The sequence below is a fragment of the Molossus molossus genome, unplaced genomic scaffold (assembly GCF_014108415.1).
Source record: "Molossus molossus isolate mMolMol1 unplaced genomic scaffold, mMolMol1.p scaffold_m16_p_1, whole genome shotgun sequence".
NCBI classification, from domain to species: Eukaryota; Metazoa; Chordata; class Mammalia; order Chiroptera; family Molossidae; genus Molossus; species Molossus molossus.
The window spans coordinates 50,891,753-51,013,648 of NW_023425344.1; the positions used below are offsets into that span (position 1 = coordinate 50,891,753).

The following is a 121,896-nucleotide window of genomic DNA, read 5'->3' on the forward strand; positions in this document are numbered from 1 at the left end:
CCTTCTACCACCTCAGAGTCCAGCACTACCACTGATGATTGCTTCAGTTCACCTGGTGCCACAACCATTTCTTCTCCCTCTTCCAGTACACAGCCTATAACTACTAGTTCAGCCACTACCACAGCTGCCACTACCACGTCAGCTCTTGAGACCACTACATCTTTGATGCAACAGCAGCTTGTAGGCTTGAGGGTTTGGTGGATGAACAAAATGTATCCTTGAGGTATTCATTCTCATGGCCTGGCCAGCCAAGGATCAAAGTATGTGTGTGCATAGATAAGGTATGCATGAATATGGGTTGGAACGCCACCTTGAGTGTAAAGTATATGTATAGATAAGGTATGTGTGAATTGGGTTCAAAAGCCACGCTAAAAGCGACAATGGGTAATGTGCCCAAGCATGAATGTATTTGTTATGATGTATCTCTGCTGAAAACAGTGAGAGACAGGAAATATGCTGGGATTGGCTGTATGGTCAGCAGAGATGCGATCTCAAGGACTTAATTACCTAAAACACCATGTAACCTAGGGAACCACTTTGCAAATAAATTGAGCTGCATCCAGATATCTGGAGCATTGCAATGCTCCTCTTCACTCCAAGCAGTGTCTGCTTGTAGTTTATTGTGTTGCGACGACCCCCGGCAGGCTGAGAGAGTCAGCAGTAGCTGACCCAACTAAAAAGTTGGTTAGTCTCATCACACCTGGAGCATCTCCAACAGCACTTATTAAGTACCACATCAGTGGCCACCAACACCCTGCTATTTCCACAGAAGGTGCTACCACAGGTGCTTCCACATTGGTTTCCACCACAACCAAATCTGTTCCTCTTACCATCTCAGCTTCCACTTCTACTTCCTCTGTCACTTCTAATACCTCACCTCCTGCTACAACCACTTTTGCCTCATCTACCAGAGCCAGGATATTAGCATCCTGCACTGCCACCAGCACATCATCCACTGCCATGACAACTTCAGCTCCATCTGTCACCACCAGGCTAACACCACCACTTCTGCCACCACCACACCTGTCTCTACCACTCTCCCCACAGCACCCTCCACACCTCCCACATCTGAGCCCATCACCTCCACAGCAGAGGCCTCCTTATCGCCTGCTACCATCACAAGTACTCCTGCCCTCCCAGCAGCACACAGAGTGCCACTACCATGGCTCCTCCTGCCAGGTCATCTTCTGCAGCCACCAGAATGTTCCCAACCACCTCAACGACTTCTTCTTCCTGAACACCATGCAGTCTATCCCTACTACTTCTGCTGCCACATCTGTTTGTACCACAGCTGTTCCAAAATTCACCATGGTCACCCCAGAGACAAGCACCACCATAGCTAATCACTATATCAGCTGTCACTTCATTGTTTGAGGCCTCTTTCCCTACCACTGAGGAATCTCCTTCAGCCTCTACAACCGCTACATGTAGTGCCATTCATACCACTGTGGCCCCTGCAGCCAATTCCACCACAGCTACCTGCACAACCACCCCCACCACTTCTGCAGGCGCACAGGCTGTCACTACCATGCCTGGTCACCCCCATGTCTGCTGTCACCAGCACCACATCTGCAGCCAGACTTCAGTTCTGCTGACCACCACATCTGCCCCCTCAACCACTCCTTCTACTAGTACCTCAATCCCCACCATGCCTGCTGCCACTGCAGCAGTGATCACAGAAGCACTCTATACCACTTCAGCTGATGCACCCAGCATCCCTGTTTCCACCACGGAGATTATTTTTTACCTCCTCACAACTCCTATTCCCACTAACACATCTGCTTCCTCCACACTAACGACACTGCCCCTCTTGACACAATAGCTCCAACTACTGACGTAACAACCAATACGGTCATCACAGCTGATGACCCTTACCACTAGCACATTTTATGACACTATGCTTGGTAGTAATAATGGCATTGCCGAGAGTGACACCGCTGAGCCTACATCAGATGTTTCTCCAGGAAGTCAGACTGAAACAGAAGCATCTTTTACAGCCGAACTACCATAGATCATGATTTATATGAGTGGAACTTCTGAACCAAACTTACTCTGAGAACAAAATCTTAAACCTACTACTTTTTCTTACAAACATGCTAAATATTCTTCCAACTAAAAATATTTTCATTTCTGCCTGGCCGGTGTGGCTCAGTGAACTGAGCATCATCCCATGGACTGAGACATCCTGGTTTGATCCTGGCTCAGGGCACATGCCCTGGGAGCAGGCTCAGTCCTCAGCAGGGGGCGTGCAGAAGGCAGCTGATTGATGTTTCTCACATCAGTGTTTCTCTCTCTCTGTCCCTTCTCTCTCTAAAAAATCACTAAAAATGTATAAAAATATTTTTAAATTTCTATTCTTAATATCAAAAAGTAACAAATAGTATAAGTGTATTTCATTTTAGTATAAAAACCAAAATTATCATTTCTAATGTCTATGAAATTATAGACTTTATCTTATACTATATATGAGGTATAAATATAGATATTTATTTGATATATAGATAAAGAGATATAGAGATAGAGATAAAGAGATGTATATGTATATATAATATATATTGTGGAATACTGGTCAGCCACTAAAAGAAATCCTTTCATTTACAATAACATGGATGAACCTGGAGAGCATTATGCTAAGTGAAATAAGCCCCAGAAAAACACATACTTATTGCATGGTATCACTTATATGTGGAAAAAAATTAGTCAAGCTCATAGAAACAGAGAGTGGAAAAGTGGTTGCCAGGGGTTGGGGGCAGAAATAGGAAGAGACTGGTAAAAGGGTAAAAATTTTTAAGTTACAAGAATAATAATGTCTAAGAATCTAATGTATTACATGGTGACTTAGGTGATAACACTGTATTGCATAATTAAAATTTGCCAAATAATCTCACCAAAAAAAAAAAAAGATGCATATATGAGGTGATGGAAGTATTGGAAGTATTAATAAACTACATAAAGAGAATCGTTTCACAATGTACAGATATATCAAATCACCATGATGTACACTCCAAATATCTTACAATTAAATGTCAATTTTAACTTAATAAAGCTAAAAAATTTTTTTTAATCTCTTTTCTAAGCATAGCCCCAAGGCCCAGCCCAGAATGGGCAAGGCTAATGCTCACAGTGTACTCACTAGATAACGGCTGCTCACCTGTTGCATTCTAGGAGCTATACTAAGTGCCAGAGATGCTGAGGTGAATCAGAGAGATATGTCCTGCCCCTTTGAGCTTGTGATCCAGTCAGGAAGTCAGCCAGGAAACAAAGAATTATAGTAAGCTTTAATTACACTGCAATATTCTATGAAACCATAATAGTGGACCTACCCTTGCATGGGACTATCAGAGAAGTGTCTCTGAAGAAATAAAATGTAGGCTGAACCAGGAGGAGATGTGGGTAAAACTAGGGAAGAAACAGCCTTGCAGAGGGAACAGCATATTGCCCGGCTGTCCATCAAGTTGAAGGCTTTTGTAACACATGAAAACACCAAGCAGAGTAAAGCTCCCAGGGCCACCTGGGGAATCTGTCCTTGTCACTGCAATGGAAGCAGAAAGGTACTGAGGAGCCTCTTCATCTCCCTGGGGTCACGGCACTATGGGATGATGAAGAATCCCAGGCATGATCACTCTTTCCAAAGTCGTCTGTGCACATGAAGAGTCTGATCAGCTTCCTCTCATTGCAGACATAGGCACAAGCAGCAGTATAAATGTAGTGTCACCTTGCCAACTCGATGCTTGAAAGCTAAACATAGTGCTATTCACACAAGGAAGGAAGGAACTAAAAATCAGAGGAAATTGAAGAGTCCAGCAGTGGGGAGGTCACTCTAATTGGCAGAAGTACTTCAGAGACTGTATTATCTGTGGATCTGAACACTGTTCTCTACTAGTTTTGTGGTTTTGAACACTACCTAGTCTCCTGGCTAGAAGTTACCCTTCTCAAAGTAAAGATAAATCATACACTCTCAAAATAAATAAATAAACTCTATTGTTCTCAAGAAAACATATTCAAACTTGCTCACAGCTGAGTTAAAGCCTTGAACTTGAACAGTAATTTAAAAGAGCAACTATTAGCCAATAATAGTTGGTTTTATTTTGATCATAATGTTTGTAATTGAATTAATGAAAGAAACAAGGGGACAAAAGAATAAAGATAAGTAAATTTCAGAGAATTTTTAAGCTTCATTTTTTTAATCAAATCCTTCTAGTAAATGTGTTTGCTTTATTGTTTTTCTATTTTTTCTCAGAGCAATTTAAAAGGTGCAGTATGCTGCGGTCCGGAGAGACCCGGGTTCGGTTCCCGCTAGGGGCATGTACCTCGGTTGCAGTTTGTCCCCGGCCCTGGTTGGTCGTGCGGGTGGCAGCCACTCGATGTGTCCCTTTCACATCGATGTTTCCCTCTCTCTCTCTTCCTCTCTCTCCCTCCCACTCTGTCTGTGCAAAAAATGGAAAAATGTCCTCAGGTGAGGATAAAAATAAATAAATAAATAAATAAAAATAAAATAAAAGGTGCAGTATGATAGAGTAAATAACAGAGTAAAATGGCAATCAGTAGACCAGGGTTCTAATCCAGTTGTAGCCACTAAATTTACTTTGTAATTTGAATAACTTACTTAATTTCCTCATAAGTAAAATGATTAATTGACTCATAATTTGTAGGGTTTTCTGCTGCTCTATGATTCTAACCTAATCAAATACATATTCATTTCTTGTTTATGTCATCTTTTAATTATTAACTAATTCACTTAAGCAGGATTGCTATTTCCAAAAAAATATAAGCTGACTAGATAGTTAAATGAACCTTCTTACTGAAAAACAATAAAAAATGCTGAAATAAAAGCACAGAATTATGGATCAGATATAATCCGGCCAAAATCAAGGTGAAAGCAGAAACTCAGATATAGGCAGAACATCAACGATGATTTGGCCTAAAGGGAACTTTGCATACCTGGAAAACTTAAACATCAATTTTCAAAGTTTTCCAAATTTGGGGGAATAAAATGTAGAATAAAAGGCACTCGCCCTGGCCAGTTTGGCTCAGCGGTTAGAGCGTCGGCCTGTGGTCTGGAGAGACCGGGGTTTGGTTCCCGCTAAGGGCATGTACTTCGGTTGCAGTTTGTCCCCGGCCCTGGTTGGTCGTGCAGGTGGCAGTTGCTCGATGTGTCCCTTCACGTCGATGTTTCTCTCTCTCTCTCCCTCCCTCTCTTTCCCTCCCACTCTATCTGTACAAAAAATGGAAAAATATCCTCGGGTGAGGATAAAAAAAAATTAAAAAGGCACTCAAGTAGTTTGAACTACCAAAATGCAAACATTCTCAAAATAAAATGAACTGGAAATATCCAACTTCATCTCCCCACTACTTACAGGAAAATGCAATAGATCAGACCTGGTTAATGAAGAAAGCAGAGATTAGAAAAAGACTCCAGAGAAGTTGTAACTACAAACTATCCTTGCCCAGATCAGCAGTCTAAAGTCTTGCAACTTAGGTGTTCTATAAACACTACAAATCCTTCATAAAGTAAATGGTCAATAAGGAATATTATGATCAACTTTATGTCAATAAATATGAAAACTTAAATGGAATACAACAATTTCTTTGAAAGATACAAACTAACAAAGCTTAAACAGGAAGAAATATATATTCTGAATAGATAGCTCTATATCTATTAAAGAAGTTGAATTTGTTATTTTAAAAAATTTACTGCAGTAAAACTACAGACACAGATTGCTTCATAGAAGAATTCTACAAAATATTCAAACAAGAATACCAATTCTACACAAACTCTTCCAGGAAAAGAACACTCTTTAACTCATTTTATTTATTTTTATTTTTATTTTATTTTTTTTATTAATTAATTTTTGTTACAGATGTTTCTCCTTTTCCCCCACTGATTCCCCCCTCCCCCTCCCTCCCTGCCCTGTCCCCAGCTCTGTTGTCCATGTCCACTGTTCATGCATACATGCATATAAGTTCTGTGGTTTATCTCTCCCCCACCACCCCCTCTTCTGGGGATTGTCAGTCTGTACCCCACTTCCACATCTCTGGGACTACCCCATTCCTCAGACTGTTATGTTCATTATATTCCACAAATAAGTGAGATCATATGATACTTGACTCATTTTAGAATGCCAACATTGCCCTGGCCGATTTGGCTCAGCAGTTAGAGTGTCAGCTGGCAGACCAAAGGGTCACGGGTTTGATTTTCATTCAAGAACACATACCTGGGTTGCAGGTTGATCCCCGGCCTCAATCAGGTTTGTGCAGAAGGCAATCGATCATTGTGTCTCTTTCACATGGATGCTTCTCTTTCTCTCTCTCTCTCTCACTCTCTCTCATTTCCTGTCTTTCACTCTGTCTAAAAATCAATGGAAAAAATATCCTCTGGTGAGGATTAACAAAAGAAGAAAAAGAAGTATGCCAACATTGCCCCAATACTAAAATCAGACCAAAACATTATTAAAAAAAAAAAAAAACTCCAAACCATTATCCTTTGTGAGCACAGGCCAAATCAAACAGTAGATTAAAAAAATAATACATCATGACCAAGTGAGCTTCATCGTAGGAATGCAATGTTGGTTTAATATTTAAAATCAACCAATATAATTCATATTAAAAAAACTAAAATAAAAATGATATAGTTGTCACAAAGAATGCAGAAGAAGCATTCAACATAATTCAATACATTCACTTGTGACAAAAAAACTCAGTAAACTAAGAGTCGAAGGGACTTTCCTCAAACCAATAAAGAGTATCTACAAACAAAACAAAAGAGTCATGCCTAACATAATAGTGGTTTTCAAACGGGCCTCCAAACATAAAGAACATAAAGACTCAGACCTCTCCAGATTGGTGGGTTTAATAAACAAGGGAAATTACTTAGAAGGCTTTTCTTTAGCGGTAGCAAAATGAGATCTCTGAGCTCTCCAGAATCTGGAAAGTTCATATAGAGGCCTTAATTGGGTTCCCTCGCGTACTCAGTCCAGATGGTCTCAGAGGTACCATTCTGGAAATGGCTCAGGCTAGGGAAACAGTGGGCAAATGTGCCAAGGACAAAGGAGAGGGTGAGGAGCCACAGATTGCCCAGATCCAGTTTAGGGGTCATATCCCCTCAGTGACATCCTCCAACACTCTCTTCCTTGGAGAATGACACCGTCTTACACACGCCCCACCCCTACCTTCTACACTGTGCCCAAGGGATCGGCAAGGGTTTCACTAGAATAGAGGTGGCTGGTTTGGCAGCTATGTAGCTGCATTGAAGGCCAATACCATAGCAACAATACAGACGTGTAAGAGAAAATACAGACGAAGGTAATGATTCACAAAATAAGCAACATTGTTTTTCCCCACTAATAGCTCCATGAACCAACCACTAATTTATTAAGTCCCAAAGGCTGCGAGTCAGATCACTCAAAGTGTTCACTTGTGCTCTCATGTGATTTAATAAAAACAATAGATTAGCAGACTCATCAGATATGAACACACAACTCTCTGTTTAGATAATGGTACAGGTGCTTTCTTTTGAGGCAGGAATAATGTCCAAGGCCATTCTACTTGGGAGGACAGCTTTTCTCATTAGAGATAGTTCAGTGTTCAATATAGACAAGCTTTGTCAGCTGTCACTGAAGGCTTGTCTCCAATCTGGGTGAGATGTGGCTTATTTCAGTTCCTGCTTATGTAGTGGTTCAAAATTCACTTTATCAGTTGTAAGTGAAAGTTGTTGGTTTCTTGGAAAGCTCTATAAAATATTGGTAATTTTGCTTTATTCAACCTAAAAACAGCTTTTTTTGTGTGCTCTTTTTTTGTTCTTGTTGAGCTCTGTGCCAATGTCTGTAGACAGCTGCAAGTATTGTCTGCACACCTGTAGCACTGTTGTGAGTTAATTTCCACAACCTTGAGTGGAAAGACAAATTCTTGAATGGGTTCCAAATTTCCCCATTGGACAGAAACAGATACCATGAAAAACTCTACCTGTGTAGCATGGTAAATCTGCTTCTTTGTTGCCAAAATTCTGAAATGTTTACATCTAACAATTTTACAGATAATAATTGCTTTTTTCTTTTTTCTTTTTTTTTTCTTTTTTTGTTTCCTTTATTAATTTTTAGAGACAGAGAGTAAGGATGAGGGAGAGAGAGATAGAAACATTGATGAGAGAGAACATTGATTGGCAGCCTCCTGCATGCCCTCACTGGGGATTGGACCTACAACCTGGGCATGTGCCTGACCAGGAATCGAACCGGGAACCTCCTAGTAAGTGGGTCAATGTTCTTTACTGGGCATTTATGTTGTGTCAGATACTGCTACACATGCAATACTCATTACCACATTTAATCTTCACAAAAACTTATGAGGTAGAGCCCATGATCATGTACATTTATTACGGTGAGGAAAATTAGTAACATATTTAGAAGAATTAAATAACTTACATAAAGTCAAACAGCTAAAAAGTCAAAAGGCAGAGCCCAGACAATTGAATGCAGGGCTCAATAGAACACAAATCGCTGCAGAAATACACCAGAATTTTCCAGAAAATATTTGTTTTATTTTTAAAAGACTTTTTAAAATAGGCAAGCCCAAACATCAAATGGAAAAAGGGCCTTTCTTTAAAAAGCTCCTCTAGTTAAAACAGGAATCAGCAAACTTTTTCTGTAAAGGGCCAGATAGTAAATATTTGGGTCTTTGTGGGTACTTTCAGCCTTTTAAAAATGTAAACATGCCCTGCCCCGTTTTGCTCAGTGGTTAGAGCGTCGGCCTGCAGTCCTGAGAGACCAGGGTTCGGTTCCTGCTAAGGGCACGTACCTCGATTGCAGTTTGTCCCTGGCCCTGGTTGGATCATGCAGATGGCAGCCACTCAATGTGTCCCTTTCACATCGATGTTTCTCTCTGTCTTCCTCTCTTTCCCTTCCACTCTATCTGAACAAAAAAATGGGAAAATGTCCTCGGGTGAGGATAAAAAATAAAAATAAACAAAAATGTAAACACTATTCTTCATTTAGTGGGTACAAAACTAGGTAACAGGTCAAATTAGGTACATATGCTACGGCTTATCAAACCACAATCTAGTAGTAAATTGCTTACCATTTTCACTAAACCTAAATTATAATACACATTTCATTCTGCACCTTTTTTTGTCTTAATTAGACCTTTCGTTATTATTCATTTTCTTTAGTCAAAGAACAAATTCATTTCTGAGACATGTTGGGGTCCACCTTTCTGAGACTGCAGAGAAACAGCATTAAAATCATTGCAAGATGACTTTGCCTTTGCCCAGTGCCTTTCCTTTCCTTTCTTTTTTTTTTTTTTTTTTAATCCTCACTCGAGGACATTTTTCCATTTTTGGTTCAGATAGAATGGGAGGGAGAGAGAGAGAGAAACATCAACGTGAAAGGGACACATCGAGTGGCTGCCACCCGCACGACCAACCAGGGCCGGGGACAAACTGCAACCGAGGTACACGCCCTTAGCGGGAACTGAACCTGGGTCTCTAAGGACCGCAGGCCGACGCTCTAACCGCTGAGCCAAACCGGCCAGGGCTCCTTTTCTTTTTTGATGGTGCTCAGCTAATCAGAGAAAGGATTTCACCACATTCAGAGCTCTTTTCTTGCATCTTTTCCTATATTTAGCACAAAATAAGAGAAATAGTATGGATTTCCCCTATTTCCATGCAACTTGCCCAATGAGTATCTCTTCAATAAGATATCTCCATCCTGGCTGGTTTGGCTCAGCAGTTGGCCCACGGATGAGACAGAAGAGTTGCGGGTTTGATTCCAGCCAAGGGCATGTACCTCATTGTGGTTCGATCTCCAGCCCTGGTTGCTCGCTCTCGCTCTCTCGCTCTCTCTCCCCCTCCCCCTCACCCCACTCTATCTGAAGATAAGTGGAAGAATGTCCTTGGGTGAGAATTAAAAAAATAAGATGTCTCCATTTTGTTTTGTTTTAATTGAAAATAAATTCTGAGTCTCTCCTTCTTTTGTAATGTTCACCTAATCTGTCTCTTAGATCAGGTAGAATTGAAACTATCTTTTTCTCAGCAATTGCTTAGACAAAGGGTCAGATTTTTTAAAAATATTTTATTACATAGAAGTTGAAATTATTTACATTTTAATATATTCCATAATAACTGAGATTTAAAGGCAAAAAAAAATGTTTTTTAAGCAAGATTTTTAGAAGACTATACCACATTTTAAAAACCGTTTTCATCACAGACATCAATCAACCCTCTTGTGCTCAGGAAGTAAGAATTCTACCCTTTAGAAAACTTCACAGGATTCCAGAATATGCCAGAAAGAATTTCCTCCTCATGTGTTGTTCTGTTTATAAAAATCTGCATTAAAATAATAAGGTAATAAATACAAATGCTTTTAATCCACTCCACAACTCCACCTGAGCAATTCTTTTATTGCGAGGCCTACCCATGGATAAATGTGACGATCATTTCCCCCATTCTTGCTGTGAATGACCACAGGGCCTTCTATGTTCCCTAAAGAATGATATATTTCTTTCTTTGCCCTTTCAGTCCAAGACCTTCTTATTCTGTGTCTTTGTCTCCTATTTCAATACAAAATGCCATCTTTCAAGTAGACCTAAAACTCCATAGGCAGACAAGGCAATTACAAAAATAATTGTAATTTCTCTCAATAAAGAAGAATCTTACTCAATGGAATGATTTAACTTAGGTTTTACTGAACCCAAACCACAAAGAAATAATCAAAATGAAACCTTGAAATAAAAGGAGGAGGAGGAGAAAGTAATCTCCAGGCTAAAGAGAGTTAGTTCTATAAAACGGAAGCCAGAGGCCCGTGGCTGACACAGAAGGTATGGTTGTAACAAAAGAAGACTGATGAGCTACTGATTGGGAAAAATGGAAAACACCAACTGAGGCATTTTACTGGGAAGTACAAACTGTTTATCTAACCTCCCCCTAACAAACGTACTTAGAGAAAGTAGTACTGAGGAGACTTCAATGTCACCATTATCTATTGTTAGTCCACTGGCTTTGTTACCTTAAGCAAAATAAGTGGCCCCAACAGATTTCCAGAACACTATAATTGCTTCTAATAATTGTTCTAGATTATTGATAATTATGAACTATATGGAAGTACTTTGAAAATGAAAAGGCTTGAGGCACATTAAAATTAGGATTGATAATAGCAGGAAATCAAAACTAAAGAAGGTGCACATGATTCCCTTTCCTTTTACTTGCATATACAGATATAAATTAGATTATACTGTCCCTTCCAAGGCTCGCCAAAGCTGAGACTGGGCTTTCCACCACTTTTCCACATCAGTTTTTCATTGTGCCATTGCTAAATACTCATCCTTTTTTTTTGGTACGCGCCCTTAGCGGGAACCGAACCCGGGACTCTCTGGTCCACAGGCCGACGTTCCAACCACTGAGCCAAACCAGCCAGGGCTCATCCTTCTAAATTCAGATTGTTTTTCTAAACCTGAAAGTGAATTCCATAGACTCTCCCATCCTGCAAAGGACTTCTCAAAACTCTAAATGAAGTCAACTATCAAGTTTAGTGAAAACAGAAGGTAGATTTTAAATTCCAAAAACAAATTCTAAAATAATATTGATACAGCTGTTCTAAGGCACTGATTGAAAAAACTGATGTTCTCCATATTCTAATTAGGTTTTAAAAAGGATTAGAAACCATAAAATAATCTGAAAAATCCATGGTGCTAGAGATCAGGGTAGAAAGAAGGTTGGTGAAAGCCTTCCGCTGTGAATTCTACTTTAGTAGATGTTTCAGTTAACCAACATCTGATCCTGATTGAATTAGATAAGAAACCTTTTCCTCCAGCTATGAAGCAGTTTGATGCGAAGGCGAGAGTATAGTGAGAAGCAGAAAATCAGCTGTAGCTTTTTTTAGTCCAGAAGAGCAGAATTCAATGGGCATTAAGTACACTGCGAGGTTATCATGTTGTGTCCCAGGTCACAACACCCAGTCTAATTTAAAATACAGCATAATGGTGATTTATAATCTGTATGTTAGTAATTTCCATACATTAGGACTAAAATGTGTATTATTTATTTATATATCTATTATTGTTGAAAGTATTACAGAAGTCTCCCTTTTTACCTAATTGACCCCGTCCTTCCTGTTCCCACCCCTACCCTGCTTTCCCCACCCTAATTTCTGTGTCCATTGCTTGTTAATTATGCATATAAGTTCTTTGGTTTATCTCTTCCCACCCCTCTTACCCCCCATCCCTGTGAGGTTTGTCAGTCTGTTCCCTACTTCCATGACTCTGGATCTCTTTTGGTCGACGGTTTATTTTGTTCATCATGTTCCATAAATAAGTGAGATCATGAGGTACTTCTCTTTCTCTGGCTGGCTTATTTTGCTTGGCATAATACTCTCCAGGTCCCTCCATGTCGTCCCAAAGGGTAAGAGTATATCATTTATATGTGCTGCTGCATGCTCATGAATTCCTAAAATGCCAACTAGCTCCAGCAATGCAAGGATACATTGATACTCATTTTTTATTGGAAAATAAAACCTGAAAGGCACTGGATCAAACTATAATTTAAAAGCATCATATCAGACCCTTTACATTATCTAATGTTATCCTCACAGCAACTGTGTAAGGTAGATGCTACCCCTGTATTGCATATAGAAAAAGTGAGACTTAGAGAAGTTAGATAACTTACCAAATATTACAATGCTACCAAGCAGAGAAGCCAGGAATCAAACCCAAACAGTATAACCAAACCTGCCCTCAGAGACCATATGTGAAAAAGAACAAGTTGACTGTCTAGATGTGGAATCACATCTTTAATACTGTATTCCAGTGCAACAATTTTATATAGTAGAAATATTTAATTTTGAGAACCTTCAGAAAAAAATTGTTTATAAATTTTTTCTATGATTAAATATTTATAAGACAGCTGGTCTAGTCATTCAAGAGATCAGTATAATGGGGCAGAAAAGAGGAGAATGTTTTATAATAAAGTAAATGAGATACAACAAGTAAATATAATGTATGGTCCTTATTTGAGTCCTAACAAAACAAGTAAAAATACCTTTGGCAAAATTTGAGAAATTTAAATATGGACAGAATTTTAGATTATGTATGTGAATTATTAAGTTGTTAGATGTTGCTTGTGCATGTTATAAAAGAAAAGATTTTTAGAAATACTGAAATATTTATAAATTAACTATCACAATTTTTATAATTTACTTTAAAAGATTTCATTAAAAAATCGATATCAGGCATCAAAAGCAAAATGTTAACAACTGTGAAATTTAGGGAATGAGTGTATGGTTGTGCTCCATTCTCCTCTCCTCACCCTTCTGTGTGTTTGAATATTATTCCAAATAAAAAGTCAAAAATTTGCCCTGAACAGTTTGGCTTAGCAGTTGAGCATCGACCTGCAGACCAGAGAGTCCCGGGTTCAGTTCCTGCTAGGAGCATGTACCACAAAAAAAAAAAGGTCAAAAAATTGTTTCATTTTACACACTAAAAAATTCAATGTTTATCTTTCAGCTCTGAAGCAATTGTTTTTCACCAACATTTAGTATCTTATTATTTTTTTAGTCTTTTGCTCTTTGGTAAGTAGTATTTCTTGGTGCTCCATCACAAGAACTGTCAGAGGGCAATCCCTCTGCTTACTCTGAGAGGCCAACCAGAAAGCGTGGAGGATTTCTTCCTGCTTGGAAGACCTGGGCCACAGTTGTTTGACTCTACTTAAGTGTCATCAATCTCTATCACACTTCTATTAATCAGGTAAATTACTCATTGAGAACTTCTTAATGGCACTATGTTCATTAGGAAGAAACCAATGCACAAAGGGCTACTGTCAACCTCAATTAATTACAACTATCCTTTCTTTGTCTTGAAATCAAATTCCTTGAACGAAGTGACCTTATCCCAAATCAAATAAATTTCCCATTTCAAAAAAACTCAACTAGAAAGCTATAAAACCTGAAAATTCTCTTGTGCTTTGATTCCAATTAGTGTTCTAAAAGGCTCAGCTGAAGGCAATCAATTGAACAGAACATCCTAAAAGGAGTATATATACCAGGCCAGGTATATGAATATTTTAGATGCATTAGGGACTAATATATTATAATGTAAACTAAGTGGCTTTCAACTTATATACATAAATTAAGCAATAGCAGTAGTTGTGCTAATATTCTTCTCTATTCTTGTGAACTGCTAAACTATGTCATAACAGGCTCAACTCTTATGTTATCAGAAGAAAATATCATCTGTGGGGAATACTGTTGAATCTTGACAATAAGAAAAGACAATCTGATAGGATATTAGGAACCTGATAAAATAATAATAATTCCTTTCTCCAACTGGAAAACAGTTACAAAATCATGTTTAATAAATATCAGGTAGTTTGCATGATGGTTCACCTAATAGGGAAGCTTCTAGAATTCAAATAGAAATAAAAAGAAAATTATTTTGTTTCTTATTCTAAACTTCCTAAGTGCTTGCTTTTCCTATGCAATCTAGAATCAGTAGAAAATACTTATGCTACAAGCTAATTGCAGTATGAATTTCTTGACTCTGTTCTATTGCTTTCTCTCTGAAAGAATGTGTATTAGCTTGTATTTTGCCTCACCACTATGGAGTAAACATATATACATAATTTTCAGAAACAATTGCTCTCTTTTAAACTGTACTTTCTAACAAAAATTAGCCATTTACCAAAAGGTGTCCCTGTTATTAGTAACATAACTAATCGTGAGCCATTCTTCTGCTTTTCCTAGGAACCAACAGGAAAGGATGAAAACTCTGCCACTACTCGTGTGCATCTGTGCTCTCAGTGCTTGCTTCAAAGTAAGTATCACCCAAATCACTTTTATTCCTATATATCAATAACAAACAGTATCTGTACTTGAGACTTCAAAAGTTCAACGTGCAATTTCCTATTTCCGAGAAACTTGACATCTGTTGTTTTCTGTGAAACATAAGACAACAGATCATTAAACCACAAGGAAATTATTTGTTTCACTTAATTGGTATGTATATAGCACCAACTTTATCATGGGTGTGATGAGATCAGAGGGAGATGCAGGAGACAGGTCCTGTAGGGCCTCACTGGTGTAAAATATGGATTTTATCCTCAGTATCTGAGGAAGCCACAGGATGACTAGAGTGTCCACAGGGAAGTGACATGAATCTAAGTCTGGGGAGAAAATAGATTGCAGGAGACAAAAGTTGAGGTAAAGACACCAGCCAAGAAGCTACAGCAGTGGTCCACATAAAAGAAAATGGTGACTTGCACTAAATGTCAGCAATTAAAACAGAACATAAGGGTATACTTAAGATATATTTTGGTGATTAAGTCTACCATAACTCCTGCTGCATTTGGTGTATAGTATAAGAAAGAGATGAACAAAAGAGTTATGTTTTAGACATGTTAAATGTAAAGTGACCATTCGACTTCTACAAGGAAATGTTAAGAGGCCATCAGATATACACTGTCTGGAGTTCAGAAAGAACTCAAGGGGTGATGTCTATATTTAGAACAAATGTGAAACCATGGACTCTACAAGGTCACCTAGAGAGAATGGATATGGATAGAAAAAATGGACAGAAAAGCATGGTTTCAAAAACAAAGAAAAGATCACAAAATAGACTCTATAAGATATTTAAGGTCGGCTGGGAAAAGGAGATTAAAATTAATAATGATTTGAGGTGATACATGGTACAATAAATAACCATATTTGTCTCTAAGGCTATACACCAGTATGCATTTGTTCACTTTTACTTTGACAAATTAGAAAGAAGGGTTAAGAAATAAAATCTAGATGTATTGAATAAGGCTGAACAGACTCAGGATATTATGACTGTAAAGAAAGTAGAGAAGGCAGAAGAACTGATAAGATGGATAGAACTTACTCTTAGATACTCTCATATTTCTCCACTTACCACATAATAGCCTTCCAAAAAAAAAATTCTTGGGGTTTTTCCCTGGACCCTGGTGCCAATTTCTGTGATTCTAGCAAAAAGTGCACTGAAGTTGAGCTCAGAAGATGTGAGCTTAAACTTATTATCTGAACATCCAGATGAACCTTGAGCTACAATTTATCTGGAGGGCCCCAACTGCCCAGTGTGAAAATAGAGTAACATATATGCTTCACGAGGCAGCTGAAAAGTAAATGAGAATGCATGTATTTATAAATTGTTAAGCACTGCATCTATGTAAAAATTGTGACTGTAAGATTGTTGTAATTTCAATTTACATACTAGTTGATAAGAATTTAAAGTCTGAACATGCCTGGTGATATTAGCTTTTTAATAAGTGAAATTTTACTTGTTACTTTGGTTACCAAAGACCTCTAGATGGAAAGAAATCACATTCCAAGCAACACAAATCATTGTGTGGTTGTGCAATGACTAAAGCTTGGTTTTATTTTCAGGAGGCCCTTCATGGTACTTCCTATAAATCCTTGCACCTAAAGAATCATTCTTTCCATAGTTTAAGATAAATAAAACTCTTTAAACTGCCCAATTCTCAAATGTTTATACTGAGAGAAAGAATTTCCAAGACACTGGATATGAGGAGGTAGTTCAGGAATACCTTGACTTGGTCCTTAGAAAATATGAGATGTACCAGAATGTGGCACCAGCCCACATTCAGAGATCAGCCCTGCAGTTCTGACAATAGCATACTCTGCTTTTGTGGAATGGTTTTAGGGAGCAGAGAGTCTGGTTTCTTTCTTTCAGATGCCCTAAAAAAAGTGAAGGCTGTATTCTGAAATCAGGTAGGAGTTCTGTTAAATATAACATTACTTAAATATACTGCTTCTTCAAAATAAGCTGATGAACAAAAATAGACCCAGAGACACAGAAGTGGGGTTCAGGCTGACAAACCTCCGGGTGGGGGGAGATAAACCAAAGAACTTATATACATATATGTATAACCAATGGACAATGCTGGGGGTGGGGGGATCAGGAGGAGGGTGTCAATGGGGAAAAAGAAGAAACATCTATAACAAAAATTAATTAATCAATTAATAATGCTGCTTCTTTCCTTTTTGGAAAAGGATTACAGGTTTTCAAATGATCATAAAAATAGACTAGCAATCAAAAATGAAGACATTTAGTGTGCTTTCTAGTTTCAAGGAAGTGCCGTTTTGACCTTGTCCTCTTCTAGTCCTCTTCCTTTCTGTGTCTCTATTTCTTTCGTGGCCTGTTTTATCCTCCTCCACCAACTCCCAAATTCCTCTAGCTATTTTAGGAATCTTTGGCTTCCTCCTACCCCTCCTTTCTTTTTCTTAAATATATTTTCTTTTTTTGAGGGAGAGATAGAAACAGCAATGTGAGAAAAACATCGATTAGCTGCCTCCTACACACCCCCTACTGAGGATCGAGCCTGCAACCCAGGAATGTGCCCTGATGGGGAATGGAATCAGGACTTCTCAGTCCATAGGACAACGCTCAATCCACTGAGCCTCACCCGGCCAGACTACCCCTCTTTTCTTGCTCCAGGTGTCATGTGTCTCTCTACACCTGCCCCTCTCTGACTCCAATTCACTCTCCCCTCACTCCTCACCTCTTCTTCCTCTGCCCCACCCCCTCCCCAAAAGTGTAATTTTCTCCTAAAAATTGCTTGATCTCCCTGGAATTCAGTTTTCTCATCTGTATAATAAGAATAATAACAATACCCAATTTATGATGTTGCTAAGGAATTAAGTAAACTCATATTTGTAAAAATACTTAGAATAGAACCTGACACAAAATAAATGCTATATAAGACATTTTTACATATAAATAACAGATATGACAGGCAAATGAAGATATAGTATCTTTAATAAGTTTTTCCTGGCTTATCCATATTTATTATCAGTCTTTAAGTTCAAATGTTTAGTGGCATTTTTTATTCCTCACCCTCTCAAGCTTGCCTAACCCCAATTCCAATCAACAGGTTTTGTTAAAGTCATCTATAACTGCCAATCATAATAATTAATCAAACTGGTTATTTGATACAAGTTCTATGCTAAGCTATCATCAAAATCGGATTTTAGTTATTTGCTTTAATATTAAAACATAGATACTATTCATAGCTGAAACTTTTTCACATCCTAATAAATAACTTTAAATAGTAAGATTTTATTCAATGAGAAATTAATTTCCTTATTATCAATTCATGCATTTGTTCATTCAATAAACATCTAATTGTGCCTGTTATGTATAAATTCTACATAGTGGGTATACAGAGATTAACAAAACAAAATCCCTGCCATCATGAAGCTCATCATCTCATTAAGGGAATAAATAGCATAACTGTGTCAAAGCATATTAGTCATGGATCTGGAATTTAACTTAATCTGAATTATTTCCCAAATGAGTAAACTGAGACCCAGTGAGACCAGTGATTTGCACAGTCACTCAGTTATTTAATGGCAGATGCAGGACAAACCCAATTCTCCATTGATGGTCTGCTGCACTGTGTTTCAGACATGCTCTTGTAAGATCTGGAAGTTCTTCAGTATAAATGAACAAACAAAATAGAAACAGACTCACAGATACAGAGAATAAACTGATAGTTTCCAGAGAGGAGGGGTTTGGGAGACTGGGTAAAAAGAGTCATGGGAATGTAAAGTACAGCATGGGAATATAGTCAATAATATTGTAATAATTATGTATGGTGCCTGGTGGGTACTAGAAATATTGGGGGAATCACCTTATAAAGTATATGATCATCTAATCACTATGCTATATACCTGAAACTAATACAAAATAATAATAAATGTAAACTGTAATTTAAAAATAAAATGTAAAAAACAAAAAGATCTGGAATATCTTCACACTATCGTCAGAGTCCACCTCCAAAGGGGGAGACTGAGCAGGTGGAATGCAAGGCCCCCAGTCCACTTCAATCAGAGCAATTCTGTGTTTATCTAGGTTGCATATTGAATCTCCAGAAAAAGATTCACTTAAACAATTTGACCTGCTTATTTTATGTTAGGAAATCTACTGCCCTCTAAGGACAGAATCTCCTGATCAGAGGAACGTCTTTGACGCAGTTATAGATTCTGGAATTCTATGCCCTTTTAAGAGAAATCTGTGCGGAGGGTGGGAGGGTGGGGGTGGACATCTATAATACATTCAACAATAAATTTTTTAAAAAGAGAGAAAGCTATACAAAAACATCAAAGTTATATGGATAAGAAGCCATTAATTTAACTTATAGATGTTCTCACATAGGCATTGAAATATCCTGGATATTTAAGTATAAACAATTAATGCTTTCTGAAGTTGTTTTTGAATCTGGGTGTGTTAGCCTCTGAGGACACTCTCTTAGCTGAATGATGCTACTAGTCTCTCAGAAGTTGACATGTTGCTTGAGCCTAATTCTTTCTCCGAAGACACTTTATAATATGGGGCTGGAATGATTTATGTGTTTCGTGGTCTAAAAGGGGGTTTTTGTGGAAATCATCAGGAGGAAAAATGTAACCTCTCCTTGCTTAGAACTTTGGGATGTACCCCTTTATCCTTATGTTAAATTTCTTTTCCCTGTTTAAGTTAATGTAATTAATAACTTAATATTCTAGTACGAATGGAATACAGAAAAAAAGAATATAGACAAATCACAAAATGTTTCAAGATCAGAAACTAAAACAGTACTCTAACTCAAACAATGTCAGCAATGGCAAACAGAGCTAAGAATATTTTATCTTGCAGAATGGTAGGTATTTTCAAATTCTGAAGGGTTCCAGAATCTTCCATGTGCTGACAAAGCATAGAATTAGAACCAAGGATGGAAATCTGAAGAAATAAGTCTCTATTCAGTTAAAAATGGAAATCCCAGGAAACAACTTCCATTCAGTGTCAAGAAATCTCTAGTAGCCCACCTGGGGAAATATGTGGTCATGAGTTTCCAATCCGATGAAGTAGTGAAGCATCGGTTGGAAAGCCATTCAGGGGGTGTATCAGAAAAAGATCAACTATCATATGTATAGCTGGGCGAGATGTAAACACCTTTTCAGATGTGAACACCTCTGAAAAATCATGAGAGCTATAGGTTCTCTATCTAGACAAAATGAATAAATATGCAAAATGTCTATAGTACCATAGGATTCGTGGATCCCTGCTTTCTGTAATTCTAATTTTTATAATGACAAAGTTAAAAGGTACCAACTAAAGTTTTCTTCAATTTGAAACACTAAACACTAAGTTTTCTGCAATATGGAGGCTATGAAGTTGAGGTGGGATATTTGCTAAGTTGGTTGTTTGGTTTGTTTTTGATGATGGTAAATATGAGGGGTGTGATTAAGAAAGAACTCCTGGACCTCAGTTGAATGTCTTTGACTGAATTTTCATGGACAAAGGACAACAAGCCAGGAGCCTATTCACTCGGGCCTCAGGCAGTAACTTGCTCATTTTATACCAGAAGAACAAGAAAATACAAGCACAGATGGGCCGATCTAGCTAGTCCTCCAGGCTTGAGCCCATGGGAATATAATCATTTTGGTGAGCTAGGAATAAAACACTTGACAAAGGAAACTCTCTAACAGCTAGTCATTGTTGAGATTTGGTGAAATTAGAAGGATAATCACTCAACTCCCTGCAATCTCGTTTCTAATCCCAGAACTCCACAAATACTGTTCATCACCATTCATCAGTAACCCCCTAGTTGATAAATCAATGCATTTTCTTTTTTTCTTCAGGTCAGTGAAGGTCAAAGAAATCAATGGAACATACATCAGAAAAAGAAGAATGTCTACCATGGAAATGTATTAGTCTACCGGCCACCATTTCATTCTGAGTTTCGACCTGCCAAGACACAATTAACTCTAAAGCACCTCTTTATTCATCAACACAATCCCCAAAGACTTTCACATTTTCAGTGGGAAATATACAGAGGCCCAAAATATTACTGGGTACTTAAGTGTCCAGTTAAAAATAACACCACTGTCACCACCCAAACCCCATTTATAAATTCCAACAAAAGTGCTTCTTCTTCAGGTGTGACTCCTGCTCAGAATTTTACCATCCTATCTGCAAGAGAAAGTACTGTCAACACATACTCTTCAGCTACACTATCACCACAACAATCCCAAACTTCACAGGAGGACACTGCTGCCCCACCTACATCTTACCCAATGATACAAACACCACAACCTTCTTCAGCTTCACTAGAGACCATAGTTTCCCCAAATACCAAACTTGACCTTTCAGCAGCTACACTTGCATCGGAAATGACATCTGAACCCACAATCGAAATGTCCACCCCAGTCACTACTCAAACAGCTGCTGTTGAACAAACAACATTATCTCCTATCCAAAATGAATTGTTTCAGTTCTTGCAATACCTTAATAAGGTAGCAAAGTACATTTCTGATTTTCTAAATAGGTCATAGTGCATCACACATTGTGAAGTGTTCTGTCATTAGACAGGATTGATGAGTGCAGAACTACCATCTTTCCTCTTACTGCTCTTCTCAAAGTGAAATTATAATAATCCTCAAATTTGCAGCACTATCACTAATCTTTGAATCTTGCTGTTCACCTCACATGACCTATTAGCAAGAAAATCTCTAGTTCAAAAATCAAGTGCACGACCATGATTTAAGATCACTTTGTGAAAACGACAGACATAACCCACTGAGGGAGGGAAAGGCCATCAGATAAAATGAGACCATTGGCCCTGGCCAGTTTGGCTCAGTGGTTAGAGTGTTAGTCAGAGGACCAAAGAGTTGCAGGTTCGATTCCGGTCAAGGGCACGTATCTCGGTTGTGGTTAGGTCCCTGGCCTGCAACCAGTCAATCAGTTAACCAGTCAATGATTCTCTGTCACATAGATGTCTCTCTCTCTCTCTCTCTCTCTCTCTCTCTCTCTCCTCCCCCCCTCCCTCCCACTCTACCTGAAGATAAATGAAATATATATACATATACCTCCTCGGGTGAAGATTTTTTTAAATGAAGGGAAAAAAAAATGAGAAAATTGTATGAATCAGTAACCATTTATTTTTCTCTAAATGTTGGAAATGACGAGGTCACTACATTGTACCCCTAATCAAAAACACACTTAAGTTATCTAATCCCACAAATAAAAAAGGATAAAATTAAGTCTCTCTAAATGAACAAAAATATCTAATTATCTATAGATAGACATTTCCATTGTATTATTGATTAGTGGCAAATATCCTTTAAACAATCATCTTAGAACTTAAAATTCCATTCCACAAAATGTGAACCAAGAACAGGGAAAGTTGATTTGAAGTGAGTGCAAAGATCTAGCATTAAGCACAAACAAAACTCCAATACTGTTTGAGAGCCTGTAACTGTTTAGGCTCCATGACTGACATTGATTGTACTATATCTAAGTTAATTTCAATCTGATGTGCTTGATGCTAGATTTCGTGAACCATTGGAAGACTTTTTGTGTATGTTCACATGGTATTCATAGTATTTTACTAGTGATGCAATTAATTCAATTTGCTACTAATTCAACTACTGTATATTAATTCAATGTGAAGAGTATTCAACAGTGAAACATTTTCTAAAATTCTTAGGCATGTATTTAAAGGTGTTTTAAAGCAAACCATGTCAAAGCACTGCCCTGGTATCAAGTTGCAAAATTGTCTTTGAAAACAAACCTTAATTCTAGTCAGTAGAAGAACAAAAACTGTCTATGTGGTATGTAGAGATGATGTCAATATATGATGTGGAGGTATTTTTATTTTCTGTCACTACTACTAAGAACTCTAATGATGCTATTTAAATTTTTTGCCAACTAATTAAGACTTAATGCAGTGATCTGTTTTCATTTTGTGGATTTAGAAGCTTCTTGTCTCACTTGGATTATGAGATGAGTGAAAAGGGGCCTAAGTGAAGATTTGCATTTCATCTAAACTGCCACTAATGAGCTAGTGACCTGGTTGGGGCAATCAACATCTCTAAACATCAGTTATTTTCATCTTTCAAACAAAGTAGTTAATTTACTTAAATTAACTTAATCTTTACTTAGTCTTATTAATAAATGTTTCCAACCCAAATCCTGTGTTTGCCCTGTGCTTCTCAGTGACAGACCTCTGTCCCTCCCACTTCCCCCTCTTCCCTCCAATCTCATCTTAGAGAAGCTCTGTATCTTTTCTAATTATTTTAAAAGAATAGTAACTTTCTCTAGAAATACTGCCACGTTTTAGAATAGCCAAGCTCTAACACCCTGAGACTGAAGACTTTGAAATTATCAGCATACACTTCATTTATATGAACTGAAATTCTAGGTCAGTATATGGAATGGAATAAAATGAAATGAAATGAAACAGAATAAAATAAAGAACTAATCACGTTATTCTCAGCAAGAACTGTGTACATTACAACAAACACCATGGTCAGTTTCCTTGAGCATTGTGAGAGACAGAGAAGAAAAAGTGGTTAATACATGCCTTAATCAGAGATGGGTTATTTGGTCTATGGCTTTTTAGTATTAATTAATTCATTTTCTGGTATATAATTATGTGTTTTATCATTGTAGAAAGAAGGTTAACATTATATACTTTCATTTTACTACATAACATGGTTAGGAAGAAAAATGAGCAGGAAAAAATTATATGACTCTTTTAATGTATACAGGATATGTAATATATGGCAAGATAACTTTATAAAGAATTGGTTATATTGTTTAAATTTAACCTTGCAGCCCTAGCCGGTTTGGGTCAGCGGTTAGAGTGTCAGCCTGCTGTCCAGAGAGACCTGGGTTTGGTTCCCACTAAGGGCACGTACCTCAGTTGCAGTTTGTCCCCGGCCCTGGTTGGTTGTGCAGGTGGCAGCCACTCGATGTGTCCCTTTCACATCGATGTTTCTCTCTCTCTCTTTTCCTCTCTCTCCCTCCCACTCTATCTGGGGAAAAAATGAAAAAATGTCCTTGGGTGAGAAAATAAATAAATAAGTAAATAAATAAATAAATTTAAACTTGCACACAAGCACATTAAATATATTTACAGAATTGACAAAAATCATCAATGTAATTAAATTGGGAGATGTGTTTATATGTCTAGAAATATACAATAGACTTGCTGTGTGATGTTGAATCAACAGACTTCACAAAATCACAGAATGAAATAACATTAAAATACATATTTAAGATGACCAAAATTTATTGTTGAATCTAGTTATTATTAGATAAGGTCATTTAGAGTTTATGATCTCTAGCTGACCCTCAAGCTGGATCCTGACAATAGGAGACTCCTGACCTCCTCCCCCGTCTATGAAATGTGTGTTCTACATGCTTTCTCTTCACTAGAAGCTGCCGCAAGTTTGCAGCCTTGAGAAAGAAATGTGGTTTTAACACCATCTGGGCTAAATACATGACTGAACCCAGCTGAGGCCACTATATAAACTTTTAAGATCTGACGCCCAAAACAAGCCTCAAGTGTAAGTTCCCTGGCTTATTAAACCTGCCCACCATCTAGTCTGGAGTGCTCTGCCTCTTTCTTCTGTCTCTCCTTGCCCTCCATGCAGGGGGACCAGTTTCAGATTTCACCAGAAGCTCTCGAGAATGCAAACCAACACTAGTTCAATAGCCCATGTGATCTTTCAATCCACTTTACAATTAAGACACTGTTGTAAAAGCAAGAAGGAAATGACACATTTAAAGATTTAATTAATGAACCTGCTGTTCTTGACCTTCACCACAGTATCCCAAAGAACCCACCATGGACAAATAAAACTCAGATCTTTCCTGACACAGAAGATGAGTGTTGGTTGAAAGGTTACCAGACTGAAAAGACTGAAGATTACAAATAAGTAATTTACTATAAAGCACAGGGTGCTTATCTAACCTTCTTATTAACAAACTCACAGAAAATGATTATAATGCCAGCATTGTTCATTGTCAGTCCAGTAGCCCTGCTTTGTTGAAAATTAGTTGATTTAGCTTTACATATATTAGAAATCAATATTTGTATATATCTTTCCAGCTTTCAGTTTCCATTATAATTTTGGAAATTTCCTCTATCCTATAGTTAAAAACTCTAGAGAGACATCAGGTTACTATGTTATTATACCGAATTAGTAACCATAAATCTAACCTACACAGAAATTACCAGCACACCACCTTAAACTTCTTAATTAAGCTAGTTATAATATGTATTTAAACAGGAAAGTTCTAAAAATTTTAAAGAAGCTATTAAATCAAGGATGTTCTATTTTTAGTCAGAATGGGTTCCCTTCAATCCCCAAAGTCTAACTGGGTGAAAACAGTGTTAGTAATGAAATCTGTTAGTGATCGTGTATCACGGACCCTATCGTCAATTGTGTTCTCCCCACTGAAAGTCCAGACAAAACACGAGGAGCAACATGATGAAATTTTGCAAAATGATAAAGTCTCTGGTAGATAGAACTTTTAAAAGATTTGAGTAGATTATGACTTACTGTTAAAAGTACCTATTTAAACAAACTGTATATTTAAAAAGTTGCTCATACTTTTGTGTGGTTACTTCCTTCTAATACTTATCTTTACATCTTGGCCAATATATTGAAATATATAGCAGAAAAGTCAAAGTTTTTCTGCCCATATAGGTTGAAAGATACCTCGGCTGGAAAGGTCCTCCCTGAAGACTGAGGGGTCCCCATCCCACACCAGGAGCCCAGCTCAGGGTTCCAGTGCCAGGAAGAGAAGTCTCCATTAACTTCTGGCTGGAAAAACCAGCGGGAACTGAAGCTGATGGAGGCTGAGGCGGCTGGAGCCCCAGGCAGCTCCTCTTAAAGGGTCTGCATACAGACTTACTCGGACTTGCACCCTCCAGGTTCCAGCGTGGGGGAGGCAGTTTGAAAGGCACCAGAGACATATGGGGAAGGACTGAGTTGTTTAGCATTGGAGCAAGGGCTGGAGAGATGGCTTTCTCCTGGACAGACATGTCATCAGAGGCCTTTGTTCCTTTGGTGAGCACTTCTCTGGGGTGGCAGACAGCCGCCATATCTGGGACTCCAGCAACCTGGCTTACACTGGTTGCCCCGCCCAGGTGATTCTCTGAGGCCCTGCCCCACCCCAGCTGTTGCCAGTTGCTTAACCATAGGATTGGCCTGTCTTGGATCCTGCTTCAGGTTTTCCTAAATTCATTCAAACAAGAGGCATCTGGTCTTGGCTAGCCCCATACCTCTAGTTAAGTGATACATAGAAACAAACACAGGGAGGCAGCCAAAACAAGGAGACAAAGAAACAGGTTCCAAATGAAAGAATAGAATAAAACTCCAAGAAAAGAACCAAGCAAAATAGAGATAAGCAACCTAACAGATGCAGAGTTCAAAACACTGCTTAAAAGGCTGTTCAATGAACTTAGTGAGAACCTCGATGAAGTTAGTGAGGGCCTCAAGAGCATTAAAAGGACCAGTCAGAAATGACGGAGGCACTAAGTGAAATAAAGAATAATTTACACAGATTCAATAGTAGAGTAGGGAAAGCCAAGAAGAAACCATTGATTTGGAATATAAGGAAGCAAAAGACACCCAATCAGAACAGCAAAAACAAAAAAGAATCCAAAAAAAATAAGGATGGTGTAAGGAGCCTCTAGGACAACTTCAAGCATTCCAACATTCACATCTTGGGGGGCCAGAAGGAGAGAGAACAAAAAATTGAAAACCTATTTGAAACAAAAATGGCAGAAAACTTTCCTAACTTGGTGAAGGAACACAAGTCCAGGAAGCACAGAGAATCCCAAACAAGATGAACCCCAAGAGGCCCAAACCAAGACACACCATCATCAAAATGCAAAAGGTTCAAGACAAAGAGAGAATCTTTTTCTTTTTTTCTTTTTTTTATCCTCACCCAGGATATTTTTCCATTTTTTGTACAGATAGAGTGGGAGGGAGAGAGAGGAAGGGAGAGAGAGAGAGAAACATCGACGTGAAGGGACACATCGAGTGGCTGCCACCCGCACGACCAACCAGGGCCGGGGACAAACTGCAACCGAAGTACGTGCCCTTAGCGGGAACCGAACCCGGGTCTCTCCGGACCGCAGGCCGACGCTCTAACCGCTGAGCCAAACTGGCCAGGGCCAAAGAGAGAATCTTAAAGCAGCAAGAGTAAAGCAGTCAGTTACCTACAAGGAAGTTCCCATAAGACTGTCAGCTGAGCCCTGGCCGGTTTGGCTCAACGGTTGGAGCGTAGGCCTGCGGTACAGAGAGACCCGGGTTCGGTTCCCGCTAAGGGTACGTACCTCGGTTGCAGTTTGTCCCCGGCCCTGGTTGGTCGTGTGGGTGGCAGCCACTCGATGTGTCCCTTCACGTCGATGTTTCTCTCTCTCTCTCTTCCTCTCCCTCCCTCCCGCTCTATCTGAACAAAAAATGGAAAAATGTCCTTGGGTGAGGATTAAAAAAAAAAAAAAAGACTGTCAGCTGATTTCTCAAAAGAAACTTTGCAGGCCAGAAGGGAGTGGCAAGAAATATTCAGAGTGATGAAAAGCAAGAGCCTACAACCAAGATTACTCTATCCTGCAAAGCTGTCATTTAGAACCAATGGCCATATAAAGAGTTTCCCAGACAAGAAAAAGCTAAAAGAGTTCATCACCACCAAACCATTATTATATGAAATGTTGAAGGGTCTTCTTGAAAAAAAAATAAAAATATGAACAAACAAAATGGCAATAAATACATACCTATCGACAATTGAATCTACAAACAAAATGAACAGGCAGAATAGAAGCATTCTCATAGATACGGAGAACATTTTGTTGGTTGCCAGATGAGAGAGGGATTAGGGAAATGGGTGAAAAAGGTGAAGAAATTAACAAGTACAAATTGGTTGTTAGACTGACAAACTTCAAAGGGAAGGGGTGTGGGAAGAGATAAACCAAGGAACACATGCATATATTTGCATAACCAATGGACACAGTCAACACTGTGGGGAAAGGCAGGAGGGGAGCAGCAGTGGGGAGAAGGGGGTCAATAGGAGAAAAATGAGGAACATTTGTAATACATTCAATAATAAAGGTAAATTTAAAAAATAATAATAATAACATGTGTGCTATAATCTTACATTTTGTTAAAATGTTAATATCAATAGCCCAGTCAATATGGCTCAGTGGTTGAGTGTCGACCCATGCACCAAGAGGTCACCGGATTGATTTCCGGTTAGGGGCATGCAGGAGGCAGCCAATCAATGTTCTCTCTCATTGATGTTTCTATCTCTCTCTCCCTCTACCCCTTTCTCTCTCTCTAAAATCAATAAAGAAAAACATTTAATGTTAATATCAATAATAAATGCTATCAAAGAATTTAAAAATATTTACAAATATATATCAAATCTTTAAAAATTAACTTGAGAAGTGGAAATATTTATGGAGGACTTTAACTTTCTACATTATATACTTCTTTAATGTCTAGGTTGTTTTAAAAATATTTACTATGAGTATATACTGTTTCTGGGATTGGAAAATTAATAATAAAATGGATTTTAAAATAAAGTCATCTGGTGAGCGCACAATGCAATACACAGATGGCATATTGCGTAATTATACATTTTAAACTTACATAATGTTATTAACCAATATAACCCCAATAAATTTAATATAAAATATAAAATATATATTAAAATCACCTGAGGAAGATTTATTTATATTGCTCATTCATCTATGGTCAAAAGAAATTATACATAAACTCACAAAAGCCAAGTCTCAAGTTAAGATTTCTTATTTCTAGAAAATCTATTCAAACTTGTACTTTCAATTTTATCCCTCCCACATAATTTTCTAAATGATACTAACGTCATAGTTAAGTTCAATAAAATACATTTTCATACCTTTCTTTCTGAAGAAATAAGAAATCAACTAACAGTCATCATCAGAGAGGAGTTAGAATTAACACCTTCTGTCCTTGAACTGCACTCCTAGTAGCTCTAGATTCTCTTGTACTTTTTCTCTGTCCAGTACAGAACACAAGATTCTATGTACTATCAATTATCAATAAACATTTTTTTTTTACTTTTTTGTTTTGTTTTGTTTTGTTTTATCCTCACCTGAGGACATTTTTCCATTTTTTGTTCAGATAGAGTGGGAGGAAGAGAGAGGAAAAGAGACCCAACCAGGGCCAGGGACACACTGCAACCGAGGTATGTGCCCTTAGTGGGAATCAAACCGGGGTCTCTCCGGACCGCAGGACAACGCTCCAACTGCTGAGCCAAACCAGCCAGGGCTACTTTTTGTTGTTGTTGTTGTTGTTGTTGTTGTTGTTGTTGTTGTTACAGATGTTTCTCCTTTTTTATCCCATTAACACACTCCTTCCCACTCCACCCACACCTTCCTCGGCTTTGTTGTCCATGTCCACTGGTTATGCATACATGCATATAAGTTCTGTGGTTTATCTCTTCCTTCCCCCCACCACCCTCTCTTCTGAGGCTTGTCGGTCTGTACCCTACTTCCACGTCTCTGGGTCTACCCTATTCCTCAAACTGTTATGTTCATTATATTTCACAAATAAGTGAGATCATGTGTTATTTGTCTTTTTCTGCTTGGCTTCTTTCACTTAGGATAATACTTTCCAGGTCCCTCCATGTCTTCTCAAAGGATAACAGATCTTTCTTTCTTACAGCTGCATAGTACTCCATTGTGTATATGTACCACTGCTTTTTTATCCATTCATCTACTGATGGACACTTGGGCTATTTCCAGATCTTACCTATTGTAAATAGTGCTGCTATGAACATGGGGATACATATATTCTTTCTGATTGGTGTTTCAGGCTTCTTAGGGTATATTCCTAGTAGTGGGATCACTGGGTCAAATGGAAGTTCAATTTTTAATTTTTTGAGGTAACACCATATTGTTTTCCATAGTGGCTGCACCAGTCTGCATTCCCACCAGCAGTGCACTAAAGTCCCCTTTTCTCCACACCCTCACCAACACTTGTTGTTTGATGATTTGTTGATGGTGGTCATTCTGAGAGGTGTGAGGTGATACCTCATTTTTCTTTTAATTTGCATCTCTCTGATGATTAATGATGTCGAGCATTTTTCTTTATATATCTCTTGGCCATTTGTATGTCCTGTTTAAAGAGGTGTCTATTCAGCTCCTTTGCCCATTTTTTAATTGGGTCCTTTGTCTTCCTTTTGTTGAGTTGTATGAGTACTCTGTATATTTTGGAACTTAACCCCTTATCTGATATATCATTGGCAATGATGTTCTCCCATACAGTGGGTTGCCTTTCCATTTTGATGGTTGTTTCTTTTGCTGTGCAGAAGCTTTTTAGTTTGATGTAGTACCATGTGTTCATTTTTCCTTTGTTTCTGTTGCCTTGGGTAATGTATCAGTCAAAATTCTGGTGCGTATGATGTCCAAAATTTTGTTGCCTACACTTTCTTCTAGAATTTTTATGGATTCACAGGTCACCTTTATGTCTTTTATCTATTTTCAGTTTATTTTTGTGTATGGTGTAAGTTGATGGTCCAGTTCCATTTTTTTGCTTGTAGCTCTTCGATTTTTCCAACACCATTTATTAAAGAGGCTGTCTGTACGCCATTGTATGCTAATGCCTCCTTTGTGAAATATTAATTGAGCATAGTGTCTTGGGTCCATTTCTGGGTTCTCTATTCTGTTCCACTGGTCTATATGCCTGTTCTTGTGCCAGTACCAGGCTGTTTTGATTACAGTCGCTTTGTAGTATAACCTGAAATCTGGTATCGTGATCCCACCTACTTCATCCTTCTTTTTCAAGATTGCTGCAGCTATTTGGGGTCTTTTTTGGTTCCATATGAACTTTTGAAGTAATTGTTCCAGTTCTGTAAAGTATGTCATTGGTATTTTGATGGGGATTACATTAAATCTATAGATTGCTTTGGGTAATATGGACATTTTAATGATGTTAATTCTTTCAATCCATGAGCAAGGTATATGCTTCCATTTTTTTATATCTTCCTCTATTTCTTTTTTTAATGACCTGTAGTTTCCTGCTAATAGGTTCTTTACTTCTTTGGTTAAGTTTATTCCTAGGTATCTTAATTTTTTTTTGCCACAATGGTAAATGGGATTGTTTTTCAGTTTCTCTTTCTGTGAGTTCATCATTGGTGTATAAGATTGCCATCGATTTCTTGATATTAATTTTGTATCCTGCTACTTTGCCAAATTCATTTATTAAGTCTAGTAGATTTTTGATGGAGTCTTAAGGGGTTTTTTATGTATAATATCATGTCATCTGCAAATAATGACAGTTTCACTTCCTCCTTTCCAATTTGGATCCCTTTTATTTTTTTCTTCCTGTCTGATAGCTGTGGCTAAGACTTCCAGAATTATGTAAATTAGAGCAGTGAAAGTGGGCATCCCTGACTTGTTCCTGTTCTTAAGGGAAATTCTTTTCGTTTCTGCCCATTGAGTATGATATTGGCTGTAGGTATTTCATATATGGCCTTTATTATACCAAGATATGATCCCTCTATTCCCACATTGCTGAGAGTTTTTATCAGAAATGGATGCTAAATTTTGTCAAATCCTTTTTCAGCATCTATTGATATGATCATGGGGCTTTTCTTCTTCATTTCATTTATGTGATATATCACATTTACTGATTTGCAAATATTATACCAGCCTTACATCCCAGGAATGAATCTCAAATGGTCATGGTGAATAATTTTTTTTTTTTTTTTTTTTTTTTTTTTGATGTATTGCTGGATCCGATTTGCTAATATTTTGTTCAGGATTTTGGCGTCTATGTTCATCAGCGATATTGGCCTGTAGTTTTCTTTCTTTGAAGTGTCTTTTTCTGGTTTTAGAATTAAAATTATGCTGGCCTCATAAAACGAGTTTGGAAGTCTTTCTTCTTCTTAAATTTTTTGAAATAGTTTGAGGAGAATAGGTGTTAGTTCTTTTTTGAATGTTCGGTAAAACTCCCCCGTGAAACCATCTGGGCCTGGGCTTTTGTTTGCTGGGAGAGTCTTGATTACCTCTTCAATTTCCTTAGTTGTTATTGGTCTGTTCAAGTTTTCTATCTCTTCCTGGTCCAGTTTTGGGAAACTATGTGTTTCTAGAAATTTGTCCATTCCGCTTAGATTGTCGAATTTGTTACCATATAATTGTTCATAGTAGTTGTTAATGATCTTTCGTATTTCTGTGGTGTCAGTTGTTACTTTTCCTCTTTCATTTCTGATTTTGTGTATTTGGGTTCTTTCTGTTTCTTGGAGAGTCTAACTAAAGGTCCATCAATCTTGTTTATCTTTTTGAAAAACCAGCTCTTTGTTTCATTGATCCTTTGAAAGGTTTTTTTGGTCTCCATGTCATTTATTTCTGCTCTGATCTTTACTATTTTCCTCCTTCTACTTGCTCTGAGGTTTTCTTTTTGTTTGCTTTCTAGTTCTTTAAGTTGTGAGGTTAGATAATCTATTAGAAATTTTTCTTGTTTCTTGAAGTAGGCCTGTAGTGCTATGAGCTTCCCTCTGAGAACTGCTTTCGCTGCATCCCATAGATTTTGTGTTGTTCTGTGTTCATTTTCATTGGTTTCCAGTAAGTTTTTAATTTCTTCCTTGATCTCCTCAGTAACCCATTCATTGCTTAATAACATGCTATTTAGCCTCCATGTGTTCAAATGTTTTTGCATGTTCTTGTTGCAATTGATTTCTAGTTTCATGCCAACATTATCTGAGAAGATGCTTGATATGATTTCAGTTTTCTTGAACTTGTAGAGATTTAGTTTGTGTCCTATCATGTGGTCTATCTATGAGAATGTCCCATGTGCACTTGAGAAGAATGTGAATTCTGTAGTTTTGGGGTGTAATTCTCTGTAGATATATATTAAATCCATTTGGTCTAGTGCTTCATTTAGAATCTCTGTTTCCTTGCTAATTTTTTCTCAGAAGATCTATCTAGTGGTGTCAGCGGGGTGTTGAAGTCCCCTGCTATCATTGTAATGCTGTCAATTTCTCCTTTGAAGTCCTCCAGAGGATTTTAAATATATTTTGGTGCTCCTATATTGGGTACATATATGTTTATCAAGGTTTTATCTTCCTGTTCGATAGAGCCTGTCAATATTATGTAGTGGCCTTCTTTGTCTCTAGTTATGGTCTTCACTTCGAAATCTATTTTATCAGATATGAGTATGACTACCCCAGCTTTTTTTTTTTTTTGCTTTTCATTTGCTTGGAAGATTTTTTTCCATTCCTTCACTTTCAGCCTATGTGAGTCTTTTGTTGTGAGGTGGGTCTCTTGGAACAACATATAGATGAGTCATGCTTTCTTATCCAATCAGCTACTCTGTGTCTTTTTATCAGAGCATTCAGTCCATTTACACTTAAGGTGATTATTGATATGTACTTATTTATTGCTATTTTGTTTAGTGTGGTTCTATTTTTTTTTTTCTATATCTTCTACTAATTACAGCAGTCCTTTTAGCATTTCTTGCAGTGCTGGTTTGGTGCTAATGTATTCGCTTAGCCTTTTTTTGTCTGGAAAGCTCTTATTTGACCTATTTTGAATGATAGCCTTGCTTGGTAGAGTAGTCTTGGATTCAGATCCTTGTTTTTCATGACCTTGATTACTTCATGCCATTCCTTTCTGGCCTGTCATGTTTCTGCTGAGAAGTCAACTGATACCCTTATGGGGTTTCGTTTGTAGGTAACCTGTTGCTTCTCTTGCTGCTTTTAGGATTCTCTCTTTGTCTTTAATTTTTGGCATTTTGATTACTATGTGTTTTGGTGTGGGCCTGTTTGTGTTCTTCTTACTTGGGGCTCTTGTGCTTCTTGACCTTGAATGCCTTCTTCCTTCACCAAATTAGGGAAGTTTTCTGTCACTATTTCTTCAAATATATTCTCTAACCCTTGTTCATTTTCTTCTTCTTCGGAGACTCATATGATGTGAATATTATTATGTTTCCAGTTGTCCCACAGTTCTTTTAAGTTGTCTTCCTGTTTTTTAATTGTTTTTTTCCTTTTGGTTTTCTGATTGGTTGATTTTTTCTACCCTGTCTTCCTCAGCTTCCTCTACTCTGCTGTTTAAACCTTCCAATGTGTTCTTTACTCCTGATATGTCATTCTTGATTTCTTCTTGGTGGTTTTTAAATTCCAATTGGTTTATTTTCAACATCTCTATGTCCTTACTCATGCTGTTGAGCTTCCTCAAGATCATGGCTCTGAATTCTAGGTCTGTTAACTGGCCTAACTGCTCCACAATTATCTCATCTTTGGTAGAGGTCTCTTGTTCTTTCATTTGGATTTTGTTTCTGTGTTTCACCGTTTTGGCTATCACAGTGGGCTTTGGAGCCTGCCAAATGTTCCCTGTGGGTGTTGGTGCTCTGCTCTTTGTGGCTCCCTCTCCTGGGTTTGAATGAGTGAGGGAGGACCCACGTTAAACACCACTGTCAAGTCCCACCTTCCTGGTTAGAGTTGATAGCCCAGAAATGATACAGCTATCCTCCAGCTTTTTGCCTGGAGGCTATCAGTAGTGTTTACTTGAAGAGCGTTGGGTCCCAGTTGAATGAAAAACTCCCTCAGGTGCTCAGCAAAAGAGGATTTTCCAAGGGTGGGGCAGATGCTGGTTGTTAATGATCCTCAATTTGCACTTCAATGGCCCATCTCAGAGGGAGGGGCCACCGCCTCCCCCCAGAGCCCTGGGAAGGAGCAATATGGCCACCCTCCTGTGTGGCTGCAACTCAGCAAAAGCTCTGAGCGCCCTCCAAATCGCGAGTGTCTCCACACAGTTCCAGTCCAGTCACCCTCCTTGTGCCAGAGCCCAAGGTGAGTGGCTGTGGCTATTTTACCATCTGTATCAGTTCTGCGCTCTGGAGCCGCTTGGGAGTTTAACCCCGAGGGTGCTGCTCACAGCTCAGACCGCTCCTGTCCGTGGGCTCCCAGCCCCCGTCTCATGCCTCCGCAATCCTACCAGGATCGAGTCAGTGTCCCTAGTTATATGGTCCTTGCAAGCTGCTTTTCTGTTGCTTTTTCCCATCGATTTGTCTTTATTTTAGTTGTAATTCCAGTTTGGTCCTGGGAGACAGTCTGTGTAGCTTCCATTCACTCTGCTGCCATTTTGGAATCCCCTCAATAAACATTTTTTTATAGTGATAAGAAAATGATGGTGATGATGATGATGATTAAAATATCAGAAAGAAAACCTACACATATTATCTTTACTATTTCACCCCTTTGTTGGATGAACTCCTCAGCTGCTCAATGGGCTTTTACCATGACTTCTGGGTACATATGAAATATTAATCTTGGTTTTGGTTCAATAGCAATTAATTTAAAAATGCACTTGGACCAGGCTGTGGTAATCTAAGAAGGATGAGGTAAAGCTACGAGACGTTTGCTTTTACTGATGGTCTGCATATTGTATGCTAGGAGTCATATTGAATAGCGTATAGTTTAGAGTATGATGGACTGTTCTGGGTCCAGGTAATGCGGTCCCAACATATCTTCATGCCAGCTACACAGAGAACACGTCTACCATTATGCATATGTACATAAATCTGGACCTAGAGAGATATGATTAAACTTCCAAAAGGTTTCTATGATTCTCACTCACCAATATATTATCATCTGCACATTCTGCTCCTGCCATGAGGCTTTGGGTGGCCTTAACTTTACATTCAACTTGACTGAATTTTAGACACATTTCTTCCTGACTATTGGCCCTTGACCTCACTTTAATTGGAGCATTTACTTTAGGAAATTTTAAATTGCCAAGTCTTTTTTTTTTTTTTTTCCTGTATTGATTTTAGAGACAGAGGAAGGGAGAGGGAGAGAGAGATAGAAACATTGATGAGAGAGATCATCAATTGGCCACCTCCTGCATGCCCACCACTGGGGATCGGGTCCACTACCTGGGCATGTGTCCTGACCGGGAATTAAACTGGTGTCCTTTTGGTGCATGGGTCGATACTCAACCACTGAGCCACACCGGCTGGACAAAATTGCCAAGTCTTTTGCTGCCACTTTGAAAAACAGATAAAATATCTTGCATTTTCTGGCCCGTTTTATTTACAACCCAGGGAATGCTCTTCTCTGGGACCAGAGAACCTTCCCTTCAAAAAGTAATCATCAAGAAAGAGAATGTCCCTGTCTCCAGGTCTCTGTGGGAGGGTAGGAGCCAAGTACCACTACCTAATAAATTTAACTACCTAATGTCAATTAACAAATACACATGGGCTGATCATATTAGCCACCTCTCCCTCAATGTCCTCCAATCCTAGCTCCTCCCAGGGCTTCAAAACCCTCCAACCTTTTGTCTCACTGGATCTGAGTTTAATTTCTCTTTCTATTGCAATAATCTTTTATTAGGAATTCCCTGCCTGTTTAATTTGTGTGGTGCAATCTTTCTTTGACAGCAACTCTCAGAGAAAGTTGCTGCTCTCTCTGCTGATGATCCTGATGGTGCTGACTTCCCCCTGCAAGAAAACATGGCTGGATTTACACAATGCTGTCTTCTGTCTGTCACTCCATCCCACATGACATCTGTCAGTATTATTTTTAGGAAAATGTAATGTAGGAAAGGCAATATTCAGGAAAATTCTAGTGTGTTTAAATTAGTTTTTATAAAGAGCTATAATTTGATGATATTTAAAATGCAATTTATTAAAAATATGAAACTCATGTTTCAGTCATTTCCAAAACCTTATAAAAACTCAATTTAAAACAAAAATGCATCATATGTAGACACACACACACAAAAAGTAAATTTCAAGTGATAATGTGCTGTTTGCTTCACACAAAATGTATTCCACAGAAGAGTAGTTGCATGAAAATAAATTTTCCAAGGAAGTAAGTTTGAGGTATATGAGGGGAAGCATATTAATTTATTCTACAGGCCCAGCTGGTGTGGCTCAGTGGTTGAGCCTCAGCCCATGCACCAAGAGGACACTGGTTCTATTCCCAGTCAGGGCACATGCCCAGGTTATGGGCCAAATCCCCAGTGGGGGACATGCCAGGAGGCGGCTAATCAATGTTCTCTCTCATTGATGTTTCTATCTTTTTCACCCTCTGCCTTCCTCTCTCCCTAAAATCAATAAAGAAAAAAAATTTTGTTTTTATTTATACTATAGTTTCTGGGATATTTGAGCACACTCAGAAGCATTGTGAACCTCCAAGAAGCCTTATACTATGTATTATCCCAAACTTACTTAACTATGGATCCATTTTTTGGAGCAGCATGTGAAACAAGTAATTAACAGCTGAAAAAGGAAGGATACTGCATTTAGTTCATTGTACATTTTTCTTTTTTTCTTTTTTTTCAGGATCCAGAAAAGGATGACTTTATTCTTTATTGGTTTTCGAGAGAGGAAGGGAGATGGAGAGAGATATAGAAATACTGATTCATTGTACATTTTTCATGGAACTATCACTGTAATGGTCACCTACCCACAGGAAATTTGGCTCCATATTGAAACACTGACAAGTAAAATTAAGCAGTCTTCTTAATTTACTTCTTGTGGCTTTTGCATTTTCAAAGCAAAAAGCAATCTGTAGTTAAAAGTCTCTAAACAGCCCTGGCCGGTTTGGCTCAACGGTTAGAGCGTCGGCCTGCGGTCCAGAGAGACCCGGGTTCGGTTCCCACTAAGGGCATGTACCTCGATTGCAGTTTGTCCCCAGTCCTGGTCGGTCGTGAGGGTGGCAGCCACTCGATGTGTTCCTTTCACATCGATGTTTCTCTCTCTCTCTCTGTTGCTCTCTCTCCCTCCCACTCTACCTGAACAAAAAATGGAAAAATGTCCTTGGGTGAGGATAAAATAAAATAAAATAAAATAAAAAATAAATAAAAGTCTCTAAACAAATCAGGAATCATAAAATATGTATGAGTAACCTATTTTTGTATTTGTTCAGTAAATAGCCCTATTGGGGCTCTTAGGGTCAAGCCTATCCACTATTAGAATTAAAAATAATAGTGTAAGTCCTTGCAGGTGTGGTTCAGTTGGTTGGAGCATTGTCCCATACACCAAGGGGTAGTGGGTTCGATTCCTAGTCAGGACACATACCCAGGTTGTGGGTTCAATCCCCAGTTGGAGTACACACAGGGGGTATGGAATCGATGTTTCTCTCTCTCTCTTTCTCTTTCTCACCTCCTTTCTCTCTCTGAAGTCAATTTAAAAAAATAAAAAGACTTTTAATAAAATAATAATAATAGGATAAGAGATTGAAAATAATAGATTAAATTTTTAATCAAGGAATTCCAGAGAATTTGATTTGGAGTCAGAAACCATTACAAAATATTGGTAAAAAGATGACCAAATCATAACTTTAAAACTATTGTACTTCAGTATCCTTTTATTTATAAATAGGCTGGCCACTATTGTTGTTATTTTTTTTGTTTTAGAGAACTTTATTTCTGACAGTTGACAGTGGCTTTAGAAAAACTGTTCATTGCTTCCCAACCTTTTTGCTAAGATCAAGTGTAGACAAACTGCTCACCCTAATGCTTACAACACAGCATTGACAGATGTGCCCTCTGGTGGCTGCCTGCCTGAAGTGCAGATTCTGATCTTTGTGTTGGGTTTGCTTGTTTGCTAGCTTGCTTGCTCACTCACTCTATTATTTATCTATCTGTCTGTCTGTCTGTCTGTCTGTCTGTCTGTCTGTCTGTTTGTTTGTAGGAATGACTGAGTCTCTTTAACAGGCACAATCTAAAAAATCTAAACATCCGGAGTTGAGAAGGAACAGCTTTTCAGAGCATTGCTGCATGATGTTTTAAATTGCTGTGACAAAGATTACAGAAGAGTGTGGATATGCTAAAAGGGTGTGTATATCATTGCAAGAGGCCTTAAACAAAATAAAATTACATTATTTAACGGGGCTTCTGAAGATCAACTGCCTTGGAAGCAAAGTTCTCTTCTCCAGCGTGAAAGCAGAGGTCACAGATCCCTAATCTTCCAAGGCAAACAGATCAACCCAAGGAACTATCTGGGGGTGAATAATTTTTTTACTTTAACCAGGGACTATGTTGAACATCAGGCAGTAGGAAGTGTCCTCACACAGGTTCCCTGAACGAACGCCACAACTCTGTCAGGTAACTGCCAGCACAGTCCTCAGAGAACACTGGGATACTTCACTGTTTCTCTTCCTGTTTTCTCTACTTTGTGTCACTGTTGGGTGTACATTAGGAACCGTATCCATTACTGGGAGGTTAATTTTATTTCTCCACTGAATTACAGTGTAGACGGGAGAGGGCTGGTACTTTCAAAGCTGCTGCTGTGGGATCCTGGAGGAAGTGGCATTCCTGTCAGGGAAAGAGCTGCTCCTTCTTTTAACACTTTTGATCATGCAAAGATGGAACTGAGGGCTCATCTGGAGAGGGGGATGCAAGCAAAAAGAGGACAAAATAGCAAAACTATGCATATTAATGTGTCAGAAACATCAGAATGTTCTGCTAGTGGTCAAAGAAAGAGCGGGTAGGGGCCAGAGGTGGGTCATCTGAACTGCTCCCAGTACATCTAATCTGTGTATGTGCTCTGGTGAGTTTTTGAGCCCCAGTGTATTCAGGAGTCCCAGTGCAATGGACTGGGGATGCTGGCAGTCTCGCCCACACCTGCAGTCAGGAATGGAGGGCCAGCAGTGATGGGGGATGGAGGGAGAGAAGCACTTCCCCTTTCATGAGGAAGCAACCTATTATTGCCAACAAACAAAAGAAACAAAGGGACCCAATGAGCATGTCTTTCCCACAGTCACCAATAGCATTGAGTCTCAGATCCCAAACAGAACATAAATATTAAATGTTTACTAAGCATAGTGTGAGATGTTTGTAGCCAACAAAACTTCAACTCTAAAAGGTGAACATAAAAATGTCTATTTTATGGATGAAAAATTTTAAGATTAGCAAAATTCCTTAATTTGTTGAAGGACATGTTGCTAGGAAGTAACCAAGTCAGCATTCAAATGCAAATGTGTGTCTTTCCACTATACAACATTTATCTCACTCATTCAAAAATATTTATCAGGGCCCTGGCCGGTTTGGCTCAGCGGTTAGAGCGTCGGCCTGCGGTCCTGAGAGACCCGGGTTCGGTTCCCGCTAAGGGCACGTACCTCGGTTGCAGTTTTTCCCCGGCCCTGGTCGGTTGTGCGGGTGGCAACCACTCGATGTGTCCCTTCACATCGATGTTTCTCTCTCTCTGTTCCTCTCTCTCCCTCCCACTCTACCTGAACAAAAAATGGAAAAATGTCCTCGGGTGAGGATTAAAAAAAATAAAATAAATAAATAAAAAACAAAAATATTTATCAGGTACCTGTTAAGTGCCAGGCAAGAAGACAGCAGTGGGAAAAAAAATGACCTCATGTCCTTGATACTTGCGTTCTAGTGAGGAGAACCATAGCACGCAGTAAACAGCACATGAACTAGGTAATTAGAAGTGGTGGTTAGTCCTGTGAAGAAAATAAACAGGGTGATGTGACAGAAAGTGAGGGAGAGCCCTGGCTGGTTTGGCTCAGCAGTTAGAGCATCGGCCCATGGACCAGAGAGACCCAGGTTCGGTTCCCACTAAGGGCACATACCTTGGTTGCAGTTTGTCCCCGGCCCCAGTTGGGGTCGTGTGGATGGCAACCAGTCGATGTGTCTCTCTCTCACATTAATGTTTCCCTCTCTCTCTTCCTCCCTGTCTCCCTCCCACTCTATCTGAAGATAAATACAAATATGTCCTCCGGTGAGGATAATAAAAAGAAAGAAAGAAAGTGAGGGAGAGCACCACCAGAAAAGGTCTCTGAGAAGAAAACATTTAAGTCAAGTCTTAAAGATTGAATAGGAACCAGCCAGGCTAACATTTAGGGACCCAGGATTCAGGTGGATGAAAAAGCAAAGGAAAAACCCCTGACATGTTTGAGAACAGAAAGGAGTCCAGCATGGCAAGAACATAGTAAACTGCAGGAACACCGGAACCAGAGGAGGTGAACAGACAACAGATTATTATAAGACTTTTTTAACCTCACCCGAGGACATTCTTGCATTTATCTTCAGATAGAGCAGGAGGGAGAGAGAGAGAGAAACATCAATGTGAGAGAGACACATCGAGTGGTCACCACCCAAATGACCCCAACCAGGGCCTGGGACAAACTGCAACCGAGGTACGTGCCCGTAGCGGGAACCAAACCCGGGGTTCTCTTGTCCACAGGCTGATGCTCTAACCGCTGAGCAAAACTGGCCAGGGCAAGACTTTTTTTTTTTTATCCTCACCCGAGAACATCTCCCCATTTTTTGTTTAGATAGAGTGGGAGAGAGAGAAGAAGAGAGAGAGAAACATCAATGCAAAAGGGACACATCGAGTGGTTGCCACCCACACCACCCAACCAGGGCCGGGGACAAACTGCAACCGAGGTACGTGCCCTTAGCGGGAACCGAACCTGGGTATCTCCGGACCACAGGCCAACGCTCTAACTGCTGAGCCAAACCGGCCAGGTCACTTCTTAATTTTAAAAATTAAAAAAGATTTTGTAGACCACAGTAACAAGTTTGTATTTCCCTCAAAATCTGATGTAAAGCCACTAAGGATTTTAGTAGGACAAGATAACATCTGGTGGGCATTTTATATCGTGGCTGGCTGGGGACCAGTGTGGAAGCGGGATCCGTGGCAGCAGTCCTCACACCGATCATGGCACCTGGGACCAGGAGGCGGGGGAACAGCCAAGAGGTTAGTTTGGAGGGGACTGCAGGAATTCATGTTAGAGATAGTGGGCTCTTAGACTAGATCACTGGTTCTTAACTGGGTACAATATTGCCCCTACCAGTAGACATTTAGAAATGTCTGAAGACATTTTTTGTTGTCACAACTAAAGGGCTACTACTGGCATCTAGTGGGTAGAGGCCAAGGGTGCCTCTAAATATCCTACAATGCACAGGACTGTCATTGTGCAAGAAAAAGAAGAAAAGAATTGTATAATGTCAATGGTGCTAAGTTGGAAAACCCAGACCTCGATGAGATTTAGGTGGGAGGCAGAAGGCAGAACTGGAGGAAAAGTGAGAGGTTTGGGATGTATTTTAGAAGTTGTACTAACAGTGTAACAGCAGAAGCAGCTCAAAATGACCCTATTCTGTTTAACAGAATACGGAGTTTTTCAGAAACAACAGACCGAAACCGCACGTCATACAGCCACTGCCTTAGCAGAGGAGAGAACTTTGACCTCCAGTTGCACCCAGAACCAAAGTCCTTCACCCCAAACCCCAGAACCAAAACACCAGGACATAACCAGAACCTGATCACTGGAACTCTCTCATAAGCCAAAGGCCCGTTGTCCAAAAAGAACTGGTGTTGATGTCCCTTTAACATAAATAATAAATTTCCAAGTTCCTCCAGTTAAAACTTGCCCCACAAGAACTTCTGCATACATGCTCCCTCTAACCCATTAAAAACCTTCAACTAGACAGAAAAATGGCGGTGGAGTGAATGGAAGCTACACAGAAAACATCCCTAATTTGGTGAAGGAAGAAGGCATTCAAGGTCAAGAAGCTCAGAGAGCCCCAAGTAAGAAGAACCCAAACAGGCCCACACCAAAACACATACTAATCAAAATGCCAACAATTAAAGACAAAGAGAGAATCCTAAAAGCAACAAGAGATAAGCAACAGGTTACATACAAAGGAACCCCCATAAGGCTCTCAGCTGACTTCTCCCAAGAAACACTACAGGCCAGAAGGGAATGGCATGAAGTAATCAAGGTCATGATAAACAAGGATCTGAATCCAAGACTACTCTACCCAGCAAGGATGTCATTCAAAATGGAAGGTCAAATAAAGAGCTTCCCAGACAAAAAAAGGCTAAGGGGATACATTAACACCAAATCAACACTACAAGAAATGTTAAAAGGACTGCTGTAATTAGTAGAAGAAATAGGAAAAAAATATATAACCAAACTAAACGAAAATGGCAATAAATAAGTACATATCAGTAATCACCTTAAGTGTAAATGGACTGAATGCTCTGATAAAAAGACACAGAGTAGCTGACTGGATAAGAAAGCACGACTCATCTATATGTTGTTTACAAGAGACCTATCTCACAACAAAAGACTCACAAAGGTTGAAAGTGAAGGGATGGAAAAAAATCTTTCCAAGCAAATGGAAGGCAAAAAAAAAGCTAGGGTAGCAATATTCGTTATCTGATAAAATAGATTTCGAAATGAAGACCATAACTAGAGACAAAGAAGGCCAGTACATAATATTGAAAGGATCTATCCAACAGGAAGATATAACCTTGATAAACATATATGCACCCAATATAGGAGCTCCAAAATATATTTAAAATCTTCTGGAGGACTTCAAAGAAGAAATCAACAGCAATACAATAATAGCAGGGGACTTCAACACCCCGTTGACACCACTGGATAGATCCTATAGACAAAAAATTAGCAAGGAAACCGAGAATGAAGCAATAGACCAAATGGATTTAATAGATATCTACAGAGAATTACACCCCAAAACTACAGAATTCACATTATTCGCAAGTGCACATTGGACATTCTCAAAGATAGACAACATGATAGGACACAAACTAAACCTCTACAAGTTCAAGAAAATTGAAATCATATCAAGCATCTTCTCAGATCACAATGGCATAAAACTAGAAATCAATTGCAACAAGAACATGCAAAGACATCTGAACACCTGGAGGCTAAATAGAATGTTATTAAACAATGAATGGGTTACCTAGAGATTAAGGAAGAAATTAAAAACGTCCTGGAAACCAATGAAAATGAACACAGAACAACACAAAATCTATGAAATGCAGCAAACGCAGTTCTGAGAGGAAAGTTCATACCACTACAGGCCTACCTCAAGAAACAAGAAAAATTTCTAATTGACTGTCTAAACTCACAACTTAAACAATTAGAAAGCAAACAAAAAGAAAACCCCAGAGCAAGTAGAAGGAAGGAAATAGTAAAGATCAGAGCAGAAATAAATAACATGGAGACCAAAAAAAAACAATTCAAAGGATCAATGAAACAAAGAGCTGGTTTTTCGAAAAGATAAACAAGATTGATTGACCCTTAGCTAGACTCACCAAGAAACAAAGAGAGAGAACCCAAACACACCAAATCAGAAATGAAAGAGGAGAAGTAACAACTGACACCACAGAAATACAAAAGATCGTAACAGCTACTATGAACAATTATATGGCAACAAATTGGACAATGTAAGTGAAATGGACAAATTTCTAGAAACACACAATCTCCCAAAACTGAACCAGGAAGAGACAGAAAACTTGAACAAACCAATAACAACTAAGGAAATTGAAGGGGTAATCAAGACTCTCCCAGCAAACAAAATCCCAGGCCTGGATGGCTTCATGGGGGAGTTTTACCGAACATTCAAAAAAGAACTAACACCCATTCTCCTCAAACTATTTCAAAAAATTCAAGAAGAAGGAAGACTTCCAAACTCGTTTTATGAGGCCAGCATAATTCCAAAACCAGAAAAAGACACTACAAAGAAAGAAAACTACAGGCCAATATCCTTAATGAACATAGACGCCAAAATCCTGAACAAAATACTAGCAAATCGGATCCAGCAATACATCAAAAAATTTATTCACCATGACCAAGTGGGATTCATCCCAGGGATGCAAGGCTGGTACAATATTCACAAATCAATAAATGTGATACACCACATAAACAAAATGAAGAATAAAAACCACATGATCACATCAATAGACACTGAAAAAGCCTTTGACAAAATCCAGCATCCATTTCTGATAAAAACTCTCAGCAATGTGGGAATAGAGGGATCATATCTCTACATAATAAAGGCCAAATATGAAAGACCTACAGCCAACATCATACTCAATGGGCAGAAATTAAAAATGTTCCCTTAAGAACAGGAACAAGACAGGGATGCCCACTTTGGCCACTCTTATTTAACATAGTACTGGAAGTCTTAGCCACAGCTATCAGACAGGAAGAAAAAAATAAAAGGGATCCAAATTCGAAAGGAGGAAGTGAAACTGTCATTATTCGCAGATGACATGATATTATACATAGAAAACCCTAAAGACTCCATCAAAAATCTACTAGACTTAATAAATGAATTTGGCAAAGTAGCAGCATACAAAATTAACATCAAGAAATCGACGGCATTCTTATACACCAATGATGAACTCACAGAAAGAGAAACTGAAAAAACAATCCCATTTATCACCAGGACAAAAAAATTAAGATACCTAGGAATAAACTTAACCAAAGAGGTAAAGGACCTATTTGCAGAAAACTACAGGACATTGAAAAAAGAAATAGAGGAGGATATAAAAAAGTGGAAGCATATACCTTGTTCATGGATTGAAAGAATTAACATCATTAAAATGTCCATATTACCCAAAGCAATCTATAGATTCAATGCAATTCCCACCAAAATACCAACAACATATTTTACAGAACTAGAACAAATACTTCAAAAGTTCATATGGAACCAAAAAGACCCCGAAGAGCCACAGCAAGTTTGAAAAAGGACAAAGTAGGTGGGATCACAATACCAGATATCAGGTTATATTACAAAGCGACTATAATCAAAACAGCCTGGTACTGGCACAAGAACAGGCATATAGACCAGTGGAACAGAATAAAGAACCCAGAAATGGACCCAAGGCAATATGCTCAATTAATATTTGACAAAGGTGGCAAGAGCATACAGTGGAGTAAAAACAGCTTCTTTAATAAATGATGTTGAGAAAATTGGACAGCTACATGCAAAAAAATGAAACTAGACCATCAACTTACACCATACACAAGAATAAACTCAAAATGGATAAAAGACTTGAATGTGACCAATGAGTCCATAAAAATTCTAGAAGAAAATGTAGGTAACAAAATTTTGGACATTATACACAGCAGGATTTTCACTGATACATCACCTAAGGCAATAGAAACAAAGGAAAAAATGAACACATGGGACTACATCAAACTAAAAAGCTTCTGCACAGCAAAAGAAACAACCATCAAAATGGAAAGGCAACCCACTGTATGGGAGAACATCATTGCCAATGAATGATACATCAGATAAGGGGTCAAGTTCCAAAATATACAGAGTACTCATACAACTCAACAAAAGGAAGACAAAGGACCCAATTAAAAAATGGGCAAAGGAGCTGAATAGACACCTCTTTAAACAGGACATACAAATGGCCAAGAGACATATGAAGAAATGCTCGACATCACTAATCATCAGAGAGATGCAAATTAAAAGAAAAATGAGGTATCACCTCACACCTGTCAGAATGGCCGCCATCAACAAATCATCAAACAACAAGTGTTGGCGAGGGTGTGGAGAAAAGGAGACTTTAGTGCACTGCTGGTGGGAATGCAGACTGGTGCAGCCACTATGGAAAACAATATGGTGTTACCTCAAAAAATTAAAAATTGAACTTCCATTTGACCCAGTGATCCCACTACTAGGAATATACCCTAAGAAGCCTGAAACACCAGTCAGAAAGAATATGTGTACCCCCATGTTCATAGCAGCACTATTTACAATAGCTAAGATCTGGAAACAGCCCAAGTGTCCATCAGTAGACGAATGGATAAAAAAGCAGTGGTACATATACACAATGGAGTACTATGCAGCGGTAAGAAAGAAAGATCTCTTATCCTTTGAGACGACATGGAGGGACCTGGAAAAGTATTATCCTAAGTGATAGAAGCCAAGCAGAAAAAGACAAATACCACATGATCTCACTTATATATGCAATATAATGAATATAACACTCTGAGGAATAGGGTAGGCCCAGAAACACGGAAGTATGGTACAGACTGACAACACTCAGAAGGGGGGGGGTGGTGAGAAGAGATAAACCACAGAACTTATATGCATGTATGCATAACCAATGGACATGGACAACAAAGCTGGGGATGGGGTGGGGGGGATGGGGAGGAGGGTGTTAATGGGATAAAAAGGAGAAACATCTGTAACAAAAATAAAATTAAAAAATTAAAATTAAAAAACCTTCAACTAGTCCAGCAAGCAATATAGATTTGAGTCACCATTAGGTCTCCCATCTTCTGGGTTGGTATCTCCTCAATCAATAAACCTTTCCTTACTCCAAACTCTGGAGTTTTTTGTTTTGGTCTTTCGAAGTGTAAGGCATGTGATCTTTGGTTCAGTAACAACAGGACACAGCCAAAGAGTTAAAATGTAAATCCTAGGTGTTTGATTAGATAACTGGGTGGACGCTGGTGTTATTAACTAGATGGTGAAGATTTGAGGGACAATGATTTGGGTAGGAAAATGGAGTGCATTCAAGTATTCAATTTGAAATATATTATGTTTAAGATGCTTATCAGATATCCAGATAGAGATCTCTAGTAGGCCTTTAGGTATAGAAGCTTGAACTCATAAGAAAAACCAAAAATATAAAACTGAGAGTTAATAGTATTTGAATTGTGTTTAAAGACATGGAATTGCATGAGATCACAGAAAGAGAGAGAGGTGGGAGAAGAAATGAAAAGGAAAGAGAAGGCAAGGGAAGAAAGCTTAGGACTAACTCCAACTTTTCTAAAGACAATACCAAAAATTAGAAGGAATAATCAGGGACATAACAGAAAAGCCAGGAGAGTGATATCATAGAAGCCAAGAGAAGAAAGTTTTTCAAGGAGGCAGGGGTTAATAGTACAAATGCCACCCAGAGGTTGAATGAGATGAAGACCAGTGTCCCTTAGCACTGACAAGCCGGAGGTCGTTAGTAATCTGAAGCAGGAGCAATTTCAGTGAAATCGTAGGAATGGAAACCATTCTGAAGTGAGTAAATGGGAAGTGAAGAAAAAGAGACAATGCAAGCAATTCCTATGAAAAGAAGCTAAGAAATAAGGCAGCTGTTTGACAGAGATGTAGAATCAAATAGTTTTGTTTTGTCTCTTTTTTTTTTTTTTTTTATCCTTTATTAATTTTAGAGGGAGAGGGAGATAGAAACATCGATGAGAGAGAACATCTACTGGCCGCCTCCTGAATGCCTCTCACTGGGGATCGGGCCCACAAACTGGGCATGTGTCCAAACCGGGAATCTAACAGGCGACCTCTTGGTGCCTGGGTCAATGCTCAACCACTGAGCCACACCTGCCGGGCTGTTGTGTCTCTTAATGTGGAGAATGTTGGTATGCTGATGGAAATGATCCAAGAAAAACAGGTAAGGAGATAACTGAAAAAGTGAAGTCCTTTAGCGAGCAAAAAAGAATGGGATTCAGAACAAAAATAGAGGAGTTGTCCATTAGTAGGAGTAAGAATATTTCTTCCATTGAAACAAGAAAAATATGAGTCCAGGTATGGGTAGGTTGAGAAAATAAGAGCGTTTCCCTATAATGACTTTTCTTCTCTCCATGTTGTTTCAATTAAGGAAGTTGAGGTAATCATCTGGAAGAAGTGGGGAAGAAGAAAGCTGAGGAGGGACAATCCAAGGTGGATCTCTAACTAGTTCCATACATGCCCTAAAACTGTCCTCAGTACCAAGGCTGTGTCCATAATAATAAGGGCATCCCGCTGGAAACACAACCGTCTGAACCACAGCCCTGTCATCAAGATGCTGAGAGTTACTGGAGAAGATCATACGACAGAACAACTGGAATTACTAGAAATGCTTGCCCAGAACACTAGGCTCTTGTAAGCTTGCTTACTCACACTCCAAGAATTGTTATACAGTCATACTCGGGAATATGCAGGTTAGGTTCCAGACCACCACAATGAAGCAAGCCATAACCTTTTGGCTGGTGAAGGGATTTGTCTTCAATTTATAAAAAATGCAACACCTGTGAGGCTCAAGAAAGCAATGTACAATAAAACGAGGTATACCTGTATATCCTCCAGCCTAAAATCTCAGTCTCTTTCCTCCCCCCCCCCCCAAGCTCCCCACTGCCCCCACTCCTAGTGAATGAACTTGCCTAATACTTCACAGGGCAAACAGAAGTTATCAAATTGACCCCTTCAATTTACTGTCTCCACATCAACAAATCTACCTACATCTGTTCACATTCTCTCCTGTATTTCTGTTACAATAACCCAAAGACCAATCCCACCATTTGTGTTCTAGATACAAAAACATTCTACCTTTCAGGGTCGTTATGCCTGCAGAGCCTTCCCTGGGCCTTTAGTCTTTAATTCCTCATCAATTCACAGCTAAATTTTTTCAAATGCTGAGTTATCTACAGACATCATAACATCCAGTGTCCACTTCTTAATCTTTCATTCACTTCTCATTGTACTCTAATTCAGCTTTCATCCCCATGACTATAATTCCTCAGTTCACCAATGACCTACTTGTTGCTCATTTAAATAGATATATTTCACTCATTATTGTATTTAACCTCTTAGTAACTCCCTACAATTTTATCACTCAGTCATTCTTGAAAAACTCTCTTACTTTGCGTTGTGTAAAATCAGCCTCTCTGAGTTTTTCTTGGAGGTTCTGTTCCTTCTCAGTCTCTTGTACTGGTTTCTCCAACTCCATTCGCACTTCAAGACATTGGCCTTTGGCATGACTGAATCTCAGGCATCAGCTCTTCTCATTTTATATTAGAGAGGGCAAACTGACAACCTTCTAGCTCAATCCCCCACTGTCTAACGTAGTGTCTGAAAAATAGTAAATACCCAATAGATATTTGCTTGAATAATTAATTAGCTATAAGACTAGAATTCAACTGGGCCTGGGGTAAGGGGACAAATATACATTGTGAGCCCTGGCCAGTCTGGCTCAGCGGTTAGAGCATCAGCCTGCGGTCCAGAGAGATCCGGGTTCAGTTTCCGCAAACCGTACCTCAGTCGTGGTTTGTCCCCAGCCCTGGTTGGTTGTGCAGGTGGCAGCCACTCGATGTGTCCCTTTCACGTCTATGTTTCTCTCTCTCTCTTCCTCTCTTTTCCTCCCACTCTATCTGAACAAAAATATGGAAAAATGTCCTCAGGTGAGGATTAAAAATAATAATAATAGTAATACATTGTGAAACTAGCCACTAAAACAAACTCCAAGACAAGAACTTCTCCCCACTCCACCTCAACTGGTTCCTACACCAATTAACAAAAACTATCTAGACTTGACAGTTGATCAATAAGTCAACAAATGACACTTCTGTACTTCCTTGACATTTAGTGATTTAAAAACACAATTAAGAAGTTGTTTGGAGCGTTTAACCAGAGGTCTACAATCAAGAAACTCATACCTCTAAATTGTATAGACAAACGAGGGCTAGCTTATACCTCCTTTTGAGGGTCAAATTAAAATACTACCATCCATTTACCCACTTGTTTCTCTTCTAAAATTCAGTGGCTGCTTTTATCCTTGCCATTCTCTCTAATCGGTCCTGAGACAGTCAGCAAAGAAAAACTAGAACCAAACATAAAACAGAGTCACCTACTTTCAGACCAACTTCATCACAATAAAAGTAAGATCAAATTCAGCTTCTTCCTAATTATGTGATGTGACAGAAGTGTTAGCTAACACTACAACAGCAATCACATTGCACTATAAATGTATCAAATCAATGTTGTACAACTTAGACTTACACAATGTTATATGGCAATTATATCTGAATTTTTAAATATTTAACTTCTTCCAAAACCAGCTGAGGAGCAAAGAACTCTCATAAACTTATCCAGAAATAATTATTCAGACAAGACTTGGCTTAACACAAAATCATCAAGGATCAACCAATCAACAAAGAACTGCCTCATTCCAAACTCATCCCAAAACAGCTGTTAGTTCAAGATCTAGTGCTAAACAAATTCTTCTGAAATCAACTTGTCAGAGAAGAGTTTCCTTGTCCAAAGATCATCCATGGGTACTGTTTAGCTAGAACCTGGCTCTACACAAATTCATCAAAGACAAGCTGATCTGAAAATTACTCTCCTGTTCAAACAAGCTATTCAGCAAGGAGCTACCACAAACAAACTCATCTGAAACATGGAAATATACAAAGAGCTGCACCATCGAAATTTCTTCTAAAAAGAGCTGCCTCTATCAAACTCACCTAAAACCAACTTATCAGAAAGATACTTCCCTGTCCAAAGTTGGTCCAAAAACATGTGTTCAGTTAAGCCCTGGATAGGTATTTAAGAATAACTAATGAGAAAAGAGCTAAACCATCTAAAATGTATACCAAAAAAAAATACTTGTTTAATCAGGTGTTGCCTTTCCACATAATCATCCAAGATCAGCTATTAAACCAAGAATTGTCTCATCCAAAACTCCTCTTAAAACAGCTATTCAATCCTGAAATACCAATCAGAAAGCTGATATGCACCCATATGTACATTGCAGCGCTTTTTACAATAGCTAAGATCTGGAAACAGCCCAAGTGCCCATCAGTAGATGAGTGTATCTACTGTGGTACATTTACACAATGGAATACTATGCAGCTGTAAGGAAGAAAGATCTCTTATCCTTTGAGACAACATGGAGGGTCCTGGAGAGTATTATGCTAAGTGAAATAAGCCAGTCAAAGAAAGACAAGTATCACATGATCTCACTTATATGTGGAATCTAATGAACAAAATAGACTGAGGAACTAATTAGGTCCAGAGCATGGAAGCATGGACCAGACTGACAAATCTCAGAGGGAAGGGAGTGGGGGTGGGAAGAGAGTAACCAAATAATTTATATGCATGTATGCATAATCCATGGACACGGACAATAGTGCCGTGAAGACCTGGGAGGGGAGTAAGGAGGAGGATGTCAATGAGGAAAAAAGGGGAGACATTTGTAATACTTTCAATAATAAAGATAAATAAAATAAAAAACAAAGTTATTCAATCAGGAGCTCACTCTCTAAAAATTCATAGAAAACTCCATAATCAATCAAAATCTCATCTGTCAAAATATTTTCTAAAAGCTGCTACTCATTAAAAAAAAAAAAAAAAAAAACTCATATATCTCAATTTAGTTCAAAATCTTGTCCAAATCTACCTCAAAAAATATCTGATAACGACAACTTCATCCAAATCCACTATCAACAAGTCTTGTACAAACTCAACCTAATCAAAATTAATTTTTCCCTTATGTGCTCCTCTATCCAAACCCACATTCAGATTTTTTTTTTTTCAAGCTCTCACCCTCAAACAAAACAACTGCTATAACTTTCGCTGTCCCTGCTGACGCTACTTTGAAAGCAACGTCCACTACCACCACCACACCTGCCACTCCAGCTACAATCCCCACATCTAAGCACAAAACACAGCATTCCACGCTGCAGCAGCCGGGAAACTGGCACCTACATCAAGAACTGTGAAACAAAAGCATCTCCCTGTGATGGCACCCAACCTTGCACTGACTCTGTTTAACTCTGCAACACAGACTCTCCTTATGGCACCACAGAATCATATGCTGACCTTTCATTTGACATGAAACAATGTATTTTCCTGATAACATCTACAAAACTGAAAGTAACTACCCAATTGGCAGTATTGTATTAACTCTGAATCTACATAAATTCCCAGTAGCATTCCAGAACCTTATCTACACCATCATACCATCATCCAAACACTGAAGTCATGAGCTAACCCCACACCAGTACTGCTCTCTTATCCCTCGTCTCAGTATCCTCATTAGTAGCTGTTTGCAGGACAATCTTTCTCAATTTGAAAAATCACCTACAACCAAGCTTATTTTTTTCAACCTGTGTGTGTGTACTTTTAATAGTTGAAATTTTTCTACATAAGTACAGTGCAATGTTACTACAATCTAGGAAACCCCTAAGGTTCTCTAGTACACATTGTATGAGACATATGTGCATTTTTCTGAGGAGATGGTGTATAGATTCAGCCAGATTCTCAAAAGGGTGCATAACCTGAAGAATCTTAAAACTAAAACCAATATGAAGGATTAAGAAATGTCTAGATCTACGGGGCTAAGAGATCCCCCCTATAGTCCATAAAACACTTTAATGAACCCTGATATCCTAAATCATTTCAAAAAAATAAACTGCTTCACTGTTTTTGCTGATGTCTCTTGGTTTTAGAATGATTTAAAATTTTTCCCTTGTATAGTACATATTTCTTGACACCCAACTCCATAATTATATTATTGCAAGTTATCTGCTTTCAAACTTAAAATTCCTTATCTAAGTAATTACTCTTAATTTCCCGTTTCTTTTGGCCATATCCCACTGCCTGCTAAGTTTCCAAGTAATTGCCTTCTTAATTTCCCCTGTTTATTTTGGCCATATCTCACTGCCTACTAAGTTTTCAAGGTAGGGTGTGTCTCATTCCAGCTTGGGGTTGGAATCTTGTCTGCAACAGGCAATCCATGCACAGCCTGTCTCTGAGTCACCTGACGTCCAGACGGTCACAAACAGTGAGTCAGTGCAAATGAGCTATTCACTCACGCTGTACAGGCTGGCGATAGAACACAAGTCTCCTCACCTAAGCCCAAGAACAACAGTGGCCTAGAACTCGATTCTGCCTCCACCCACACACAAAATAACTTAAGCCCCTCCATCTACACAATGGTTGAAAATAACGCCTAGAGGAAAGTGGGCTCCCCAGAGTCACAGGCTCCCTTCCACACAAAATGAGGCTTGAATATTTAATGTTCTTCCTACCAAAGTATAAACTCTGTAAGGGCAGGGATCTGGGCCTTTCTATTCACTGTTTTATTCCCAAGGACAGAAACAATGCTAATAGCACACAGAGTTAATATATGTTAAATGATGGGTGGGAAGAATGAACTGACTGAATAAAAGAATGAATGAATGTGCCTATGAAAGCTAGTTGCTTCCCTTTCACATCCTTCATCATTTATGTTCTGTTGCTCCTCTCAATATTCACCCTTTCCCATGCTGTTCCCTGTGCTGGCCATCATATTTCATCTCCATCAAAGCCCCATCTTTTCTCTGGAGTCCTCCCTCAGCACACCTCCCTGTAGTGTATGCCTCTACCATGTATTCATCAGCATGCAAAGACTATCTGGTGCTGTGCAATGTCAAAGTTATTAACAGAAAAGGCACAGAAGAAATATAAGACAAGGTCCCAAGTACCCCCCATCTAGTTCAAGGGAAACGTACAATAGGAAAATAATGAAGGAGCCATATAAATTGATGTTTGATCAAGAGCTAAAATGAGTAATAGAAACAAACAAAAAAAATACTACAGGTGATTAAAATTAGGTCTCTCTCCAAGCCTGTCTTCCAGTGCCACCTTCACCCCACTTCGTTCCAGTGCCGCCTTCACCCCACTTCGTTCCAGTGCCGCCTTCACCCCACTTCGTTCCAGTGCCGCCTTCACCCCATTTCGTTCCAGTGCTGCCTTCACCCCACTTTGTTCCAGTGCTGCCTTCACCCCACTTTGTTCCAGCGACGAGCAACAATAACATCACTTCTTCATATCCAGACGTTGGTCTTCCTGGATGTTCTCCTTGAATTCTTCATGAATTTCTTTTTATTCTTCAAAGTCCAGCTCAAGTGTCAACTCTTCTAGAAGCCTTTTCTACCCTCTGCCCCCAAAAAATTAATCACACTCTCCTCATGCCTGTATATACTCCTAGTATTATATTTACCAAGCATATAATTCTGTTAGCCATTTTATTTCCCCTCTTATTTATTGAATTGTACAACATATGTATCCTTCAATACAATACTCTTAGAAATAATACCTACAGAAATACCTCCACATCTGTGAAAAAAATATCTAGGAGAATATTCACTGTACCACTTCTATAATTATAAAATAAAATGAAAATGAATTAAAATAATTATAAAATAAAAAGGAAATGTAATATAATGTAATATACCTATTATATACATGAAATAAATCTATATGTACAGACACATAAAGTTGTTCATTATTTATTACATAAATGAAATAACTTGCAGAGCGATATGCACAATAGGCCTCATTTTTAACATGCAGATATATTTTAATGTTTGATTTATATGTTCGTGCATACATGATAAAACAGGTACATCTGGAAAGTCATTTGGGAAGGAGATGAAGGTGAAGGAGGATTTTTTTTTAATTGTCTGTACTTTTTTTTTAATTACACAAGGCATTTCTTCCTGAAATACCCTCTATTCAAATGGTAGACATTGGGTAATATGACGTCTGCAGCTAATAACTCACCTAATGAAGAGTTAGAAAATGAAAGAAACCAAATGACTTCACACCTGAGTCCTGATTGGTCTCTCAGTTGCCAACCTTCTGGAGCTCAGTTTAAATTCCTTCTACAATCTCACAACTCATCAAAGGGTAAAATTTTTCACCACAGGAACTGAAGAAGTCAACTGGACTTTGAAGGTTGGTTCACCTGTACATTTTGCCTAGTGGAGAGAAAGGTAACATTAATTGACCATGTTTCGCACAGAACGTTCTTTTTTAAGTTCTTTCAAAAGGAAAAAAATGGAGTGAAAGAGTAACACTATTTTGTTGTTATAGGTAGCAATTTGAAACATGAAGACTGCGATTCTACTGTTTTATCTTCTGGGATCAACTCAGTCATTACCAGTAAGTGCAATGTGTTTGTTTTATGTATCAGCCAGCCTTAGCAGCATCTTAATTGGAGACCTATCCCTCTTCCTACCCTCTGTTAAAACCCTCTGTTAAAACTGCTCTGTTCTGTGACCCAGTCTCTTAGTTTCCTATTTTTGTTTTCCAAGGTGAAAGACAATAAACTAATAAAGTGTTAGTGCACATTTCACTGTACTTAACATGAATGCTACATTCACTCTATTGTGGGAGAATGTCTATTAATTTGGCAGAGCAATAGGGTAGAAATTAGGAGAAAACATGCCTTGGATTATATCTATTCAAAATGAATAATTACTTTCCAAAAATAATTTAAGATCTTTTTGGCAACTAATTATTTTCTAATGACTATAGAGGTAAACTAGATTTTTCTGATTTTTCCAATGGGAAGCACAAAACATCTAGATTATCTAAACTCTAAAAAGACAACCAAATAATGAAATTGCAAGGGAATATTACAAACTTTTTTGTAACTTTTGACTTAGAAGATTTCAACACAAAATGTGTTTACACGTAACAGGTTTCTGAAAAAAATGAACACTTGCATTTGAATACATACTCCAATCATCCCTCCCGCATTTTACAGACAGAGGTGGTGGTTTGGGTCTCTCAGTAGACTTCCCTTTGACTATTTGAGATGCTTGAGTGTGGACATGAAGAAAATAATTATAATAAATTTGCTATGAAATAGCAGAACACAACAAAACCATCTGAGGTGAGCGTCAAACCCTATTGACACTCGTGTAGTCATCCATACAATCAACAAATATTTATTGGGAACTCGCCGCAAACCAAAGACTGTGCTAGTTGCTGAAAAGACAGTGATGAGGGGAAAGAAAGGCATGATCCTTCATCGAGTTCACTAATATGACAGATACCAATTAATACATTTTCAAAAGAAATAGTAAATGATAAGTTATAACTATGATTAGTCCTATGAAGGCGGTGAAGAGGATGATCTTGTAGGAAGGAGATGGAACAGATATGAATAAACAACCTCCTTCTTATTTCACCCCAAATGATACTATGTCCTTGTTGAAAGAAGTTATCTGCAAAAACTCAATTTCTAAACAAGGTAAATTGAGAAATTAAACTTTTTGTAAAACATGAATTTTCCACTTTACCAAATAGATTTACCTAAATAAATATTTAGGTTCTCCTAATTAGGGTGTCTCTACAGTATTCAAATTACCATACAATTAGTAAAAACTCAAGAGAAATAAAACTTTCCAGGAGCACAGCTATCATCAAGGTAGACTGAGGAGTAGCACGCAGGTTAATGAAGATTGCTAATAACAATAACACAGGAGCAGTTGTAGTTGGTGAGGTGATACTACGCTATCTATCAAGTGATTGCCAACCGAAAAATCAGGACACGTGGATACAAATTTTTTAACTATTTGTAAGTGAATGTATTGAATTATCATAAAGGCATCAAAATGAGTCCATCTGCAAATGTGGACACTTAAAACATCCTAGTCCTTGTTTGCAGTAGCTCGAGTTTGGGAAAGGCAATGGGCAGGTTGCATATTCGGAGAGTGGGCCTCAACAAGAAAGCGAACTCAAGCAAAGATTTGAAGCAGGCGAGGGAGTGAGCCAATGTCTGGGGAAAGAGCATTCCAGACAGAGGGGGCAGGTGGAGGTGAGGCCCTGGGCAGGAGTGGGCCCCACCTGTCCCAGAGACCACACACAGCCAACGGCAGTAGTAGAGTGAGCGAGGGAAATGAAATGAAACGGAAGGTCAGAGAGGCACCGGGGGCCAGGGCATGAGGGCCCTGTCGGCCACTGCAGAGTCTCGGGCTTTTACTCTGGGTAAGAATGGAAATCAACGCAGGCATTGAGCCCAGGAGGGGAAAGACCACACTTGTTTTCACGGACCACTCTGGGCACTGTGCTGACAATAGATTGTCAGGGATGAAAAGAAATTTGCAGAATTTATACTTACATGTAAAGCTTATAGGGACCTCTAAGAACAGTTAATGTCCATTTTATCTCTTACAGCTGAGGGGGAAAGTCCAAGTGAAACCAAGAGATAGTGGCAGCTCCAGGGTAGATCCCAGAGGCACATGCTGAAGGGCCAGGACACAGGCAGAAGCACAGGTGCTCTGGGATTGGTGGCCGGAGCTCCCACCTGAGAGCAGAGCGAGTGCAGAGAGAAGCTGAGGGGAGGAGTCACTTCTAGGACCCAGAACACCTACAGGATCCTAGTACCAGCTCTGCCACTCACCTTGGGCAGGTTGCTTTGCTTGTCTGGGCCTCAGTTTCCTTATCTTTAAATAAAAACCATACAAATATATCATACGGATCGCAAGCACATTTTCACCCCTTAAATTCGGTGATTCTTCATGCACTGGGAAAATACTCTGGCCAGGAGAGGGACTTCACTTCCCTTACAGGGAGTGACTTGCCAGGCACGGGCAAAAGCAGAATGCTTCGTGAAAATGCACCAGGAATTGTGGCAGTGTACCTTCCAATATTGGGGAAGAGCCAATGTGAACAGTGCTAAGGAGCAGGCTGTGTTATTTTATGCCCTGAAAGAAGTAAGCAGCTACAGAAAAGAAATGGGAACCTAGGAACGACCACCAGAAATCCACGTGCCCTGCCCCGCATTGTCTCCCTCCCCACTGCACGCCTCCTGGGCTGGCGCATTTCCACTCTATAGTTCCATCTCCTGTCACACACAAAATGTTCTGGGACATTAAAACTGCTCCAAAACACACAGAGCCTAAAGACAGACCCTTTGCATTTGGGACAACTTGTTACATCCTGGAAATACATGGGTATAAAACCTCAAACAAATGCCTGCCTCGTCAAATATTTGTTATCACAGATGCAGCTGAACCCTGCTTTGGGACTTCCTCCAGCACAGCTGGTTCCAGATCAGACAAGCCTACTAAACCAACAGCAGCCCACTCAGGTGAGCATCCTCCGAACTGGGGCATCGCAGCCCAGCGAAGGGGCGTGGTGAGGCGAATGGGTTTGAAATCAAAGATTTACAGAGTCCCCTGACCGAACAAGAGAGAGAGGTTTTCCTTTTGGGAGAAAAGTAAAACAAGAACCAATCCTCTTTTTTGAAAAAATGAACCAAAGCATCCTCATTCTTTTTTCCTTTTGTCTGAGGAATCATTTGTTTTAGTCACCAAATCTAGGAACCTTTGAAAAGTGATTGCTACAACTGTCGACAACACTTGGTCCTCGTGATACTGTGACATGTCACATGTAGTATTTGCCAGAGCTAACAGGGATTAGGACGTAATCGATAAAAATAACTGCAGACTTCCTCAAGTTCCACTGTTGCTGATGAGCTGATGTGTCACTATAAAGTCTGTTTCTTTAAAACATATTTAAATAGTTTTGAAAACACCATTGTCTCTTGGCTACTACCCTGCTTCCCACTCCCACCCTTCCTCTGTTCTAAAGGCCCCCACCTTACCTTCACCTAGACTCTGGGAGACAATCAGATCACACCAGAGTCTAAATAGAGTAATTTTTTTCATCTATGGACATTATAAAACACAAGTCATAAGCCTGTCTCTCTCCTTAGGGAACCTGACACTCGGACAATTTGGGGATACTCTTTAAGAAAAAGAATACAAAACTAGAGATGTGAAATTAAGTACTAAAGTGAATAATTCATAATGAGATGAGAAATAAGAAATACACATTTTTTAAGCTGATAAATACCATAAACTGAATAGACTGCTCAGGTGCCTCCAGGGCCATGGAAGGGGGCAGTCCTGGTGAGAGGCACTAGAGCTTCACCTTCATTTACCTTCATGGCAAATCCACCTCTGATGGGAGTAGGCTACTTAAGGATGCCCACCAATGACAGGTTAGTGGAAACGGACAACCTCTCCTCACGCATCAATGTCAATGCCCTGCAGGTCTTCCCTTCCTTAAGTCTAATACCATTGACACAGCTGCTCACACTGGGGTCAGATCTGCAACTGGTAAGTACCCTTTTATATCATTTTAATATCCATTGTTAACTAAATATAATATCTAAGGTTGAGTGTATGTATATATGTGTATGTATCCACAAATGTACACATGCACATGTGTTCACTGTAGATCAGTTGAAAGAGGGAAGACAGAAAAGTCAGAGAGCTGAATGCTATTCAATACATCATGAACATTTTTCTTAGGCAAAGAGTCTCTAAAGGAATTATAATTTTCAAGCCTTTACTCCTTTAGTTCTTCTCACCTCTTCTCCAAGTTCCTCTCCCCCTTTCTTCACTAGGCCTCCCTCTCTGTTCCCCACAACCCCCACACACCCACTCAAACACTGTAACTGCTATCTTCACCCCAACAACAAGAGCGAAACAGAAGGATAAGAAGATTTTCTATTTCTTTTTCATAGAATCTCTGTATAGATTTAAACCATATATAGTTTAAGTTTCATTCCTGATTTTCGTGTAGTGATCAGATTTATATATAGTAATAGATCATATGCAAACCAGATATTTTATTCTGACTCTCATAATTTTCATACAGATACCTATGAAGAATCATTTCTTTGTAAGAAAATCATCAGGAAAACTCCAGAAATTGTTGCTATTATAGCCAAAAGGGAAAATCCAGGTCGAAATCACCTAAGTAGTTCTTAAAGAGAATGGGTTAAATGCCAAGGAAAAACTTAATGTGGAAAAAGTTAGAAAACATATGGTTGTACTGGCAGACTAAACAAGTTTCTGAACTTCATCTCTGTATCTAATTCTAAATGCAATATAGTATAGTATACATTTGCATAGTAAATTCTGCATGTAAACATATTTTACATTTAGTAAATACATGTTCGTTTCCTGAATGTTCAAACTGAAACAACACAATGGAAGTCTTTGCCTTACAGCTAAATCCTCCTCCAGGGATGGCACCTGCTACCCAGACCCTCCCACTGACCCTGGGGGGATTAAACGTACAACAGCAGCTGCAACCACAAGTAAGTTCAACTGCGGGACTTCAGTGACTGTTGGGGAGCATTTTCTCTCAGGTAGAAGCCTAGAAGGAGGAAAACATTTTTAAGGGTCTTAAATATTTTACCCAGATAATTTGTAGAACATGTAACTGTCTTTGACAGTTTGGTCCTTGATGAGAATCCATGAGGACACACTCGGAAAACTGAGCATGCTGCCCATAACCTCTCTAGAATGCCTTTGTAATGGGTAACAGAAAAATGGGAGGAGTTGGAGAAGATTGAAAAGTCAAAAGTATAAGGAGGAAAATTGAGAGGTAGCAGGATTCTTGTCTAGCATGTTGTGTTTTCAGCTGAAGACTTTCGGGGTGGCCAGAATCATCTCAAATTGAAATTAAGAGGTGAATAAAATTCAAATTCAGCAAATTTAATCTCCTTTTTGTGCCCTTCTATCAGGCCCCCTCAAAAGTCCTCAAGTACTTCTTAGTTCTTTTCTACTTCCCACCATCATTTACTTTCAGGGAAAACCTCAGAAAACCTTCTCACACTAAGATGTAAAGGACATAGGTTGGTCATCAAACACTTAAGAAAGTGTTTGAGCCCTGGGCGGTTTGGCACAGTGGTTAGAGCCTCAGCCTGCAGACCAGAGGGACCTGGGTTGGGCTCCCCCTAAGGGCACGTACCTTGTTTGCAGTGTGTCCTTGGCCAGGTTGATGGCAACCACTCAGCGTTTCTCTCTCTCTCTCTCTCTCTCTCTCTGTTCTTCCCTCTCTCCTTCCTGCTCTATCTGAAGATTAATGCAAAAAAAAAAAAAAGTCCTCCGGTGAGATTAAAAGAAGAAAGTGTTTGAATTTTAACTATGGACAAAGCCCAAATTTTTACCTTTTTGAAACTTCTTTAAATAGATTATTGGGCTCTGGAGGAAAATATAATGATCACTTTATGACTGAACTAAGTCATTTTGGATCATTTATTCTCCCTAACAGGTTATCTCAGCCCCGCATAATGGTCTAAATTTTTTGTAGAAGTTTTAATTTGCATTACATACATCATATGTGGTCATTATAAAGCACTTAGAAAGTAGAGATAAGTAAAACAAAAAACACATAAAATTCCATTTAACATTCGAGGGGCAACATAATCCTAATAGCCAGAATTAAAAACAGTCAGTATTCTAGGATATGTTTCTCCTGTCTTTTTTGCTATGATGTGTTAAACACATTTTTTAAAGAAAATTATGTTCTGCCCTGGCCGGTTTGACTCAGTGGTCAGAGCGTTGGCCTTCAGTCCAGAGAGACCCGGGTTCAGTTCCCGCTAAGGGCGTGTACCTCGGTTGCAGTTTATCCCCGGTCCTGGTTGGGTCGGGTTGTGCAGGTGGCAACCACTCAATGTGTCCCTTTCATGTCGAAGTTTCTCTCTCTCTCTTCCTCTCTCTCCCTCCCGCTCTGTCTGAACAAAAAATGGAAAAATGTCCTCGGGTGAGGATTAAAAATAAATAAATAAATAAAAGTTACATTTGTATTACTTTCCTCACACTGTGTGAATCTCTACAGAAATAAAAATAAATCCTAAGACCCTAGTTCTCTTTGACAAGCTCTAGGTTAGTTCTTAGAGTACTGCCGTACACCAACACCTCACCCAAATCTTTTAGACTATTTTTTGTCATGGTTATTAATCTTCACCTAAGGATATTTTTCCATTGATGTTTAGAGAAAGTGAAAGGGGGGGGGGGCATCAATGTGAGAGAGACATATCAATTGGTTACCTCCAGCATGACCCCCACTAGGGCCAGGGATCGAACCTGCAACCCAGGTACGTGCCCTTGACCGTAATTGAACCTGCAACTCTTTGGTCTGCGGCCAATGCTCTAACTGCTGAGCCAGACCAGCCAGGGCTCTCTTTGATTATAAATTCAGAATATTTACATAGCTATCGGTGATCCTTAAAATATTTCTCCATTGTAAGAGCTGCCAGTGCCAAGGATTGTTGAATAATATCATTCATAATTTCCTTCCAATTCTCTATTTTAACAGCAAAATCCAAGGCAACCATTATGAGATTAACCACAAATGCTTTAAGAAACCATTGTACTTTAAAATACCCACTTTGGTTTTACGTATCTTCTGAAATGCCATAAAACACATGCATTTTTATCACATTTTATATCATTATTTTCTGGAATAAATTTCAGTTTGGAGTTAGATTAAGACCAAAATTATTCATCAATCATCCAACTTACTAACTTCTACCTTCTAAATGTGCCGCCTTGTACTGGTTTCTAAATCTCACTGGTTTTAATCCTTTTACAAATTGGATGACTTTTTATTCCCATCCAGCTCTATGAGTCTATATCTATGATTACAGATGACACATTAGTAACAAATACTGTCAAACAAATATTGTGCTTTTTAAGAAGTTTTGACATTTATATCAGCCATCAGAACTTACCTTTGAATATATTTCTTACTTTTTTTTTTTTTTTTTCAGATGTTACCACTTATTGTAGCACAACTTGGAGCCCAGGTAAGGTTATTATGATGATTTTTGTTTTAAATCATCTTAGTGTGACATATTTAATCTTGCCTCAGAGATTCACCAGACAGTTGCCAAGTTTCCTATTTGCTTTGCCCTGTATGAACACTGATAATAACAAGAACACTTACTGAGCACTTCCTATGGGCCAGGCACTGTTATAAGTATTTTATTATTTATTATGTACTAACTCAATCCTCAAAACAACCTTTTATAGACAACATTTTATTGCCCATTTGGAGATGAGTAATTGGAGATACTCATCAGTTATAATCACAGAGTTGGTAAATGTCACAGGTAAAGCAACCAGTCAATCCTTTAAATCACACTGTTAAGAAAAAAATTAATTAATAGGGTTGATCTAATGAGTAATGATCTGGGGGGATTTATTTTTTAATTTCAAATTTATTTATTAACTACATATCCTTTCCCTAAAAAATGATACAAACATTGCCTCTTCTCTCTCCCTGTGTGTGTGTATGTGTGTGTGTGTGTGTATGCGTGTGCGCACGCGCCCGAGAATGGTAATTCTTGAGATCACTGATACAATTACAAAGGGTCAAGATCAAACATGAGCATCAGGTGGCAGCTTTTACTTCTAAAAGCAGAATCAAATATAAAATCCATATCAACTCTTAATTCCACATCTGGGAACACATACCAAGAAAATAATCTGAAATACAGTGGAGGTTTATTTACAAATATATTAATCAAAATAATATTTATAGTACAGAAAAATATTGGGTACAACTTAAATTTTAAAGAAAGGAACATAAGTAAACTGTGCAACATAAAAGCCAATACTTTGTGACGATTCAAAAGTCTGTTTATTAAAATAAATCAGCAATACGGATAAATGTTTGTTGTATAGTATGAAAAGAAAAGGTTAAGACACAAATTGTATAAATGACATGACTTCTATTACGTAAAAAATAATTGTGTGAAAAACATCTGAAAGAAAATACATCAAACTCTGCCTGATGGAATTATTTTTTCTTATTGCTTTCTGCACTTTCCAAGTTTCCTCCAATGTGCATATCTTAATAATAGAAAATATATAATTTTAAAATACGAAAGACTTCTCATCACTCAGATAATGTTAACTGTCTAATATCATGTGCTGACAAGAGTTCTGTGATACAAGTCACAAGACAGATTAAAATGTTGAAAACAAATTTTTAATCTTTTAATTTAAAACTTTTATGTTTTACATATATTGCCATGAGTATATTAAAATTTGTCTAATAATTTGTGTTATTATTTTCCTTTTAGGGTACTATCTTAAGCTCAGAGGAATTGGTAAAAAAGCATTTTAATTACTAATATTTAAAATTATTTTCAGTGCTACCACAATGCTTTTTTCTGTCCTCATATCCATAGTCTCTCTTGACCGCAAACCATAAATTTAGTGTCTGCTACAATAAATTAAACATTTTTATAGGTCTTTGCTTTAGGTTATCATTTGTTTAGTTGGGCTTCTAGCTTCATTCTCTAGCTACTTTTCCATTGATTTGACTTAGCTTTTGTTTTCTGTATATTGATGTCAAATTCAGGTCTATGCAGAAAGGCAATGCATATTTTTAACTTTATATTAATTAAAATCTAAAATTATAAATTATTGAAATGTATGCAGATATAGAATTACATATACTGATATTTTATTGCAGGAAAGATTAATTTCCTTGACTTAAATTTTTAATTTGTATAGGAAATTATATTATTTCTTCTGGTGTTTTACAGTGATGAAGGAACTCTTCCTTATACACATGAAGAACTAAAGGGCTTAACCTAAATAATACTCCTATTATCATTACTGGGCTCTTCTATGCATTTTCCCTAAGTCATTTTTAGAGAAAAATGACTTGAATTAACGTGGTATCTAAACATGACACTGAAATTATTAATTGAGGCAATATCTGGGAAACAGTGTTGTTGTTTTTTCTATTATGAAAAATAGATTGCTAGATTGTCCATACATAAAATAATGGGACTGTTTTGCCAACATTGATACATGAACACCTACGTCTACCAGTTTTTGAGCCAATTCTATAGAACAGGCACCTCAGGTAACCTTTTACATACATTGGCTTTAATCCTCACCAAATTACAAAGCAGAAATTTTTTTTTTTTTTTTCAGATAGAGTGGGAGGGAGAGAGAGAGAGAAACATCGACGTGAAAGGGACACATCAAGTGGTCGCCACCCACACAACCCAATCAGGGCCGGGGACAAACTGCAACCGAGGTACGTGCCCTTAGCAGGAACTGAACCCTGGTCTCTCCAGACCTCAAGCAGACACTCCAACCACTGAGCCAAACTGGCCAGGGTCAAAGCAGAAATTTTTAACCCAAATTTATAGATTAAAAAACTGAGGCTCAGAGAGCAAATTAGGTCCCAAGGTGAGAAACAGATCAAAAGCCATTTTTCTATCTAGCCAGGGTTCTTAAACTTTTTTTAGTGAAACCCACAGTAACAGCTATATTTTTTATGCAGTGAACACATACACAGACACACACACACATTTCATAAAACTCTATTTACCCTCAGTATATGGAATACACTAGATAATTCATAGTCTACATAGGCTATTTATTTTGTCTTAATAATGATGGGAGCGACTCACATTCTTTATTTCAAGCCTGTGGATGTCATGACCCCCAATTTGAAAACGTCTCTGTTCTCCTCCTGTCTCTCATATAACATAAGTTTAATTCTGGCTTCAATACCTCATAAATCTACAACAGAGTTTCCCAATCTTCAGTCCTAAACCTCAAATCAGGACAACTCAAAATGCTGGTTAAAAATGCGGGTTTCTGCCCTCAACCTACTCAATCAGAATCTTTCTAACCATGGAGCCCAGGAACTTGCCTTTGTAACCAGTTCCTCGGGTGGTTCCTGTGAAGCTAACCAGGAAAGTGACCTGTATCTCAGCGCGCTTGGCCCTTTTACTCCATGAGAACGCCGTCAGAGCCGGGAGGACCCGGAGAACTGGTTCCGTCCGAACGCCCTCCAAAGCCAGCCACTGTCGAGTTCTTTCTTCTGGGGGGGAACTTCTCCCAGTGATTTTTTTTTTTCCCCAGAAAAGAAAATTAAAAGTGTGGCAGCAATAGCATTCATTACGAGTGTAAGAATCATAGACAGTCCAATGCGAGTTCCCGTGGGTAACCCCAAGGCACACACTGGTGGCTGAATTAAGAGAAATCTTTCTGACTGAATAGTCCACTGTCTTTGAAAAATACATCAAATGATACATGAAAGGATACAAACCATGAGATGAGGGTTGATTAATCTACTTGAATTAATTTTGCCCATTTATTTTTTTAGTCTCTTAAATTACTTTTTTAAAAATTATGGGCAGCCCTGGCCAGTCTGGCTCAGCGGTTGGAGGGTCGGCCTGCGGACCAGGGAGTCCCGCATTCGGTTCCGCTGGGGGCAGTACCTCGGTTGCAGTTTGTCCCCGGCCCCAGTTGGGGTTGTGTGGGTGGCAGTCAGTCCATGCGTCTCTCTCACATCGATGTTTCTCTCTCTCTCTTCCCCCTCTCTCCCTCCCTCTCTATCTGAAGATAAATGCAAAAATGTCCTCGGGTGAGGAATAAATAAATAAATAAATAAATAAATAAATAAATAAATAAGAGCAAAAGAAAGCTATGGTTCAGGTTACTAACATAGATGTCGCCTGTTGTAATTGGATAGATTTTCTGCCTGAGTCCTACCTCCAGATACACCTGATATTAGCAAATGATGCATCGTTCCTCTTCCGGCGACTGGCTTGGCCGCGCCTTCCCTTCCTGCGGGAGTTGGCGCACAGGAAGGGATCTCAGAGATGAAGCCAGCATCAGGCTTAGCTCAGGGAGGAGGCATCTCCTCTGAGGAGTGCCCCATCTTTATGATTTTCTCTCACTCTACCTTTTCCACCCTGCCTTTCCTACCCAAACTTGCTGTCCTCAAAGGAAGAGATTAACCAAAGAATTCCTATGCATAACCCATGGACACAGACAACAGTGCAGTGAAGGCCTGGGGTGGGGGTGTGGGAGTGGGGTGGAGGGGGTCAGTGGGGGGGAAAGGGGGAAATATGTAATACTTTCAACAATAAAGATAAATTTTTAAAAATAATATTAGAAGAAAGAAGAAAGGCTGGTTGACGGGCCTTTAAAGTGTATTCCTTTAGCTCTGCTTTCCGTCTCCTTCCCTCACTCCAGCCCGTGACGCCGCACATCTTCACAGGCCTCATCCTGCAGCCTTTGTTCTCCGGAGCCATCCTGCCCACCAGCCAGGCTAATCCAGAAGTCCAGAACAGAATCCTTCCTGCAGGACAAACAGGAGTAAATCCTGCCATTCAGGGAACCCCAGAGAACCCCTTCCCGACTCCCAGTGGCACAGATGATGACTTGGAAGTGACCACCCCCGCAGGCATCCAAAGGGGCATGCACATTTCTGAGGAAAGCACCACGGGGTCCCCACATGGTACGTTGTCCCAGCCAGAAAAATGCCCCTGGGTCATGAAAGCAGAGTGGGAGAGAGGAGTTCTTTGTCTTGGTGACAAACACAGATCTTAATGAAGTAAGGGCGCCCCTTGACTCACTAGCAGAGGACTGCAGCAATGCGAGGGAACACTGTTACCAGGCCACCTGTCGGCTGGACCCAGAAAAGAGACATTTAATTGCATAACATACTTTCGATCTTAGGTCGGAGCTGGAGATATTTGGAAACAGGTTGCACTCTCCTTTTCCCATCTCAGACACACACAGCCCCACAGCAGACACAGTTAATCAGTCATGATACTCTTTTCCATCACTGATCATGGATGAGCCTCAGAACCTCCTGAACCTAATGCTGCAAGAGCCACTAGCAACACACTGCGTGGGCACATAGACGCTCCGTGTGCCATTCTCCTCGCTGGGACTTAAGAAGTGTTGCAAAAATAAGCTCTTCTAGTGCGAACAAGCAAAGATAATAGATTAACAAGTGTGGATGTCTACAACCAAATGTCCTTGGTGATAACAAAAGAACAATTTGATATAGATACTCTTGCTCCTAAAAAAGGAATTCTGATGTCAAGTAAAAATGCTTAAATTCAATATGCTTTGACCTAATTTAAAAAGTGTTTTCTTTTCTTCCAGGAATTTAGTAAGCTGTTGCAACTGTTTTCAACTAAACAACCTTAAGTATGGTGATACATGGAAGTCCTTGTCATTGGATCATATTTCGGAAAAAAATGAGACACACTGGAGAATTTCAGAAGAAATTAATTCTTCGTTAACTAAAAACTTCAGAAAACATTCTTCCTAGAGAATACTGAGTTCTGAAAAAGAATTAATTATTCTTAATTATGATCTGTCTTTGAAATGTAACATTATGCCATCTTGGATATGGAAGATACATACATTAAAACATACTTTGAAAACTGATTTCTTCTTCTTTGGGGATAGAAGAAAGTTAGACCCTTTCAGGAGTGACTCTCGGACTTGCACTGTTTGGAAGTAGGTGGTGCTGTAGCCACAGGAGAGGATATCCAACAATGAAAGGAAATTTTCTGATTTCCTCACAACCATCTTATGACTTACTCTCTCTCATAAGAGCTACAAATTTAATTTTTGATCATCTAAAATATACAGTGGAAACAAAGAATTGTGAATCATATTGTTTATCCTCAAGCTACATACATGCGGAGCTAATGGTTATGGTGTTTCATGTTTGATTTTGATATGTCTGAGAGTGAGAAATGACAGTGATAAAAGTTGTTATTAAAGGAGATACTCCTGCTTCTTACACCTAAAAGGTAGAATTGAATCTGATTTAAATTTTTAACCTAGAGCATGACAATTCACCCAGAGTGGGAGAGGGTGAGAGATTAGCACAAACTACACTATGGCCCCTACAAATGAAAGATATGGATAGGTTTTATAACAGATATACATTCCACGTGAAGTTTTCAAGGAGCTTAAAGATTTATTAGCAGTTGAAGAGTTGCTAGTCACAGTAGTTCAGATTTGCTGCCTGAGGGAACCTAAGACTTTCTGAAGGCTACAGGCACAGATGATTTTAAGGGTGCAATTTCCATTATTCACTCCTACATACGTGCTTTCCTAAGACAGAGCTGCCTGAGAACATGTTCTTTTCTTCTACTTCCTTCATAGTCACTCTTCCCACATCACAAAGAAAGATAGTCTCATCTATCACTGATCACGCCGTGGAAAACTGCTCTGTCATAGAAAACCTCGAGGATGCAAAATAAAAGAAGAATCTCTAATATTGGCACTAGTGTTGAGAATGAGAAAGGCCTTTTGCAACTTTGGTGGTTTCTTGCTCTTAGCTTTCAACAAAATTAAATGAGGACCTACTAGAGTTATCAGGTGATTCATCATTGAAACAATTTTGTGGTAGAAATGAAAACTAAGAAATTTAAAATTTTTAGTCGTTACTTTATTCTGAAATATCAATAATACATAAGTTACATGTTAATACAAAAACATTCTTTTTAATAATTTTTTTCTGTATTGATTTTTAGGGAGAGGGAGAAAGAGAGAAACATTGATGAGAGAGAACATCAACTGGCCGCCTCCTGCATGCCCCCCACTAGGGATTTGGCCCACAACCTGGGCATGTGCCCTGACCGGGAATTGAACCAGCGACCTCCTGGTGCATGGTTTGATGCTCAACCCCTGAGCCACACTGGCAACATACTTTTTAAATTAAATATAACTTTTTAAAATTTTGGTGAGGATGCATAAATTTAATTAACAAAAAATAACTCACTTGAGCTCATAGGCATAAATGTGAACTGCAAAGTGATAAAATTCCTAGAATGTAACAGGAGAAAATCTAGGTAGCTTTGGATTTGGTGACTTTCTAGATACAACACCAAAAGTACTCTTCATTAGAGAAGTAAATTGGTAACTTGGAGTTCTATTAAAATTAAAATGTTCTGCTCTGCAAAAGGCAGTGTTAAGAAAATGAAAAGACAAATTATAGACTGGGAGGAAATCTTAGCATAACAGATCTGATAAATAACTAGTATTAAAAATATACAAAGATGCCCTGGCTGGTTTGGCTCAGCTGTTGGAGCGTCGGCCTGCGGTCCAGAGAGATCAGGGTTCGGTTCCCGCTAAGGGCGTGTACCTCGGTTGCAGTTTGTCCCCGGCCCTGGTTGGGTCGTGCGGGTGGCAACCACTCGATGTGTCCCTTTCACATCGATGTTTCTCTCTCTCTTCCTCTCTCTCCCTCCCACTCTATCTGAACAAAAAAACGAGAAAATGTCCTCAGGTAAGGATAAAAAAATAAAAATAAAAATATACAAAGACTTTATAAAATTCTACAAAAGCAAACAACACAGTTTTCAAATGGCAAAAAATATGCAAACACCTCACCAAAGAAGACATAAGGATGGTAAATAAGCATATAAAGAAATGTTCAACATTATATGTGACTGAGAAACTGAAAATTCAAAAAACAATGAGATACTACTACACACATGTTGGAAAGCTAAAACCTACAGCACTGACAAATGCTGGGAGGAGGAGGAGCAACCAGAACTCTCATTCATTGCTGGTGGGGATGCTAAATGATACAACCACTTTGGAAGGCAGTCTGCAGTTTCTTAGAATCCTTAGCATACGCCTACCATATGATTCAACAATCATACTTCTTGGTATTTACCTAAATGAGCTGAAAACTTATGTGCACATGAGAATCCACATACAAATGTTTATAGTTGATTTACTCACAATTGCCAAACTTGGAAACAACCAAGATGTCCTTCAATAGTTGAATGGATAAACAAATTGTGGTATACCCACACAGTGGAAAATTATTCAAGCCATGCATGAACAATCATATTGTTAAGTAAAATAAGCCAACCTGAAAAGAACATATACTGTATGATGCCAGTGAGATGACATTTTAGGAAAAGCAAAACTGTAGAGACAGTAAAATGATAAGTGGTTGTCAGAGGTTCCAGAGGAGGGAGGAATGTATAGGTGAAGCACAGGGGATTTTCAGGGCAATGAAATTATCCTGTATGATACTGAAATTATAGATACACATCATCATACATTTGTCAAAACCCATAGAATATACACATAAAGAGTGAACCATAATGTAAACTATGAAATTTAGTTATGAAAATGGTATCAGTATTGGATCATCAATTTTAACAAACATACCAGACTAACGAAAGATGTTAACAATAGGATTACCTGGGGAGAGAGGGAAAGGAGATAAAGAGGAACTCTGTACTTTCTTTTCTGTTCAATTTTTCTATAAACCTAAAACTAATTTTAAAGTACACAATTTTTTAAAGATAGAAAAATAGTGGATTGTATTTTAAAATATTAGCCCACAATGTTTGCAAATTGGTATAGTTTGCTAGAAATAAGAGCTGAGATAGAAAATGTTGCCCCCTAGTGGTTGTAAAACCAAAAAACTAAAAGTGTAATGAACAGGCTGGAGCCATGGAAGACAGATGCAGTCCCTTTAGAGGCACCAGGTACTTCTAGGAGTAAAATAAGCCTCAAATCTAATAGCCATCCATAAATCTAAATGAAAATTCAAGTATCCAGGAATAAGGGTTATAGAGGACAGCATTTAAGCAAAATCAGAGAATATATGAACAAAGTGCATATGTGATGAATGCCTTATAATACCATGGGGGGTGGCACAGAGGAAGGAAAGCAAATTCTATAACTCTTCCAATGGTCTTAAGTACCCCCTGGGTAAGAAGGACTCTGAAGGCCAGGTAAAGAAGGCCATAAAAATGCAGGCTTATCCTCCCAACGAAATACTGGCAGACCTGCCCAGTAGGCATCTGATCTGTTAGAAGCCATATTCAAGCAACTCAATGACACTAAGCAAACGCAAGGTGATTATCTTTGATAGCATGTCCAATACTGTTTCTAAAAATATTTTGTGGAAACAATTAGGGTGAGAGACTATTTTTGTTTGTTTCCCCCAAGAGCCTAGGGAACAACAATCTGGATCATCTTAATCCAATTTTAAAAATTGATATTTTTCTGAGTCACTCAGATAATAGGGCTATAATGGCCCCAAATGCTAAATTTTCCTCACTAGAGTTTCATCCCCTCTTGGATCTTGGTGTAGTAATTTCTAATTATCTAATTAACTTTTCTCATATATATATATATATATTTAATTCAGCTTTTTAGTTGTCTTGAGCAATGGGAATGAGTCCAAGTGACTTAACATACCATGTTTAAAACCAGAAGTCCATTCCTGATCTTTACTTTTAACCCATTCCACAGTACCTTTGGCAGGGGGATACTATATCAACAACCAGAAGGTATAAAGTGTTCAAGGAATTGGTTGGCCCCAGTACCTGATGGTTCCCTGAAACTATGAATGTGGATGCTCAGCCCCTGTTGCTCCAGCTGGGGCTTAGTTGCTGATTCTGATGAAGCAGGAACGGCCCCACCTGGTGCCTGGGCACACTATGTCAAGTATGAAGTGATTATTCATTAGAAATACATCTGGAACCTCAAAGATGAAACATTAATGTTCCCCTATTGTCCGGAATAAATAAACAATGAGTAAGACTGATAAGAAGGGTGTGTGGGGGTGTTTGTATATGTGTATACTGGACTCCAAAATGTCTGCTTTGTATATGTGTTTTCATTTAGAAAGTAAAGCAGATTCCCAGTATGAAAGTGTCATGTTGTAGTAGTGTCTTAACTGGTTGTTTAATAAGTCCGTTTGTATAAAAAATAAATTATTACATCAGAACTGTAAAAATATCTAAATATTTTTGTAACTGGTGCAGTTTATCAAATAATGAAATGTTTAGTCAGTCAACTGATTTTTATGACTTTGTTCTTTGAAGCAGGAACATGTAGAAAAAATTTCATACAGAAAATTATAAGAAAAAAGATTATTTCCCCCAATCCCACCATTCAGATGTTACTACCATTAACACTTTGGTGAGTATTTTCTAGTCACTTGTTTCTGTGTATATTGTATGTATTTTTTCATAAAATTGGATTTATGCTGCAGCAGTTTATAGTGTTACGTAACATACTTTTCCCACTTAATTCTATAGCATCACTATTTTTTCGTGTCATTTTGCTAAAACACAATTTTAATGTCTAAATTGCATTCTACTTTATTGATTAGCCATAATTTATGCAGCCAATTCCTTGACAATCTTAAAGGGACTTTGTGCTGTACAAAAACTTTATTTCTGTTCATCTATCTACCTCTAAAATGAAGTTGGAGTTTCCTATCACCGTGAGCATCTTTCCAGCCTTCTCCCTACATGAAAACAGGCATCGTGAGACGGTAGTTGGTATTTTTCCTTTCATAGCTCCCATAGCTGTGACATGGTATGTACCAAGGGTAACAGAGGGTGGCATTTGATACAGAAGGAAGGAAAGCGAGAGTTTTTAGGAATAGTATCAAAAGGAAGACAGGCAAGAAGTGGTTCTTGGGTCAATGTGGAAGGTCTGACTGGCTCAGACACTGCACGTACGAGTAAAGACCCCTCAGCCCCATCTAGTGGGCAATTAGTGGAAGTGACAACCTGTTCAGGAAACCTGGGGCAAGAAAGTGTGGGGCTATAGAAAAGATTTAAGTCCAAAGGGAAAGTGTGTGTTTTCTCCTACAAAGTATAAAGCAGTACAGAAACAAACTGTTCTTTTCATGAGAGATGCAGGAAGTCTCTCATCTGTGAGTGACCTGTGGGGATCACTGTGCTCGGGGCCCCTGTGGTGTTGTGTGGGTTGAAGGACCAGACTCCGACCTGCAGGGCTGTTTTGTACACTTGTGGGCACTGTGTGTGCTGCATCAGCTGGTGTAAGCTTGCTAAATAATGTACTGTCTCTCCCCACCCTCGTCCATTCTGGGGGATGTAGTTGTGGGGTTACACAGAGGGAAAGCCCATATACTATAACTACAGACAGTTCTTTATTACTGCTCAAATCAGACTTTATGTCAGCAAGCATCTTCCAGTTAATTACCAACGGTTTACCCCCTCCACGCCCCGTCTGCCCCACACACTGTAATTTTAGTCTGATTTGCTTTTCAAAGGAATGTCTCGCCAGGCTGATTGAAGTTCCTTGTACCAAGGCAATCTTCAGAAACGTGCTTAGGGAAGCTTTCGCACCCAGCAAGTGGCAACCGAATGAGTCTGCTGAAAACTATGAGCTAACATTCTCATTTGTGATCAAATCTCAGTCTCTGAACCATTACAGTAGCATGCACATTTAAATTTTTCTAACCTTCAATTATTCTAAGTGCTTTAAAGAAGTCAAATAGGGGGGTACACTATAGAGTGGAGAGTACACACATGACATGTTAAAAAAATCATCTTTTCTCATATTCCTCTTTCTGTATCCTCTAGTTTTGTTAATGGTCCCATCATATTCTACATCACCAAAGCTTATCGCCACCACGACTCTTCGCTCTTCCCCTGCCCGTCACCTTTAGTCCAATGCCAATCCTCTCCGCCGCGCCTTCAACCCCCTTGCAAAATCGTAAAGAAGAGTCATTGAGATCCCCTATTTGGAAAGCACTTGGCAAATTCTCTAACATATTGTACGAATGCAATAAAGACAGGATATTATTATTATTACATAAATATTACCCTGTTTTCTGACCTGAAAGAGCAAGAGAATCTGACTTTCCACTTTCACTTTCAGAAAGTATAGGAAAATTTTAGGGAGTCACAGCAAGTAACAAACTTCGTGTCCTTAGAACTTAAAAAATATCCCAGAGCCTATATTTTGAAATCTACAAAACAGAGATGCTAATAATAATTACTCTATCTTACAGGGCTGATGAGGATACAATGAGATATAAATTTAAAACTGCTTTGCAAGGTATAAAGTAATATATAAATATATGCTGATATTTTCATCCTTTTTTTAAACTATAAAATGAAAATAAGCAAGCTGGATTACATGATGCCCAAAATGAAACTATTGATTGTGAAAAACATGTTGTTTCAGAAATGCCTGTGACAACAAAGATTCTGTCCACTATGTAATTTTTATCTCACAGGAACAATGCTTTGTAGGACTTTTAACAGTGAAGGAGTGACTATTTTATATTGATCATTCTTTGAAAGCCTAATTACATTTTTTAATTTCTTCCTTTTTATAAAGATGGTTAAATTTACAGTCATATGTTAATAACTGATTCAAGATGAAGAGCCATAGTTTAAACTTTCTCTTTTGTAGATTTTTTATGTGTTTACATTTTTGGAAATAATTTTAGACATACAGGTGCATATGCTCTTCGACCAGTTTTCCACGTTCCCATCTTATATAACCATGGCACAATTATCGAAACTGAGAAAATAGCATTAGTACAATATCATTAACTAAACTACTGACTCTGTTTGGGGGTCGCCAGTGTTTCTACTATGGTCCTTGTGTTCCAGGGTTCAGTGCAGGTCCCACACTTCACTTACATGCCGTTTTCTTGACCTCTTCTGATCAGTTTTTATTTGTGTCTCCTTGTCTTTAATGACCTTGACAGTTTGGAAGTGTTTTGGTCGGTATTTTGTAGACTGCCTCTCAGTTTGATTTTTTTCTGATCTTGTCTTTTGATTAGGTTGAGATCGTGATTTTGAGGAACAGTAGCCACAGAAGTGATGTGTTCTTCTCAAGGCCTCCAGGGAGTAAATGGTATCACTATATTTTTGTTTTTGTTTTTCTCTATTGATTTTAGAGAGAGGAAGGGAGAGAAAGAGACAGAAATATCGATGAGAGAGAACATCAATTGGCTGCCTCCTGCATGTCCCCAACTGAAGATCAGGCCCACAACCTGGGCATGTGCCCTGACTGGGAATCGAACTGGCGACCTCTTGGTGCATGGGTCGACACTCGACCACTGAGCCACTCCGGCCAGGCTCAATATGTTTTAGGTCGTGTTGAGGTGGTGTCTGCTAGATCTCTGTACCAGAAATGTACTCTTTTTCTCTTAATAAATATTTGGGGGAGACAATTTAGGCTATGCAAATATTGTGTTTTTCCTTAAAATTTTGACCACTGATGTTGACATTTGTCTATGGATCTTGCCTGCTGCAATGATTACTGTCGGATTCTAATGGTGATTTTCTAGTTTCCTTATTCTTTCTACATTTATTAATTGGAATGCATATGTAAAGAAAATTCGCCCATTTTCTCCCTAAAAAAAAAAAAAAAACAAAAAACTTTATTTTACCAGAAACCAATAGCAATAACTCTTCATCTCTTTGTATGGTTGATGGTCCAAATGTCCTGACCGCCCTACTGTGCCATCATAAGAACTGAATAAGATAGAACCTGTGCACGGTAAGCACTCAGTGGATGTGAGTTCCACTCCTGGCACTACTCACTGCCTAACGCCTGGAAGACCCCAATATCTGAGCCATCCAGTTAGCACTCCATCAACCATAATCAACAATTTCATCATTCATTAACTCTGCATACATGAAACCACAACAAATTAAGGCCCCAAGGTGAGCAAACAGATTTTCTATGGCCACACAAACGCACCACACTCGTACAGTGTACTACATAGAGAAATCAGAAGCTGTATTAAATAAATGGATGACTGCATATTTGACAAATGCTAAGAAGAGAAATATAAAAGCTAAGAGCCCCAATTAGGAATCAGTTTAATTAGTCTTCCTTTGTGGAGGACATTGGCCCTATCATGTGCTTCCAGATAGATTTAAACTTCAGTGTTAATAGATCTATATTTCATACTTCATTCTTGTCCCTCTTTAAACTGATGAGTTTTTTTAACATCTGAGAAAATAGCCCTAATTTTAAAAAAGGCAAAGAATGGAAACAGACAAACATTTTTACAAAGAGCTAGAAATGGACGATAAACGTAGGAAAGGAAAAGTTTAACCTCAAAAGAGGGACTCCAGCACGTCCAAAGAAAAACCAGGCACGACTTTTGCCGTATCAAATTGAGGAAAGGTGTTTCCCACCAGTGCTTCTCGAGCTTGAATGTGTGCTCAGATCGCCAGGGGATCTTGTCAAACCTGAGATCCTGATTCGCTGAGGCAGAGAGAAGAACAGAGCTTCCGTGTTTCCTGTCGTCTCCCCGTGATGCCAGTTTCTGAACCTGAGCCCACACCTTGAACACTCGGGAAAATAGCTGTGTGCTCCGTGTTACCGAGTCTATTGTAAATCAGTGCAACCTTTTTGGAAGGTAGTTTGGTTGTGTGATTTAGAACAGTGCTTCTCAGTCCTGCTGTATATTAAAATTTCATGGGGACTTTTACAAAATATCTGTGCCCAGATCCCATTCTAGGCTAATTACATCAAAATCTCTGAGAGTTGGGCCCAGTAGTGAATATTTTGCTGGATTGTGTGTGTGTGCGTGTGTTGAGTATTTTTAATCAAAAGATAATGAGACTTCGGGTCAAGATGGTGGTGTAGGTAAACATGGTCTGGCCTCCTTCCACAACTACATCAAAATTACAACTAAACTACAACACAACCATCCTTCAGAACCGCCTGATATCGAGTTGAGTGGAAGTCCTACAACTACGGAATTAAAGAAGCAGCCACACCAAGACTGGTAGGAGGGGCGGAGGCGGACGGGCTGGTCCCACACCCACGTGTGGTGGATAAAAATCAGGAGGACACCTCGGCTGGGAAGGTCCTCCCTGAGGAGTGAGGGGTCCCCGTTCCACACCAGGCCCCCAGCTCAGGGCTCCAATGCCAGGAAGAGAAGTCCCCATAACTTCTGGCTGGAAAAAAACAGAGAAAACTGAGGCTGAGGGAGGCTGCAGCTGCTGGAACCAGAGGCAGTTCCTCTTAAAGGGCCCGTACATGGACTTGCTCCCTCTGAGCTCGGAGGAAAGAAAGCTTGAGGGGCGCCAGAGACATACAGGGAAGAACTGAGCTGTTTGGTCTCTGGACAAGAGCAGGAGAGGCCGCTTTCTCCTGGAGAGACTGCTGGTGGAGGCCTTTGTTCCTTTGGTGAGCCCTTCCCTGGGGCGGTAGACAGCCTCATATCTGGGACTCCAGCAACCTGGCTCACACTGGTAGCCCCACCCTGGTGATTCCCTGAGGCCCCGCCCCACCCAACTTTCAGGCCCACCCAAGCTGTCTCCAAAGGCTTTACCATAAGACTGGCCTGTCTTAAATCCTGCTTCAAAGTTTCCTAAATTCTCTCAAACAAGTAGCATCTGGCTACAGCAAGCCCCATACCTCTCACCAAGTGCCTCAGGCCTACAACTAGAAGCAGCCAGCCTTGGTTCACAATTTGGCTTTTCCTGGGCACCTCCAAGCCCAGCACAAGAAATAGCCATCTGCAGATCACTTTGTAGCTTATGCTGGGTGGCCGCGGATGAAAAACAGGCAGTGGCTGACCTTGCCCCAGAGCCAGCACACCAAGTGGACAGCTTCAGACCACATCGAGACACCACCACCCAACCACCTCCACAAGTGACACACTCAATGAGCAGACTCAGTGGGTACCAGAGCCCTGAGGAAGTAAGTCTTGCTCTGTGTGGTGGGCCCCTGCACAGCTGATACTCCAAGATAGTCAGAGGCCAGTGGGCAGTGGGCACAGCCAGTCCTTGCAGTTGATCAGCCTGAGTAAATCCCTCCCATTGATGTGCCAACAGCAATCAAGACTCAATTACAACAGAAGGGTGTACAGTCCACAACAGGGGTGCAACTCGAGGGCCCAGCTGGGGTGATCAGGGAAACTGTGCACTGGATCCTACAGGACACCTACAACAATAGGCCACCCTACAAAGCCTAGGAGATATAGTAACTCTACCTAATACACAGACACAATCACAGGAAAGCAGCCAAAATGAGGAGACAAAGAAGCATGTCCCAAATGAAAGAAAAAAACAAAACTCCAGGAAAAGAATTAAACAAAATGAAGATAAGCAATCAATCAGATGCAGAGTTCAAAACATAGGTTATAAGATTGCTCAAGGAACTTGGTGAGACATTCAAGGAACTTGGTGAGAACATCAACAGCATAAAAAAGGACCAGTCAGAAATGAAGGATACACTAACTGAAATAAAGAATAATTTACAGCCCTGGCCAGTTTGGTTCAGTAGTTAGAGCATTGTCCTGCGAACCAAAGGGGCCCAGGTTCGGTTCCCACTAGGGGCATGTACCTTGGTTGCGGTTTGTCCCCTGTCCTGGTTGGGGTCGTGTGGGCGGTGGCCACTCAATGTGTCTCTCTCATGTCGATGTTCCTCCCTCTCTCTCTCTCCTGCTCTATTTGAAAAAAAAATGCAAAAATGTCCTCAGGTAAGGATAAAAAATAATAATAATTTACAGGGAATCAATAGTAAAGTAGGTAAAGCCAAGAAGCAAACCATTGATTCAGAATATAAGGAAGAAAAAAAAAAACCCAATCAGAACAGCAAAGAGAAAAAAGAATCCAAAAAAATGAGGATAGTGTAAGGAGCCTCTGGGATAACTTCAAGGGTGCCAACATTTGCATCATAGGGGTGCCAGAAGGAGAAGAGAGAGAACAAGAAATTGAAAACCTATTTGAAAAAATAATGACAGAAAACTTCCCTAACTTGGGGAAGGAAACAGAAACACAAGTCCAGGAAGCACAGAGTCCCAAACAAGATGAACCCAAAGAGGTCCACACCATCATCAAAATGCCAAACGTTAAAGACAAAGAGAGAATCTTAAAAACATTAAAGACAAAGAGAGAAAAGCAGTTTGTTACCTACAAAGGAGCACCCATAAATGACTGTCAGCTGATTTCTCAAAAGAAACTGCAGGCCAGAAAGAATAGGAAGAGATATTCAGGATGATGAAAAGCAACGACCTACAACCAAGATTACTCTGTCTCCCAAAGCTATCATTTAGAATCGATGGCCATATAAGAAGTTTCCCAGACAAGAAAAAGCTAAAGGAGTTCGTCACCACCAAACCAGTATTATATAAAATGTTGAAGGGTCTTCTTGAAGGAGAATAAGAACAAAAATATGAACAATAAAATTGTCAATTAATACATATCTATGAACAGTTGATTCTACAAACAAAATGAGCAAGCAGAACAGAAACAGACTCATAGATACAGAGAACTTTTTGTTGCCTGCCAGATGGGTAGGGGCTGGGGGATGGGTGAAAAAGATGAAGGAATTAAGTATAAATTGGTTGTTAGACTGATGAACCTCAAAGGGAAGGGGGGAGGGAGGACAGGATGAGATAAAGCAAAGCACTTCTATGCATATATGCATAATCAATGGACACCAACAGTAGTGTGGGGAAGGCAGGAGGGGGACAATATTGGGGAGGAAGGGGTCAATGGGGAGAAAAGGGGGGACATCTGTAGTACATTCAATAATAAAGATGAGTTTTTTTAAAGATAATGAATATTTTATTGAATAGATGAATAAAATGGATAATGAATAAAATATAATGTAAATGTTAAAAATATAACACAGGAAAATGCTTATAATATAACACTAAGTTTTCCAGCTTTATTGGGGCATAATTGACATATTAGAATTGTAAAATATTTAAAGTGTACATTGTGGTGATTTGATAGATAAATACATTGTAAAGGATTCCCCCACCCCACCCCCATCTAGTTGATTAACAAATCCATCACCTCACATAAGTATCTCTCTTTTTTTAGGTGTGACTATTGAAGTTCTACTTTCTTGGCAAATTTCAATTATATAATACTAACATTATTAACTATAGTCATCATGTTTTACATTAGCTCCTCAGACCTAGGTAAAGGTTTGTAACCTTTTACCCACCTCTTCCTATTTCTTCCACTCTACTCCCCAGCCCCTGGCAACACAGTTCTATTTCCTGTTTCTGTGAGTTTGACTTTTTTCTTTTAGTTGTTGTTGTTTTAATTAAGGTATCATTGACAGGTAACATTATATTAGTTTCAGATGTGCAACATAATTCAATATTTGTTCATACTGTGAAATAATCACCACAATAATTCTATTTAACACCCATCACCATACATCATTATAGAATTTTTTCTTGTGATGAGAACTTTTAAGATCTACTCTCTTAGCAACTTTCAAATATGCAATAGTGTATCATTAACTAAGTAACTAGTCACCATGCTGTACATTACATCCCCATGACTGACTTATTTTATAACTGGAAGTTTGTGCTGTTTGACTCCCTTCACTCACTTTACCCATTCCATACCCATCCTGCCTTTGGCAACTGCTGATCTGTTCTCTGTATCTATTAGCTTGTTTTTAATGTCTTTTTGTTATTGTTGTTGTTGTTGTTGTTTATCTGTTTATTTTTAGATTCCACATGCAGTATCTGTCTTCTCTGTCTGGCTTATTTCATTTATTATAATGTCCTTAAGTTCCATCCATCTTGTCACAAATGGAAAGATTTCATCCATTCTCATGAGTGTATAATATTCCATGTGTGTGCACGTGCGTGTGTGCATGTGTGTACACAGCTTTATCCATTCATCTGTTGATGGACTATATAATGCTAAATAAAAATGACACAAACTAAAGTATAGTATAATTTTAATTATTGATTAACTCAACAGTTTAATTATTTAGTATCTATATGTGGCAGGCACTATAATAATAAGTGCTTTGATTAATTCAATAAATAATACAAAAATTCCTTTCCTTGAAGAGCTTACATTCTATATATTATTTATCTAAACATAAAAATAGATACAGTCAAACTTGAGTCACAGTTTGTTCTAAGCAACCTTTATTTTCTAGTTTAAATTTTCTGGTTCTTCCATGTTTCAAATCAAATAAAAGTGGATATTTTCCTCTAATACAGTATATTATCCACGTAGAAGCAAGATTAGTTAGAACTCCAATAGTGATCTTTTATTGAAAGATTTAAATTAAGTCCTCTTGGCAATTTCAAATTCATTTGTTTTCTTTTTCTGAGTTGCTATTCTATAGCTGGAAATTTCTGCATTTTGTTCTCTGATCCTGACATGGATCTTGGGCTCCCTCTGCTGGTCAGACTGCATTAGCCAGAGACGTCTGAACGGAGAATAAACCTGAAAAATCATGAAGCACAGCAACCACCCTACGTGTTTCTCCCTTGTTCATTCGATCGAAAACAGCTACTAAATGCCTACTATGTGCTAGACACCATGCTAGGTGCTTGAAATACATAAGAAATGAGATACGATCCCTGTTCTTGAAATTGTCCTATACTTTTCTCATGGAAATGACCAAGTCCCAGAAGATTTCCTGGACCTGGGACTCAAGAAAAAGCTTCCACTCTGTCAAGAAAGGATGATTGGCATGTATTTATGCTGGGCTATTAAAATAACATGGCTCTATGAAAAGTACAGACACCCTTCTACAATGCCCTCTCTCTGGCAGATACTGAAATATTCTGAAATGTCTATACTTCCAATTTCCCTAAACTATGGCAATCAACATACAGTAAGAGACAGACACTAACGGAGAAAAGTGACTCAAAACTATGAGAAGTCTGGGGTAAAAAGAACATGGTCAGCCGTCCCAAGAAAAATCAGGTATGTTCTTGATTCTTTCCTAACTTAGACATGATGTAAAGTTTTGCATTATTGTAAGACTATAAAATTTCACAAAACAAAAATTCTGGCAGACTCTCTATTCTTATCCCCATTATTACATGACCAGTAGTTATCTATGTGATGTGTAAGCAGACATGATATTCCGGGGATGCCATCCCTAAAATGAACATTCCTTACCATTGCTGTTTACCCACAATGCTCATGGCAGACAGCTGGGACTTGAGCTCTGCTTAAACGTTCACTAGTGAGTCAACACAACTTGCAAACTCAGTTTTTTTAGAGAGTTAGATCATTTTGAACTGTGGTAGTAGAAAAATTACAGGAGCATGAAAAACTACAGAAGTGTACATTTTATACTAAGTTGAGACATTAGAACATTTTAATTTCTCAAGACTTTTTAAATAAAAATCTGCAGTATTGGGATTTGAAAGTCTCTGTCAGTTGGTTCCACCCAACACAAGGCCTCCTCACTCTTCTTAAAATCCACTACAAAACATTATTAGTTTTACAGTGCAACTTAACCTAGTTAAGTTTTTTCCATTGCTTTATAGTAACAGGACCTTGGACTGGAAATGGGACAGTCCTGTGGGGGGTATTTTGGCTTTTTTGCTTTTTTTTTCTTTATTGGTATTAGAGAGAAAGGGAGAGGGAGAGAGAGAGAGAAACACAGATGAGAGAGAACATCAATTGGCCGCCTCCTGCATGCCCCCACTAGGGATCGGGCCACAACCTAGGCATGTGCCCCAACGGAGAAGCAAACTGGCAACCTCTTGGTGCCTGGGTCAATGCTCAACCACTGAGCCACACTGGCCCAGCTATTTTGGCATTTTTTGCTGTCACAATTAAAGCTGCTGTTTACATACAGTGGCAAGAGTCAGTGCTGCTAAATGTCGTGCTTGGGGACGTGACAAACAAGGAAGATTTGCTTCACATTCTGCATGATTTTCAAATGTCCCACCAGATTTTCATGGAGGTAAATAAAACAATTTGCATATCTGAGCTTAGGATCCAACCCTTTTTGATATATAACACAATGTAATTTTTGCACAATATTAATGTACACAGAATATTTGAGTTGGCACCTTCCTTTTAATCATAGAAAGAGAATATTTTGGTTTTGCTCAAACTTGTCCAAGAGTTGCTCACCATCGTGAAAAATCATGTCCCTAAAGGCAAACACCACTGCTGGTGCTTGGGCCAGTGATCCACTCGGGAGCCATCTGCTTTAATAGCTGATACTTGCAAATATTTACAGTGAAGATTTGAGGTGCCATTAATGTTACTTGAAATACATGAAATGCAAAGATCTACACATTTTATGAATAATTTTTATTTTATTGTAATGTTGTGGCAGAATGGTTACTTTTCGTGTATGTTATGAACATTACAACTTGTAATTGCCTCCTGTTCTTCACTAATGTTCTTTTCAATCTTAAAGTCCTCACAGGTCTGCCACAAACCTTCTCCATTGTCCCTTGAATTTGCTATTTTTTAAAAAATAGATCTCTGATTTCCTGTTGGCTTTCAAAGCACGTGGTCTCTATGGTCATTTTGGATATTCAAGACAGAGTGCATACCTCCACATGTGGTTTCAAAATAGAACTTGTTTAATGAAATAATCTATCTCATCTCCCTCCCATGCCACACGGAATTTTTCGGACACGCACTTATAAATAAGGGTCCAGCTCATTGCAAGAATATCATACTCCATCATTTTCGCACTTCAACAATCTGTAATTTGTCTTGACATTTTATCCTTTGCAGTTAAGGTTATTTCCCTCTTTCACTTATCACAGATAGACATGTCTAGCTGTCATTACTAATCCGAGCACGAGTTTTTATTCTGTGTCCACCGAACCTCTGCTCTTTCATTTCTTCTACTTCTTGTTCAGTATGTTTTTAATTTTACTTCCTCTAACTTCTGAGTCATTGCAAATAGGTACAAACATCTGACTACTTTATTTTAGTTTCTTGTGTAGTCATGCTCATGGGCTTTGTAATAAAATGCACACTGCTTATTGTACATTGTTTCTCCTTTAAGTTATAGTAAGGGCATTATATTTATATTTAATGTAATTTAGTTCTTAAACTATGTGTGCACATAGGTTATGGAATTAATTTAATTTCAGAAAAGGAAATATTTATTATATAAAGAGGGCTACAGGTCTAAAGAGAACAAGAGGTACTATTTACAACCCCACCTTCAGGCACCTTGTCCCTCCTGTCTGTCCTGTGGTCCTATCTGCTCTTCGGGGTCACTTAAGGGGCTTTCAAATCAGGGCTTTAAAACTACACCTGCCTATACAGATCTCTTCTCTGAAAGCCTATGGCTCTGTTCTCTATAAGTAGTTGGAATTTAATCTCATAATGGCCTTCAACTACCACTGCTGATCTTAGATGTGTATGTGTGTGCATTCTTGTCTCCTCAACTGGCTGTAAGTTTCTAGAAAGCAAAATTGTTTGCCACGTCCTAGACTATACTTTGTATACGGTTAGAACTTGGTAAACTGGTTGAGAAAATAAGCCAACATCTAGACTTTATATGGTAGCTTAGTTCTTGGCACATCCCCATGTTACAACCCTTGTCAGACCAGATTTTAGTAAGTTTCTTGTATGTCTGATTCTCTCACAAACTGTTAGCTCCTTGAGGAAAGGGGCCGTGATTCTTCACCTTTGTAATCTCAGCATCAGAGTACACTGACTAGTTCGTAGGAATCGCCCAGTGAGCATTCGTGAATGACCACGTGGATGTGTTAATTAAATCCATGAGGGGTCTGCTGTAACTGTAGATTATGTGAAAGCAATTAAATGGGAAGGAATACAATTAAAGTCACTGCAATACAGGTTCCCAGAATTTTACCTTCAAATTAACATTACAATTTGTTGTGACTTCAGGTCTAATTTTCAATCCTCTCCTCTGCCAAAATTTTCTCCACAAGAGAATTCTTGAAGAAGAAGTATAGGAAAACATAATTAGAAAAAAAAAAAGATGAAGTCCATTCCAAGGTTAGAAAGTTTTTATCCTCCTTAAAAATGGGAGAAATTATGTTTTGTAGCATTTTTGTAAGACTAAACTTGGTAGACTTGGATATAATCCTAAATGTCTAATTAAGTTCATTCTAATTCAGTTGGCCATATATGCATTACCACAGAATAAGCATGTACTATATTTGAAATGATAACTGATGTATTATTTTATTTTAATAATAAAAGAATTCATAGTCATCATAGAAATTTTGAAAAGAAAGATGTATTCAAAATGTAAATAAGCTATGATTATAAAAAAAGTTTATCACATTTATTTTTTCTATACATACATATGTCTATGATTTTACAGCATTGGGATCATATAATGTAAACTTTATTTCAATTTTTAAATTATAGTAATGTTAAAAGGGAAAAATATGACCTATTTTAGAGGTTTCTAAACTTTTTGGTGTCAGGATGCTTTAACTCTTAAAAATTATTGAAGATTTCAAAGGGCTTTGTGGGTTAAAACTAAAAAAAAATATTTTTAACACTTATTTAAAAATAACAACAATAAACCAATTATAGGTTAATATAAACAAAATATTTATATGAAAAATAACTATAGTTCCCAAAACAAAAATTTTAGTAAGAATAACAACATTGCTTTCACATATTTATGAACTCTGTCCTGTCTGTCTGGCTGGAGAAACAGTAGCTGGGTTGTCCTGCCTACTCTCGCATTCACTGTTATCACGTATCACGTAGCCTTTGGAAAACCCCGCCGTGCACTTATGGGAGAAGAGAATGAGAACAGAAAGGGCGAATAACATCTTAGTACTATTACTTTAAAAGTTTTTAATTCGGGACCCCAAAAGGTTCTCGAGATCCCCAGGTGTCCCCAGACCATGCTGCGAGAACCATGACCCTGTGGATTAAACGTGGGTGAGAAAATGTTCACGGGCCTCTCCTTCCCGGACCGATTCTGCTCCACCCACTCCAGGAGCTCCTCAGTGACCATGCCATTCCTGGCAGACCCTTAAATGTCTGGGTCATATCACACTCTTGGGGCACCCATGACCACAATTGTACATAAGTGACCAGAGTCTTGGTTAGGCAAGGGCTTGTGACTGGAAGTATCAAGGAGAGCCATATATTATTTTTACAATAAAAAATTATATATTTTCCTTTAAAAAAAAACTAATTTTTTAGCTAAAAATAAAAAATCAAATACTATCCTTAGAAAAAGATGAGTCACAAACACCGGTAATGCCTAGCCAAACACTTCCTACTGAAGGAGCTCTTTCCAATGAATCTTCAAAATCCCAGACCATTTGTAAGGCCATCTATAATGTGAGGCAAATGCAGGAGCTGGTAGCTCAGAAACTCCATGCACTCCAGGCCGGGTGGCAAGTCATCCCTACCATGAGCTACCTGTGTCAGAATAACTTGGTCTTTTACCACCTAACATCTGTGTTCACAAAGAAGTGTGTGATTATGACTTAGCATATGATGTAGGAGATACTAAAGTGGTTATGAATTGTCTGACCAGAGGGAGAGCTCTCCTGTTGGTTATAAATTAATAAAATGGCCATATGATTTTAACTTTCTTTTGAATGCTCCCATTGTATCAAGGAGTTTATAAATGGACAGGCCAAGAAAGGTATCTGACAGTCACAGCCGCTCCGGGAGCTTCAGAATGCCTGCTGGGCCCTCAGCCCCTTCCAAAAGGTTCTTCAATCATGCCTCGTGCCTTTCCACTCTGCCTCCCTGGGCACAGGTGATTGGACTGGGGATGGATACTTCTGGCCAGCAGTCAGTGGAGTGCCCTGACTCAAAAGACCTGCCCAATACAGGCCTTCTGTGTGGAATGGTGACGAGTTGAGTCAGGTCCTCTCTGGGGGCATTTATACTGGAAGTTTAGGAAGAGGCTGATAGTAACAGCTGTTTCATTCAAAGGGGCAAAGGGAATAGTGTGTCTCCATAATGGTGACTGTCCTGTCAGAAAAAGCTAAAGTGCCTGCTAAGTCATTTCAGGTACCAGAGCAATTCCAAGATGTTGGATGACATCCTGTCTCCAGGAGGCCTGGAAAAATGCATCTGTTCCTCTTTGGTTTCATTAAGAAGTCCATTTTGTCACTACAACTTGTAAGAGCGTAATCCAGCAGGTTATCCTTCATACTATAGGGACAAGCACCAAAGAGTTAGTGCAGCCATCAAAAATCAAAAGGTAAGGCAGATAACAAAGACGAGTGAAGTCAGCCAGGTGTAAAAAAAAAAAAAAATGAGGATGTTTGTCCTATTAAAGGGAGAAGTTGCTCCCCAACTTTAATCATAGCTACCATTCAGAGGGACTGAACTTCCAGGATTTTTAATGAGATAATGTATGTCAGGTGCTTAGTATGTGCCTAGCACATTGCAAGACCTCATTAATATTCATTATTGTTTTTTATATCATTTATAATCATCATTAGTAGTCACACATCTATAGAAATAATCTGGAGAAATTAAACTACTTGGAAAATCCACATTTTCTAACCCCTTCATATATGTTTATCTCACAAATTTTTTGGTTCATGCTCTTGAAAATGTTCTCCAGTTTTAATTGGTCTCTTAATTGAATCAGGTATGCTGACTCTACTGGTATGCCAACTCTACTACTGGTTTACTTTATGTTGATTGCTTCTTTGGTTTGGGGGGAAGATAATTTACCCATTTCTTGGTTTTTCTAGCCTGTATTTTCCCCAGGTAATTACCCCCATAGACACCCTCAGACATTGCCTATCAGAGAGAAATGTTGATTGAGCATAATGTGATTTTCTCCAGGTTGGCTTAGGCCTGTAATCAGAGAAAGCCAGTTCTGACCAGCTCTTCCAAAAAAAAGTCAGTAAATTTTCTCGCCTTTGAAGAATAGGTACAAACGATGAAGTTTAGCTAAGAAATGAGCAAAGAGACAGTGTCTAAAAAAGCAGCATGGTAAAAAAAACAAAAAACATACATACATATAAGAACACTTATACCATAACTTACCATTCCAGGTTTTAGAGTGGTAGAAACTGATTGTTTTTTTGTTTTGTTTGTTTGTTTGCTTTTTTAAAAAAATAGAGAGAGAGGAGCCCATAATCAAATGCAAGTAATCAACTAAATTGTCTGGCCTTTCTTTCATTTTAACAACTACCATGAATTAATCTTGTAAATTAATATTAAGAATTCATGTACAACTTATTCAAAGCACATCCAAATCTCAAAGTAAATAATGCTGTATTAATATCATCTATTGAAATCCAGTTTCCTACTTAGGGACAGTGTGATGTAGGGTGAACAGCATGTACAGACTTGAGAGTCAGACTGACCTGAATTCAAATTCTGCCATGCTCATCAGATATGTGTCTTTGACAAATTCCTTAACTTCTTGGAGTCTGCATTATTATCTCTAAAGAGTATAAGGCTGATATGAAGATTACATGAAATAACATAGAAAAAGTACCTATCCATCATCTACATGTAACAGATATTAAGTAAATGTATTGTCTTGCTTTCATTTCATTTTCCCCCAACACAATGCGGAAATCAATCCGATTTCACACACACCTCAGAAAAGAAGGCGCGATGCCTTGCCTGTCCTCAGACACAGTACTGAAAGTGAAGGATCTTCCCTCTTGCACCCTGAGTAAGCATATATGGAGCTTCTTCCTCTCGGGTAGACCTGTCTGGAGTGGCCCCATGAGTTCATTTATATGCTGAGTCACTTATTTAACAAATATTGTGCCCTATAGATGTGAACAAATATATGTACCAGGCACAGAAGATTCAGAAAGTAAATGACAGCCCCTGTCCTCAATGTTTACATTCCGGGCCTTCACCTGGAGTAGCATTCCCTAAGGTGTGTTTTACGGAACATCTGTTCCACAGGTTATCAATTTGTATAAGAAAATCAAATTCCATTTGACCCAGTGATCCCACTTCTAGGAATATACCCTAAGAAGCATAAAACACCAATCAGAAAGAATATATGTACCCCCATGTTCGTAGCAGCACTATTTACAATCGCTAAGATCTGGAAACAGCCCAAGTGTCCATCAGTAGACGAATGGATCAAAAAGCTGTGGTACATATACACAATGGAGTACTACGCAGCGGTAAGAAAGAAAGATCTCTTATCCTTTGAGACTACATGGAGGGACCTTGAAAGTATCATCCTAAGTGAAACAAGCCAACAGAGAAAGACAAGTTTCATATGATCTCACTTATTTGTGGAATATAATGAACATAACAGTTTGAGGGATGGGGTAGTCCCAGAGACGCGGAAGCGGGGTACAGACTGACAATCCCCTAAGGAGTGGGGAGGTGGGGGAGGGATGAACCACAGAACTTATATGCATGTATGCATGAACAGTGGACATGGACAACAATCTGGGGAAAGGGCAGGGAGGGAGGGGGAGGGGGAATCAGTGGGGGGGAAAGGAGAAACATCTGTAACAAAAATTAATCAATAAAAAAGAAAAAAGAAAAGAAAATCAAATGCGGGGAACGTGTCTAAAGCTGCCTTACTATAGAGTTTCCTAGAACCAATAACCAACAATGTGCTTGAGGATATAGAATGCAAACCTCATGACACTTGTTTTCAAGGAGCATCTCAGTATGTTTCTCAGAACGTGCTTTGGGAGGAGCACACCTATCGTGTACCTGTGGAGTGAGTGCTCCCCTGCAGCTGCTTGTACAAGACTTCGAAGGAGGCGGATGGAAGGCAGAGTTCTCCCCCATCCCGCTGAGCGGCCCCTATTTCAGCCCTATGCGTTGGGCTGCATGTCCGCCGTGGGGGAGCATGGGCTTTGGACCCAGACAGGATTAGAAATTTGATCCTACAATTTACCTGTGCAGCCTTGAGCTAGTAGTGAAAGCTCCTTGATACTCATTTCCAGGTCTAAACAACAGGGATCATAATAACAGCTGCCCCCCTGGGGTTCTTGTGAGGAATAAGTATAATAATAATATAGAGAAAGTGCCAGACATAGAGTAAAAGTGCAACCCAATACGCAGGTTTCCTCTTCCTCCTCAATTTATGCTACCTTTTATTATATCCTGGAAAGCACAGTGCAACCCATCAGCAGTAAATCCATTCTCCTGCTTTATGGAGCAGGTACGTGGGCTTGATCATCTGTGCTGCCTGGACTTCTGCTCCGGGTTTGGAGCCCCTCTGCCTGCTGCGCCTCAGCCAGGGATGCTGAGACAGGATCCTCATCTTGCCTGAATCGGAAAGCTGGCTGCTTTCTGGGCGAAACTGTTCTTACCTTTGCCGCTTAATTAGTTTAGAGTCCTACATTCTTACCACATCAACTAAATGTTACCTTGCTCTATCTAAAATTCGGTGTAATTTTCCAAACTTCATTCCTGAGACTCTCATGGACAGTAAATTTTTTTTAAAAAGTAATGTTTAACCCAACACTACATATATCCGTGAAATGCAGTGTTCCAGCCACAATAAAAATTTTAAATTTATCTTTATTGTTGAAAGTATTACAGATATCCCCCTTTTTCCCCACACACACGTGAATTTTCAAGTAAATAAAGTTTAAACCTGACCCACTTCCTACTCCACTCACCCCAACTGACTTAGGAAGGAGTTCTAGAAACAGAAGAGAACGTGGAGGAATGTGAAGAAGGGGTCAAGGTCAGCATCACAAAGTCAAAGCAATGTGGGCAGCCTGACTGGAGATGAGCACAGGGAGCCCGCTGGGGCCTCTCTGCTCCCCTCCATCCTCTCTAGGTGCAGACAGGGCAAGACTGTGGGGTGTGGTCTTTCACAGATGGGCCGGCTGGAGAGGTCTGGAGAAAGAGGCTTGGACACTAGAGGTTGAAATTATTGTTGCTGTTTAGTCTATAGTTACTGACCTAAAACTCAAAGATTTGGAGGCATTTGATCTGAGGAGTCTTCGGGGCTTAGTGTGAGCTTGGGAGCATCTGTATGTGTCAAGAAAAGCCTCAGAAAAAAAAGAAAATCCCTTGATGGGGCTTGTTCTAGGTTCCAATTTTCAAAGAAAGGGGAGTAAAAAGAGCCTCAATACTTGCTTCTGGCTTGTTAAAGCAGCTCTCCAGGAAGGAGAGGAGATTGTCACTCAGCACCAGAGCTCTGTGTATCTAACCGAATGCTGCTTGTACTTGGCCTAGAAATTGATAAGGGTAAGGAATTCCAACACATTTCATGATTTTAAAGGCAAAACATCTATAATTTTACCTCTTTGTTTCCTTGACTTAACAATATAAAACCTAATCTAACCTAATTTTAGTGGCACAATGACCATTACAAATAGCCATTCCTATTACCACAATGAGAAATAGATTCTATATCAAGTGCCCCCAGGCTGTCTGTTTTTTGGTTTTGTTGTTTTGTTTTGTTTGTTTGTCTTAGTTCTTGGACTTAGCTATTATTTCAGGTGACTGTGTCTCTAAAATTGTTGGTCTTTCCTTTTGGAAGATGGATATGGTAATAACTGCCAAAATAGTGAGGCAAATCACTTTCTCTTCTTTTTCTGCATGTTAAGTTAGCTAAGTTCACTATGTTTGGCATCATGCTTATATCACATCTTACTAATTGGATATATTTTCACTAGATTCCCTGGTATCACCAACTGGCTTTTCTCTCACTATCATGCAATCAGCTCCTTTCTTTTTATAGGTCATTCCTTGAATATGAAGTGTCTTTCACCTTAACTGTCCGTCTATATTTTTTATTTGCTGCAATCCTGGACTTAAAACTCATTTTCTCCAAGAATGCTTCAGTGGTTAAGTCTATCTCATTCAAATAACCTCCTGATTTGACATCCTTTTAATATTTGTGATCAGTCAATAATACTTTGCATTAGCTGCATGCTGACAATATACCAGGCTCTGTCCTAAGAACTTTAGTGCACTATTTCGTTTACTCCTATGTGGAGTCCTTTGTTTGTGCTTTTTATAGATGAAGAAACGGAGGCACAGAATAGTAATGTAACTTGTCCAAGACACACAGCTAGAGAATCATGAATCTCTATCCCAGGCTGACCAGTCTGACCCCAGAGCCCACAGTTTTAGCAACGAAGCAATTTGTACCCTATCTTCTTTTACATAAGACATTTCTTAATAAGGGCCAGGTCAGTTCATGTATCAATGTCATATATGCTTTCTTCAACCAAACTAACATTTTTGAGGAAAAGAATCCTGAGTGTCCCTCTTTACATTATTAAATATAATATGACGGTCTGTTCATAGCAAACCTGTAATAAATGTTCTTTAGCAAACTCAGCAGTTAAGTGACTAGTACAAGACATGTTTCCTGATTTGCTTTCCAATTACGCACATCGGAGGTTTCTCCTGCGCCAGGCGAAAAGCAAGTACCATTTAGTGCACAGTACCATGTAAAAACTGGCTCCGACGTCAAAGGGGAGGGTCAATGTGTGAAGAACTGGAGTCATTCTGTATGGTCTGTGGTCAACTCATTCTTCCAAAAGTTCTCTGAAGTGGGCTTATAATGGGTACCAACTGGCAGATGATCATAATCCTGAAAAGAAACAAATGAATCACCATTTTAACATATAAAACAAGTGTTTTACTTGACAAGCTGCCAAGTATTATATCCATTACACACATTTTTGCCTCAAACTCCCTTGTTTGTAAAGTCTCAATGCCAAATGTGTTTACTGTCGGAATTGCCAGGAATGTGTGTTTGAAATCTCATGCAAAGAAAGGCATGAGGGATAGAAAATGAACTCAACCTGACTCCAATAATTGTGTGTAAAATATACCGTATAAGAAATTACTGTGAAATGTAAAGCCTTTACATGAAATGCATTTTAAAATAGTTTTTTTTAATGTCTGTTAAAAAAATTACATTAAACATAGCAAGAAATTAATTTGTACATTATATAAAGTGTTTTATAGTTGTTTAATGATATATAGAACACACATACAAATTGATGAGAATATCAATTTTCCTGTAGGGTACAGACTGACAACCCTCAGAAGAGGGGGTGGTGGGGTGGGAAGAGATAAACCACAGAACTTATATGCATGTATGCATAACCAATGGACATGAACAACAAAGCCGGGGACAGGGCGGGGGGGGATGGGGAGGTGGGTGTCAATGGGGTAAAAAAGGAGAAACATCTGTAACAAAAATAAAAATAAAAAATAAAAAATAAATAAAAAATAAAAATAAATTAAAAAAAAAATATATATATATATCAATTTTCCTGTGGCTAATAGCAAAAACATGACATTTACAAGTTAAATAAATATGTAAAGACAATATTTAACCTTGATATGAACAAAGAAATATAAATCAAAACACTAATAAAATACTGTATTATATGTATTAAGTCAGCTTTAAAAATCGGCCTTCCTCCGACATGGCCACACTCTTTGCCTTGATTCCCTTGCCCTAAAGCTTAATACATGACACTCCATCAGATTCTTTCCCCAGAAGACTAAGTACTTATCAGTTCACTCAATCACCAGCCATTGATTGAGCATCTTGTCAAATTTCATTCTTTCTTCAAGGACAAGCATGAATCTATTCTCCTAATACCTGACCCAAAAAAACTTCTCCAATCTCAAAAGCTTTGTAGCATTCTTCTATAGCAATGTTTCCCAAACCTACCGTTATTGACATTTGGGGCTGGGTAATTTTTTTCCTTTTGGGGGAGACACTATTCTGTGCATTATAGGATGTTTAGCAGCATCTCTGGCCCCTAGTCACTAAACGCCAATAGCAAATACCTTCTCCTCCTCATTGACCCCCCCACCGGCAAACTATGACAACCAAAAATATCCCCCTACCTTCCAAACATTTCTAACTGTTCCTGTGGTGGGGTATTCCTAACTAATGGGTATTAGACTTACGTAGACTTACTGGGTGATCACTATGTTGTATACCTGAAAGTAATATAATATTGTATATCAACTGTAATTGAAAAAAATAAATTTTTAGATCATTACTGACTGAGAATCACTGTCTATATAGCATTCTTATTTTACTGGTTAATCTTTGTGGGATTATGACTTCTGATATTAGATATGCTTTTTAATTAAATTATTATTGATGTATTATGTTTCATTAACTATTTTCATGTATCTTTCTTTTTTGAGTAAATATCTGACAAATTCCCTACGGACAGGTATATTGTGTTGTACTGTTTCGTATCTGCCAGTGACTAATTGGTCCGTGTTGTCTGCCACTGGATAATTGACTTATTTTGGCATAACAGCAAGGACTCTGGAGCCAGCTGCCTGTGTCTAAATTCTGGTTCTTCCACTTACTGTTACTTCAGGCAGTTTACTTCACCTCTCCACAGTTCAGTTTTACCATGTATAAAAAGGGGGAAACAGGATTTTCTTCATAAAATTCTTGTGAGAATTTTTAAAATACATAGTGTTTAGTGCAAAACACTAAAATAATGCCTTTCCACAATAAATATTATCCAAAAATCACCTAATATAATAAACATAGAACACCAAAGGATGCAACTTAGCAGAATGGCTAATTTCTGCCCTTTGAAAAGGCATAAAAACCATATCCAACAAGCTAGAAGACCACGTGCAAAATAAAATGTTAAAGATCGGTAACAAGCAAGCCTTACCAATGTAGAGTAGAATGGTTTTCAAATAACTGACAAAAATATTTGGCATTCAAAGAAAGGAAAATCACAGAGGAATGGAATGGTGGAGGAAGGAGTCACAGAGAGGTAAAATTTGAGTAGAACTTGAAAGAAAGTTGTGAAGAGGTGAGAAAATAGGCAGAGAGAAAGTTTCAACCAAAACCCCAGGAAGAGAAAAACACGAGCCATTCTGGGGAGAGTGAGTAAACAAGTCTGACTGGAGCAGAAGGTAGAAAAGGACATGTTAAAACAAAACAAAACTCCAAGTTCACGTTTTGTCATGTGGAGTCCATATACCCATAAGCAATCAAAACCATTCCTACCCACATTGTTCAGTTGTTCTAGTTGCCATTGGTGGCTGGAATAGCAATGGTCAAGGCCCGCAGTCCAATACGAAGCAGGCTTTCAGCATATATGTTTTTTTATTTCAACAATAATAGTAACAATAACTCACGATCATTGAACCTTTTCTTCATACCAGATAGTGTACTGAGCACTTTATATTTATTATAGTTAAATTAAATTAATGCTTTCCCACAGCAGACTACATTTCACAGATAAAATTACTATGTGAAAATACTATTTATATTCTAGTTGAATAGCTCCCCCAACATCACACAATCAATGTCACAGAGGAGATTGAAACAGCTGTGATTTCAGCTACTATACTAACATCTTCCACAGCATCTTCTTTCTCTAGATTTTTCTTTATAACTTTTTCGGTGGCGTGTGTTCCTTTATGAGTCTCAGACCTTCTGTTATTCTGAGTTTTCCTTTTTTTGCTATACCTTGGACACGGCATTTTTTTATTGGTCCTCTGGTTGTTCTTTATATAGGTACAGTCTTGATCAATGTAATATAGTAACTTTCTTAACACCTACAATTACTATCAGAAATACATTCATATACTCATACTAATTTCAAATTTTTTGTAATTAAAAATTTTTTTCTTAGGATTATATTTACTAACTTTCCTTGTAACATAAGCCCAAAATAAAAAATGTTGACTTGATGCAAAATAAAACCAACATCAATTGATTACAACAATCATTATTACTGTATCAATGTATCATGTCTCACATTAGGTGGGAGATAAGATTGGAAAGGTGTATTGAAATGTTAATTTGACAGTCTTGTTACAGGGGATGAAGTTTACATTGGAGCCTTAGGGATCCTTAAAAGTTTTGGAGTGGGCCAGTAAAATGCTGAATATTTTAAGATAACAAATTTGGTGTGGGCATGCAGGAAATTGGAGAAGAAAGAATTAACAGGTAAACAACCAAAAGATGATGATCCAAGACTGGGTGTAAAGGACATTTAAAAGGTGGAAGAAACATCATTTGTGATTTATTGGATATTTGGCTTAAGTGCAAGACAGAACATCTGAATCCACCAAAACACCACTATTAGGATGTCATGATCATGCTTATAAACCATAAAAGACATACACAGACTCCTTTTTCTGTTTAGCAGTCATCAGGAAGCTTAATCTCATGGACTTAGTATCAACTTCCATGCAGAGGAAATGCCTTCCATCAGGTCCCTGTTCTACCCGCCTTGGAGCTCATGGATGTAACTGCCAGTCCTCCTTCTCCTATGACACACACACACACACACACACACACACACACACATGTTATCTTTGGGACCCCATGTTTCATGTAGTTTTCTCCCACAGAAAAGATGATCATTTCATCTATTGAGCACCCACTGTCTGGCAGCTGCTGCATCTTTCCCACCTCCCCAAATCCTCCAAACAAGCCTAACTGTGCACTAAACGATGACCCTTCTGTCACAGAAGAACAAACAGGGGCTCAGAGAAATTAAGGGACTTGATTAAGCACCAGAGCTGGAATAAAGAAAGACAGAGAGAGAGAGAGAAGTCAAAAATTGTCATTTCAGTAACATTTTACTATTTACAAAACATATTTCCATTCCTTATTTCTTTACATCTTAAAAATAATTATTTTATCAATGGGAAATAGAGTTTTTCAGGGACCCCTTCTTGGATAACATTAGTTGAAGCTTTTAGGCCTACACTTAGGTATGAAGACATATTTCTTCCATAATACCAGCTTCCTCCAAGTTCCCTATAATTGGCAGATCCCTACTTCCCTAAAGAGTGTACTGACTCATCCCTTTTTAAGAAACTAACCTTAAATGCTTATCTCTCCCACGCCTGAAATCACACCTTTGGAAAGACAAGGAGCATCAGAGAAATAACAAAAGCAGCTGAAGTTCAATCCACATCCAAGACATTCTTATCTGTTCATGGAGAAAAGTCCATCCAAGTTGGTGGTAGCCTTCTAAGCAACACAGATGCCTGGAAAATGGGTATATATAAAGAATGAGCTGAGAGCTGTGCCCATTGACTTGACAGGTTCACGGAAAATGTTCTGATTTATGCACCTCTCCCTTCAAAGAACATGCACCCAAGGTTTACTTGAAGTGATTTTTTCACTGGGTCCAACTGACATTTCTTACAGAAGTTTAGCTATCTCTAGTATAATACCTAGGAAATTATAAGGCTGGGGGCGGGGGTGGCTGTTTATAACATAATTTACCTAATATTTGCATCCTCTCTCTCGAGCCCAGAAAGTTATTTTAGTGTTTCTTTCTAGACTGTGTGTTTTGAGGGAAGAAAGGGAGTTACTTTTACCACAACAAACATGAGGATGGAAATCTTGAGAATGCTAGCACTAGGTTACCAGCTTTATCTGCAGATGAAAACCTGCACTGAACAGATAATGGTTTATTCTGAACCTATTTTATGTGTATTTCCCCCAGCTCACCAAAATCATTGTCTTCAGAGTTTATGTCCATTATTCCTCCACCGTCTTCCCTGCAATCAAGTTCCCTGAATAAATACAGGGGCTGAGTTACAATTAAAAATAATGAGACTCTACTGGGCCAATGTCCTTGCATGCAGTGAAAAGGTGTGGGCTAATTGCAGGAGCAGAGTTTGGTGTGGTTTTTTTCTCCCATTTTGCTTCACTTTGATTGGTGGATTGGCACTTTAAATAAAGATTTCAGGTCTACCCTGATGAGAGATACAGAGCGAGTCCCAGGCACACACAGTCCAGAAAAAAAAAAAAAAAAAACTAATCTTTTTTTCTTAGAACGATCTCGGTTGGCATCACCAGGCCCTGAGAGCACAGTGCAGGCCAGCGCAGCAGGTAAAACGGCATTTTATGATTCTGTGTGATTCCTGTAAGTTCTCTTTGCCTATCTACAGACAGCTTTATAAAGAGGATTTATCTTCATTTGTCACCAGAAATTAAATAATAGCTTATTGTAAACCATTAGCAAGTTGCAGAGAAGATGTGCCTAATACCCTTCCAGCTAAGGGGGAAAAAAAGATTTATCTATAAACTATTTTGTATTATTTGTGATTATTATGATAGTATCTAATTTATAAAAATGTTAGAAGATGAGCAAATCTCTTGGCTAGAACAGACTTTCATTCATGTAAGGGTAAAGAGCCTTTGGAACCTGTAAAATAATTTTTTTTTTTTTGGTGGTACGTGCCCCTAACAGGAACTGAACCAGGGACTCTCCGGTCCACAGGCTGATGCTCAACCGCTGAGCCAAACTAGCCAGGGCTGTAAAATAATTTTAGAGAGACCACTTATTTTAGAAAAAGAAAAACTCAATTTTGAGAAATATTTTTCACTAACATTATAGAATATTTAAGTGTTAAGTTCATTCTTATTTTAAAAATATAAGTTTGAGTTATGTGAATAACCTTAGCATAGAATGATATATCCCATAAATTTGCAAATAAAGGTTTGTTATGAAATTAATATTGTCTGTATTTCCAGTGCATTTCCACTGCATTTCTAGTGCATTTCAAAATTTATTCTGGAAGGAAACAAAGTATAACCTCCTATAAATGATACTGAATAGACTAAAATTTTATATAGTAGAAGGGATTTTCAAATTTATATTTTATTTTACAAAATGAAGCGCAGCAATTAAAGAATATGCACAAAGGTTGTTCCTACATGTTCATTTAGATTGAAGTTTCACAAAAAAAGAACTTGGATATTTTCTAATTGCTTGTCAATTCTTTCCAAAAACTAGTAAATACAAATGAGTTGTTCAACAATGTTTAGTTTTTTATTTTTGTTTCTGTTTTTGTTTTTGTCTTGAACCTGGTTGTTTTGGAAGATCAGAGACTCAGCTCAATTGAAATACTGTCTTTTAACCATTCTGAAATAAAAATTTATCTGACTTAATTCTCCAACCTAACTCTGTTTCAGATACCACTTTTCAAGATGAAGAACTTGATACTGATCTTGTGCCTCCTGGAGACAAGTTCCGCAGTGCCGGTAAGTCTGAATCTCCTAGAGTGTGTCCCAGCACAGACATTGTTGGATACCAAGCAATACTGAAGGATGTTGGCTGAGAGTCCATGCATGGACTCATTTGAATGAATCCAGTGGTATAATTCCTACTGAGCCAGAAGCCATAGTTGCCCAGACATGAGCCTTACCTTCCAAAAGCAATAAGTCAAACGTACATTTTTTTTCTATTCAAAAAGATATTTAAAATATTTCAAAGACAATTCATAAGTCTTCTTCCATTCATTCAAAGAGACATGTGTTGTCTCCACAATGTCAAGGCACAGTTTTCTTATCGACTACTTGCTACTATTATAAAATTGAAATGGAAAGAGAAAATTTCTCCAAAAAAGTAAAGTACATTTTCTTCATTTTTAAAAGAATAATATTAGCCAAATTACTATGGCTACAAAACTGAGCTAGTAATTCCATTTGGAGCTAGTAATTAATCAACAAATCTGCCTTATTGGGAAGATATTGTGTGACTGAGAGCTGACGTTTCTTAAGTCAAAACATGTCAGGCAATGGGGCTAATTGTATGTTACAGTCACACACCTGGTTCACTCTATCATATATTGAGATGATATCCTAAAATGCAGTTCTTTGAGCACTGAACTACTCCAGTCAATAGCATGTGATTCTGTTTTCATGAAGACTTGATTCAGCTGCTATCTGTTTTTTGGAAAATATTGACTAAGCATCTGCCATGTATCTAGCAATGCTCTGGACATTGGAGACATGAAGGTAAATATGACATGATCTCTTCTCTGGGGAGCTCACAGTCAGCCTCAAATGAACTTCAAAATATTTCAGTTCCTTGAGAAAGAAGGTTAGCTATTTGGGTCTCTTGAAGTTAAACATTTTGGAGAAAGGGGATGAAAACTGATTACAAGGGTGAAAACCTCAATTCTACAAATAAAACGTTTCTGTTCTATTGCTCAACATGAATTTTAAATGAAAGAAAATTAGAAGCTGCCATTCTAGCTTACCTTTGTCTGATACTGACATGGAGGTCAGCCTCCAACATCAGTAAAATACCTTCACTTTGTTGGAACATATACTGCTCCACACCTGTGACAGATCCACCCCAAGGAGAAAGACAGTTGTTTAGGATGGCCAGTGCCTCCTGCCAAAGCAGATGTTCTTCTCCGTTCACTTCCACGGGGAAATGTATCCCCTGACTATTTACATTCGTGTAAATATTGTTCTTTAATTCATGATTTGGAGCAGATGGAAAGCAAAGTACACTTTGTACTATAGTGGAATCTGCCCAAGATACCTTATTTTTGTTCTGGCCAATGAGATAAAGGAAACTCCCCTCTCACAGTCCCCTCAAATTCTGAACAATCTGCAATCTGTTCAACACACACACTCACCTCTTCCTGTCTACACAGCTAAGCTTTTTCTCTACTTGCAATATTAACTCACAATTATAACTCCTTTCCTTCTATCCATTTCCAAAACTGAGTTATTTGGAGAAATTCACACCATGAGGGTGGGATTTTATCTATACACGTTTACTAGGAGGTGAGGGATATATCACAAATATTCCTGATCTGCTTGCTTATACAGGAAAAAAAATTAAATACATTCAGTGAAGACTTTATAAGCATTTTTGGTGTGATGAAGGAAGGAAGGCTTTAAAACCTTAACCCCAGATTACCAGTAAGACTATCCAAAAAATCAGAGACCCTCAAAATCCAATGTCCTCTTTCCTACTCTCCTATTCTCCATTTTTTTTATCACTGGTTCCTACGCATATTAATAAGGATTGGGTTAAAATGGAAAATATCTTATATTTTTAAATCCTGGTAATAAATGTAGCTTATCTTTTTAACAACATTTAAATAAACACATTAGTAAAACTTAGAGCTAAAATGTTTTTATTTAAGAAAAAATACATTTGATATGATCCCAAAAATATAAATATAGATTAACTGGTTTATACATAAAGTAACATTTCACTAAAGATGATGGAGGGTTTGTTGAAGCTATTTGAATAGGAGGCAAGTTGGGTTTTGAGGGGTTTTGCTGGGCATTATGATCACATGCCTTAGCCCACCAACCAGAAGCATGTCGGTTTATCAAATACACAAGAAAACTGACCTCAAGTTTGTCCCCTTTTGCTTTTCTATATGTTAGCATTTAAGAACATAGAGTACTCTTACTTTTCTATTTCATTACTTTATTTTACTTCTTATGTAAATTTTAAGCTAAATCCAATTTTGCTTTTAAAGCAATATAGCATTAAGATGCAGACAAAGGGTAGATGATTTCAGCAGAAGCAAAATTGTTCATTCTTCTGTCTTCCCCAAAGTTCAAGGTATTTGGGTAATAAACCAAATGATGGTCACTCAGCTGTACTTCTGTTTCCAGCGGGTAAGAATGTTTCTCACCAAAGAGAACTCAGAATTATTCTTATTTCCATGTAGGTGTTTCCTCAGCAACCTGGGACCCCGGGCATGGCTAGTTTGAGCCTGGAGGTATGTACTGTCAGAGCACCGACACTGGATGTTTACGTCTGTAAGCTCCTGATAGGACAGAAAGTGATGGGCTGTTTCTCGGTTTTCCCAGTCAGCAGCAGCCGTCCCCCTGGGCAGTTCTTGAGAAGCTTACGACATCTATTAGAGCCTTGTTTTATCATTTTACTTCATTTTAAATTATCAAGTGTTTCAGTCCTTAGAACATCATCTGTATGTGAATCAAAGCAATACTATTATTTAAAACCTAATATATATACGTTAACATAATTATTACATTAATATAATCACTATATTAATTAAAACACATGGTTCTGAAGTCACATGTGGCTTATATTTAGTTTCTTCTCCTTATAGTATCTTATATTATAAAGTTCTCATGAAGAAAATTTACCTTACAAAATTTAGTTATTTAGCCCCGGCCGGTTTGGCTCAACATTTGGAACGTCAGCCTGCGGACCAGAGAATCCTGGGTTCGGTTCCCACTAGGGCCATGTACCAAAAAAAAAAAAAAATTTAGTTATTTATAAGAACTCTGTAAATAACACTGACATTGTATCTGCTGCATAAACGGGGGGAGTTTCATTGCCTTTCTCTTAACTAGTATATACTCTGTTTAGGAAATCCCAGCAAAATGGAACTGTTGTATATATTAACAGTTGCAAATAGGAAAATACTTATGAAATTATAAATTTTTCACAAGGCCTTGCAAAACGTATTCACATTATAACAGTCTGAGGTCAATTGATACCTGTATTGGCTAGATGCCTATTTTCACATGTAAGCTAATTTCACTAGGTTATTTTTTTTCTCACTTTCTAGTTCAAACTCAATTCAAAGCATTCTAAACCTCTTCCCATTAAATTCAAATTGACTTTCTGTTGAATCGCCAGTATTTTTGACAATCTATCCAGATACCATTTCCCCAATATCTTTTTTTAAAATATGTTTTTATTATTGAGAGAGAGAGAGAGAGAGGAAGAGACAGGAAAGAGAGAGAGAGAGAAATTTTGATATGAGAGAAACATGGATCTGTTACCTCTCGTATGCATATGTGTCCTGACCAGGAATCAAACCGGCGATCTTTTGGTGCTTAGGGATGACACTCAACCAACTGAGCCACACCCACCAAGGCTTTATTTTACCTTTTTTTTTTTTATGGACTTTTTTGTTTGGGAGAGAGATGGAGGTTGTCTCATTTTGTTTCATTTGCCTGTTGTTGTTTTTTTCAAATTCAGGTTGAATTTTAAATGGCAAAGTATGATAAAAGAGGGCAAAGAGAGTCAATGAAGCAATGTCTTCATGCTTACATTTATATTTCAGTTGAGTGAGCTATTTTCCCGTGTTTCAAAGTGATCTCAATTAAATGCTTTTCCTCTCTTAATTAATAATAAAAAGCAAACTAACCACTGTAATAGCAATGATAACAACAGTGGCAGAACCACATTCGATACTCCACTTTTCAGTGGTAATTAATGTCTACTTCTATTTTATTCAAATTGACCCACTCTGAACTTTGTGTTAATAATATATGCTGAGAAATCAGTTGTGTCATACGGAAAAGGAGAGTATGTGGTGAACAGTAACCCACGTTTTTTCTTCACAGACAATGAGACAATTGGGCACCTTGCAGGGATTAAACATGCTTTCTCAGGTAACCTTATTTTCAAATATTTCTTATTGCAAGTACAGTATTGATGGTGGTGACAGCAGTGGCGTTAGCAGCCACGTTGTCATTTATAAAATGTTTGTGAACAGGCACCATCCTAAAGATTGGAAGAACAAATGACCAAATGAGATAACCTAAAACAAAATAAGATTCTGGGATAGGCTGGCAGGGGAAAATAAAAACAATATTGAATTTTTTTTTGTAAAAAAATCATTTTTTGCATTATCAGTGTTACTATACAGCCCAAAATATGAGTGCTTAAAAAGCCAAATTCCAAACAAGTGTATGAGGGTATTGCAGTCAGCTTCAGAATGGAATGAAAGTGTGTTGGAAGACAGTGTTTACCTACCCATATTAAATTAACTAATATCACTTACCTTTGCTATCTCTACACTTTCGAGGTATCTTTTAGAAAACAAAAACCATGTTTAAGCCAATATTGAAATAGAAGTATGTTTCTTTCTTTCTCTCTCTCTCTCTCTTCCCACCATGTCTTCAGTACTCAAGATTTGGCTTTGGGAAATCATTTAATTCTTTGTGGATGCATGGTCTCCTCCCACCACATTCCTCCTTCCCGTGGATGAGACCAAGGGAACATGAAACTCAACAGGTAAGTTAGTTGAATCAATGTGTTTGAAATGTCAAGCTTTAAAATATCCCCTCCTTACATTCTCTACATTGTCATATACGGCCCACAGAGTAATGAACAAAAAATTATCCAGATACCAAATACATCAAAACTTGTAACTGTTTTGAGTACTTCAGAATATTTAAAATAAAACAGACCAATTTCTCAACCCATTTGAACATTTATCTCAAATAGAAAAATATAGACTCCCAAATATGAGACCTAAGTTAAAGATATCAGCCATAAAAATAAACTATCCTCAAAATGGAAACAGGCTAAATCCTGGGCAATTTTCATTTTAATCAAGATTCCCGAAATAATTATTAAAAGGCACATTTAAAATGATGCCAAAGTCCTGATTAAAACATCATGAACCTTACAGCAATCAATAAATACATTAGTTAATTTTAACCATTATTTACTAGGTGCCTAATACATAAACCAAATTGCAGATTGGAAGTGAAAGTAAAGATATTTGAGAATGGCTCCAAGGCACATAGGATTTCAGATCCAACTGGGAAATAGGACAGAACAACATGTTACAAGTTGCTAACTTGTGAGATATAAGTAATGAAGGAGGAATAAGGAACAAAGGCTTCCGGTCAAGATGGCAGCGTAGGTAAACACGGTATCGTGTCCTCACACAACCACATCAAAGTTACAACTAAAGTACAGAACAACCATCATTCAGAACCGCCTGAAATCCAGCTGAATGGAAGTCCTACAACTACGGAATTAAAGCAGCAGCCACATCCAGACTGGTAGGAGGGGCGGAGGAGGACGGGCTGGTTCCACACCCAAGTGTGGCGGATAAAAATCAGGAGGAAACCTCAGCTGGGAAGGTCCTTCCTGAGGACTGAGGGGCCCCGTCCCACACCAGGTGCCCCGTTCAGGGTTCCAGTGCCAGGAAGAGAATCTCCAGAACTTCTGGCTGGAAAAACCAACGGGAACTGAGGCTCAGGGAGGCTGAAGCAGCTGGAGCCCCAGGCAGCTCCTTAAAGGGCCCACACACAGACTTATCGGACTCCCTCCCTCTAAGCTTGGAGGGGAGGCAGCTCAAGGGGCACCAGAGACATACAGGGAAGTACTGAGCTGTTTGGCATTGAAGCGAGGGCTAGAGAGGCAGCCTTCTCCTGAACAGATGTGCTGTCAGAGGCCTTTGTTCCTTTGGTGAGCCCTTCCCTGGGGCAGCAGACAGCCACCATATCTGGGACTCCAGCAACCTGGCTCACACTGGTAGCCCCGCCCTGCTGACTCCCTGAGGCCCTGCCCTGCCCCACCCAACTTTCAGGCCCACCCAAGCTGTTGCCAGTTGCTTAACCATAGGATCGGCCTGTTTTGATCCTGCTTCAGGTTTTCCTAAATTCTTTCAAACAAGCAGCATCTGGTCTCAGCTAGCTCCATACTTCTCATTAAGTAATACACAGAAACAAACACAGGGAGGCAGCCAAAGTGAGGAGACAAAGAAACAGGTCCCAAATGAAATAACAGAACAAAACCCCAGGAAAAGAACTAAGCAAAATGGAGATAAGCAACCTAACAGATGCTGAGTTCAAGATACTGCTTATAAGGATGTTCAATGAATTTAGTGAGAACTTCAGTGAACTTAGTGAGGGCCTCAAGAGCATAAAAAAGGACCAGTCAGAAATGAAGGATGCACAGTCAGAAATGAAGGAGGCACTATATGAAATAAAGAAGAATTTACACTGACTCAATAGTAAAGTAGGTAAAGCCAAGAAACAAACCATCGATTTGGAATATAAGGAAGCAAAAAACACCCAATCAGAACAGCAAAAAGAAAAAAGAATCCAAAAAAATGAGGATAGTGTAAGGAGCCTCTGGGACAACTTCAAGTGTGCCAACATTCGCATTGTGGTGGTGCCAGAAGAAGAAAAGCGAGAACAAGAAATCGAAAACGTATTTGAAACAATAATGGCAGAAAACTTCCCTAACTTGGTGAAGGAAACAGACATACAAGTCCAGGAAGCACAGAGAGTCCCAAACAAGATGAACCCCAAGAGGCCCACACCAAAACACATCATCATCAAAATGCAAAAGGTTCAAGACAAAGAATCTTAAAGCAGCAAGAGAAAAGCAGTTAGTTACCTACAAGGGAGTTCCCATAAGACTGTCAGCTGATTTCTCAAAAGAAACTTTGCAGGCCAGAAGGGAGTGGCAAGAAATATTCAGAGTGATGAAAAGCAAGAACCTACAACCAAGATTATTCTATCCTGCAAAGCTGTCATTTAGAATCAATGGCCATATAAAGTTTCCAGACAAGGAAAAGTTAAAGGAGTTCATCACCACCAAACTATTATTATATGAAATGTTATTACATCTTTATCTTTTGAAGAAAAAGATAAAATATATGAACAAACAAAATGACAATGAATACATATCAATCGACAATTGAATCTACAAACAAAATGAACAGGCAGAACAGACGCATTCTCATAGATACAGAGAACATTTTGTTGGTTGCCAGATGGGAGGGGGGTTGAGGGAATGGGTGAAAAAGGTGAAGGGATTAAGAAGTACAAATTGGTAGCTAGACTGACAAACCTAAAAGGGAAGGGAGTTGAGGGGTGGGAAGAAATAAACCAAAGAACTTATTGCATGTATGCATAACCAATGGATACAGACAACAGTGTGGGAAAAGGCAGGAGGGGGAGGGGAGTGGGGACGAGGGGGTCAGTGAGGGAAAAATGAGGAATATCTGTAACACATTCAACAATAAAGATAAAAAAAAAAAAAAGGAACAAAAGCCACAGGAATTTATAGATGGACAATGGTTGTCATATGATCCATGTCACTTTGAGGAGCTGGCAATCAATTTAAAAATAGTAGGGAGCCATTTACCACAGGTAATTTTTTTAAAAGATCAACAAAACATGGTTGTTTTAACAGGAATTTGTATGTCCAGATGGCCTCCCACAACAGGTAGCATTGCCCATCAAACCACATTTAGTGGGACAGTAAATTATATTAATGGTGACTGTTCCTCCCCTTGATTGTTTTCAAAATGGACTCTGTAGTGCAGAAATATGATTTTGGTGTTTTATTTAATTACGCCTTCTCCTTTCATTTGCTCAATAAATATACCGCCATGTGCCAGGCGCTTGTTAGGAGCTATGTTAAGTCTTGGGGCTATCAGGATAAAGAAGACGTATTCTATCTCAGTTGATTGGGGACAAAGATTAATGAGAAATAATTTTAATCCAGTGAGAAAGTGATAAAATAGAGACGCATAAAGGCAACTGAGAACCCAGTGGCGGAAATGACTCGTTCTACGAGGAAGTCCACGTAGCTTCCTATCTTCACGAGCAGGCTCTTCCAAGTGGGAAGGTCCCCAAGCTCTTTTGCTTTAGCAAGTCTAGACAACTCAGTTCAGTGAGCCATTGCTTCCTGACACTCCTTTCAAATTTCTCTGCAGTATGAATATTCTTTGCCTGTGCATCCCCCACCTCTCCCATCGCAGCCATCCCTACAGCCTCAACAGCCAGGACAGAAACCTTTCCTCCCCCCCACGGTGGTAACCGCCATCCAAGACGCAGTCCAGAAGGGAGGACCTCAGCCTCCTGTGTACCAGGGACAGCCACCCTTGCAGCAGGCAGAGGGGCCAATGATTCAACAGCAGGTGGCACCATCAGAGAAGCCACCGAAGACCGAGGTAATTCCTTCCTCTGAAGTCAGATCAGGATCACCCACTAACTTAATGAAAGAAAACTAATTTGCAGAGCACCTCTAAATAATTAGAGCTTTGGAACATAATGCATGAAAATACAAATGTTTTTAAACAGTTGACGTATCTTGAGTAAAACAAATATTCATTCCTGTCTGTTGCTAGCAGGGGAGGGAGTATGGATTCTAAAAAATCCTGTGTCTATAAAATGTGGTTTCTTAATTGAAAAAAAAAATGAAAATTTTTCGAGAAAATAGGGAAGCCCAGAGAGGTCCAGGTTTGCTATCATCGGGATCCTTTTCACTATTGGAAGGACAGAGAAGAGTTATGGATCCCTCAGCATTGCAAGTAGTATTTTGCATTATTATTTCTCTATCTGGTAGTAGAGAAGACAGCCATGCAAAAGTATCTCATGATAATGTAGAGGAGAGAGCAATGGACAGAAAAGGAAGGGACCATATAACTAGTATGCTGCAGACCATTTAACATTTCCCCATATCATCCTGACTACCGTCCTATAAAAATGGATATTACTATCCTTTTTTAAAAAGAAGACAGACTTTGAGAGGTTATAAAATTTTTTTCAGTATCACACAAAAAATTAAGTCACAGAGTCAGGATTCAAACCAACCTGATATGCTTCTATTCCAAAACCCATTACTTTCCACTGTGCAAGACAAAGCAAACCCAATAAACATGCTGCATCTCCCTGCCCATGCACTGAATCATGTCAGTAAAAGGCAGTTGTAATCTCTTAGTCTGTAATCCCCAAGACTAATGAAAGTGAAAATTGGGAAACTTATGTGAGATTGTTTTATCACATTCATAAATAAGAGTGTGTTCAGTTTACTCTGTCTATGTTGATAGTTTAGTAATTTTAATATTTATCTGTGATGCAGCTACCAGAAATGGATTTTGCTGGTCCACAAGGTCCATCAGTAAGTACAGATCTCAATAAGACTTTCTTGGGGAAAATATCTCCATCCTTCATGAAAAAGAGTAAAAATTTTAAATTGCCCCATGTATTATGAATATGAAGTATAATGAGTTCCTTTGTTTTCTTAAATATTAAATACTTCATTGTCATATGAATACATCTAAAAATGTGTTTCATGTAAGTCTTAGAAATGGATGTAATGGGAGGTTTGTCTGTGTTGTAGCAAATATAAAGTACTTATTCTGTTTTCTACCACTTAAAGATATTCTCAATAGCCCGTTTGATATCTCAGGGACCACTGCCACGCAATAAACCATCTCCGGTAAGTTTTTTAAATACCATTTTTATTTAAAAGTGTTTCCCTTGAAAAATGCATTTTGTGATTATTATTGTATTTGTATTTAGCTTTATCCGGGAATGTTTTACATGTCCTATGGAGCAAATCAATTGGTAAGTCTATATTCTATAAAAAGTGTAATTTTTAATTAAATGTTACCTTAAGAGCTAAAATTATAAAATCTAGTTCTTACACAATAGATTCCATATACTCTGAATGCCTAAATTAGCAACTGAAATGGCAAAGAGACATACTTCCTATTTGGATAATTCTGGCCACACACACACACAGCATTAAAGAAAAAGTAAATTTGCCATCTGAGTTATACAAATTGGCTACATTTATTCAATTATTCTCATCTCTACACTTATACTCTGTCTCTGGACACAGCAGTAATATTAAGATTTAAGCAGAAGCTAAATGATCTTTAACTTTGTTTTGATTAGCTACAATAGGAACCAGTTGCTTCATAATACCATGTAATGTTTCTTTTGTAACAGAATGCTCCAACCAGACTTGGCATCATGAGTTCAGAAGAAATGGCAGTGAGTAATTCTTCAAACTCTTAAATTAATGTCATGGGAGAACAGTCACAGATGACTGGCTGCAAGAGGCTTTGGCTATGAATGTAGCCAAATATACAGCATGGGACTCAGATTGTTCTGCTCCAAAACCAAAAGCTTGATTCTGAAACAAGCAAAGATTTCATCAAATTTCCCATGTAGACATTTCCGAGAAATAATAATTCTTGAGCATAGGGTTTTTGCCCCATTTCTTGACTATGAAGAGAGAAGAAATCTCTCTTGAAAAGTCATCATTTAATGGCAAATGCTTCAACCAAAAAAGATACCCATGCTTCATACAAAGTTCCTGTTCCCTCTCAGACCACTGAACCCCTCAAAACAAATTCAACAGCATCACAAATCATTTAGACCTCAGAACTAAGAGATGAAAAAGGAAAAAAAAATTAACCAAGTTGAAATTTTTATTATTATAAAATTGAAAGTCTGATAATAAGTTAATTCAAGTATATTCTTATTCTGTTATCATCATCCACATATATTACAACTTTAAAATGTGAAGTCAGTAGACTCACACTATTTAACTTTTTCTCGGAAATTTCATGTTGCATCTGTTAGAGCACAAAGCAAAACAAAACCATATTGAATTAACAAATCTTCAGCAACTACAGATCTTACCAAATTAATCAACACACCCACATGCTATCACTGAAAGAAAATTTGCATCTCGACATAGTGTGCCTTCTTGTGAGCTAGGCTGATAGAAAAATATGATAGAGGCGAAATAAGTAAGTGTCCTGTTCTCAAGGAGTTTACAGTATAATCAATGGAAAAGACCAATACAAGGGCAATAGTCAAAATCATGTGATAAGACTATCAGAACTATAAAAGAAAGAACAGGGGCATTTAGCCCAGCCCTGTGGTACAAAGTGCCACCCCTGGCAGAGGTAATGCAAAAAGCTAAGAGCAGAGAGCCAGGAAGAAGTAAGAGAAAAGAGCATTGTATCTATAAAACATCAAGTAAGTGTTAATTATCATCTTATAATTTTAATTCACTTATTTATATTCTGCCTCATATTCAAAAGCTTTTGTTGTAACTTATAAAAAACACACAATAAATGTAACCCAAAAAAATCAAAGATAGAAATTGAAATAAATTAAAATTGTGAGGAAATGAGAATACAGATATGCAAGTTACAGAGCCCTAAACAATCTCTGTGAATAGCCCAAGATTTTGATTTCGAAATTTGGGGCAGCAAAGGAAAAAGAAAAAGAAAGAAACATGTTCAGGTCTAGAATTTCAACTGTCTAAAGGAACAAAATATTTCAGTTCCTCCAGAGAAATCAAGCTCCTTTTTCTAATACATGTTTTTATTTTTGTATAAAAGGAAAAGAAAAAGAAATCTTACATAGGGTTTCACTCATTTGAGGGATACTGAGAAATGATATTGACAAGATCCTCCAAAATCCCTTGTTTTATCACGGTATTGTCCTGTAGACTTGGTTTTTCCCCGTTTCTCTTCCTGTCCTGTCAGCCAGGCATGGCAAAGGGTGAGCTTCCCCCCAAAGAGTGCAGAATTCTCTCTCTCCTATTTCAAAGCCAGGTTCCTGAGAAATGTGTTTACAGGAAGCCAGCAGCCAACTGCCTGTTCCCTATCAGTGTTTTATGGTTTCTCAGTGAATCTGACCAGGAATAACTGCGTGGTATAGTAATAGTATGTGATAACGGTGTATTTGGTAAATGTTTTTTTTCCAGGGAGGCAGAGGAGGCCCCTTGGCCTATGGAGCCATGTTCCCAGGATTTGAAGGCTTGAGGCCGAGCCTCGGAGGCATGCCCCCCCATCCCGGCATGGGTGGGGACTTTACTCTAGAATTTGACTCCCCTGTCGCTGGAACCAGAGGCCCAGAAAAGGGAGAAGGAGTTGCACAAGGCTCCCCGGTGCCAGAGGCAGAGGCCAACCCAGCCAATCCGGAAAACCCAGCTCTCCTTCCGGAGGTAGTAATGCCTGGTGCCCTTGGAGGGCTTCTCGCTCTCCCGAAGGGCAGTATTCCCAGCCTGGCTGGGGACCCTACAGAGCACAGCAAGGGATCCCCCGGGGTTACCCCAGCAGCCGCTGACCCACTGATGACCCCTGGATTAGCTGATGCTTATGAGCCCTATGTCGCTGATACAACCACACCCTTGGGAGAAACGACTGTGGATACCACAGTGACCCCAGACACAGAGCAAACATCGATGCCAGTAAACGAGGCCCAGCCGCCCCATATTATGCCTCATGCGTGGCATTTCCAGGAGCCCTGAGAGCCCGGAGAGATCAGCTGCCTTCCGTATGCACCAGCTCCCCGGCTCTGTCCCCACAGCCTATCTGTTTGCTAGCACACTTATCACCCTTCTGCAGCAAAGGCACAGTAATAAATACAAGTGGCTAGAAATAGTGTAGGTTCCCTTCTTGCTTTCATTCTCTTGTTGAAATAAAAGGTGTTGACTGTCTCTGTGATGTGGAAATACTATTGATCTCTGCATTTGAAAATCACTGTTTCTTAGCTGTCTTGGGCATTATAGAACTGCTCTTACACGTGTGACAGACACTGTTATATCCAGAAAACGTGACACTGCTTTGGGTATTTTTCTCTACGCAAAGGCACATATTCTCAGAATTATAAGCTATCTCATTTAAATGTTACTAAATGGGGATCAGTGGACAATCCCTGACTGGTATTACTGGGTTTGGTATGTTGGACTTTAAATTCTCATTTGTAGAGTATTTTATTTAATCTAGTAAAAACATCTGGCCTATTTTAAATAAAGAATTTTTCTCACTGAAAATATCAGGAGTTATACGTGTATTATTTACATATATTTAAATGGTTAATAAAAGCATACTCATCCCCTACCTTTGCTACTCTTTAACCCATTTTATTCAGTTCATTCATTCTTTCATGGGAAGTTTGTTGAGTATCTATCAACGTCTTACGTAATGTACTAGGCGACCAGGACAACTTACAATGGAGATTTTTGAAGAGTAGACAGACAACCACAATAATAACAAACAGCCACTCTGGGCCAACCTCAAGTACTGTACATATATTGTCTTTCAAAAACATTGCAAAATAGATATTTCCAAACCCACCACACAGATGAACAGTGCTATGAAAAGGCCAAGTACCATGTGAGCATTAACTTGTCTCCTGAGAAATGTAACGATGGAAAAGAGGACTCAGAAAATGATCATGTCACCAAACTAAGTATGTATCAGTGAAGGCTAATTGCCTAAATTAAGAGGTTCCAAGGCCAGGCCTGGTCGCCCCTAAAAAGCAGCCTCCTGTCCCTTTCTGTCCACTTCCCCCTAAGTTGCCCAGCCCTGGTCTTAGGCTCCACAGAAGGCAGACGGGGGATGAAGGAGAGGAGCCCTGAGCTGCCTCCTGACTTGGGGTACCTTAGGAGCCTCAGCAGGAGCATGCAGCCACCATCCATTGCCTCCCTCCTCACGCAGGGCTCTGCTCACCCCATTCTGTGGCCAGGGCCTAAAGAGCCATGCAGGAGTTAAGAAGTCAGTTTGCATCCCATAGTGGCTCTGGCAAAGGTGCAAGGGTAGGAGAATGACCTCCTCTGAGACCCACCTTAGCAATCCATACACTCTCCTAGAAAGCAGCATGCTAAAAGACATGCAGACAGATCTGGGTTCACACCCTGACATCACAGCTAACCATCTATAAGTCTCTGGAAGTGAGACTTTATCTCTCTGCTCCTGTGTTTTCATTTATATGGTGGAGCTACAACTCAATCCCCCTCACAAGGCCATTGGGAGAATGAAGTGAGATAAAGCACAGAAATGGAATTGCTGAATCATAGTAGTTTCCTTTTTTCCCTCCTGATCCTTTCCATAAAGACAACCTAGCAAAGCAGCAGCAGTAACAATGGAAGAATGAATTGTTCCCTGGATCTGATGAATTGGTGCTTTCCTATCACATGCCACACGCTGACCTTCTGATCCAGCTTGGCAACTTGGAACATGCATTTATGAGGTCACATGCTGGTTTCCTGATGGATGTTGTCACATCAAGGGCTCAAAGTTGACCCCTGCAATTGGCAGACTGGGCAATAGTTAATAGTTAGATCAACTTTGACAAGGGGGGGAATACTATGTTCTTAAGCCCTGGAATAACCTCTGTCCCTGCCACGAATACACTTTAAACACTCATCCACAGAGCAAACGCCAAAGTGGCCAGGGAAAGAAGCTAAATATCACCCAAGGGGTGGGGGAGATCCTAATTATTGAGAATTTTCTCCACTGGGGTTTCCCTCTACTGGGCATTTACATGAGAAACAAATATCTTCACACCATAGCCCACTCTGAGAGGTCTATGCAAATAGCCTGCCTTCTGGACCTTCTTATTACTAATCTATCAATTTTCCTCTTTCAAAGTTCCTGACTAGCTAACCAATATGGTACGGACCCTAAATCGGTGTAAATTTGCACCTCAGGCCATCTCTCCTTCCAGACAAAATAGACAACCAGTGTGTCATTTAAAGTTCTGCCCACTGAATGGGGCGTGGTACATTAACTGTCCACTTCCAGCTGATGCCAAAATCCCGTACAGAAATCCATGAGCCAGGCACACACTCTTTCCTCTCCACTAATTGACTAGAGGTAGGGTAGCCATATAATTGATTCTCCAAACTGGGACACTTTTGCAAATGAAAACTGGTATTGTGAATGATGAATGAATGTTGAACAACAGGTATAGACCAGTCATACCTAGGAAAAACCTGGACATCTGATTATTCTAATCATATGGAATTCCCCATGAAGCCAACTGTAGAAAGAGGGGAAGGCAAAGTTATAAAGAGGAAGTACTCGCCCTGGCCGGTTTGGCTCAGCGGTTAGAGCGTCGGCCTGCGGTCCGGAGAGACCCGGGTTCGGTTCCCGCTAAGGGCACGTACCTCGGTTGCAGTTTGTCCCCGGCCCTGGTTGGTCGTGCGGGTGGCAGCCACTCGATGTGTCCCTTCACATCGATGTTTCTCTCTCTCTGTTCCTCTCTCTCCCTCCCGCTCCATCTGAACAAAAAATGGAAAAATGTCCTCGGGTGAGGGAAAAATAAATAAATAAATAAAGAGGAAGTACTCTAAAATCTGAACCGGCTGTTTATGCAATTTATTGGAGCCTCCTAGACTGGTGTCATACCTATCATTTTAACTTAAAATGAGATGCTGCCGTTTGTATTCAGTTTTGTGGTTCAATGGATCATCTGTCACCTAGTTCAAGGGGGACAACTCAAGCAGCATAATCACTTAACATCCCATAATCAGGCACATGATCTCTATCAGGGTTCAGTAGCAAGGCAGAAACTACTTCTCACCAAAAAACAAAAAACAAAACCTTAAGGCTCTGTTATATTATTCTGTCAGGGCTTGCCAGAGGTCCCATATAGCCATAGATAGTTCCCATATATTTGGGTCCCTGTGTCATAATGCCCAAGTGATAGGGAAGCATATGCTACCGTGCAAACCCCTTTCTTGCCCTAAGTCCTACTCAAAACTGTCAGCCTTTAAAGTTATACAGTATGTAGTATATGTAGTATATACAGTAAGTAGAAGTCCAAAAAGCATTGTGATTCTCTCTTTTTGTGCAGTGGAGCAAGCTGCAGAAACCTGCCTTTCCCTTTGCTATCCTGAGGTGCCCCAGACTGCTAGACTTCTAGAAGGGTTAGCTGCCTGATGAACATTTGCACTATTTATCTTGCACCCTCTGGCTTACTGTTTCATGCTAATCAAAACCTATTGCATTCTGTCTCTGGTGTAATGGACTGGTGGGGTGTCCTGCAGAATATGAAGATGATCAAGGATCCTTAGGACTGTATTATGACAAATTGCAGGAGAGGTGACACAGTCCTAGGGCAAGAGAGTTTAAGTTTTATTGGTGCTGACTTTTCTTACTGACTGTAATAGAAAGAAAGCATCTGCCAGATCCATAACCACATACTTGGTGCCGCGGTCTATGCTGATTTGCTCCAATAAACTGACCACATCTAGAAAAGCTACAACTGTCATCACCACCTTGCTGAGTTTGTAGTAATCCACTAGCTTTTGCATCGGCTGAACAGTTGAGTTAAATAGGGAGGTGGTAGGACAACTTTCCTATATTTCTCAAGTCTTCAAAGGTGCCACTAAGCTCTGCAATTCTCCCTACAAGAGTTACCATCTTGTTGGGGGTTAGGGGAGGGGTGGGGGAGAAAGAATCCAGTTCCAGAAGCTTTCTCCGCTTGGCCCTTCCTACCGTAGTAGCCTTCATTTCACTAGCACAGGAATCAATGTGGGAGTCTGCCGGGTGTTAGGCATACCTAGTCTCACTATATGTCTTGGACTAGGGAAATAGCCACAAGACAGATGCATTGGACCTACTGTTACATGGAGGTGGACCACGACTCCATTTCTCATCCGACTTCTGTAAGCTTTAATTGGTAAACTATGTCGGCTTTTCCAGGTCAGCATCACTGTCTAATAACCTACAGAAAGTCCAGGTATTTCCTTTCCCTTCCCCACCCTACATAGTTACCCCAGTGAACTGCTTCAGGCCCTGCCTCTAGAGAAAGCTTAGAGAGACTTTCATTGTCTATACATGTGGCCAAATTCAGTCTTTTCTCACAGAAACCTGGTCTCCCCTCAGCTAAGGGGCTCTAGGTATGGAAACTGGTTAAGAAACTGTGAATTCCACTGTGGGGACTTGAGTTGCGTTCAGTGAACCTAGATTTTTTTTTGGTCTTTGTATGTCAAGTAGCACCTTAACAAGATGTCATCTATTTTTTTTCTAGAGACCCATGATCTACTAGCCATCACCACAGATCGTTATGGATCAAAGCACCCTGATTACCATTTCATCCTGAGGGTTATCACATCCTCCTTGTCTCTGAGAGGGGCCCCACCATCTGGTCTGTACTTCAGAATCTTATTTTTCCCACTGAAAGTCCAAAGCAGCATCTACCATCATCATATCTGTTCTCCAGAGGATAAAACCACAGAGCTCTTCATAATGCCTTAGTGAAGAAGGTGCTTTCTGGGCCCTTCTGGGTGGAGAAGGGTGGGGAGTGAATCTGGAGTGGTAAACATAATATACCCGTTATTCCTGTGTGTCTCGCAGGTATACATTTTTATGCAGTACTTGAATAATCTTATTTTTATTTATATCAAGTGATGATGGTTTTTCATTTGCAGAGGCAAAAATGAGGTTCCTTTTCAAATACATTGTCGAATATATTAAGTGAATAGGACAAGTTACAGCAGGAAATGGCAATGATGATAAAGGCAGTACATACATGACTATGAACATGAACAAAGTTTGAAAAAAACATTAATTTAATCCAATCTTCTCATTTATGGGCAAGGAGACTAATGCCCGGAAGACTACTGCCTTTTTTCAAGTTCTGGTTTGTATTAGAGGATGAAAACCCAGGCCCTTGGATTTCCTGTTCAGCACTGTCCTACACAGCACCACCAAGCAGTCAAGAACTTAATGAAAGCTATGAATGATCTCTTCTTAAAAAGAAAACAGAGAGAACATCTAAAATTCTGCTTACTATTTCAGCGATTACTCAGAATGCCTAAGTTTAATCATTCAAATACCTACCTGTACATAATATTATACAAGTTGAAGCAAATATTCAAACTGACCCAGACTCACAGTCTGAATTTTTTTGGACCTTTCTCTCTTTGAGAAAATAAGTGTTAAACACATTAAAAGCTTGGCACTTCTAAGTGTGTTTCTCTTTCATCCAAAACTGCTCAGCACAATCCCTGAACGAGTAGCTCAGTCAGTTAGAGTATCATCTCGATACTCCAAGGTTGCAGGTTCGATCTCTGGGCAGGGCACATATGAGAACCAATCAATGAATGCATAAATAAGTGGAACAACAAATCGATGTCTCTCCCCCTCTCCTCCTTCTCTCTCTCAAATTAAAAAACAAAAACAAAAAGCAAACAATCAGCACTGACGGGTTGACTTGTATAGAAGCATGTGACTACCAGTTAAACAACATCAACAGACAGACTGTCCTGCATTTTCCAAAGAGAGAGCTCAAACCAGCTGTTTAGATAATCCCTTTCTCCCATGAACATTAGAGACTAGGCGAAAGTAGAAATACCAACAACCACAGTCCGCAGAGACCAGACACTGGAAACACGATCCCTAGCTTTGAGAAACAATCATTATGAAGCTGTTTGTTATAATCCCTTTTGCTGATGCCTTCAGCTCTTTTCCTGCACTTTTATCTTTCCCCTGGGTTCAGCAGCTTTCTACCAAGACACCCATGTAACAACCAGTTTGATAATGACTTAAAAATAAGCTGTAGTGAGCACAGTAAAGGAAATGACTGTGAGTTTTCCAGAGTGGATGGGGATTTACATTCTAATTTATTTACAAACTAAAAATGTCTAAGTATTATTTAAAGATGTGTTTCAAAAACTGACATAAAAAGGTCAACCTTGGAGTAATGTGTCTAGCACATTTTGAACATCATTTCTATATGACTGTCTGGGCTATGCTACCTCCATGAAACAAGGAGGACTCAGTTCCAGATGGCAGAAACTACTGGGCTGCCTGACCAAGTAGCTCAGTTGGTTAGAGCATCATCTCTCCAAGGTTTCAGGTTCGATCTCTGGTCAGGGCACATACAAGAATCAACCAATGAATGTATAAATGAGTGAAACAACAAATCAACCTCTCTCTCTTTCTCTCACTCTCTCTCTCCCTCAATCAATCAATCAATGAAAATTTTAAAGGAAAGAAAGAAATCCTGATACAGACTGTCTCTCTGTCTTGAATCTCTAAGGCATTCTTTCATATCCACCCAAAGCCCAAATATGCCAAGTCAGCTACCTTCCAACCAAGCTTATAAAACGTAATTTTCCCTTTAATAGCAGATTCTAAAAGACATAGCATTTGTCTCCTTTTTTGCAGTTTCAGAAAGGTTAGCACAAAGCATACATTTTTGTGAAAGGTACCACACTGGTTCTGAGGGTTATTTTCCATCCCATTCTCCTGGAAAACACATTTGTTCAAAAAGATTCACGGGACCACCGTGCACTGAGCACTGCCCTAAGCATCAGGAAGCAGCAGTAACAGAACATGAGATCTCTGACACAATGGCAGGTAATGATAAACCCTGTGGAAGAAACTAAAGCAGAGCAAAGGAAGAAAGAGGAAGAAGGAACTATGGGTCATAAGGGGAGCTCCCTGAGGAGATGACATTTGAATGCGATGATTTCAAAACTGAAAGGTCCTTAGAGAACAACTGATCTAACACACATAAAAAATTGAAATGTGATATCAGTAGCAAGGATTGATCAAAAAAAAATACCACATGGTGAAATAGACACTAAACTGAAAGTCAAAACCCCCAACACTGACCATAACCACCCGTGAAACCCTAGAAAAATAAAATTATCTCTCTAGACCTCAATTCCCTTATTTATACAATAAAGGTGTTAAATAACCAGACTTAATTTAATTCAACAAATATTTAATGAGTGCCTGCTACTTTATAGGTGCTAGGGATTCAGTAATGGACAAAACATACAAAATGCCCTGCCTTTATTGTAGAAGAAAAAGACAGACAAAAAAATGTAAGTTAGGAAAATACATGTTAATTGATGATGTATGCAAGACAGAAAAATAAAGCAGGAAAGGGGATTAGAGAGGATAATGGGTTATAATTTTTACTTTTACCTAAGCTTCCCTGAGAAGGTAGCATTTGAATGTAGACATTGTAAGGAGACAAAGGAATGAACCATGTAGACTCTAGAAAAAGCATTCTAAGCAAAGGGTACAACCAGTGCAAAGGTCCTGAGGCAGAAGCATACCTAGTATGATCAAGATAAAGTAACAAGGCCAGTATGGATGGAGAAGAGGAAGAAAAGAATGTATGAGGAAATGGACGTCAGAGAGGTGGCATCAGTTTGCACAGGGCCTTGTGGCCAGACAAGGACTGTATTTAATGCAGGCTGAGATGAAGAACCATTGGAAGAGGGTTGTTATCTGACCTATATATTTAGTATATCTTTCTGGCTACTGATTTAAGAATAAACTGAAGAGGAGCAAGAAGTGGAGAGACCACTGAGGTGGTAAGATTGGTCCACAATGGTGAAAATGCTCCAATTTAGGATCTATTTTGAATGTAGATTGGACAGAATTTGCTCAGGAATTGGAGAAGACAAGAGTTAAAGATAACCCCAATGTTTTAGATCTGTGAAAATACAAGGACAGAGACACATCCCTTTGGATGATCCTAAGGTCTCTTCTGACTCTGAGATTGTACAATTTAGAGAAGCTTTTTCTCTCTTCTTCATGGTAGAATCATTCACTCATTTAGAAACTAGTTTTTAAAAAACTAAAAATATGAAATCTCTTTTAAATTCCTTTCTCTCTTAAGGAAGCTTTATAATAAAGAAAAATCTTTGACAATAACCTTTTTTAAAAACAATGAAAGAAATTGTCCATTTGTTTAAAAACCCAGTCTTTTTCAGTACTGATCGTTAGAATACTCAATTGTGCTGGTGAGAAATCTAACTATATTTCTTGTAGATGAGTCAAGTATTAAACTTCTGGGGGCTCAGAATGATCTTATCACCAGAGGAAAGATGGGCCCAAGCCCAGAAACAGAGGGAAATTGCTTATGAGTGACACCGACTTAGTAACTCTGGTGGCCCTGGTCGAGTAGTGCCCCTTGTGCTGCTGTTTGCCCAGCACTGTGCAGAATGGATGGGCAAGTGGAAAGTGGAGGCAGAGAGCCTTGGTGCGTAGGTTCAGCTCGTGTTTGTAGCTTAATCACCTTGGGCTCAGTTTCCACAAGTGTTAAGTATCTATTGTTCAACGTTGTGAGGAAAAGACAACACATCTGAAGTACACAAATCTTTTCCTACATCACATGCTGAACGAGGGGGCAGCAGCACCTTGGAATCCAGGGACACTTTTGTCTAACACCCCAAGGGTGAGCTTATGAGATCCATGACCTGTGAATGGATGGGTGAACTTGGGTGTGGGCAGGTGGAAAGGGAACCCACACAATACAAAAGCCTTAAGCAGAAGGCTGCACACTGTGTGTATGGACCTGTTTAGGAAGAGCTTAAACCAAATGTGTGCATCGTTGCAATGTAGATGTTAGCATTTCTGAAAAAAAATTGATTACATGATGTCTGGTAAGAAATGACGAGATAGACTCAACAAGCTTCAACTTACTCAATTATCTAGTCTGCTCTAACTGTTTATTTAAAGTTGATTCATCCTATCCAGCATGCACTACACTCCCAATACCAAGAGAGAGCCTCTTGTTTTCAAGAGGAGCAAGACTTTTTTTTTTTGCTTTCTATGCACTTGAACTTTAAAAAAGTATAACCCATGTTAGTATTTGGAATTGAAGTTTCACAAACCAATTTCCTTTAAGTTCACGTCCCACTTCATTTTTACAGAGAAGTCCTTTATAGAATCCTGCTCCTGGTGTCCTGACACCACTGGTAAAAACATACATACTGCATATGGCTGCACTACGGAGAGTGAATGGCCCACCACGGGCAGACCTAGTTTCAAATCCCCATTCTACCTCTTAGCAAGTTATTTCACTTCATTAAGATTCCATTGTTTCAAAGGTAAAATGTTGGGGGGAAGGGGAATCATCGCATCTACCTTGTAATTTTTTTGTGAATATTAAATAAGGGAAATCATCTAAGCACTTGGCCCCGTGCCCAGCACTTTGTAAATGGAGGTATCACTATTACACATTTAAGGCGCTCTTATAACAAGAAAAAGATGACAAGGTTTATTATCACCATTTTATTCTATTAATTAAAGTTTTAAATGTATCTTTTTTCTAAAAGTATTTTTAGACCGTTTACAGCAAGAAATAGTGGTAACGATGATCAATTGGAAGGTGGGTGCAGCAGAGAGCAAGTTCACAGGCTCAGCGGGGTCCCAGGGAGAGTCGCAGTGAAACTGATGCCGCACAAGCCCGGTCCGCGCCCCCGGAGGGGTGCAGGCAGTGTGCGCGCAAGGTCATGAGTTTTTGTAAAATTTGCCCACAATTGGCTAAGACTGCTGTCTCTTTCCACCCTCATTGTCCCTCCATCCTGCTTCTCCTGAATTCACATGTTGTTGGAATAGCCATGGGCATTTTGAGGAAGTTGAAATGGGAAGACATTTCATTTGTGTTTAGTGCGATATATTTGTGTGATCCACAGTCAGCTTCTGTATATAGTTTAAAAATTGCTAGCCATTCTCATGTAGGGATGACTTGTAGGGATATTCCTACTTCCCATGCCTAGCTCTCAATGCCTCCTCATTCTACAGGTGACCCAAAGACACAAGACCAGCAATCATACTGTGATGTGACTATGTCCCTGGCTGCTGATACTATGAGCATGTGGGTTAGCGGAGGAGAGACAGGGCTTGAAGTGTGCAGATGCCGTGATAAAAGCCAGACAGTTAGTAAAAACATTGTTTCTCCAGACTTTGTGGTGTCTGTGCTCTGTCA

General features: G+C 38.9%; 2 protein-coding genes across 2 annotated transcripts; both read left to right on the forward strand.

Annotated features, from left to right (window-relative positions):
* The first annotated feature begins 55,198 nt into the window (after positions 1-55,198).
* AMTN (amelotin) lies at positions 55,199-99,188 on the forward strand. Its single transcript, XM_036254586.1, has 9 exons — positions 55,199-55,252; positions 58,110-58,190; positions 59,158-59,223; positions 60,123-60,212; positions 62,673-62,708; positions 63,990-64,016; positions 66,916-67,180; positions 97,900-97,956; positions 99,043-99,188. The coding sequence occupies exons 1-9, from the start codon at positions 55,199-55,201 to the stop codon at positions 99,186-99,188; spliced, it is 822 nt and encodes a 273-aa protein (XP_036110479.1).
* Positions 99,189-107,321: 8,133 nt separating this feature from the next.
* AMBN (ameloblastin) lies at positions 107,322-112,186 on the forward strand (the record flags this gene model as incomplete). The annotated part of the gene is made up of 6 exons (XM_036254668.1): positions 107,322-107,570; positions 108,482-108,520; positions 108,782-108,841; positions 108,925-108,969; positions 109,357-109,401; positions 111,134-112,186. Coding segments are annotated over 6 exons (984 nt in total), but the record flags the coding sequence as incomplete, so codon positions are not given.
* Positions 112,187-121,896: the final 9,710 nt, after the last annotated feature.

Coding starts and splice junctions, on each gene's coding strand:
- AMTN (XM_036254586.1), top strand. CDS start 55,199: ATGAAGACTGCGATTCTACTGTTTTATCTTCTGGGATCAACTCAGTCA. Junction 62,709..63,989: donor TAGCACAACTTGGAGCCCAG/GTAAGGTTATTA, acceptor TTTTCCTTTTAG/GGTACTATCTTAAGCTCAGA. Junction 64,017..66,915: donor TCTTAAGCTCAGAGGAATTG/GTAAAAAAGCAT, acceptor CCCTCACTCCAG/CCCGTGACGCCGCACATCTT.